The 130,619-nt window shown below is 41.6% G+C and overlaps 1 protein-coding gene across 1 annotated transcript; it reads right to left on the minus strand.

Annotated features, from left to right (window-relative positions):
- Window positions 1-41,856: 41,856 nt before the first annotated feature.
- LOC105696115 (glutamate receptor ionotropic, kainate 2) lies at window positions 41,857-118,971 on the minus strand. Its single transcript, XM_012418309.1, has 17 exons — window positions 118,827-118,971; window positions 93,382-93,479; window positions 65,599-65,754; window positions 63,400-63,590; window positions 58,940-59,239; window positions 58,271-58,390; window positions 51,606-51,779; window positions 50,513-50,728; window positions 49,602-49,817; window positions 49,246-49,330; window positions 49,033-49,171; window positions 48,801-48,938; window positions 46,343-46,541; window positions 46,040-46,271; window positions 45,432-45,715; window positions 44,012-44,303; window positions 41,857-43,860 (listed from the first exon to the last, which is right to left on the minus strand). The coding sequence occupies exons 1-16, from the start codon at window positions 118,844-118,846 to the stop codon at window positions 44,067-44,069; spliced, it is 2,805 nt and encodes a 934-aa protein (XP_012273732.1). The 5' UTR covers window positions 118,847-118,971; the 3' UTR covers window positions 41,857-43,860; window positions 44,012-44,066.
- Between the last annotated feature and the right edge of the window lie 11,648 nt (window positions 118,972-130,619).

Here is a 130,619-nt window from a genome sequence, read left to right on the forward strand (position 1 = left end):
GTTCATCTTAAGTAGCACGTGGATGGGGCATAATTTCTCCATACTCGCACTACCGTAAGATAGGGAAGGCGACATTACGCCCCAAAGACAATTTCGCTGCAACAGGTTCACAGAAGCGTCGGTGTACCGTTGCGCCTAATGAGGACCACCAAGATTCCGTAATTGCTACAGACCGTCCATAGGCGAGTAATCATTCCGCGCAAGATCGATCAAGGTGGTCGGCGATTTCTACGATTCCGGGGAAACCGGCGGCACCTAGGATCGCGGGCGTTTCCGGGGATCTCATCGGGCCGGAAACGGCGGAGTGCCGTCGCGGAAGCGGCGACTGGCGGATAACTTACGAGCCATTGTGCAACAGGCGCGGTACAGTTGTAACGTAACCACGCGTAAAAGGCCCGTCGTTCTCGCGGCTGGGCAGTAGTCCCCGCCGTTGGACGGCCAGTTTCGTATCCCGCAAATTGGCCAATTTACCGACGCGGATTTTCTACCGCGCGGCGCCCGGCTGCGTTTTCAACGCCGCCGCACGTCACCTGCCGCCGAGCGCTCTCCCGCGGACCCCAATGTTTCCTCGGCCGCGATCGCGGGAAATACCGATTAAAAATCATGGACGTTGAAACGGTCCAATAAAAAGGTCGAGAAACGCTAATTTACGTGATAGAGTAATCACAAATTTTGTAGCATAACTTTTTCACGAATTTCTCAACAAACTTATAAAGCAATCCAGTATAGTTGGATCAATGCGTGGGGTTTATGTATCTTATGGATTTATATACCGTCCATGTTACAGACGATACGTAATTTGTTGTTTCAAAGAAATTTCTTACTATCGTGCAACAGATTGCGCTGCTGAAAGCAGACTAATTTCAGTCGATTCGAGACCGGCAGAAAAAGAATCGCGTTTTTAAGAGTTTTATGTAGTTCGATGCAATTAAAAATCAAGTTCACCCACACCGTCCACGCTTCGCCCACGCGTCGGTTCGATCCGTGCCCATCCATTTACGCAGATTTATCGCAACGACTTAACGTAACCCGTGCAGTCACCTTAAGCCGATTCGTATTAAATCGTCTCGAAAGTCACGTCGCTTTCCCGATTTTGCCTACATTCGATGCTCCGTTCGTCCCGTCACTTCAACATCCCCCTACAAAATGAACGGAATTTTTGGGACGACCCGATAAGGAACTTCCATCGTGATTTCGGACCGGTGAGCCGGAAACCACCGCCGATCGGGGTAGGAGGGCCAGAAGACGAGTTACCTGCAGGTCTGTCCTCATGTCGGCGGGTCCGGGTCGGTCCAGCTCCTGGGGTCGCGGCGGGGCTTGGGACGTATATCACAGGGCGGTCGCGTCGGCGTCGCCTCCACGGGGGCAGTCCCCTCGCGGCATCGTCTTGGGCGGGGTGGGGGCGAGTCACGTGGATGCGCGCATGGGGACACCTCTCGGCCGGGCCGGGCACGCGGGCGTTCCGGATGGCGGGCCGCGCCGCACTGCCAGTTCCGTTTCCCTCAGGCCGTCTCGGGGGCTCGTCGTCGCGTATCCCCTTCTCGGTGGCTCCCGAGTCTCGCGCACATGCCTTCGCGTGCAGCCGCTGGCCTTGCGTTCCGGCTCGACTCGGCTCGTTCCTTCCGCCAGCGTGGTCGGGCACTGACTGACAATCGGACCGAGTTAAACCGCTCCAAGTAACCGCGCCGCGCCGGCCGAAGAGGGTGGAGAGAGCCCCCCACCTCCGAACCCGAGGGTTACCGCGCGACCGCGGGTCTCGGGTGCAGCCTGCGTTTTCCGACCCCCTCCCCTCCCGTCCCACCCCGACCTGCCCCTTCCCCGCGCCGCCGGCTGGTTAACGTTTAACAGCCGTATAATCACCCCCTCGCTGCTTTCGGAAGCGTCCCTTTTTCTCCCCGAGAGGCGCGCGCGCCTCACGGAAACGGCGCTCGCGGTTTCCGGTGGCTCCGGAGGTCCGACGCGGAGTGTCCAGACTTTTCTGGAGCAAGTCTCGTCGGTTATATCGCTAGAAAAAAAACCGACTTCGAAAAAGACCTTACGAATTAAAAAATAGTGTACGAACTAATTGTCTACTACCTGCTGTAGATTTCTAAGTATGTATTTGTTGCGTGGAATGTTTGAAGTCAGACCAAATAAGTAACAAAGGGTATCAGGGTATTCGATTTAATATTTCGTTATATTTTGTTTCTTTTTTTGCGCCGACTTCGAACTTTCCATGCAACGAATACTTAAAAATCTTCGGCTGTTAGTAGATAAGTAGTTTGCGCATCATTATTTTTTATTTTGTAGTGTCCTTTTTGAAGTCGATTTTTTTATTAATGAGTCTTTATTTTTCCATTTTTAGTTGTTGCACCTTTCGTTGAGGTTTAAACATTTTAATTGCGGTTACTCTCAACCATTCATGATTTCCGTTGTCTATTGTTGGATTTTAGGACCGAATCATGATGAAACTTACATGGGACCACCTTGAATGTACCCTCTTTAAGACAAAAAGGAATGAGCAAAGTCGATTAACATTTACATTTTTAGAACATTTGTAAGCATTGCTCCATGTTAATTGGTTAAACAAGAATTCTTGTTTGAATGACCCACATTTTAACAAAACAGAATACTTAATATCTTATTCTAACTGTATTATATTCTAACAATAAGTCAAGTCGTCCATTGCGTGGATCGCAGGTGTCTAATAATATAATTTTTTTTATTATCGCTAATATTAACGAGTGCCTTAATTATTGTTGTTCTCATTCCGTCGTGGTAGGTCCGGAAATGGACCTCTCTCATAATATATCTTTTACTCCGTGCAGTCACTTATAATTATACAATTATCACGGTACCGGCCTCATCAGCCTCTTATAGCTTCCAGAAGCGTCATTTTCTACCCCTGTGTTTTACAAGAAAGATAAAAGGAAAACCGTGATCTTGGCTGTGATCTACAGCGTAGATTGTCCTTATAGAAGATGGTGCCGCATCATTTTCGCTGTTTCCGGAGGTCCCTCAAGGTGGATATATGAGTCTTATTATTTGAAACCTTATAATCATCCCCATTCGCGGGGCCGACCTGACTATCCCTCGCTATTTTCCGGAGAGTACCTTTCTGCCCAGATTCTTTCACATTTAACAAGCAGGTTTCGGGCAAGACGCGCAATTGGGGTTGCTTTCCTCAATCGTAACGTCATTATAATCAGGTACTTTAAAATAGTTCTAACTTCTTTTTATTAGTTAGTTAGTGCCAGTGTATCTACAAAAGGACTTGAGGGACCATCTGTTATCCAACTTTTCATTGACGATGAGGTGGTCTGACGTTTCTTGGGAAAGAACATTCCGGCGAGGTGGATGGCGGTTAGTTGCTGTCATCCGTCTTAAAGTGGGGTAATCTCCGGCGAAAGAGAGGTAGCCGCTCTTTCGAGGAACGTCGCGTTTTATCCAAAGGACAAGACAAGGCAAGCGCCATTTGTTGCGCCTGTTTACCTCAATTCCGAAGAGCCAGGTCCAGCATCGACATTCCTAAATGCCGCCAAACGTCGGGCTAATATATTCCTACTTTGTTCTTTACCAACGGCACCTGCAACCGCATCCATATTAATGTATCCCGGTGAGAGACATCACGGTTTCTACAATGAATCGATGTATTATCGACATCCTCACAAAAGTTTCTTATCTTCGCGAGAAACATTTACTGACACAAACGACAGCTAGGCTAGAATTTCTTCCGAGGTGTTCTTAAGTCCAGACAACGAGCGGCAGCTCTCCTTATAAGAAACATCCCATATTGTCGGGAAAGCAGGGCATGTTTTGTATACCACATCGCTTTATGGTTCACATTTAGGCCAACTTCAATTGTGCTCTCAAGAACTACCATTGGGTTAATCTTTTTTCGCCCTATTCATCAATCATCAAATAAGATAAACTTTATCAAAGTTGATCGGTCTTAGAAGTTGATGAAACAGGTCAAACCTGAGTGTTGCTGGACGTCATTGTCTGATATTGGGATTATTTCTACAGTTATTCTTTTGTTTGGGGTTAATATAATTTAAGGTATATAAGGTTAAGTCCAATTGTCGCCAGGCGTTATTTCGCGATGTCAGGGTTATTTCTCCAGTTATTTTTCTGTCAGGTTTAATTTCGTCATTTTTCTCCATGAAGGGAATTAATACATTGCGTACATTTTCCAACAGCAGTAGAGTAACGTTCGGATTATTTAGCTACCGACATTGGTTCCGAAGCAGCTTTATCGTAGACAAAAGAGCGGCACTTACTCTTTTCGGGAACGTCTCGTTTTATCGAGAGAGCAAGACAAGCTGGGCACTATGTGTTTTTATTTTCCTCGTTGTTTTAGAGCCAGGATCATCGACATGCCCAACTATCGCCACGGCTGGGTTAACGTTTATTCTCTTTGTTACCTCTATATTATAAAAACTACGTTCAAAGTGATGACGCCATTACGAGTGCGTCGAACATCAAGTAAACATAGTTGTGGATTCCGTAAAAGGTTTTGACCGATTATCTGTGTTTTCTGACCTTTTATCGATGGAACAGGAGGATCCACCCTTTTCCAAGAAAGGATGTCCTTCGGTAGCAGGTGGTAGCTGGCTTTCGGTATAGATCTGAAGCAACCTAATCTCCGAGGAAAGGGTGGTAGTTGCTTTTTCCTGGAACGTCTCATTTTGTCGAGGGAGGAAGACAAACCAGACGCCAGGTACCCTTGGTTACCTTGCTGTCCCAAAGCCTGATTTACCGACATGCCTAATGCCACCGTAATCGAGCGAGAGTCCATATCTTTTGTTTCCTCCGCGACTTCGAATTCCGTCGATCGTTTCCCCTGCAAGAGGTTTAGACTAGTGACGCGACGAGTTGAACTTTTTGCCAACTCTAGTTATTCGAATTCGAAAGCATTGCCAACTCGAGTTTGGACTCGAGTCGATATCTCGGTGCTAGTACCTCGCATTCGTTTATACCAATAACTCGAATTACAATAAAAATGACTCGAGTTGACTCGAGTTTAACGAATTAGAATACTAGACACTAGTTTAGACGTCAACCGAACTGCTTCGCAGTTTTCGCAAAGGGAATTGACCGATTATTCGTTTTTTCCGACGTTTCATCGGCAGGGCACCGGGGTCCGCCCTTTCCTAGGAAAGACCATCTCCGGGCAACGGGCAACGGTTGGCTGCTGTGAAGTCTCGAGCGGTCTAATCTCCGGTGAAAGAGCGGTAGCCGGTCTTGCGAGGAGCGTTCCGTCTTATCGAGAGAGCAGAGCAGGGTAAGGCAGGGCAGAGCAGGGCAAAGCATATAGCAGGGCAAGCCAGGCGCCAGCCGTGACGGAGTGCCGGACGATCTCTCTTTGCTCCTCCTCTGGTAACGCGCGGTCGTCCCCCCGGGCCACCTCGCTCTCTCCTCTCCTATCCTTCCTCCGGACCTCCGTCTCGCTCTCTCGTGTTCTCCTCGATCTCCCGAGGCTATTTCCTTCGGCCTGGACATTGCCGAAGATCAAAGCACCGAAAAAGCGCGGCACCGACAAAAGGGAATCGAGGGCGCAGGTGGACTTGTCGCGGGAGTCCCCTGCCCCTCCCTCTCGGCACCGGGGACAATAAAGTCCGAGGTAGCGATTCGCAACGACCTGCTACCACGACCGGGGGCTAAACCAGTCATTAAGGGGACACTGATACGCGTATAATGACAATAAGGGTCGCTACTCTGCCACCCGACGCTTCGTCCCTGCCACCGTGCTGCTCCGTCATAAATCTTCATTAGAAGGCTCCGTTACGTTCCTTCTACCTTGCCTCCTTAGGGTATGTACCTGGGTCAAGGGTCATCGAGCTCTTCGCCAAGTTCCTCCCTGGGAAGGAAGACGACGCCTACGTGGGAGTTATTAACCGGGATGGATCGGGGATACTTGGAACCGACTCTGTCTGAGGATCGAAGGAAGCTTGCATCAAAGTTAGAGTCGTTTGGGTCCGAGGTGAGATCGTGGGGAATATAGAAATGGAGGAGGCGGTACAAGGGAGGGGGTCAATTCGTACCGCGCAAGTATAGAATACATAGGAGCTATATGCACGATACCGCTTCAATTTCGTTTCTTGAAAGATTCTCAATGGACGGGTAATCGGTCAATTCCCTTCCGAAAAATTTAGGAAAAAAAGTCCTCTTTCTGTCTAATCTCCTCCGGATATTTGAACGTATATACATACCGTTGCAATATCGTTCTCATTTCTATAACATCTATGAATGTTAAGACCATTGATGAACATTTTAAGAGAATGAATGTTCCACTTGTATGGCGTCCGAAAGGATATTTCGAAGATCAGGTTGTTTGGGGATTCTGTCTAAAGAAATATTGCGAAAATATAAAGTACAAATGTTTCATCAACGACGTACTCCATTGCTCATGTATACTGAAACTTAATAGGTAAATGGTCATCTTGGAACCATATTTTACATTTTTGGAAGGAACCCTAGTCAAAGGACGTCGGGTATCTTTTTGAAGTGAAACTTCTTTTGGCAGGGGGTAAGCCTAATTCGCGACATGAAAAAGCTCGCGATGAAGAATACGGGTGGGGAAAGACAAAATGTGATCGGGTTGGAATTAGGTCTTGTTTCTCTGCTGCGCTTCACCTCTCCACTCCTTATCTGCTTATCCGTATATGTTTTTGTATTTGTTTACATCCCGCTAAGATGTTCCTCGGCCGCTCGCCGTTCGGGCATTGCCTGGCCGAAAACAAGGCAAGGCACGACTCGGGTCATTTCTTAAGACGTCCTGAGTTTTCAGTCTTTCGAGGAGAGTCCTCGGACGCGCTTCGGGTTTAACGAGTTCATAGAGTCCATTTTTTGAGTTTTAGTGGTGATTTTTGGGTGTTTGTGCGAGAAGCTGCGACCGAAGCCGGCAAAAAGAACCGACATCAACGTCCAGCGGGCATCTGCAGAAATTCGAGCTATCATTCATCGAAAAGGTTTGAGTGATTTCGATAGTTTTTATTCCCGCCCGCGCCGCGATTGCTTTTCACTTGCAAGCATCCTTGAGTTTGTTCGTGCTTGCAAGACACGTGCTCGGGCATCCAGAATTCCCTCGTTCTTCTCCTAATATTCGTAACGATTTGCAGATGATTTTCCCCCATCTGAGGACTAGTTTTATTTCGTCTAGAAAGCATCCTTAAGAACGTTTCACTTTCAAGAAACTCTTCCTTCCTCGGGTGGAACAGTTTGGTTTCTCTCGGTAAAGATCGATTTCTAAGTGGTGGCCGTTTCTACCAGAAACGCATTCACGTCTCAGATTAAGCCTATTCTCAACCTGCGATCACTAGAGGGTTCTCTCTCAAATGTTACCTTCTCTCAACCTTACCTTATTTAAGGAAGTTTCGCTTCAATTCCGTAACGTTTCTAGGAACGTCAAATGACCCCCGGTTCTCTCGTTTCGTTTAATAACTGCCAAGGTGAGTTGGAAAAATTCGCCGACGCTTGCGAACGATCCCACCGAATGTATCCAAAAAAAAGGGCGGTGGGATCGATAGTCGCGTTCGATTCTCCTTTCCAGCCAGACGCCGTCCAGGAGTCAGGAACTATGTACCCGACCAAATGGGAAGAATCTCATCTCTGACCCCAGCTATTTTGTGTTTTTTTTTAATGAAGAACCGCGATCGACGAGAGAACCGGCGGTTCACGGGTATCGATAAAAAATACTTATACCCAGATCGAGGAGAGAAGAGTTGGACATTTGACTTCGGTAGCTGATTTACTAACTACGTTCGGCACTTCGCCGTTACTCATTGACTGACTTTCTTGGGCACTTGTGCGATCCGCGTTCACCGGCGACACTCGAGGTGACCGTAACCAAAGCCACAAGAAGGTAGGATAATACGCCCGGACCGTTTCCCTCCTTAGTATCCGGCATCTCGTCGAGGAATCTCCCCGAGTAGAAGTCGACTTGCGACGACGTGGGTGTGCGGTGCCGAAGGCATTACGCGGTATTGTCGGCGTCGTGTGGCGCGTTACGGTACACCGCGATCATTAGCGGACTAGAAACTGGCCGTTCGTGCCGCGAAATGCCGGACTCCTGCGACTCTTTGATACTTACCTACACCGTGACCGAGGTTTCTTGTCCCGGTCGATTCGCGGAACTTCTCGCGTTGCGTTCGATTAGAGGAACGGACGACTCGAAGAGGGGGCTGGGGAAAACTGTACCCTCGGTAATGATATTTTAATCATTTCCTTACGTCAAATGGGACCCTAGGGATTATTTCCCGTAACAGTTACCCGGAAAACGGCCGTTTCGATTGCTAAGAGGTGTAATGACCCCGACCGCGTGTCACGCTACGCCGGCATGATAAATCCTCGCATGCTCGATTTGCGGATCTCTCCGAGGATCCCATTTAGTCTTTGGACGATCTCGTGTTTTCCGGAAACTCGCAGGGCATGGCTATAAATTTTATTGATTTTGCGACACTTTCTGCCACTCCGGGGTAAGTAAGTTGAGCATGCCCTGGGAATGAGTTTATGTATTTTAGGTGCGGGACCGACCGCGCGCTCATTTTGTTGATACTGTTAAAAATATCCATAAAATGCAGACATTATAGTAAGTACATAAGGTTCTAGTGAAGTTATAAATTTAACGTCGTCAAGGTGAAATATTATAGATTTACAACACTCCGCCGTGATCGTATGAAATTTTGTAGGAAAATTAATACTACTAAATTAATAGTACTAAATTTCAAACATGTTTCGTAAACTTTACTTGAAAATATGTCATAATATTATATTGTTCTTTTTAACGGTTTTTCAGGTTCTTCCTTAGAGCCTCCATTATCACGTACTGAAGTTTCAAATGATTCGGTGCACCCGGTTTTGAGAAAAGTTTTATAAATATTTTGACGTTTAATATACATAGAATGATCCTTTCACATCACTTTAAACATGTCAATGTAATTTCAATAGTCCTGAGGATTTGAAAACGGGAATTTGTCTTATCTAAATGAAAAATTAGATTTTCTATATTTTCGTGAATCAATCGTCTCATAGATCGATTGTAAGCGATATTAACACAAGTTGGGTATCCAGTGGCCTCAAGTTAATCCACGACATTTGGAGAGTGAACGATTAAATTAATTCCGTGCTGTTTTGTAAAAACAATTTCTCAATAATTTTTGCTACCATAAGTAGTTTCTATTTAATACCGGATGTGCTAACGATAACCGCTCTAACGTTCCATGAATGTTTAAGAATTGCGTTAGAGTACACTTGTTGTTTCGGATCTCCCTGTCAGTGTCGAAGATAATGGCTCACATTCTTCAGGCACATTCGCGATAAGAGCGCACTCTAATTTCAAAGATATCGCGGTAAAGGGGTACGTTGAACTATTTGAGCACCGTGGGAAGGAATTGTCATCAAATCGAACAGTAGTAAACATTCTTCATTGAAATGTATTCCGTTGTTTGGAATTTTTCATGGAGGGATATTTTATCTTTATTTCACTACTCTTATTAAATGAGTAACCTAAGCATACCGAACTGCAGTTCGTTGGCTATTTAATTACAGAATGGTTGAGTGCAATAACGAGATATTGCCGTACTTAAGTAATGAAATTGAGCTGTTAGCGTAATGGTTGCTAGATTGTTACGATTATCATAAGATCGGTTGAAAGATTGGTTCCTAGTATCGTATCTCCATCTTACTTACTGTAAATGAATGAAAAAAATGCATTTTCAATATTGTTGAAACGTACAATATTACCGGTATGAGAATCTTTTTAAAGAGAAAATATATGTTGCCCGTTGGTTCTACCCTATTATTCAGTTTCCTACATTCCTATTGATTCTATAGTGGTTCAAGTAACAAAATAACACCTTTTACAAGAAAAAATACTTGCTAAATTAGCAACTCAATTCATAGCGGAAGCCAAAAAGTTATAGTTCTTCCTATTCGATCAAACAAGCGGTGCATAGTTTATTATCGCTAGTAAACAATATTACCCTCATGTGTATAATGTGCGATGCCCCAGGTAATTATATAACTGCAAATGAATTTTTTTCCTGCAGTCAAAGAGTTACTAAAAAAAATTAATTGATCTGAACCATTTTCAAGTATGTACTCTCGTCGAAGGAAGTCAAATTTTGTATTATTACCGTGAATTATTTTTCTGCGAGTACCTGCAGCATACTGAATTTAAAAACGAGAAGGTAAACGTAGAGGTAGAGATTTTCACTTCCACCCACCCACCCGCCCACCCTAAGAGAGGCAGTTTCGGACCCTCGACGAAGGAAGGATCTCTCGTCTCGCGATCTGGACCGATTAACGAGTCGAGAAGACTTTCACGCCAGGATAATTTTACTGCGAGACATCCAGAGCAGTTCCGCTGCAGTGAGATCCATCGAGAGTAGCCGCGGTAAGGGCCATAAAATCCAGGATGAGCGAGCCGCTGCATTAATTTTATCGGTACTTTATGAGCTGAATCATGTCTTGATTTCTTCCACAATGCCGCAGTAGGCGTTCGAGCGTAATGCTCGGCGCGTTTAGTGCCACCCTTTTTACCGGGGACGCTTCCGCCCCTGCAAGTCGTTCGTTTCTAACGCAGAAGATGATGGAATTATACCCGGGAATCCGAAGTAACGATGATGACGTCGGAAGACAAAGTTTACGCTTACTTTCCACTGGCGAATTGCCATTTGTCAATAGAAGATGGAGACGTGGTTAAAATTGATGGTGAAATGGAGCACACGTGGCAGGGTGAAAGGAGCTGATCAAGAATTTTGTTTTCGGTTTAAGATGGGGCTGGTCGAGAGGGTAGTTGTCAGATAAATAATGACGTACGCTTCATGATTGTATTGAAATAAGTGCGAATCTTACGAAATTTATAAACATGGAGACGATACAGGCTGAATAAAATGTTAACTATGTCCAGTTATTATACAGGTAGACAAAGTCAAGACTCGACTTTGTAAGATTAAGACCAAAATCAGGCTCTGGTCTTCGATTTATTCATTACTAGTCATGGCCAAACTTACGATGCTACAGGGAAGATAGTATTACTAGATTTCACTGATTTGTTCTTTGCGGATTTTTGCTCGTGACACTTACTTGACAAAGTCAGAAAAATGTTATCAGAGTAAAATTAGTTAAATGACAGATTTGGCAGGTCACTTGAATAACGTTATTTCAACTTTGATTAATCCATTTGCTAGGTAGTCTAATACGAAGAAAGTAGCACTGTAGGTAATAGACCATAAAATAAAAACACTTAATGATGTGGTTTTATAAGTGCATTGAGATAACGAAATATGCTAAGTTCGTTCTCGGCAACGCAACGAGCTCTAACATTTGGAATAACCTCCGTTGGTCTTATCTGACTTCCTCTGCACAATTTGTTTAATAGTTTTTGCATGTACAAATGGTTATAATCAACATTAAAGCCGGTAATAGATATACTTAGCAAACGTCGTTTGATGCCGTTCTGGGAAACGAAAAGACAGTGGTTTCAAAAAAGTTGCAGCGCCTAAAAATCAAAGTTGTACATATCCGACAACCATATATATACATTTAAAAATAATGAAAGGAGACTAGGTCTATATCTTGGTAATTAGAGGTATTTTTTAAACCAAATTAAATCACTATCTCTTTACATTATCCGAAACGGTATATGTCAACTTTTGATTTGTCCGATTCTCATTTTTTTTAGCGAGCATTATATATATAACTATCGTATTGTATGCCAATTTGAGAATCAGAGGACCAGAAATTAAATGGTTCGAATACATTTTTTTGCAATTGTTCACTCATAGTTATACTTAATTTGAAAATGCCGAAAGTATGTCGCAGTAGTATTATTCGTACTGCATCAGACTATTACATCAGGTATCATGGTACCCCGTAACAACTATAAAAATGAGCAAAAAAAACAATCAAAGAGCGTAGGTGTTTTACAGGAAATTAATTGAAATGATTGATCTGGCTGGCATGAAAATAGACTTAGGGTATTCGATCGCTATTTCAATTAAGTTCAATAGAGTTTCACCGCCTTATTAGGCTGCAGTCCTGTCATTACTTTGTAGTGCCGTAAGTTGAAACGACTGTACCGAAATTACTGGCCTACTTCTCTACACCGCATCGATGGTACTCACCAACAGTACCGGTTTAGCAGCAACAACCAACATTCATTTCAGATAATGCTTTGATTATTGGTTATTTCCGAGCTTTCACGTTTTCTCAAAACTTATTAAATTTTTATGCAGGCGCAGATAGAATTAATATAAAACTTGTCCGAAAATTGTTTCGAGGTGAAAATAGTAATCGAAATTTGTCCAAAAAAATGTCATTGAAACAAGCGGGCAAGTGGAACATTCCCATACAAGTGAATAGTCCATTTACTTGCTTGCCTACATATTTCCTAGATTATGATTTTCGGAACTTTTACTTTAAACCATACGGCGAGTATTACGAATTCTCGATTTACGAATGGTTGCTAGGAACCAATTCCTAAATATTATTCTCCGTGCATGAATCGTGAAATTTGCCACGAAAGTTGCGCGTCCCACAATACCCTTAATGAGTAGTTTGAAAAGATCCTCTCGTTTCGTCCCAAGAGGAAATGATCATCCTGTCTAGTTTATATTCAATCAGCAGAGTCCGATAGCATCGGCTTCTATCATACAGCGTGACAACGTTGATAGCGTTGATATCCAGATGATACCATCGGTCCTCGTCCTGCATCACTAGGTGGAGTAGATCCTCGGAGGGAGGGGCGGCCAGAGGGCAGGCGGCGCCTTTCATCCCTTCCATCGAGCGCTTCCCTCCCCGCCAAAGCTGCTTCTCTTTCCCCTCTCGCCTTAACCACCTTCCTTTCTATCATTCGGTAATGTTCGCGGTGAACCGCCACCGAACACCCACACGCCAATCTGGCGTCGCAGTGGCGGAGTGTGGGAAATGTCTCTTCTATCGGGCCTCTTCGGCTGTGTTTGATCTATGAAAAATGATCGGAAACGAATCTCGAGGTACGCTTTTTTTAAGTGAGGCGGAAAAGATGAGATGACTTACAGCTAAAATGATATTCCGTATTAACTTTCTTATTGAAAACCATCGTTAGGTAATGAAATTAATTTTTTAGTTTCTTCTGGAATCTAATGTTCTTAAAGAAATCACTTTGAAACACCTTCGGGGTAAAACTTGGGCCAAATACAATTTTTCCTGGAGTTACAATTTGCAAAAGCGAACTTGTAAATTCTGAGATATAGTTATTGAATCTATGCGAACAGGTAAGGGATATAATTGTGTATTCGCGAAAGTATTATCTTTGCTAAACCTGCGCATTGCGTATTACGTGTAAAGTAAAATGGATATAGTTATTGAATCTATGCGAACAGGTAAGGGATATAATTGTGTATTCGCGAAAGTATTATCTTTGCTAAACCTGCGCATTGCGTATTACGTGTAAAGTAAAATGGATATTAAAGAGAAAGAAAGACTTGGCGAGCTCTATGACGTTATTGTACGTATCACTTTTTATTTTTTGAAAACTATAGTAGAATAATTTTATTATCCAGTATGAAAGCATAGGCAATTATATAATTATTAACCTCTTGCACTGGGCATTTCTTAAGGGTCACGTATGACGAATGCGTCCAAATCAGTTTACTGCGTATCGGTATTTAAAATCATTTGAATAATGTTTATGCGTTGGCAACTTTTAAGAAATCTATGTACCAAGTAGCAGAACCAGTCGAAGTGCATAAGCACGTCAATTCCAGCGTAAGAGATTAACGAGTAATCAATATTTTATAGAATATATTGAATGCCATTTGCTAATTTGATGCGAATTTCACTAGATATTAAATATTGAATAAACCAGGCATCGGAAAAATAATATTTCCAGCGATCAGCATTTAAATATAATTAACATTTTACTGTGTTTTGCTATTTCTTTTCGGAAAATTTATCCTAAAATTATGCAACAATTCTGTTAAACGACGAACTGGTACGACCGGTTTCGTAGAAATCGACCAGGTGGAATTCCAAAACAAGCGTCGAAATCATGCAATGATCCGTGTCATCGAATTACTGACTTTCCCCAATTATCGACCGAGAATATTAACCGACTAGGAATCCATGGATGCAACCGTACCATAATCGCGGTAAACCTCTTCAGTACTAGACAGTAGAAAATTGATGCAATCAACGCCAATTCAATTTCAGGTAGAAATTAAATTAAACTTCAACGACGAAAAACAAATAAACGTATCCCAAATAATAATTTTTCATAATCAAAGAAGAATATTCCGAAACGGTAGAATTCGAGTTTCTTCTCTAACTGAACCCTTCATTCGAACATGACTCAATCGCGATAGGATGTCTTTAAATCGGTATTTTTTAATTCCCCTGAACTCCGTCACCTGGTTTTTAGAACCACAAATAGGAAAGTCATCACTTCGTATCTACAGGAGCAAACTAATTATTAACAATGACTTCCTGTCTACAAAAATTGAGATTTATTGCTTGGAGTATATGACATGCTTTGAGATAATAAACTAGCCTCTACATTTGGCACGAAACTCTGCCAAGTATCTCGATATATCATTACTTGAAGTGAATATTAAATTGCGATTTTTTTGCCGGAAGTTCAGAAAAGACTCAAGGATAAGCGAACTTCGCATTTTTGATAAGGGGACTCACCGTCATCGACCAAGTCAGCTAATAAAGGTCGATATACGTCCGTCCGTTCCATGTCGGTTCAGTATTCATGTCGGGCAATCCGTGCGAGGAACTCAAAGAAGACGCGATGTTTTCTCATGGAAGCGTTTCCACCTTTCCGAACGCCTGCCGGTCAGCGTCCGTCCGGCGTCCGTCCGGCGTCCGTCCGGCGTCCGTGCTTCCGACACCGTCGGGGACGATATTTTGACGAGGCCTCGGCGCGGCATGGACGCCTGCCGGAAAGATGGAAACGGTCCGGACTGCGACCCGACACGGAACGGATGCGAGAAAATCGAGCCCAACGCGATCGAAATTCCTTCCGCGGGGTACAAAGTGGTTATTCCTAAGAGGCAGGGAAGACCCTGATTTCGTGGATTTCTGCTCTCGGTGGCCCTGGAAGGCTCGAGGGTGCCCAGGTGTTCCCAGGTGGGCCGGACACAATGGCGCGGAAAGTCGGCCGGGGACCTCTTTAAGGCCTCGCCGAGTTGGGCCAGGTTGGGCGCAATAAGTGGCGGCGGCGAGTACAATTAAAATTCGTTCGTCGCAGCGACACACCGATGCGTAAAGAATCATCCGGGGATCAAACTCCTCGGAGCGGGGCCCGGGATGGGGGTAACGAGAGCCGGCCTCGGGTGCGAGAGGGACGCGGCGAGCGGTCGCCGGGGCGCGAGACGAAGGCAGGTGCGCGTCAGGGCTGTCGGCGCGTTTGATGTTGCCGGAGGTGGGAGAGGACAGGGATGCGTATATCGTTGAATCGGTGGCGTGCGAGAGGCCGCCCGGGAGAGGGAAAGCCGCCGAGCGAGAGATGGAGAGATAGACGGGAAAAGAGGATGGATGGAGGGGAGGGGACCCGGGAGAGAATCGCGGTGGACCACTATTATGTAAACATCGGCGTACCTTTCATCTCGCCGCCGCTGACCCAGCTGGCCCGGGAGAGGCCCGGAGAGGCCCGGAGAGGCCCGGAGAGGCCCGGCTAATTTGCTAAATTGCCATCGGACGCGGCCACGGCCGAGTCCGAGTCCGCTAACCACTCCCGAGGGACCCTCGACCTTTCACCCGAGTTCGGAGGCGAATCGCTCTTGCCCAAAGACCGGGGATTAACGAGGTCGAGCGTTTCTGTCTTCTGCTTCCGTTTTTGGATTTCGCTCCGATTATCGAGGTCCGCCCCCCGGGCCGATTCGTCCGATTGGGGGATATCCGATTCCTTTGTGTCTTTGGAATATCTACATCTGCCATAGATAAATTATATATCTCGCATATCTATAACGTATTCTTCCTGCTGTACAATTATTCAACGTTCGATCACGAGATCCGATCTTCAACGTGGTATGGCGTTGACCGGTCTCGACGTAAACCGAGTAGCTGATAATCCACCAAATGGTGCGACGATTAGAAAGGAAAATAGCGAAGGTAATGAGGAAGATTGGTTTGGTGACGTTAGATGGCGCGAAGCAGTTTTTCAAATATTAATCAATGGAGGGGAAAGTTGACAATTGGATTATGGTATGTTGGTGCATTATACAGAGGTAGAAACGTACAAAACGTTTTCTCGCTCCTCCAAGGTACAAATCAAGAAATCAGCCGGTGGCGCCAGCAAAACCAGTTCGGTTTGGTTACGTGGACCTGTTTCTGAAATCTTAGACGAGCGGCAGAATAAAGAGCTTTTATGCCGACCAAACGGGCCAGATGAAGAAAAAACTATGTTGTCGGTGCTCGTGCATTCTACCGGTCATTACCGACGTCTAATTAATTATAATCTTTCTTTATTCGGATCAGTCACTTTTAAGATGCCCGAAACGTCTCGACGGGTTTTTTCTACTACATCAATGATAGTACATTTGTTTTATATCACGTGGCAATGTTTATATCGATTAGAAATACGGTTTTATTCTACGTAGAATACCTGGTAAATTTTTCTTTACTTGGTTAAATCGAACAAAGTGTTTTTGACGAATGTAGGATTACTTAAAAATCATTTATTTGATGTTTTGATATTAATTTCAATTAAGCTATTGAAGCTTGTAAAATTTTTAACCATGATATCGTGATAGAAATTTCACGATTCCAACAGTCGAATGAAAATATTTCCAGTAACAGAAAGTTGAGTTAAGCGTCCCTGAGCTATTACGGTAACATATTCATTTCCGCAATTCCCTGATAACTTTACTTAGGCTATTACATGTAATCATATCCTTCTCTTTATTCATACGTAATTAAATTATCGATTTTTGGTAACGAGTACATTATTATACTTGAGTAATTTTAAAATAATATAATTATACGATTATGATATGCGGGTTTTAAAATGTCAGAAAGTACATTTTACAGCTTTTAACGTAACGCACGCAGTGCTGCCATTCGATAAAAAACAACTATAGCCCTCGTGGTGGACATCAAACATGAGATAGCACTTAGCGCATTTTGATAAGCTAATAGGCGTACAGATTTTTATTTTTATTTATAAATGAGCATGTTGCATATTCACGGCGAGACCTCGTCGCAGTTATTTCTTACCGAGGAGTCCTTTTCTTTTATCATCGGAAGCTGCATCATTCAGGGTGTCCTAATCTTGGTTTCGAGTGAACAAGGTTCGAAGCCAATGTCACATTTAGGATATTTGTAAAATTCTTCATTCCTTATTCTTTTTCTAGGCACATACCCCTTTAGGATGTTAGGACACATTAGAATTACTATAGACAGCGTTGATGAAATTATTGTTCCTAAAACGTTCAGGAAATAATAATTCAAAGTTCTATTTAAAGAAAGATAGGATCAGATTACTGGACATCGTTACAAACGTCATTTGGTGTTAGAACGAAGTCAAAAACGCTGCCTGAAAAATACTACTTAGTTTTTACTTGACTCGTCCCATCGTCATCAGCGTCAATTCGGAGTCGAAATTACTGAGCTTAGTCGAATCTCTAAAATTTCATATCCTTTTGATCATTCTGCTTGTCGAGAGAAATTTCAGCCTCATTTAGTTTATCAAGGACAACCACGTCTTCGTAACGTCTCGATTCAATCGAAGCTTGAAAATCTCAGAAAAAAAGAGTCATTCCATTTTGTGCAAACTAGACTTGGAAATCATTAAACTACTAGTCACTGAAGAAAAACGGAGTAAAACTACTTCGGTAACATGTTAGAAACATGAGTTTTTTGTATTATCGCATCATAGAAAGTAGAATCGTAAACATGTACAATTTAATATTACAATTCGTGTTCATAACTTATGAAACGTAACTATTTTTAGAATCAGGGATGAAGGGAGGTTCAATTAAATATTTTAAGGTGGTAGTTTCCAAGCTTAACCGAGTTTCGATCGAATGTTCCTCATTTGAGCCTCGATCCTAGTAAAATGGACATAAGTGTAGGTATATTTGAGGTTCCAGCGAGACCGATTTCATTACCATCTGCCTATTTTAAGGTGATATGAAAGGGTCATTCTGTATATATCAAAATGTAAAAATATGTATGAAACTTTTCTCCAAAGTGGGTGCAGCGAATCATTTGAAATTTCAGCGCGTGATTAGGAAGAGCATAAGAGAGAACGAGATGGTCGTAAAATTTCATTTTTCAAAAACAAATTTTTTTATTTAGCCTAGACTAGGACTAAGATCACATTTTTTTTGTGAAAAATGAAGTTTCACGAGCATCGCATTCTTCCTTAGGACCTCCATAATCATATACACATCATCATCATATAATCATATATTTTATATATACGGAATGACCCTTTCATGCCATCATAAGTTCCCGTATGATATTCTACATCCTAATGTGCATTCACCAGGTGAACATTTGCGACATCAGAACTCCGTCGTTGCAAGGTTTCACGTAAGAAGCATGGGATAATCGTCTCGTTCCTCAGCGATCGAATCGACGAAACATCGGAGCCGTGGAAAGTCCACCGGTAAAGCTTCTGTCCCAGAAATCTCAGACAGGTGGCGAAATAAAGCACTTTCGTATCGGGTAAACAGGCGGTGGTGGGTAAAAAGTTATGGCGTCGGTTCGCTGGTGCTGATGCGCGTCCCGGCGACCACCGTCGGGGCTCTCTCTAATTATAATTCTCCTACTTGGGTCATTCGCATCTCGTCCAGCACTTCGAGACGAGTTTTAATGCCCCGGCAATCGTTCCGAATATTACGCGGGGTAAGGCCGAATAAATATCGATAATGTTTCGGCGCCTTTTCGCGAAAACGATCCGCTCGGCCGTAAGCCTCTTCTTTATTGTTATTACGATGGCCCGACCGGGTAAATGAGCACTGGATAAATAACCGTAATGCTCGCGCCTGTGTTGGCTAGAAGTTACGGCGAGCGGCGACCCCGGTACAAATATGGGAGCTGGCATCCGGCTTATCGAAATTAACTCTCTCGCGGGGCTTTCGGCGCCGACTCTACGCTCGCGTGCGCGCCTGGCAGACGATAAAAATTGATCGAAATCGACCGGCAAGTCGATCGATCCAAGGAACGAGATCAGGGCCTGCAACTGCAGGAGACGGTGCAGCTTCTCTTAATTGCGGAGGTAGAATCGGTCCCCGGAAACCGACAGGAATTAATCGGCCCGGCTGAAGCGCATCGTCTTTGCTGAGCGAAACCTTTACATTCTAGGTGAAGCTAATTGCGACAATCTGAATGATTCTTGTACAAGGTATTTCCTGGCCCGGACGTAAATGTAGGAATCGTCGGAGTCGCGGACCAAATGACGATAAGTTTGAATCAAGTGGAAATTAATTTGGGGAAAAATGTCATACGAAATTTGTCACAGGTGTTGAAAATGTTAATGACGGTCATGCACTTTTTTGAGTAAGATATTGTATTTGACTCGAATGACTTATTACTTGTTATAATAAATTATTAGTGGCGAATAAATGTTGTCGGAATGTGATGCAATTATGAGTTCACTAGAAATTGACGGTTTTGAGGGAAAACACCAGATGTACGGCAAGTATGTCAACCTTTAATTTGGTATAAGAGTATTATTGATTTCTTTCAGCGTCGTCCATTTTCTGAAGCGAATTAACTTATTATTCTGAAACGTTTACGTACAGAACTTGTAATGGTAATAAATAAAATAACTAGGCGAAGCTGGAAAATCGAGTATTGATTGAAGCTTGTATTAATTCCATTCGATCGATCGTACAACTCATTTTGTTGATAGTCACTAATCAAGATATTTTTGATGTCATAATTTCTTTTTTTCTACAAAATGACTTTTTTCACTCAGTATTCTTCGTCATGGTGGAATAAGACGCGAAGTTTCATCTTCAATCATATATTTAATAATTATATTATCTAAGAGACGGACAATGGATAGAATGATAGGGTAGTCGATTTGTCTGGGACGTACACTGATGATTATTAAAATTGGAACTTCAAGAATCTAAAGTAAGAAATTAAAGATATTGAAAAGTATCTCCCCCTTCTTTCTTTGTAGAGGTGTTAGACACAGAGGTTTGTCTTCAACAATAGTTAGATTGCACGAAAGACAAATTAACCGGGCGTGAAACTTTTTTTGCAGCTCGAAGATAATCTTAACAATCCAGATTTGTCTCGGACATACAAAGGTGCATTTTTGTATCATATTGTGGTTTGTCGTTATTTATTTGTTCCCTAAAAGAGGTGCAAAAAAGGAAGACATGGAAAGTAAAACATTATATCCTTCTGAATATTATTAACATTATGTTAGAAAGCATCTAAATATAATCTGAATAAACCGTGATTCAGGTTTTCGAGGGTGTTTTTAAATTTTAACCGCCTACATAATCTACTTCTTAACACTTAGCATACTCGTATATAAGTCCATAAACGTCGTTAGTCCTTTGCGATCCTTTTAAATATGAGGGACATTATCGTCTTTGATGATGGTGTTATCAGCGGTGTTCGCATAGGCATGAAATTGCCGGGCACGGATTATCCGTAGGCTTGGTTAATTGATCGCCAGGAAGCTTTTGAGCGATCCGCGTTTTGGTCGGTTTCCCCAGCATGGCAAGATGTGCCGCAAAATTACTGATCTGTGTACTGACAGGATAGCCGATGTTCCACAAAAGGTTGTTACGATCGAAAATGACTACGGTGGCTCGGATTATAGTCCATGAACTTGTACTAATGCACAAGTACTAATACCTTGGTACATGCGCATGCATCGAAGGAATCGTGTCGTTCAACATCTACACGTTTATTCGAAAATTTCGGATCACTAAAGACGTTACGTACATGGTACCGCGGTTTACGTTCAGTGGAGATGGTATGCCTTCAATTCGTTATTTTCCATCTAGGTAAAGTAGGAATCAGCTATCTTATGGATCTAACAATAAGAAGAAAGGGAATTAGGGTATTGCTGTGCAGGTGAAGTACAAAACATAAGGGAGAGGAACGGATGGCGGCCATTTTGCGTTGCTAGCGCGCGTGTTTCCCCGTTTTAAATGAATATAAAAACAGTCTGAAAAGCACTGTCCACTGTTAAAAATAATGTCCAGTACGACTTCACCATCTTCACACCTTTTGGCACGCGCTTTATTATCCATATTATTCAAAAAGAGCGCCGCACGTACACTTTGGATCGCGAACTGTTGACGAACACGAAATCGCGGGTGTGCGTGGCAACGTAAGATGGCAGCGACAGTTCCTTCCTGGAGCTTTGATCCCCTCGTCTAGAATCAAACTTTGTACCCCATCCCTTTATTCCTAAATCCGTGGGCTATCCAGTTAGTATAGAGATCAGGGCACGGTGTGCTATCTCTAGGGGCTGTAGAATAGTTTCGGGGAGCGGAACGAAAGGGCGGCGGTAGTGGTGATGGCGGCGGCGGGCACCAACAAAGCAAGCTGTTTCGTCGTAATAGAAAAGCATATAACAGCATAGAGCTGGCTCACAATGGCGGTCACATGTCACCAACGCTTTGAACCGTGCCGCCCGACTCTTTCTTCTACACTCCGTACATCCCCTCCATCGTTTCTTCGGAGCCTTCCCGCACCATCCTTGTGACGAACGCCTTGTACGCTCGATTCGGCATCCGATCGGTTGTGTTCGCTGTGGTTCGATGGCTCGCTTTTTCTTGCTCCCGCGATCGAATCGAGCTGTGCACTCCGATTCCGCACTTTTAGTGCCGGGACGTATCGTCGCATGCAGCAAGACTGCCATGCAAGTAGATCCGTTCTGTCCGATGATTTTCATACATTGGGTTCTTCGGCAATACCTGTTAAAGTCGGTCGCACCAACATCCTAGGTAACATTCTTAACTAAGAATTACCTAATTTATCCTTTCGTTGCGGATCGGGAATCTGCATATTACCTATAGAAGTAGAATTGACGTTATTGCAATTGTTCCCCGTTAAACGTTTATTTAAACCTTTGTTGTTGTTTCTAGGGAGCGATAGGCAAAAATTAACAGTGGAATGTCGGAATGCCGAAAGACGTCTTCACATAGGTAGACACTCAAAGCTTCCGATCGGAAAGGGTTAAAAATAAAATAGATCGCTAGTTAAATTTGTATACCGTTGTATCGTCAGATACCGATTACACTTTTGTCATTGTTTATACATTTTCATAAATTCCTCAATCCTTAAATTGCATGACCGAACCTTCGTAAGAATGACGTTTTTACATGTTGTCGCAATTGTGCAACAGTCTTCGTTACTAACTTGACGTATGATTAGAGTTCAATTGCCCGATTTCAGGTTATTAAATAAAAGTGAGTTCTAATCTTCGGTTAACACTAATTTTTACGGTTGCGATACGAATTTCACTAATCAGAAATTAATTAATCATAGTTAAGAAATTTTAGATTAATCACGGTTGGTGCACCTTACTCGGAGGGTTAATTTCTTAAACGTGACGGGGAATTTCTTAGTTATTATTAGTTGATCTCGGATTAGTGAAATTCGTGTTATACCGAGAAAAGTTAAGCTAACAAAAGCTTAAAACCCGCTGTTAGATACCCACCAGAAGTTAGGCTATTAACTCTTATCATGTATGTATTAAGTTATCCTTGAATAAAGGTGCAACCTCGAAAGTTGGCGCGTATGACCCTTTATCTGCTCAATTGTCCGATTGTTTGGTACATAAAAATCCATTAATTATCCCGAATCGCGAAATGTTTGAAATGTAGTGTTACTTCGAGCGTAATGTCGCATTGCGAATTCTTTCCTATTATCAATTTCTTGAATGCGTGGATGTTAATTAATGTCGTTGGATTTATTTGTTGTCTAACGGGTTAGCGAGAAAATGCAAGTATCCTATTTCAGGTGCAAGAAAGGGTGTGTTCTGATGAATTGCAATTTGTACGTTACCCGCAACACTAGAGAGAACGACTATTGGTTACGTTCCAGAATCGATAATTTATATTGACAGGCTTATCAGTGGTATCTCACCACCCTTTATCACTGTCTGTCAAGGATAAAGTTATAGCCACAGCCAAGTATGTTTACCACTTAAATTATCATTGAGTTCTACGTAGGTTACGTGTCACTTACTTGTGAACCGATTTGTCAGAGCAGCTTCATGCGTACCACGCACAGGTACTGCAATGACGTTAATAAATCGCACATTTAATATTTCTCTGTTACTTCCTTTAGTTGTGTCATCATGAATGATGATTTAATAATTGCTATTCGTACCACTAAACGTTTCTCGTTAATCTCATTGCATATCTTCCGCATTTTTGGAAAATATGTTTGACTGCGGTGACCTTTGCTGAAATTAATCGCCTTTGTATCTACTAAAATTTGGTTCATTGAACAAAATCCTTTAATTGATTACATTTCATAAAACATTTTGATCGAGTGAATCGAATTTCAATTGACTTGACCAGACTCGTTTGATCGAAGAAACTAAAATGTTTTGGTTAAATCGCTTTGTTAATTTTAGAAAATCTTTTAGCCATAAAGTAAATATTTTAATATATAGGGTGACATTTCGTCAATTCAACCAAATATTTGTCTGTGTTAGTTATCTATTTTACTTAATCGGAGCCAACGAGTGAATTGAAATTCGATTCACTCAATCAAAACGTTATCCGAAACGAATTAAATGCAGTCAATAAAACAATTTGTTCAATGCTCCAAATTTGTGTCTTAGTGTACCTAAGAGCAGATATTAATCTTCGGTCGGCCTAGTATTCGTCGACAACAATTTCACTCGTCCAACATTATCGAATCACATTTAAAAATTTTCACTTTAATCGCGATCGGTATAACAGGCTCTGGATATCAACCCTCCGCCACCACCTTGAGGTCCCCCAAACCCTAAACCAAACATGGTGAACACGTAGGCACATGTTAAATGTGGCAATGCGGACTTTAAAATAGTTCAATAAGATCTGGATATGTAAAATCGTTTCGGGAGAGTGCATTTCCACGCTGCAGTATTCAAATGACGAGGTGGTCGCGCAATGGTACCGTGTGCGGCAGAGACGGCGGCGAAGTGCCGCGAAGGCAAGGAGCACGTCTAATTGGTTGTAAACGGGCCTGCACGTTGTTCGAGGCGCCCCTTAGCGTTTTTCGCCTAGCAGGGGAAATCCAAAGTTGGTTGGCTCGAGCCGCGATTCCGCGTTTCTCTCTCGAGGGCCGCGCACGTGCGCGATCAAAGAAAAACCGGCGCCAGGAGAGTGCGCCTCCATCGTCCGCTAATGATCCGAGAGACCGTATTTTTACATCTTCGCGTAGTTTTCCAAAATGAAAGTAAGAAGCGGCACATAATCGTCCATCCGCCGCGACTCTTACCAATGATCCGTTCGAGTCTCTACTTCCGAAGGGTCGTGACGTTCCGCCGTCGTCGTTTCGTTATTCCATGCAATTTGATACGGTTCGATATTAAAATTCGGTGCACTGATTCATGTCATGAGACCACGTGGAATGTTTTTCGAGATCGCTTCCACAAAACATCAGAGTGAGGAAGGGTTTGGCGCGGCCCAGCATCTCTTCGGCCGAGTGACCTAGACGGAGGACCGGCTGCCGTAAATCACGCGGTCATGCTCTCGATTTCTCGGTCGGCGTCACCTCACGCGTGTCCTATCTACGATTTATCGTCCTCTCTCCCTCTCTTTCTTCCTTCTTTTCTCTATCTTCGCCCGCGACTCTCTCCCTTTTTCTCCACGTAACCATGCCCATCCATCGTCTCTCATAATCCGGCGCGTTTCACGGAGCGACGCCGTTTAACGCGTGCCCTATCTCCTATCTGCCGCCGTAACTCTATCGCACGCATATTCGCTGTAAATCATCCTCCACGACCGCGATCTCAATTTCTCCGGCGGCGCAATTTCGCGGGCGAAAAGGGGCGGGGAGGCCGCGAAGAGGAAGGAAGGAGACGAGAGGAGAAGGAAAAAAGAATTGGCGCCGGTCTCGCGCGTGTCGATCGAGGCACGCCACGCGCACATGCCGTTGCGCTAACGAGGAAGCGCCTCCCGAGTCGACATTTTTATCCTACTCGGAACCTTTATACCGATTCCGAGCGAAGAAATCACTTTTCGTTAACCCTCGTGTCGGTGGGTCTTTCGTGTCCGGCCGAAATCTATTACCTGTAATATCTCCAAAGCCAGAACGGGTAGCGTCATCGAGTGTAACGATAAAACAATGTAAGGCAAGAGACTACATTAGTCGTCATACGAACACTAGGCACTTAAATCGTCGTCGGTCATGAAAGATCCAACCACGTGGAGAACCCAACCGAAATGCAATTTCCGTAAAACAATGCCGCGAGTACTTTTGGCGCGTTCTGTTAAAAAAAAAATGCAGGGAAATCACTAAAAAGAGTACGGTCGTCTTCCAGGATAACTCGATTCCGGGACCCGTTGGGAAACCGCGCGGTCGTCATGAAAATGTGCGGCGTATTAGAAAGACAGGTAGGAGGATAATTATCCGCCGAGAAGAAGACCGGTCTGCAAAAACCGTAATCGTATACGACGAGCGATTATAATGGTTATGGGGCTTATTGAAAAAGGGCTATAATTACAGAGAGCCTCTTGGTGAAACTCGCGTCGTCGGTGGTAAGACCGACATTCGCTGGAAGAGGACGAGACCTTTACCGTGGAAATGTGGAGAATACTCATGTAATTCGCGTCTCTTCCCGGAGATCGGAGTCTATCCTCATGGGTGGACGACAGCGAGAAAATTACGGATTTTTATATCGGCTCGAAGAGCGGCTCTTTGAGCCGATCGCCGTCTCGGGTCTGAGAAAGAAGCAGCGGCGAAGATCAATCGCTGGGATTTCGATGCGCGTTTTTGTCCCGGGTTCTAATTGGGAACTCGTCATAGTGCTATAATATCAAGAGTGAAACGATTTGTAAGAATGGATATTCGTGCTCGAAACGTGCGGCTTGGAACGATCATATATCTTCGAGTTAGCCCGGTTGGCAAGCCAATAGTCCCCTAGTCCCATTTGGTACTAGGCTGGACTAACGATATGAATTAATATGCTCATATGCCAACACGCGGATCCATATTTTTGAAGTAAAACTTCTTATGCCACGACGTATAAGTCAAGCCGCAAAGCGGAAATGCATACAGCAAGCTGGCAACATTTGAAGCCTTCGCAAATACCTCGCGTGAGCGATCCGAGTCGTCGTAACAAAGATATTTCCGGAGAAAAATTTGACTGGTCCATTTTCAAGCGTTCACATTTGCCGCGGCAAGTAAAATCTCCTGTTGCGACCGTAAATTCTTTTTCTGCGGGTGGAAACGAAGTTCCTTGGGTAGAGGCCGGCGGTGACGGCCGATGGGCGAAATCGTGACGAAATTAGAAGTGATGGATCGGCCTAAGTCGAGTCCCGAGGACATTGTTCCGATCACCGGCGAAGTGCTCCGATCCCTTCGCGGTCGGTCGGCGTCATTCTCAATGTCTCATTATGCTCTTCTTTTTTCGGCGTGCCTCGGGTCGAGCCCGGTGCACTACTCCGCTGGGATCGTCGCCGCGGCGAGGGCGGAAAAAAATCGTTATTCATCCCGTGATTGATCAACCGGTCGACCAATCAGGTGCGATTCTATGGATTGTCCTACGGGGTGATGTATCGGCCGGCAGCGGACCCATCCCGGACGGAGCTGGATCGCTCGATGGATGGGCCCACGGATAATGGAGGATAGCAAGGGCGACGTGACAAATTCCGCTTCTGGGAACGCAAGGCCCGGGCCCGCGATGGAAATCGTCGCCGAAGAGGTGCCAGCGGCTCGTTAGATCCGACGAATTTGTCCGCGAGACGTTCGCGTCTCCACCTCGCCTCCTCGGAAGAAATCGTTAGGCTTGCCTGCTCGAAAAGATTCAAGGGGCCAGATAGCGTTCCCCGGGGATGTCGGCGGCGCTTTTCGAAAAGCGCCGACCCCCGCTCGGGGACTTTGATGGAACGCGGGGCGTGAGCGTCATTTTATTCGCTGGAAATAATTCTCTAGTCCTCGGTCCGGCTAATTCTCAAAATATCCTATGGTTTACACGAAGTCGTTTCCATAAATTCTTTGTTTTCGGTAATTGCTCGAGGAAACATTATTCACAGTCGTAATAAAAATGCATATGCATTGGCAAATGCAATTACTTGAAAATGGACAAGCAACATCGTTTTACGGAAATATTTTTGCCGTATGGGCAAATAGCCCATGTCAGCGTTGATGCGACACAAACTGTACATATTATTCATTCGATTGGATAGTATCAACGATATTTTTTGGCTGCCGCTAAAAAATTTATTTACTAAGTTAGCAGGCATTTTTTTCCGAAGGAAGTTCTCTTGCGGTTATATCTACGTCTGATAAAATTGGAAAAATTGTTGCTGTTAATGCAGGTATTACTGCAGGAAGAGTAAAGTTTTTTAAGCGATGTTGTCCTTTGCCAAGAGTATAGATGTCTTTTCTTCCGTGTGGCTTTAGATTGACCGAGTTTTCCTGGCGATGGAAAAGCAATGTCGATGAAAATTCGTTTTTGAGAAGTAAAAATAACACAAATTAGAGTCCAAAAAATCCTAATAAGTTCGATGGCTAAAGTTAGTTATCGGACTTTATATGATTTCTCGAAATGATGGATCAATATCTGGAGATCTCGTTGAGATTTGAGAAAACGTGCATACCACAATTTAGGATTTATCGACTATCCGCCTGTACGTATCCAAGATCGTGGAGGAGTACGTAGAAGGGGCAAAGAGTATAGTAGGAAGTAACGTGCTCCTTTTTTTACTTGCACCGGCCTCTTACGGACGAAGTCGGGCTTGGTCACTTATCCGATTGACTGGTGAAATAGTGTGTCCGTGGTCACACCTGATCTTCCTTGCGGGACGGTCCATCCTTTTTCGGAGGTTCCGGCTCGGAAAGGGTGCCGAGCATCGATCCAAGATGCCGAGACGTCGAATCTTTGTCCGGCATAAATCCCGGCCGCCTACCGCGCGATTCGGCGAAACAATCAGCCATGTTTTACGGCGCTATGCCGAGGAGAGGATCTGCGGTTTTAGTAAATCACTTCCAGCAAATTCGAATCAATTAGCGGCGCTCCCGACGGGATCCTTCCGCGTAACATCCCTGTTTGTTTTGGCCGATTGATGCCAGGCGACTTTCGGAAACGGCCATCCTCGTTTCGACCAGCCGTGTAATTATGTAAAGCGACGATCTCCTTGGATCCGATGCGACGGCCGCTCGAAATCTCTCTCGACGCTTATAAAGTCCTATAAAATTTCTAGAATTTCCAGAGGCGAGCGGTCGCCCTTTGAGGAACACCGACCGGTCGGTCCGCTGGGCTCCGAAATTCTCGGACAACTAATAAGCCCGACACGTGCAAACTATCTCGTCGTGATTATTTCCTGCCGGTCCTTCGTTACCGCGCACGATCTGACCGATGCCCTCGGAATGTACCATATTCCCGGAAAGTAACGTCACGTGTTACTCGAAGGAAAGTGTCCAGTTACGTGGATAGTTGTGAGAAACCATGGACACGGGAATAGAGGGACTGGACATTTGCACGCAGGAATGAAGCCGAGTGGGAAGTAATCAGCCATGTTGGCACCTTCAAGTGCCGAACGTCACAGAGTCAAACGAAGTACCAATTTGTACCAAAATGTATTAGAAATACGACTTTATTGCATTATTACGTTCATAAAGGGTAGAATCTTAAAAATGTAAAAATTAATAGTACAAACTTCTGTAGTTGTCACATGGTAGGCTGTCACGAACATTACAATAGAAGAACTCTCTTTCATTGAATCCAAACATATTCGTTTCAAAGCATATATTTCCTGAGTAAAACTAAAAAGAAGTTAGAAAATTACCTATTTTTTAACAGCGTACTTAACGTCTAGGACTCTAAACGCTCGTCACCCGTCCAACAACTTACTCGATCGTTTCGGAGTCCATAACTCATCGGTCCTCAAGAATACGATCTCCAGGGCAATCGGTCCTTTCCGGCTTTGTCTCCATTCTCCCCGTAGATGATAAAAACGAAGCCGCCCCGGAGGTAGCCTGCTTCGCGCTCCTCGAGGAGGTCTTTCCAGCGGGAAGGATATCGGTCCATACACCCCGCGACATTGATAACGCCATAAAGTGGCCGGCAAACGAGCGTGCGATCGTAAATGATTAGTACGGTCGTAAAGATCACGCGGCCCCATCGAGAGGATCGGTCGGGTCCCTTCCGTCGGTCCTTCCTCGGCGACGTCGGCGACGCCGGCGACGTCGACGGATCGACGAGAGAGAGGCCGATTCTCATTGCGCGGATAACGAATGGTACGTAACAGTAGTGAGCGAGCAGTTATCGTCCCGGAGTTTATCCACCGATGCTTTATGGCCGGATTAGCATGGAGGCTGTCCCGATAAACAGGGTGTATCATGGGCCAGGAGCGAAGGGAGAGATTATGGGTATGCTAATGAATCCGAATCGCGTCGTAAATAAATTAAGCGCTTCTCGCCGCCGGGTCCTTATCTCGGGCGGCCAAAATCAGAAGGCCCTATGTCGCCGACCGTCAGAAAGGAGAACTCTCTTAACGAGGGCGAGTCCCGGAGAGTCCCGGACGGTCCCGGTCCGAGGGCACCCGGTGAATCGGTCGCCGTAAATTAGTACGAACCTACCCTGGCTCGCGGCGCGTACGTCCTCTCGAATTATTATTCCGCTCGTTTTGTTCGCTTTCCGCCCTCCCCGGACCCTCGTGGACCTCTTTTTGTCTCTCCGCGAGTCTCGGGGAATACCCTAATAGATTGCCGTGTCGTGGAAACGAGTCTGCGCGTAGGCCGCCCCGGAGACTCCGCCGGGAATCCGCTAAGCGGATCCCGACGTAAAGCCGGTAGCGCCTGAACGCGATAACTCCCGAGGCATTAAGCTGCACCCGCGAGGATGCCGGTGCGTTTCGCGACCTGCTTTACGGCCCTGTAAATCGACAGATTTCCATGATGCCGCGTCCCTCGACCCGCCCGGGATGGTTCGGCACTCTAAGAGCCCGGTCTTCGAGTAGGCGAAATCGACTCCTCCACTTCGGTCCCGAAATTCGGATGAGATCATAGAGCTTGCGCAGATAAAGTGACCGCACCCTGAGAAAACGTACTTGTCAAGTATAAACAATTTTCTGCTGAAAACAGTCGAGCAGTTCTTATTATTGAGGAACACGAAGTAGTTATATAACACGACATTCACAAAGAGCGCGTCAAGAACCAGGTAATAAGTTATGAAGTGGAATAAGGAGACATAATGCCAATTGCCAGTTCCACAGAAAATGACCCCAAAATAGGACCTCGGTATCTCAGATTTTCGCTGATCTAACGATGCGTGCGCTACTTGCAGAAAATGAGAGAACGTGCCAACATATTTCCTGCCGACGTAAATGACCAAAAATGCTTTTAATTTTGCAATTAAGGTACGCGAAATGAAACGATAATCCAAGTATGACATACAATGTGTAATGTTTTTAACGCGATAAAGACTAGCGGACCCACTAGTAGACGATAGTTTTTAACTGCGAAGTTTCATCGAAGAGAGGCGCTCTCGGCACTAAATCGGAGAAATTCAAAGTTGGACCCCTAAAGTGGAGACGATTTCAATACATGGCGTTGAATCTCCTTATACTACTTGGTGGTTTCCGCTAAGGCAGGATTTTGGTAGGGCGAAACAAAAGCGGCGGGGGCTGGGGCACAGTCCGCCGTGTAATTCCCACCGGGTCCTTTTGCAGATAAAGACCCGGTCTCGGTCGGAGATTCCGGCGTTACAGTGTCGCCTGCGAAGAGTCAGAAATGTCACCGAGTCCACGGCGGGCCCGGCATATCGATACGCCCGGAATTTCAGCAGGAATGCTTTTCGACCGGGCCGAAAGTGTCCTCCCTGCCGCTTAAGATCGCGACAACGTATACGCCTACAGGTGCCCGAATGTACAGGTGCCCGAAATGTGTGCGCCAAAGTCGCCATACCCGTGCGTCTGCAATCGTATGAGTGCACCTATACCCTGACAGGTGCCACGAGGTGAGGCCATCCACGGCACATGGGCGTGTCCACGTACACGAGGGATCCACGTGGGCGTGAGAGAAGAACGGTAGCCGAAGGAGCCTTATCGGCTGACATCCACTAAACCCTAGCTATTTGTACAACAGTCCTGCCTTTTATAATTAGCCGATAAGGCGGTTCGTTAAAATATGAAAGGATACCGAGCTACCCTGGGGCGCTGGTACAGGTAGAGGTTACCCTTACCTGTGTCGTGACTACTGTTACAATTTTAATGCTTCTCTCGTCAGACCTTTTTCGGGAGTGATTCGGCGACGGACTCCTTTAAGCTCCCCTTTTATCGTCTCCGACTTAGAATTGAGCACTGGGGACTCGGCCCTGACAGACCGGCCATATTGAATCATGACCGAGCAGGGATCAGTCCCACGGAACCGTTAATTAATGGACACTAATGTAGGAGGTATGCGATATGGCAGTCCGAAAGTTCCGCCGGAGATTAAACTGGAACGTTTTGCATTATTCTCCGCTATTCGCAGGTATCGGCGTAATAATAATTACCTTGGAATTTATGCACGGAATGTGGGAGATGTAGGCGGACGTAGGTTTTGCGCTGCACAAACAAGGAAAGTATCTCGTGAGCACCTAAACGGTTTTGTTGGTTCTGAAATATGTTGCACTACAGCGAGAAATAATACGTACAGATGTTTTTTATACGTGCTAATTCGCGAATTTAAGGGATGAGAACCACCCCCAACGTTAATCCTCAAAAATGTGTTTCTGATATTTTCTCGTAAACGGAATAATATTTCTTAACCGGATTACCTGCAATTAGTTCGGTTTCATCCTGCGATTTCAGCAATGTATCATATTTAACTCCGTTTTCGATAAAGTGTCTGAAAACTGCTTTTAGGATTCAACATTGGGGGTGGTTTTCATTTGTGGATTAAATTTGTTTAAAAATGTACTCAAGCAAGTGATCATGCAATTAAAAATTCATCTAAAAAATAATAAACAATATGTACTAAATGAGTTCCGAATATCAAATTTATAATTTCTCTCCGCAATTTCACAAAATGACAACATGATGTTATGAAATTATATATTTATTTAGAATTTCGTAACAAATGTATACGAATTTATTACTAAAACATCAAATTTATAATTTTACTACAACCTTACGTACTAAGAGTGCATGCATTTTTTTAACAGTGCACCCAAAATGCCTTTATTTTTGCAATTAAGGTACGCAAAACTAAACGATAATTGGCGCATAATATACAGAATGTGATGGTTTCAACGCGATAAAGACTAGCGATCCGCTAGCAGATGATAATTTTGAATTGCAAAATTATGAGGAAGCGCTCTCGGCACTAAATTGGAAAAAAATTGAAGATCTTGGAACCCTAAATTGCGGGCGATTTCAGTACATTGTATCTCTTTATTCTACTTCGCGGTCAAATAGTCTGTTCATTGCCTTGGGCGATTTTGTTTGTTACCGCATACACATCCGAGTACGAGGCGTTTGTTTTGCCTCACTTTGCCTCGTACGCGTTCATGTTTAGATGCGTGCCCGGCTAATGGCGGACGATCCGAGAGGTCCTAAGACCCAAAAGCAGGGAGACGATCTCGGGGGGCCTTCTTTGACCCTCGTGGTCGATTACCGGCGACCGGTGACCGGCGACCGACGACCGACGACCGGTTCCGAGTGCGTGCAAGCGCCGAGCTCGGTCGGTTACTTCTCTTACTTTTAACGATCTGTTTTGATGTGTGGTGATTCTAAGCCGACTCGGCTCCGTCTTGGAGGTTCGCCGCCTAAGGAAGCACCCCGCTGTGGTAGTCTGGCGGCCTAACAAGCCTCCGATACCATCGTGTGTTCCTTCGACTGCGGGTCTTTGCATACTGCCCGGCAAGCATCGCCGTGCCCGCCGGCACTCCTCCCACGCTCGGATTCCTGCGGTAACATAAACTATGAATGAGTCCTGCGCCTGGTCGTCCTCACCGAGATTCTCGAGTCGAACTCCTCGTCGAGGGTTCACCGTGCTCCTCGCCGAACTCCTCGTCGAGCCGCTGCCCGAGCAATTTATCGAGCGGTTCACCGAGAACTTTGCCGAGTGGTTCACCCAGTGGCTTAGAGAGCGTTTCATTCAGCAGTCCGTTCCATTCCACGTTCGGTGCGGAGATTGTACCCATGAAGTAGTATAAGGAGACACAACGCCTATAGTCGATTCCGCAGAAAGTGGCCCCAGGATCCCAGATTTTCGCTGATCTAGCGACGCGACCGCTACTTCTGGAAAATGAGGGAACTCCGATCCTACGTGACCAAAGCATTTCCTATCGATGTAAATTGCCCAAAATGTTTTTAATTTTGCAATTAAAGTGCGCAAAGTAAAACGATAATCCGCGGATGATATACAGAATGCGATGTTTTTAACGCGAAGTTAAAATATCGTTAAAATATCCTTTAGTTTACATCGATCGCTTGGTACGCAAATCAATGGTGTAGTTTTATGAACCTCGTAAATAAGGGTGTATCGAGGCGGGACGATACGCACTTTTCAGCGTACCGTGCAAAGTCGATATACGATCGTTTGCCCTAACGAATCGATAAACCCACGTTTTTGGTATGCGTATTAAATGATCGGAGTAAACAAGGCCAATGATCTATAATCTATTCATCGATTAAGACTGGATAGATCGGTGTGCATAGATTTTATCTACGGGGATGGCCACCGTCAGGCGATTTCCTTAGCAGCCTTCACCCCCGAAAATCCGTAGAAATCCTCGGTGGTCGTACCTTCCGGTGCGAGGGCAGCCGACGCACTGCTCGCCCCAGGGTGGCCGGAGTCACCCGGGACCTCCGTAATGTCCACGGGACGTCCCTCGAGCCCGTGGCCGGGAAATCTCCGGGCGATACCATCAGGAAACTTCGAGGCCACTTCGGGGAAGATAGCTGCGACAACGTCGTCGGGTTGGTACTACTCGGCGGATCGTCGGCTCTTCGCAAAGGCACTCACGGATTCTCTCCTGCTGGTAAACACGCCAAGAATTCCCGGGGCACGGCCGCCTGGAACCTCTTTCGACTCGGCTAAGTTGGCCTTATCCCCGAAGGATCGGGCCTGACTTTTGTCGGTACATTTTTCTGGCCGCCTTTGAGTAATGGAAGTCGACCGAAATCAATTTCGAGCGGTGGCTCCGTTCGGCCACGCGGCCCGCCATTCCTGGCCTTTCCGACCGACGAGCCGCGCTTTGCTCCCGTAATCTCCTCGCTTCTGCTATACGATGTCGCAATTCCCTATTTGCGCATATCAATTTTATTTTACTACCCAGAGATTTGCGCCGACTCTTTAACATGTAGCTGATGGAGCCATGCGAAGGTGGCGGTGTCCGGACAATGTTAGGTTTGATGTACACGTGCGCGTTTTGGACGCATGGCGCCGCATCTTCACTTGCGGCACAACACCTGTTCAGGGTGTATCGGATCATATACAACGATATACTGCGTGACCGGAGTTGTTGTACGGTGCCGCAACGGCGTCGGTGATACGCGTGTAGTCGTTACGTTAAAAACGGCAGGAACCTATTCATCAACCTAATACATGCTAAGAACCCTGCAAAACCCTGGCTTAAAGGGAAACCAACCCAAGTCCAAAAATCGAAACGAAGAAGAAGAAGAACCGTAAATCCAGCTTTCCTCGCGATTCAGTGAACGGTCCAGTCTCCTCGTAACGAGAAACTTTCCGTCATGCAGACTAGCGATCGTTATCTCTATCGTGACATGCGAAATTGAGCATATGCTACACTTTCCTGGTACTTCTATACGCATTCTTCAGGGTTTCGCGTCGACTCGACAGGACCGTTCAGCCAAAAACGGCCGCTGGTTGCGATTAGCTTCCCGATGCGGCGTCTCGCCGCCGGAGGATACGGCACCGCCTTTTATCAGGGATCGATTCCGACGTAGGTTACGAGCCATTATCGCCTTAATTACGTTAGGTAACGAGCAGCAAGAAGGAAACGCCACGAGTGATATTTATCTCGGCGGGCGATCGCGGGGCATACGCGCACGGTGACGCCATTTTGAATGCCACCGGCGGTCCGTACAGGACCTTGGCTTAATTAATTGAAATTAGCAGTGGCCACAATGTAAGTCGATAGTCGCCCGCCAGGAATTCTCGAGTCACCGAGACGATTCGGGCTCGCCGAGGTGCGCACCTCGTAAACTCCCCTATCGAGGACCCTGGGGTTAAAAGGACCCTTTTTGCTCCGCGACTTATGTTCCGCAGGACGCCGCGTGTAACGTCGGATACGGATATTTTTGAACCCATCATCCCCGATAGGAGCTCATGGACTTCTCGTGCTGCGGATGGCTCGGTGTTAATATCGCGCTTGTTGATCCTCGGCGTCCTCGTCCTCGGCATTTATGTTCAAGAAATATAACCATTTTCTTGGAGCCTGATACCGTGAAGGTCGAGACGACTAACGATGGGGTTATTTTCGTCGCGTCGAAGGTTCACCACTCGATGGCTAGCTAATCGTCAAGTTTTTTATGCGATTGCAAACGTACATGTTTAATGTAACGAGTAATTCATTGTTTTAAAGATTTCAGGGGAAACTGTAATGGCGCCGGTAGTGATCGGCAATGAAATGTAGCGATATATGAGAAGGAGTTATGAGGCACTATTTGATATAAGGCAAGTTTCATGTAAATTTTACATAACTTTGTCTATTTCGGAATGAACTTCGTGCGATGCTTCTTTGTTTAGTTCGGTACGGGTTTGTTGGAAATATCGTTTGTTCGAATAGTACACAAGTATGTACCTTTGAGAGTATACGACGCGTTGAACCGTTTCATCGTTTTATAAAACGAGCAATGACTAATTATTTTATTCTTGCATTCTCGAAGGTTAATTTTTTATTCTAGTATTCTCGATCAGTCTTTTATTCGTAAGCGCTCGTTTACGGTGTCAGAGAAATATGGGATTGATCAAAGGAGGAGGTTTAAAGTTGCAACGATCAGTGTCTGCTTTTTGCTCTACTTCGGTGTTACATCGCAATGACGCGTAAATATAACGCTGGCAGGTTTTCTCGTTATCGATACCAAATTCAAAACCCACGGGTAGTTACAGTTTTCGGGGAATTTTAGCTTTGAACGAAGATTCGTAAAAATTCGTCGGGTACAGGGGGATAATATCAGAAATTCACGGGGAGTGTTAACAGTTTCACATTTTCGTGTCATTTGAACTTTTCCGTGACATTTGGAAACATCGTGGAAATATGTAGATCTACGTCAAAATCCATGAGTGCTTAAGGTTTATTTTTTACCCCCACATTATATCCCCCCTACGTTTACGCGTACAAAACGTGCGGTCCATTGTTCTGGGGTTATTGGGTCGTTTTGGGTTGCCAAACTCGAGAAGTAGAACGGAGCCGTCGCCATTTCCGGAGATTCGAATTAGTTCGAATTCGGAGGCTAGAATTGGGATCTCCCGTCGGCGTCGGCGTCGGCGTCGGCAGCGGCGGCGGCAGCCCTTGCGATTTCGCGCACCTGTTGTTTTCGCGACGATAAGATCGCGCTCGGCCGCTCCGGAGTTCGCGATGGCCGGCGCGGCCTTGCGGGTACAGAGATGAAGATGTATCGTAGATAATTCACCGGTATAACCAGGCGGTGTGGCAATAAAACTTAATTAACACCGGGCGCCGGTTGGTCGCCGTCGCGTTTTGATTGCCCGCAAATTGGGTCCCGCGTAAAGGGGTAATTAACGCTTTCCCACGGGGTGCTCATTAAGTGTCCAAAGGGAGAAGGACGAGTCCGCGGCTTGCGGAGGAAGGACGCGCCGGAGAAAAGGCCCGAGGAGAGGAACTCCTGAAAGCGCTGCGCCCGGAGGTGGGAACGATCGATTTTCGTGACCGATAAATCCTGCCTCCGAGCCACTCGGCGTTAACTCGGGATGCCCTCCTTGGAGCTCCACCACCACCCGAGAGCGGCTTCGCGTCCTTCCGATCAGAGTCGAAATTTTCATTCCTCTGAGAACTTCTTATTGTACATCATAGCCGTTTGAATCCTAGGGATCGTTGAAAAAATATTGTCAAAAAATGCCGAACAGCTCAACAGCTTAATTGAAGGCGAAGAGAGCCAAGCGGCGGGATAGCGCGTTAGTAGTCCATAACGTTCGTATCACGAAGTAGTATAAGGAGATTCAACGCCATGTATTGATATGGTTCCCACTTTAGGGGTCCAAGTCTTCAGATTTTTTGTGATCTAGTGCCGAGAATGCCTCCTCGATGAAATTTTGCAATTAAAAGTTATCGTCTGCTAGCGTGTTCTTGACGATTATTTATTAGAGCGATCAATCGCAATCGGCCAAACCCGGTCGGTAAAGCAGCACTTTCACATCGCCTTAAAACGAAGTACAGAAAAGGGAAGGCGGTCTAAGACGTAAAGGACGTATATCCGGGACCGCCTGCTGGTCCCTAATGAGACCGCGCTCTTCGAATTGGGCCGCGGGAACGGAATGAGTTGTATTATTGTCAAATGGAACTCTCTACGCCCCGGATGGATTCCAATCTGTTTACCGATCGAAACCTCGGCTACCGAGTTCGAGTCTCCCCTCGTCTCTTTTTGATCCTGCCGAGCGCCGCCAGTCGGGACGGAGACCGAAATCTTCCAAACCAACTCATAGAGAACGATGCCTTGGTTTCGTGCATGCATATTAATGAAGCCTTTTCATGTATACGCGGCATGAATCAGGACAACACATGGGTCTATTGGACACGATTTGCGCGTACTTTGCGAAAAAGTCTATCGGTTTTCTTGAGATCTTCGTCTATAAGATCGTTTATTAAAACTCATTTCTTCTATTGACGTGTAAACGTACGTTAGAGAACGACAAAACTGAAAATTTTCAATTTATCATGTTTAAATTAGTACTTCGTTTGACTTCGTGATGTTCGGCACTTGAACATGACAATACGGCCGACCACTCTCCCTTCGGCATCAACCCCGCGGACAAATGCCCAGTCCCTCTATTCCTGGGTCCATGGATCACAACCTAAACTTTCGTCAGTGCGTCACGTCATGGCACGATGCGTCACGTGGGCTCATGGATTCCTACCTTTGGTTTCCAAGGAAGCCGAGCGAATGGCGCTTTGTCGCCGGTCGTCTAGCCGAGATGGTCGAAGCTCGAGTACTTAGGGAGTCAGATAGAGGCGTCAGCCTCCTCGGCAGGACGAACGGCGGGGGTTCGGAGGAAGGACCTCCCACGCGTCTCGTGTTTGCACAGGACAACACCTCACTCCGCCTCGTCTTGAATAATTGCCGAGCCTTTTCGGGAGTTCTATGAATCATTCGAATCCCCTCTGTTGGGCCGAGTCGCGCCGCGACGCCTTTCTCGCGCCACCCGCCATGCGCGCCAAAGATGCACCGCCACCTCCGAAGCGTTATTTCATTTCCTCCATGGACCTGGGATGTATCGACCTCACGAACGAACCATTCCCTTGATACTCTTGCGAAGGCAGCGAAGAGGCCATCCTTTTCCTCCTTTTCTTGTAGTTAGGCTGCCGCCATGTGACGCTGCGCATCCAATTACATCCAATAAAAAAAATCGTTAAGAAATAGAACGGGAGAGATAACGGATCTTTTGTTTCTTATTTTCCAATTCTGCGATCTTCATAACCAAGTCCAAGATATTTGCCGTTGTTTAATCATTAGTACCGTGACGACTGAAAGATATGAAATTTTGACTTGTTCCGAGGCTGTACCGAGTTCGTTAATTCTTTCTGCCATTTTTTATTACCGCTTTCATATGTAAATCAGCGATTCGGACAACGTGGGTCGATTTCTAGAAGATGCCGGAATAATAGTTAAAGTTCATTTCGTGAGAATTACTAAAATAGATATTTTAGTAAGTTTTTTTAAGCATGAAGTTTCGTTGTCTCAAGCTCCTCTCTTCCTAAACTTTGCTACTTTCCTCGAAATGTCGCCATTAGCGAATCACCTCCTGTCTGCAAAAATAGTAACTGAAGAAATGTGAATGGAAATTGTGCTTTTCTCCAAAATTGTTTTTAAAATATATATTACATTTCTGAACTTTTTTGTCAGTGCTGCAGGGCAGTACAAAAATAAATCATGGATTATCATTAATTCTGACGGGTTATTATCCGGGAACTATATTGTGATAATGTATCAGGGAAATTGATAGCCTAATGACGTTAAGAGCTACCGTGTAATTAGTAGCAATATGTTTGTATTTTTATATTATGTGGGTTGCACAAACTAACCTAGGGGCTGGACATTAAGTACTGCATATTAAGTTGTTTTCTTGCAACTGTCATGCCTGAGACTTGATTAATATAATTGCGTATGGACAGACTAAGTGAAGGTTCAACGAAAGATAAATAGCTCCTGCACCGTATGGGTTTCTTCGCTTAATTCCAGGTAAAAATGATATTCTGCTGATAAATGTAAGATATGCTGCTCTGCTACAATTTCATACAAATTTTATATAAATCAAAGTATAAAATTTTGTACAAATCTGTAGGGTGATGTTTGAGAAACTGCATTTACTGATTTCGAAGATGTAATTTCAAGAAAAATGCATTCAAAGGCTCAAGTCAGGTTTAAACTTATATAAAATATGCATTTGTTAACTTATACATAGTCGTCTATTCCAGGTACATATGATGGTTCTTTAACAATATTCATAGCCTTCAAACTATCTATTTGCTCTTCCGTGGCGACATATTCTCTCCTCTTCTTATTTCTTCTTGGATTTCCCTGTTCTTCTTTTCTATTCTTAGAACGGACATAACTCCGTCAATTTGAATCGGAGGTCCTGAAATTTTCGCAGAATATCATTAAGTTGCACTTAAAAAGAAAACGCGAAAACCCAAAAAACGATTTTTGAACATTTCCACGCGAACCAGCCTCTATGTTTCCCGATGGTTTTCCTTCATTTTAATCGCTGCGAAACTAATTTTCGTTCGACGGGGTAATTCCTAACCAAGTGTGAAATATTCTGATCTCGGGTGATTAAGCTGCAATAAATCTAACAACTAGCCGACCTTCCAACCGGAGAAGGAAGTTGGCATCGAACATCGTTGGTGCGAACAATTTCGAGCCCTCCAAGACGGTCGCTCTTTTTCCTTTGACGTCAATCGTTATTTCTAGGGTTGCAGGCAAGAGGGAGAGTTCGCCCGGTCGGATCGAAACGTCCCCTGGAAATAATGACACAAAGGTGCCGCGTACCCCAGGGGGCACGAACGCTCCCGGGGGCTTTCTCGAGATGAAAATCCTCTAAACCGAGGGTACGGTTCGTTAACGCCATTATGGCTCAGTCCAAATATTGTTGGATTCTGTGCTGGACCTACAGCAGCGCCTCGGCCCGACAAACTGCACCCCCCACGTAGAAATGACAAAGACGTTCTAAGATGCGACTATGCACGTGTGACATTCCGGTGGATTTCTGTGTATGTATGGGATGCAGGAATGAAGTCACACGAAAGAGCTGCTCACCGGAATTGTCAGGACGTCTTTGCCAGATTCGCTTCTCTTCAACTGTCGTAATTCGCATTTTCCAGAAATAAATAATATGTTATTTGTTCGAAAAAACGAGAAACTATTAACTATGAATTCGCAGTGGAATACATGTCAATGATTTGGATTATAGTGAACGATTAATGTATGGAGTGATAACTTTAAGGAAGATATCGTGCGATTATTAATTTTAGAATATTACATCGCAAACTGACTTTCTTCGGTACCCAATTTGTTGTCTCATTTTCTTGTTTATCTATTTCTAACAGGAAGTTGCAGGCAGTGTGCGTATCTCTGTGGGTAGTAACAATGGATATCATATTTGTAATCCGTCAGCTCTAATAGCAATAAATACATTACCGAATAGTACTTTCTGTACTCGTCCACATTAAGCGGTAAACTCACAAACGTTGGCGTATGTACGCACCAAGTGGTAATTATTGCTCCAGTTGACTAGTTTGTGCCTTTATAATTGCATAAATACATGTAATTGTAAACATTCTGGGTAATAATACATACTTTAATTACATTATCCATTTTACACTTTTATCAGAGTAATCACAACTATGCAGAACTGCTGTTCTTACATTTATAGGTGGATTTTATAATCAATACTGTACGATTTTCCCCATTTAGATTCCTAATCGTAGTTTCCATCCAAGAAAGTAAATAGCTAAGTAGAGTCAATTTTATAAAAAATAATACCATTGTAATTTCATGCTTTTTATAATTTCGTGTACGTATATTCATTTAAGCGGCGTCATTTCTTTTAATAGTGTTGCAGGAGTCAAAACATGTTTTAGGGTTTGACCTCTTCTTTGTGGACTGGGCCATTAATTTATCGATGGAAGGATAATTAATATCCAGATCGTTTCATATTTCTTTGGCCATGGCAATTTAAGCTAGGAGAGATATCGTTCATCTTGGAAAGTAATCTTACCTATCGGCCGACAAAAGCGCAAGTTTCGGAGAAGACTTCAAGGTTTTGTTATATCGCGTTGCGGTATAATTTATGGATTTATATGAGACTTAGCTTGGCCACACAATATATATTAAATGTTTAAGCATTTATGCGCAAAATTTCTTCTTAAATAGGTTTCTTGAAACTATTTATAAATTACCGCAAGTTTCGGAAAATTGTTCATTGGGAGGAAACGTGGTCCAACGAAAATGGAAGATTTTTTTTTACTACAATTCTTAATCTTTCTATTGCTAATTGATTGTTAAAAATCAAAGGTTAATATAGTGGGAGTCAATAAAACTACAACACTAAGAATTAAAAGTAAGAAATTAATTATATTTATAGACTTCATTGTTACAGTTGAGATTAGAACACGACTAAAATTTAATTCCTTGTTGCTTAAATACTTGAAACTTTGATTATTTGTTACTATGGCGTAATAGACATTTTTTGTTACGAAATGTGGTGTACTTATCGCCATCAGAAATTTCACAACAAAAAGTACGCTTTCCGGTGGAGCTTTCTGTAATGGAAGAATCGCATTAACTTTCTCGGTCCTAATACTTTTTGGGTACAGTTTTTATTGGACGATATTGTATCGTACGTAATTGCTAGCAGTATTGTAACCGAGTCATAAATTTTCCTTGAAAATGGCTGCGAAGATGATCGTTTAATCTACCCGCAAAAAGCTTCGGGAAATGACACCGAGTTACATTGCGCGATCATAATCGCGACATATTTCATTCTAGAGCCTGAAAAAGGATGAATTGCCTCGATAACTTTATTACCCCATTACTCAGGGATTCCTGAACATTTTAATATTATAACTTTCCAGATATCGTGATAATGAGGTAGGAAGATTTATGCTTCCTTCGTCGGCAAATAGCACGTGTAATCGCATTGAAGTCCCGAAACCGCTCTCACGGCGTTTTTATGAAAAAATCGATTTATGGAGTATATTGAATAAAATAAGCCCGGTAGTTCTGAAGCGCCGCAATGAAATAATCGAATTAAACGAGCGGTATGGCTGAATATTCGATGAAAGTTTAACATTCGGATCTGCGAGTGTCGGCATCGTTAGCTGACGGTTTTATCCATAACGGGATTCATATTCAATTAAATTATGTTTGAAGATTTAGGGTAATGATTCCCGCCGGTGTACAGTGAGGCAATTTAAATATTCTTTTGCCAAAAAGCAATCTTCGGCAATAATTAAAAAACGTGTTTTTTTGTTTCTTAGCATTCTACGCAATCTTATCTTCGATTACCATATACCATTAGGCTCGTTCTAATGCATATAAGTGTGATACAACATAAAAAGAAATTAGAAAACATTAATGGAAGTGTCATGGAAGTAGGATGATGAACGTTATTTTTATTACAGTTTGCTAGTAAAAAAAATTACGAAAATTGTACCTACTTATATAGAAAAAATTTCACTTCATACGTCGTTAACATTATTAAATTACTATAAATTATACATGCCCAAATAGTCTTCTATTCATCATTTCGAATAGTTGTATTAAACATAAAACATATTTCCAGTAATCCATTTATGTGATTATAGACAATTACTGTGCTTATTACGTTCGGCCTGTACTGAACTCGTAACGAACCTATTAAATAAATTATGGACTTTAGAAAACCTCTATCTGTCACTTATTTTGCCCCTAAACATTTTGTCGAATAGATAAACTTTCGTTAGATATTTTGCCATGAACATCATATTACGTATATCTCGTCACCGGGAAATAATTCGTGAATCCCGTATCTATTATCTTGTTCTCTCTCTTCGTCCATCCGTTTTGGTATTACTTTCCGTACCGGTAACAAGGACGACTGGTTTTGAAAGTGCTTCCATACAAGACGCGTTCAAGATTTCAAGTTTTCCCGCGCGATGAACCCGTCGGCGTTTTTGAGGTCAGGTTCGGGCCATCGGGTCGCCACGCCTGACAGATATATTACGGATAAGAGCGGCAAAAGAATACACAATGCATTGTCTATGGACGCCATAAAGTATGCCGGCGTTCGTGCCCGAAAAGTCACGGTTCTATGTTGCCGCCGGGCCCCCACGGTGGCACAAATCTCGGTGTGGTCCCGAGCTATGGGATTGGTCCCATCTCCAGTTTTAATGCCATTCCTAGTCTTCTGGGACCTTTGGTCGAAAGCTTGGTATTAAGTTGTCCTGCCCAGCACTGACCAACGGTCCCGAGTAGAGTCACCATAAAGTCCTTTATTGGCTGAACAGTCATCCTAGCTCGCACCCAGCGTGACCCATAATAGGTGACAAATGCTAAAATTCGTGCTATTGACTCGAACCTAAAATTCACGGGATTAGTCACAGAGGATCGAATTTAATTATTGGGTATAATAAGTTTATGACGTTCGTCTTGTATTAAAAAAAATGTAATTTGACGGGTTAAATGTGTCAGTATTAATCGGTAATATATTTTCCGTTGTTCACGTCTACCTAACGTTCAGATGAATTTCCATTTAAAGGCAGGGCCATTCCTATCAGTTTGCCATCAATTGATCTTGTGACCGTTGCTTTTGTTGTTGCCGTTTTCCTTGTCAAATTTATCAAGTATGTTGAGGCGCAGAAAGGATCCCACCATGGATCTTCCCGTGGAAGCTGCTCTTTCAAAACCACCGACTGCCGAACTCGTGGTGCTACTGCTCTTCGCCATCTTAACCGGTTTAGTGACCGCTCGAATGTTCACGATGAACTTAAACTCGGCCGCCAGTGCTTCTCCTGGGGTAATCTGTAAACAAAGTACGTTTCTGGAATAAGTAAAGAGCAATCTCCGTTAGAAATACGAATAGGGACAATGCTAGATGCGCAGTAGGTACCAAAAGATGTGTCCGTTCCTTTGGAGTTTGTTCGTTTTCTTTTTGAGGCGCTGCTCTTCTTGAAAGCGTACACATTTAATATAGATAATTAGATATACCCCGGCTTCGGCGGCACGGCTCGATTGCGCCGAGTTTGATCAATCAATTGCTGAATCTCGATCGTGCGATTGACATTTTATTCATCCGATGAAACTTTTGATATCCTCGACCCAGATTTAGAGTGACATGTATCGGCGATTTCCAAATTACGAACCGGAACCCGCCGAAAAAGTGTTACTTTTGTTTCGTGATACAAATACATACGTACATACGCACGAAAACAGCGTTTTAGTAAATGGAGAAAGATACAGATAATAAATAGATAGAAGATAAAGCCTTTAAAAAGTTCAGCAAGTAGAAAATATGAAACATCCCGTTTAGATATCCCAATTATAAGAAAGTATTGTCAAAATTGAATATAATCGGAAGTGCAACAGTTTTGCATAAAAACGTATGTACCTAATAATTACAACATAGTGGAAAGCATGTTTTTTTTCACGTAAATGTATTAAAAATACAGCATACTTTCAAAACACACCTTCGGCGTACAAAATGTTAGTTAAATGTATTTCTCTCAATTAATTGCAAAAATATCTATAAAAATTGCCTTTTCTCCATAAATGGTAAAAATCAACTTTTTTTGCCAAACACATCATACCATTAAGAACTTAAGTTTTAATTTTAAACTTTAAGTTAAAAACAATAATTTTAAAAAGTTAATTTAGATATAAATTGCGGAACGTCTCTGAAATTCCTTAATTTCTCAAAGGATTCTTATATTAACGTAATATTCCCGGTTACATTCCTCGAATTTGAATTCTTGAAAATTTGAATATACTAGTTACGATTTTGAGAACTGTAGACGAGCTCTAAGTATGACTGAAATATTTAGAAGGAAGATTGCTTTAAGAGAAAAGCATGACCATATTTCGTTGTACACATTTCTCATAACAATTTGATGAAGCGCTTGCATCGATCACTGACTGACTCGCTCTTCTCACCTTTTCCTCAACTGCAACCTTTCTCACGTTCCAAAGGAACTCGAAGATGGCAATGAGGAAGGCGAACCCGCAGCCACACCACAGCACAAGAAAAATTCCGCCAACGTTATCCATTCCTAGCTCATTCGAGTTCTCCTCTTCAGCGTTTTCCTGGTTTGTGCAGTTGCCGCTGCGCTTTGTTGCAATGAGGTGGTCCTTCCACCATTTTTTCTTCAACTTGTTGAGGACACCTTGCTCCTGAAGCTTCAGGACGGCTTCGCTAATCATAGTGCGATAATTTGAGTCTGAAAGGTTGATCATAAGAAATTAATTAGCCCTTCGACACTTGCCGGGACCAAAGGTAGATTCCTGGTTTACGGATCAATTGTGTCTTTGTTATTCAGTAACAGCACTCTCTTCAAAAATTGTGCAAAACACTGTAACGTATTATTATTTTTAGTTGGTTAAACGCATATGAAAGTGCTTGTTTCGACGATTAGGCAGCCAGCAATTGTTTCGTGTGCATAGAGTGAAATATTTAAATTGAGGAAGGAAGAAGATTAAATCTATTCGTTACAATTGTGACGGAATATCTTACTAAATACCAAGAGGAATCTTGAAACACTCACTTAATGGCATCGCTATTCCATATCCTTTGCTATCCAAAGGGTGCCCAACCCTTGTCAGTTCGCAGTTTTGTTCTTCGCGGTACTCGATGGAGGTAGATTCCATTAGAAAAGCGTAATCTCCTTTACCCTTAATTACGCGATCTACCCCCTCGTCGTTAGTGGCAGTAAAGACACTTGGTTTGGCATCCGCCATTGCCGTCCACATTCTCTGGTACGTGGAAAAATTAGAATCCTAGAAAACACGACAATCGGATGAAAATAGGATACGTTATGTATGAATGTTCAATATTCTGTAGCATTTACTCTGAAGAACGACGACGTTGATCCTCCTTTGACAGCACCGTACTTGATCTTGGTCTGCTTGGCAAGATCTTCGGCACTTTCGATCGTTACCTCCATCTTTGTCATCGTTAAGAAAGCAGCCAAGTTAGCAGTATACGACGATACCATGATAAGCACGAAGAACCACCACATTCCGGCTACCATCCGAATCGATGGTGCCCTGTAAGACGTGTTTTATCATGTACTTACACCATCGACAAATTGGTAATTGCAAAAAATGTTCTTTTGTGTCGAAGAATTTGGTCGTCATGACTATAACGTGGTCAGGAGGTAAATGTTCCCAGATGGAAACTCATGATCATTATATGACGAGAAAAATCGATTTCCAAACAATTTGCAGACCATTTTCTGAACGAAATGTCTGCAATATATGTATGGCATATTACACAATGAAGCAACACCCTCATGACTCATTTCCTGATCTTTTACGAGGCAAATTTGATACAAATTTTGCATCACTGTCTATCTGGGTTGGTAAAGAAGTATATATCGCAACGCAATTTCCCTGTAATTTAACATGGCATCGAAACAACCAATCATTGAGTATGTAAATTTACATGGTTATTTTGATCAGGGTGTGCGGAATAAAATTGGTCGTTCCGAGCCTAAGCTCTCAGAAAATACGAAGGAATGTCGAGCGGCGGATGAAAAATTCCGAGTGTCGCAGGCCGGGCTCGCACCTCCATCTCGCCCATGGAAATCTCGCTCTTAATTAACCAAAGCGGCGAAGAACGGGCGAGAGGGGTTCATGTAAATGGCGTCCGTTTGTCGGAACTATTCCCTCGGGTGTATTCGCAACGCACACGAAGGGCCGCCACTCGTAGGCGAGGACGCGGCGAGGACGGACACGCAGGATCGCGCGAGCGGGACGGAAGGGAGCGAGAAAGAGACGCCGACGGAAAGGCCGGAGTACGAGGAAGAAGGACAACGCGAGCCGAGAGTTAACGCCGAGCCGGCGCTAATAAGTGGGAAGCCGCATCAAATACGTCCGGCAAACAGTACCTCGTTAAGCTTAATTGTCGTAAAAAATGTCGCCGACACGGTAGGTCCGGCTTCCAGGGAAGCTGCTTAGAAGCTCTCCTCGGAAACGGACGAAGCAGCGCCCACCGTCATCGTCGCGGGATCTAGCCGCGGCGGAATAAATTATCGTAAGGGCCACGAGGGTTATCGTGGCCAACGGCGCCGGTAACGAGACGTGGCCACAAAGGAAACTTCCGGCGACGGGGAGGCGCCCGTTGATTGATCGATTGGAGCTGTCCGGACGCTGGAGTGCCGAGGGATTCGAATTTCAGTCGCGCTGCCGAGGAGAAGAGATCTTTGATCCTAGTTGCTTTTCAGACGGAGAGTCGAAATGGTTTCTAGGAATTGCTTACGGCGCCGTAACGCCGGGTCTCAAACTGTACCCGGGTCGGAAATTATTGCCTTGTATGAACTTCTGGACGCGCGGGAGAATTTTAAGTTTGATACGAGAATTTAAGATGGGGAGATGTTAATGAAATCGGTCTCATTTGGAGCTAAACTGCCAAAACGCTTATACTCGTTTTTGTTGGGTCGAGGTCCAAATGATGTTAAGAGGATGCCGAAATCGATTGAAAAGATCGAATCGATCCGAACTCCATTTGGGGAACGAAATGAAAAGAGGCAGTAGCATTCCCGGTTGTTGTGCCATCCCGTGAAAAGGAATAGAGAATGTATTCACGTGCACTTTATAGACAAAGCGAAGTACTGCGTTCGGTTACTTGCTTTTGTCTATTTTATGTTATTTGGACAAATCCGAGCAGATTTTTGACAACCTCTAGTTAAATACTGTACAGTTACGGCGTTTTCTTTTCATAATCTGTGTTTTTCATGAGAAAACCGTTCCATCGGTTCTTAAATAATCTTCTTTAGTTCCTAGGACCACCACATTCTTTTGTTTTAGATTTGTCGGTACGCGAAAGCTCATATCGCGTCTTACAAGAAACATGGTATGCAAATCGTGCTTATACTAAAATATTTATGTATATGTTCGGGATCGAGATCGACATTAGTTTTAATATGCAAAATAGTATACATTTTTCGCTTATGAGTGTACTAGGGACTCTACTTCTTATTCCCATTATTATTTTCATATCGTGACAATTTTCAAAGAAAATTGACACTCGAAGTATGAGCTAGCGATGACATCCTTAGAATAAATTGTAAACGTAACTGCGTAGTTTTTCGCCACAGTGGGTAAACAGACTTTGTACAGATTTACCCCAAGAATATTTAAACACTGTTTAGTTCTGTACCAATGGTACTTGGAAAAAGCTACAGGGTGCTAATAGACCGACAATGAGTCATCGGGCTGCAGGGTGGTTGAACTTGGAAAGTACTTCGTGCACGTAGAAACTTTAGTAAATGTTAATTTCATGTCCGAAACCGAATCTAAACTTACTTTGGTAAGACGTCTGAGCCCTGTTGCATCAGAGAGCCTATGGTAAGCCATAACGAGTTCTTCAAATTGAAATTGTTTTCCAGCTCTGTAGGTTCAGGATTGCACGGGTGAGGATTATCCCACTCGCTTGGGGCCATTCTGGAATTGCATCGACGTGATTGTATGTACATTTTTTGAAATCAGAGTATACTTGTACTGGACGTTTATCTCGGGTATTTGAAAATATGCTTACCTGGCTTGAATGAAAAGCATAAGAGAGACGCCTAAGTAGGCAGTCGCCATGTAGATCCAGACATCCGTTGATAGTGGAGACAAGAAGGAGAACAAACTAGGTGGCTTGACTTCTGGTTTTCTGTACAAAATGCTAATACCTGAGAGGCCACAAACTTATAAATAATAACCAGGATTATTATTGTAGATTCTTTTGATCCGCTGCGATACATACCGAGATTCATAAACGGCATCGTGAAGTCTACCGCTTGTTTTCTTTCGGATGTAATGGTTAAATCGCATAGCGCCAGATCAGCAGCCTGTAATGAAATTAACAGTACACCGATTACGCATCGAGGAAAAAATGTCATTATACCAAAGCAATATTCAAATAATGTCGAAAAAAGTGCATGCAACATTTCTTCGGAATTATAACAATTTATTTGAGTCGAATAATTAACCTTTGCATTAATAAAATATTTCAATGGTACTGTTCAAAGAATTTCTTTGGTTCAATGAATGTTTTTTCTCAGTGCGCTATTGAAGTAACTGAACTAGATGAAAGCATTACTATTATTTTAAATTCCGTACGTGATCTAACAGCCTTTTGACAAGTCCGTCCCAGGTTTTTGTCTTCTTATTGTATGACCCGTACTTTCCATCGGGTACTAATTCAAACTTGTACTTGAAATTGAGCATTTTGGCAATTTCGTCAATCAGGTCTATGCTGTAACCTTCCCACCATTTGTTATCGATCATGATGCCTCTTGTAGGACCATCTGTCACTTCCATCATGAAAGGTGCACCCTAGGACAGCCAACCCAATTATTGGGTAGTTTCACAAATTCGCGGACAATTTTTTTTACAGAGGATTTGTATTCCTGATAATTGTTTACTTAAATTAAAGTGCCGGAAAAATGACAAGAAATAATTACCCGTGTCAAAGCACTCAATAATGAAAATAAAAGTGATTCTCGACAAAATAGTAGTCAGGGGGTAACTATAAATAACGATGATCATGAAGAGTTAACATCGGGATGTAAAATTTTAGCTATTCAGTTTGATTTAAGATAATTTGTTACTGCTCACTTGCGATTGTTTAATACACGCAAAAAATCGTTTTATGGAATAAAATAGTCCGATTGACTGCATTTGGTTGATTTCGGAGCATGTTTTAGTTGAGTGGACCAAATTCTAGTTCTTGACCAAACTCGTTTGCTACAATCAACTAAAATGCTTTGTTAAATCGTTTTGTTAATTTAGGAGAATATTTTAGTCGATTAACCAAATATTTTACTTCGGTGGAGATGATGATAATATCTACCCTAACATTTGATATAATCAATCGAAAGTTACGATACAAAGAACTTTCTCATGTCAACAAAATATTTGGTTATTCATGTAGTAACCGTATTCCATGATTGAAGCAACAAAAGGTTTATTTTGATTCAACCAAATAATTTTCTACGTGTGCACAACAAAATATCATAGAGTCTTATTACCTCCCTCGTGGTAACTCTGAACAATTTGTCCTCCATACTTTTCGCGGTGTCGGTCTCGCGTTCTTCGCTACTTCGAGTAAATCGTAGACCATCTTTGTCCCAGATTGCAGTCTGCACAAAGTGCTTCTGTTGAATCTCCACGATTTGAAGTTCAAAGTCCCTCTGACCGGTTTCATCAAATGTCATTACGCCGGTGGTTTTTCCGATCTTGGTTAGCTGGAAACGACGATTACGGGAAATTCAATGACATCCAGGAATACTCTCATGCGTGACGGCCATCGGTATTTCAGGATTAATTTCGAGTGAATGATAATGAACCAAATTATCTAGCGTCGTTATCCGCCGGAAAAGCCAAACATGATTTTCATCTATGTGCCGAATGCATCAAATGTACCACGATCCAATTACCGAATTATTCGGCTGTGCGAAAATGAAAACCAGTCGAGCAGACTCGATATTAAAAATCATAACGTAATGGATTATTAAAATTAAAGGGATAATAAGGAACGAATTTTAATTCAGAAATAAAGATTTTTTAACGTTTCTCCAATAAACGTAAAATAGTGGGATGCATGTTTTATGCACATAAACATAGTGGAAATATAATATAGGTGTAAAAAATAAACGTTTCTTCGAACACAGTTTCTTTTTTCATTGTTATATACATGTACATATATATAAAACGTTGAATTAGCTCGTTAGGTTGTCGATGTTTATCCCTAGTCGAGAAGAAACATGTATTTTGACGTCATGTTTCTAGTGAATGATTTTTGATCGTTCGAACTATAACATTTATATGATATATAAATTCTGCGTAATATGAAATTATAAATGTAAAATAATGAGTGAAATATTATAACACGATTTCGCCGATACGAATCAGCGCTGGTATACCTGCGTGGTAATCTTTTGAACCACTTCTATAGCTCGGACATAAACCTTTCCCTGTAGTCGGTAATACTTTACCATGGTAAGTTTCTTCGAAACTATTCAGAAATTACACAAATCATTTTACAAATGCGAGTTGTACTGGGTTAAATTTCAAACATAAGAAATCTGTAATCATAATCAGGGAGAAATGAAATGCACTCACTTCGTGTATCATGCTGAGAATTGTAGGTCCGGCTTCGTACTTGTCCGTTCCACCGCAAGATAGCGCTGTAGGTTCGATCTTCACCGGTTCTTCGCTGTTCTGATTTCGGATGTACAGGACTTCCAGAACATCGTACAACATATTCACGGAGTCGTAGAGAATAGCCTGTTCAGCCTGAATTTATTAAATCATTGTTAAAGGTAATATTTATCAAAAATTTTCCTTGATAAGAAGACATTATTCCGAACGGAGCAATTAAAATTCCGTTTGTGAAAAAGAGCACAAGACAAAGATAAATTCGTGAGCACGAATGAGAGAGCAAGCGTTGCGGTTGGAAAGGCTCGTTATGAAAATCCAAGCGTTGTACACGGCGAGTCGCCCTGTAACGACTGACGGGATGCTGGGAAATAATTATCCTTGTTTTCTGGACTGCTACAACGTCCATCGTAACCGAGAAACGTATACGAATTAGAATGGTTAAAACGCCGGTATTTTAACTTCGAATGTGTCCACAGAGGTTTTATAATATTTCACCAAAAGTAACAAACCGAGCCTCGAGCCTGCAGATAAATATTTGGTTTCGTATCACCTTTCAGAATCTCATAACTTTTTAAATTGCAGTATTCCTGCTTGAAAAAATTCATTTTCCACGCTTGATAGTAATATTTAGAATTGTTTTTAACGTTCTGCCGGTTGTTTACGAACGCAGTAGAACTCTACGTGATTTATGAGGACACTACTTTTATTATTCATCTCTTAGATTTTTTTCATTGGAGGCAAAAGACATAGTCAAAGGTTTATAATACCAGAAAGTAACATCAAATACGTTTAAATGAAAAAATTACATGTGAGATTCATTAAACATTTTCTATTATTCTCTTCTCTTTTTCTCGATTGATTTTTTGTACGCGAGATAGAAATGTATTATACGTTTCGAATTTTAGTTCAGTAATGCTACACCACCTCAACAGGGTGAACTACCCTAAGGGGAAATTTTTTTGTAACATCTATTAAACAAGCACTCCTACTTAAGTTCCACGTACGCCATGTGATTACTCACAAAAATTGAGGAAATACGTGTTTCTTGCTTTTTGCCAATAAACATTTATACATCGGTTGAAAAGAATGGATGTAGGTGGTATATGGGTTTATCCCGACTATGTAATACAATAAATATTAAGAGGAATTCGTAAAAAAACAGTTGCAAAACGTATTACAACTTCATTGCACACGTAAGCCTTTCTATTCTTTTTTTTTCAATGCAATTTTTCGTCAAATATCTAATAGTTTGTTGTTGGGAACGACGCGACGCTTTTGCAAAGGTGTTTGTGCAGGTTTTGAAAATACATGTGCATTGCTGATTAAAATATTGTTTAAGTTGCACCGCGCCCCGCAAGTGTTTTCGTAATTCAGCCAAAGGTGTAACAAACAGTTACCGGGAAATGTTGCAATTAGAAAAGAAACGTAACACCTAACTTTAACGATGCCGAGCTAACCTTTAACTGATGGTATCGTGAAATGTTTTGTCAGCCTAGGGTATTTATAATTTTTGAAGAAATGGCAGAAAAATGTGAAGAAGGTGGGGCCGAAAAGAGAACACGCACTGGGTTAATCAAAGAAAAATTAAGGAAACCGTCAGCTGGCAACGAGAGCCTGTTGTGGGTTGGTTTGTAAAATGGCCGGGTCGTTGCACCAGGGGCGCACTCGAAAGCGGCCATTGCGGGGATGAAGTAGGAACACACGAGGGGAGGAGGTTAATGAAGAAATTACCCCGAACGAGCCAAATTTCACCGCGGTGGCTCGAATGCCGGACACACCGGCTTTTCTTCCGGTGGAAGCGGAGGGCGTTCAGTCGGCGCTGATGCAAATGCGCATTTTTGGGGTGCATTTCTGGCCCATCGCGTCGGCCGAGGAAACGGGAGTGGCGTCTCCGGAATATTTCGAGGACTTATGAAATTATTACGATCCTCCTTGGGATTCAGACGATTTTCAGCCGCAAGACCAAGGACCCTTGGAAACACCCCTTTTGCTTGCTCGAGGAGTATAAGGGGTCTAAGGGTAGTTTCCCATTGTTGGAATAAGTAAGAAAGAGTTGCTTCAAGGGTAAAAGTTTCGTTTTACGCTTCTGAAAAAGCGTCGTAACGGTGAACGGTATTGGTCTCAAGCAAACGGCTTTCCTGGCAATGTTGAAGAATACAAATTATTTGACTATTGTCGATATGGCTGGATAGGTTCAAAATCCCGTGTTCAATTTGACGCTTTTAGAACGGCGAATTCAAAATATTATGCATTTAAGATGAAGACCGTAGTGAAGACGGGTTTTAACCCTTTCAATGCCGACCGAAGTCGAAAGCACTTTTAATACGATATATTGTGGTCTGATTCTAGAACGGTTAAATGGTGCACCTAGCTACGTTTGACGTCAGAAAATAGAGTTTTGGATTTAGTAGTCAACTAAATAATTCCATTTTTGGTCTTGATGCTTAAACTGCGGGAATTACAGTATGCAGAGTTATTCAATTGTTATTGAACCGTGGGCGTTTCGTAAATGCAATCTGTAACCAATCTGTAGCAAACACCTTAAAATAAACGCCAGCAATTTGCATGTCTGCAAATAAAGTAGAGTCCACCTTTTAACCTGTTAACCGGGGAATTGACTTTTGTACAACTCCTTTCACAATGGGGACTTTATAGTAATATTATCACACCTTCCATGACGAAAAAAGTCGTCATGCCCATTTGAGGTGTCCTGGTATGTCAAAAAATTCGTCATACCCGGTTAACAGGTTAAGGGTTAAATCACGAAGGTCCCCAAAAACATTAAGATTCTGCTGCCGCGGTACAGAGCATTTTCTATCAACGTTGTAACATTAACTTTAAATAAAGACGTTATTAAATGATATTAAATTCGAATTTAGCCATCCAATTCAGTTAACAATTAATGTTAGCTTTTGGCACTTGAGGCCTAACCAAACTATAACTACGTGAAGGTAATAATATTCATGCAATTTAAAAGATTGAGGTGCAACAAAGTTCATCAGATTTTCTCGATATTAATTCAAAACTGATTATTAAAGTATATGGCAATTTGATGCACTAGTAGGTTAGGCGATTATTAGTAAACGAAAGCTTTTCATTTCGTATTTTACTAAAGCATTTAAATAATTAACGTTTTAAATAACATTAACCGTAACGAATAACTACTTTGAAGATATTTTCTCTCGGTTCATGTTGGATCGTGATGGATTATATGAAGAAAAATGGTTAGAGCATAAACGAGAATCTATTACGACGTATCAGGATTTATGGGATCTCATCATATCACCCAGAGTAAGACCTTATACGTATATCGAACATCGAACTCCTGCTTAAAGGTTGATGTATCGGATTAAAGGGTATTGATGAAAAATCAATACAATTATTATGCGATAATTTATAGGTCGTTTCCGATACTCATTGTTTAAGTAATTTCCATGAGCCTTTCAATTCCTGATGGGAATCGGTTTTGTATCATAAATTGCATACAGAACAATTAGTTCCAAAATATGTAAAAGAATTGGTATGTTGCTTCAAAATTATATTATGCAACCTGCGCGCTAAATATTGATAGATATACATATTTATTGGTAAGATGTACTTTAACAAGGAAAGTAGAGAAAACTGGGGCAAATTAACCACCTTTTCGGTAATGTTTAATTGTGAGGAAGATAATGAGAATTTTCGAACATAGGGTAAAGTACTCACGTTTATATCGTGTTTATACGCGCTGACATATTTGCCGCGAAATTCTACCGAGTTTCTTGATAAATCGAACGTAGGTTAAACAAACATATTATGAACTTGAAAATGATAACATTTTATTAGTCACGTGAAAGACTTATTCGTTTTTGAAAAAGTGTCTAAAAATCTCAAAGAACAAAGTGCATTTGGCCAACGGTGTAATCCGAGTGGCGATGGCGGAATTGATTTGTTTTTGAAAAAAACTACTGGTGGTTGCAAAAAATGCGGAAGTGGATACCCCGAGGAGGAGATAGCATGCCCACTGCAATAAATCCGGGCTTGAAGTGGACGTGTCTCCCTCTCGAGTTTTCCTACTTCCGAACACGTAGTAAAAGGGTCCTGGTCAGTTTTTAAGAGTTCTTTCTCATAAATTCTTGGCTCAAGAATCCCTGCTACCTTTCGGAAGGAGTGTTAGCATTTGACACGCACATCTATTTAAACTGATTTATACCCTTTTTGAACCCTGTCGCTTATATTAGCCAAGAAAAATAAAAACTAAGAATGACGTATCGGCGATGAAACAAAATTTGTCTGAATTTAAAAGAGCAAACACTTTTTCTGGTATTCTCTCTCACGAAGTGTCTTTTTTATTGTTTAAATATTTTCTCTCCACATTCTTGCTGTTGCTTAAATGTCGAAAAAGTGAAAAATTGAAAGTCCCATTTCAATTGTCTCATTTTCGAACTTCTTAATCTTATTTTCATTTTTCTCTTGTTATTATTTATAGCTCAGAACATTTTTAGAATAGAATTAATCATTGTATATCGATCGAAATATGAGAGCTCGACGGCATATTAATTCCGGTCTGTGTTAAGTTAAAAAATGTATTTTCGAAAATCCAAATTTTGAAAGTGTCAGGATAATTCATAAGTGCTCACGAGTCATGTGTCAAAGTTTCAGACAGTTCGACGCAATACCCTTAAAAAAAGTGTCTTATTCGAATCGAATGATTTGAGGGGTGTGTCACTCTTGGTTTCCAAACTCATCGTGTAATTGTTCGAGTTTATAATCGAATATCTCGGGTGACCCCGGTGAAGTAGGAAAAATCTTTGGATCGTTTCCTGTCGGCTCGCAGATCGGTAATGAATCGGAAATCGCATCGAGTGGTCTCGTACTCGAGGAGTCGTACTTCAGGCGTGATGGTTCCTTTCGACGTCTGGCGGAGCATGATTGGAAAGTTTGAACGCAGTCAAATAAAAGACAATAGTATTTCAGTTATTCTTTGGATCCGCTTTGCACGGCTGCTTGAATTCTGGGCCTCTAGAAAGGATGCAGCCCGGTAGAAGTTTGCAGTTGTATGGCGACAACGAGTTAAATCGAGCGGGATATCCCAGGGGGTACTTCGAGGTGGAGTCAGACGAGATACCGGGGCAGGACTCTCGGGGGTCTCATCGGGAGAAGTCGGGATGCCGAATCTTGTCAAAACAAGGGAGGCGGAAGCGACGCCTAGAGATGCCAAGGAAAATACCGAGGAAAGGGGAAAGGTAGAATATCTGCCGGGAAGAGTGCTCCAAGAGTTCTGGAGGGATTCGTTCGCCGAAGCTTTCAGCATTGCCCCGGAAGCGTTCAAAAGATTTCGGATCGCTGAAAACCCTTTGTGAGCGGGCAGATTTTTTACAGCCTTTTATCTTAATAACGAAGATACGACATACGTTACGTATACATGTGCCCTGTTGTTCGCGGGGAACTCTTGACTCTATAAAACGTCTGCAATACGTTTCATCAGTTCCACTTTTATTTACTGGAATATTCACGCAATAGTTTAAACGTCATTCTCATCTCTAGCTGGTTAAGCCTTTACGACTGCCGTACCAGTTCTTTCATCAATGTATGCTGTACAAAACTTAGGAATTTCAGGAAGCGACCCAAAACGTATGAGCGGAACTATTGTTGTATCCGGGCACCTTGTGCACGCTTCTCTCCCGACCATCTTTTGTGTGTCTTTTGACAATAGTCAATAATAACGAGTTTCATATCGGCGGTTCCCCTGTAACGACGTTCCCCGAAATAGTTCGTTTCCCATTTATTTTATACTATATATTAAGCATCTTTGGCAAGAGAACGTTTCATATCTTGGTACAGAGCAGAATTCAAGCATACGTTTAATACAACACGAAAGATGATTTTTAACGATCGGCGATGATTAAAATCCGTGGATGCACCTGTTTGTTTTAACGCGTGAACCGAGAAATTCCTTGTCTGAAGTTTTACCACATGATTCTAGAGACGTCGAGACTTCCCGACACTCAAAAAATGCGTTTCTCTAACGAAGTTTTTTATTTAACTTGAACTATTACTTAAAAAGTTCTGCATTATTTATACACTTTTGGTTGAATTCGTTCCGTGAAATGGTCTTGAAGTTTCGGGGGCTGAAAAGGACGCGACCCGGTAAAACTTGGCAGTCCTAAGGCGATAACGAATTAAATCGAGTGGGGTGTCCCGTGGGATACTTCGAAGCCGAGCTCGCCGAGATACTGGTCCAGGACTCTCGGGGGTCTCATCGAGAAAAGCCGGATACCGAACTCCGCCGAAACAAGGGAGACCACGAGTTGCAGAGGAAAACCCACGGAGAAAGAAGAAACCCGTAATGACCATTGCGGAGAAACTGTTTAACAATTCCGCCGTAAATTATTCCGGGGAACCTCCCGCAATGCACCATCGGAAAGTGTCCGGAGAGTTCTGGATCGCCGATGGACTTCTAGCGAGTCCGCGAATCCCGTACGAGCTATTAGCCTCTTCGTGGATGCTCGATCGAGCGAAACGACGCCGTAATTTGCAATACTGTCCACTGTAATGGCCCGGCTAACCGTTCGACGAGGCCTCGTTCCGGTTTCGATTGGTCCTGGACGTGTTTACGGCTATACATCTTCACCTGCGATAATTACCTGGATGTTGGAGTTAAGCTCCGTACTGATGACATCGATTTCATCGGTCAGCAGACGGAACCCCGTGATGTTGGCTCTTGATTCGTTAATTACATCAAGGATGCCCGTTGTAGTTATGTCCTGTAAATCAAAATACATTAAGTTTCATGGAATGGTATTATACAACCGCGTTGAATATAGACTAGGAATACTTGGACTAAATTACTTAGCGTCAAATTGTAACTTGATTATTTTTGCACTTTTCCAAGACCGGTTTATTTATAAACCAGTATTGCAAGAGCAGAACCATGCCTGCAGTAATATTGTTATCCAGATGCACAACTCGTGCTGATGGGATATTCAAAAAAATAATTTACTTTGAATCGCTATTGATTATAATCTTAATTGTTCATCTCGAAAACGTGGTAAGAACAACTGTTTTAGCTATTTTTAGTAGAAGTTATGTTAGGGATTTGTTGTTAGTAATGGGCAAAGTAGATCTTGGTCTAGGTCTTGCATTTGCTCATTACTGAGGGGGTAGAAAAATCGGTCTTGGTCTTGGAACAAATGTGAGGCCAAAACCAAAACTCGACCGCATAAGACCAAGACCAAGGTATGAGACACATTGTCTTGCAGTTATTCAACGCTATTCGTTAATCGGAAAATGATAATAAACAGAATGTCACCTACCAAGTCAGTGATAATATAGTTATAATAGTCTTCGAAAAGCTTGACTTCCCTCGCCTGTCTTAATACATCCGTGATGTAAGGGTTCTCCACGTCTACAATGATATTGAACTTGTTAGATGAAGCAACATCTTTTAACAAGTGTCGATAGTCGGGACCATCTCCCAAATGAAGTATGCTGACAGGAAAGTCCTGTGGTCCGTGCAATAAAAGAGCATCTTGAATGCGTGACAGTCCATCTTGCGTTTTGTAGATTGCCGTAAATTGACGCCATTCCACAGCCTTCAGTACCTCGGCTATCGCCTGCACAATGTTGAAGAATTATTTAGCAGTTCTCTTACTAATTTCATATAAATTTTAATCGGCCACTTTTTGTTTGTTTAGGGGGACACTCTGAAACGTGCGAAATTCCTAACAGTGACGAAACGGCTGTGGAAAAAAGAAAGCTATCAGTACGCGCGCAGTATGAACCAGAATTGCAATTTCAACTTTAATTGCATTTCTCTGTAAACACTATTTCTTTCCGCGCGACATGTAATATATCAAGAAAAGTATTTTCTGCACACGGCTGCTTTTTCGTGAATACAATGCCGTTGCGTTTGGCTTTAACCTTCGGTCCTCCGATATAGTTTATTATTCACACATCTCTCAACATTGTTTTGTAATTTACCAGTACTAATTTTGCTTGACATTGAACTTGTACTTGTCGGGTAAGACTGAACTGACATTGAGCACTTGTATCATCAGAGAATCATCTCAGAAGTACTTGATAAGTTTAAATGGTCACCTGCGTGCAAATAATCTTTGATTTTATTTACTGTTTAATATTTATTATAATGCTCACTGTTTTATAGATTGTCACAGAACATTAATTCTTCACTTAATTGGGACAAGTGGCATTGAATTTAACATTGTAAAAGTTACAAAGCCAATATTGTTTGAACGAAGACGATATATTATTCGAAGGTATCAAACAAATGTGTATATGTTGTATGCTGACCTATTCAAATTTATGGTTTCTCAGACGGTGTGTTTAATGCTTGCGAATAATATATTTTTTATTTAACATGTCTTAGAATAACAATTTGAAGGTCATAAACTCGCTGGTTTTTAACTGTTTGCTTAAATTATTCCAGGAATATTGCGTTTTTTAAGAAGCTGTGTTCCAATTTGTGTAAATCTCACAGAGAGTTGTGGCTACCGGTTTAATGGTGACAGTAGAAATGATAAGAGAAGAGCTTCTGTTCACCGCTCTGTAATCATTCCAGCATCTCGTAGTATAAATGACGGACTGGAAAACTTACAAGAGTAGCTTGTGGCACGTAGTTTATTATAACTCTCATTGGAATATCGGAATTAATCTTCGAAGTTACTAATAACTTTAGCGGTGAAAACTTCCATTAACTAAGATGTCACCGCGGTTATTCTTATCTTTTGTTTCGAACTGACAAGAAGATAGCTCTCGATATAAAAACGAGAATCGTAGAGGAATACTTGGACAGAATTCCTTTTTCTTTCGAAGTGCAGACGTCGGCTACAGAAATCAGGAAACTTTTTTGCTGAAAGACGCAAGATGTGGCTTTCATTGATATGAAACTTCTTAATTTGATAATTTATCTCCTTTTTATACCATTAACTAGATCATATTGTAGGGTTTTGAACTAAAATTACGTCATTGCATAAAAGAAACTTATACAATTGTCTGAACCTGTCTGAAACAAAACTTACATATAGTATAAACAAATTTCAGACTACATCCAACAATATTCTGCAATTCATATTCATTACTTTCGCGATGAATCATGAGCTTAGTTATTGTGTGTGATAATTTAATATCTTATATCATTCAGGTAAGGTAAAGACTATATCGACAAATTGAACACGTAATAGGGCAAGATAGTTGTCAAAATCACTTAATCAAAATCATGTTGGCTTGAGTTGAATGCATTCGTTAAACAATCTGAACTTTTATGAAAGAAGTCCCAAAGGAGAGGCGCTAAGGCTACGTTTCCGTATTGTATCTGATCGGATAATATAAATCGATCACTTCCATTTGCGGTTTGGAAGATGCTCAGCTCGGCGTTAATAAATCAGAGGAATTGTATCCCAAATATTCAAAACAACTCTTCAGAAACTAAGCGAGTAATGACGGACTCGACAATTTTCATCCGCAGTTACGGTCCAACTGGTGGTTTCTGGGACCTAGTCAATGGTCCTCCGATGTGTTCCCTTTGCCGAATGTCGCTGTTAGAGCCGATGCCCTACTGTTCCTGCAGATTGCGCGCCCGTGTCTGTATCTGGATTGCATTTCGGCCCAGCACTTTGAGCCCTGTGCCAAGACTTTGATCAGAGCTTAATGAGGACCTCATTGACTCCTCGCGGCACGCGCCGCTCGAGGACGCGATCCTCCCTCTTCATCTTTCCCGACGGTCAATCCAATTGGCTTTTCTCGCCTAGGGCGATCTCGTAATTAACCCATGGCGTGGAGGACGGGATTGGTTTGCGATAGATCCCATCCGGGCTAGATCTATCAATCCGGGGTATCAACGACCAACTTCGGCTTCTCGGTCGCCACTGGTTGTCGCTCGCGTATTGCTTCTAGAATCTGGAGCAAAATCGGGTAGCATACACGATAGTCCATCCACTCTGCTGATGTCTTGACGCCGCTTTCGGAGAGACGCCCATCCTGAAGTATCTAACCTCGCCCTATCGTTCGACCTGTGTTGACAAGGAACGTCGTACAGCTTTAGAGAAGTCGCTGCCTGTATTTCAAATTCCTGCCCAAAACGCAACAGTAGTATTTCGGGAGCTACAAGGTTCGTCCTACTGTCGGTAGCCAAATTATTAGCTACACATCTTAAAAATACATTATGATCAATCCGAAGCAATAACATCTCATAAGTGCCTAGTCGATGTATGAATTATCGATGTTTGATAGATAAAATGGGAGCTCTTGTTACCGAACAGGAAATCTTTACATATTACACAACACATATTGAAGAACAGTAATGCTTTAAACATTTCCACATTTTTCTAGTATTCGGTAGAACCTTTTTTGTCATTGCCCTCAGTCTAAATCCCTCCTGGCATGCTTTGGATGCATTTGTTTGCATTGTATTTTAATTTTCGGTCACGATGCCAAGTATTTATTAATGCTTCGATCAGTTTTGTTTTTCTTGTAGTATTTTCTCCGGAGGTGTTTTTCCTGAGAAGTTCCCAGGCATTCTATATAGGATCACTGTCGGGGTCGCCATCAAAGGAAAAAGCAAAGACAATATTGTTAGCATTAAAATAAATATATTTGTCGAGGAAGGAATACGTCTGTACGCGTAATGATAAGGGTTGAATCTGAAGTAACAAACTAGGGTGTAATTAATAAATTGGCCACCGATTATAGATCCATCAATCCGGGGGATCGACTACCAATTTTGGCTTCTAGGTTGCCGTTGGTTGCCCATCGCGCGTCATTTCTAGGATCTGGTTCGGGTTCGAATAGCTCACGCAGTAGTCCATCCACTCTATTGACGGCTCGATGGTGCCTTCGGAGAGATGTACGTGATCACCCTGGAGCACCTAACCTCACCCTACCATTCATCCCATGTCGGCAAGGCAAAGTGAGCGCCTGTCGTGGCTTTGGAGAGGTCGCTGCTGGTATCGATATTTCCAATTTCTGCCCAAGGCGTGACAACGGCACCTCGGAAGATGCAAGGTTCGTCCTAACTTTACTAAACCGCACTTCGGTCCTTTGTGTCTCCATTCCTCCTAAGGTAGCTTCTTACAGACTCCCTACGAATCTTAACGCGACCTGATAGAAGTTTCTTCTGTACTGTTAATGAAGATCATTAAGATAAGAGCATAAGAGCAGGTAGCCTAAAATCGTTTCCGATTTTAGGTTACCTGCAATCTTATTTCGTCCCTTGGAATGAAATAGTCATGACCTGCAAGTAGCGAATTACCAAACTAGACGCTCCAACACATCTCTAAAATTCCGTTAGATCTTTCCGGGTAACCACGGCACTTAAAAAAGAGAAAAGTAAAACATCACAGAAAGTGCGGGAGTAACTTTTTCCATCTACTTTGCGAGGAAAAACTGGCGATTGCGAGTCACTTTATCCATCACACTAAAATTGCATTTCTGATTCATACAGAGTTCTTATTGCTCCATAATTCTTTCTACGGACACTATGCATGCAGGACGACCGCCATGCACTTTGATTAAAATGCCTTCAGAGCCTGTGGCATTTAATCCAGTGAGGGTGAAGAAATTACAATGCAATAAAGTCCGCTTCTAGGAGCTGCGGAAAGTATTTGTTGTTAAGAGCAATATTTTTTCGCGGTGTAGCGTCTTCGTAGTCATATTTCACCCTGGAGGGAGAATATGGAAGAGCCATTTACGTCCACTGACCCGATTTCGGGTGACTTCTTGAAATACCTAGAGCTCGGGGAGAAATTAGATTTCTTACTTCCGAGACGCTTTTACTGTTTGGATGGACATTGACATTGTTGGCGGGTGGAAATGCGTCTTCGATGCGGCGCCAGGCGAACTCGATGTGGGGGACGTCGAAATGCGCCGCGATGCTGGAGACGACGCCGCGTGTGTGTGTGCTCCCCGGTCCGAAGATGGCCGCCACACCCTCCTCCAGCAGTTGACATGCTGCGATTGAAAATTCATTTTCTTCTTCAATCTGACTCGCCTATCGGACGGTGTTACGATTTTTCGGAGGAAAATGCATGCATCCGTTGCGACCAGCGAAATACCTAACGAATCCGTAAAAATCACCTCGAAAAAAAAACAACTTCGATGTACAAGAACACGTATCACGCAAAAAATTCAAATTCCGTTTTAAAAGTTATAATTTTCTTAAAGAAAATGAAGAAGTTAAGCTCGGGGTTTTTACCACTTTGGAGGTACGGAGGAAATAGGGACGAAGGAGACGTAATTAGGGGGGTGTAATTAATTGTACAGCAATCTAACCTAAACGTTAGCGAATTTTAGACCTTCGCGTTCCCAGTGTTAACGATTCCAGGAATTTTGCCATTGGTTCCCATTCCTGTTCATAGAGATGCTAAACAGTTTTTGGTTACGAGATTTATTTGTAATTAATTCCTGTTGAGCTGGAAAAAGCTGAAAAAGTACTGTCCGAAATGATATCAATATGCAATACATTTACAATATTTGTGGAAGCTAGTATTTCTCTTATGAAGAAAAAAAACTAATTCATTTGTTATCGTCACGTGCATATAAACAGAATTACTTTCTCTAATTTGGTGATTCGTCTTTTTCTTATCAGTCGTAATTAGTTACTAATAACTTGTATGCGGCAAGTTGCAGGAATGTAAACAACAAACCATTCAGTCCTGAAGCGGACATGGAAATGAAATAACTTAAAAAGATAAAATTCCGATGCATTACTCGACATCACAATGTCTCCGGATGGACGTCGGGAGGATGCATCAGGAATGTTTTAAAGCGAGTATCTTGGGATTTGCGCGTTTCCGGAAGAACGGAAACGTCAGTTCCTGGTATGCTTCGGAAGACGAATCCACGTCCATTTTCGATCCGAAGGAAAAATTAAAAAAAGCAGGCTGAATATCCAATCGTGCATACGACCTTCCGCGTTCCCTTGGGAGTTATTTCCTGTATTGTCGGCCTGATCACTTTCGACGATTCGTAACGCTCTTTTTTCAAGAAGTACGTGAATTTGCACTCGACGCCGCGTCGTTCGGTTGCCCTGACTACCGAGCCCACGGCAAGCTTTATAAAATTCGGTCAAAGCGCATACCATTTCAAAATTATTGCATTTATAATGTATGTATTTAATGTACGCTCCTCCCCGAAAATACTGCAACATCTAAAGATCAAAGTTGTTCTTATCTGATAACCGCGTATGTTACTTAGTATTATAAAAGGAAACTATGATCTTAGTTGTTCTAATCATTTCTTAAATAAAAACTGAATCACCATCTCTTTACAGTATCATGGGCACGATTTAATACTTCAAGTGGATGCTTAGGACAGATTGAACCGTGATTAGCGATTATCTCGGATTAGTGAAATTCGTGTTGCACATAGTAGATTGAGGAATAAGATCATTCAAACCTCCGACGCTACGTCGGAGTCTATGGTCTCTTGTCTCAGGCGATACTTGTTCAACCTCAAGTTGAGGTTCCATTCACGCGAAGTAACGACCAAGCGATCGCCCTTTAGAATTCCAAACTGCCAAGATCTTTTTTTCCGTTCCCCTAACGAGGAGGCAAACAAGCGTTTTCGGCAGCCTCGCGGTTGGGCTTAAAAGCCGCTTGGACCGGTGCCGATTTTCATCGACGATTCCCAAAAAAGGAACGTTTACGCACTCCCGTTGTGGTCACACTCGGCACTTCGTAACTGGCGCGATTCGAGCGTAGCTTTAATCCCGTCGATATTTCCAGCGTTCCACCACTCGCATCGACACGCGCCGGCCATACCTAGTTTCTCCATTAAAAGTTCCGACTCGCGCATTTTTGTTTTTCATCCTCTCCGCCGCCCTTATCGTTAATCCGAAAAAGCGCTCCATGCTCGACTTGAGCGAGTCGGCATTGGCGTTCTCCGTTTCCAGTTCGCAACTCGCAGTTGGCCAAGTAAGCCACGATTTTTCCGCACCGCACAAATCAGAAGTACTCACCGGCCGCGGCCGTGTTGAAGCTGTCGGTACTGACGTTTATCCACTTTACGATCGGTTGCAGCTCGAACACAGGTGCGACGCGCTCGTCCTTCAGCTTCGTGACCGCGTACTCGAACACCCTCTTGTGCAGCTCGTCGCCGTCGTGGAAAATCGCACCTGAAATGACACATCAATGCCAGTTACGCGAGATCTGTTGAAGCTGCATCGACACCTGCAATTGGCAAAGTTACGAGCAACGCGGATTTCGTCCTTCCAACGGGGTTTAGTTTGGTACGACCAATTAAGTTTGGTCTTGTGTATGGGTTGAAATAATCGCTGGGTCGCTGTCGCTTTTGGATTTGTATTTGTTGGGTGCGAACGCAAAACGGAGAAGGCTCAGATATGAGTTTTGGCTCTCGTCATCTGTAGTCCTTATCCTAGAAGCGACGACGAGTAACGCGGATTTTGTCCTTTCAACGGGGTTTGGTTTAGTACAACCAATTAAGTTTGGTCTTGTGTATGGGTTGAAATAATCGCTGGGTCGCTGTCACTTTAGTATTTGTATTTGTTGGGCGTGAACGCAAAACGGAGAAGGCTCAGATATGAGTTTTGGCTTTCGTCATCTGTAGTCCTTATCCTAGAAGCGACGACGAGTAACGCGGATTTTGTCCTTTCGACGGGGTTTAGTTTAGTACGACCAATTAAGTTTAGTCTTGTGTATGGGTTAAAATAATCGCTGGGTCGTTGTCGTTTTTGTATTTGTACTTGTTGGGCGCGAACGCAAAACGGAGAAGGCTCAGATACGAGTTTTAGATATGAGTTATTATGAGGCAACCCAATACTAGGTAATGTCAAAAAATCTGTTGTTTTTATAGGTTTCATAGGTTATTAGAAAACGATGGCTCTTTCAGAGTGGCCTAATAGATTGTATTACATGCACTTTGTAGTGTATATTATATTGCATATAAAATTCGTAGTTGATGTAACTGAGGGAACAATTCACCAGTAGGATGTTCCTCCATTCTGATCGGGGTTAAGATTATATTTCGAATTTGTTCATTGATACGTGATATTTTTGGATTAGCAACGAACATTTTCCCGTTTGCAGAAAGCGCACCAAAATGGCATTTAAAACACATGTAACGTGACCCGGCTAATCCCCTTTGATCTTCGTTAGATGTAATGCACCACATTGCGTGGGACATCGTTTAATTCGTTCGTAATAACCCTTTGTGAGCCCGAATGAAACCAAACAACTGCAATGGCCAACCCTGCAAATGAAACGAAACCAATGCCGATGCTGTCATAGTCGATGCTGTAGAAGTTACACCGTTTTCACGTTTTTTCCTCACCCTTCCCAAAAGTGAAAATTATTGGATTATACTTCTCTTTTTAAACTGACCATAAGGCGAGCATCGTGTACATCATGACAGGGTCGCGGAGAGCACATAATTTATTGTAACGTATATAATCGTTAATATTTCTGAATAAAACCTACAAGAAATGATTTGCAGAATAACAAATAATACTATGTAGCGATGTCAAATTATTCCAAAGTTTCTAAGGTCAAAAAGATGTCGACTTTGCTCGTGCCCCCTTAAGGTCAGAAGTTCACATTGAAAAGCGTTAATGAAACATGTATCTATATCATTGCTTGTCACTGCAGCAGCAATCCCGCGTTTATTACAGAAGTGGCACTAGTGACCGTAATAAATTTCCTCACGTGCGAGTTGAAAGTGCGACAAATGTCTCGAGGAAAAAGCTATGAAAAATGGCGTGCAGAGTGCAGCTGCTGTTGCCGGCACAAACTCTCCAGCAACTTGTTTGGCGTAATAAATACGTGACGAAACGAATCGCATCGAGGTACGTAGGTTATACGTGTTATACTGGCCTGCATATTCCAGCTGCAGTTTGACTGCACTCCACGCTTGTACAGTCAGGACACCCATGCAGCTGCAGCCCGCCCTGTAAATTCCCCTGCAACGCGCGGGAGCCAACTGTCTCTCGTGTAATCGTGCATAAATTGTAATTACTTCCCGTCAAACCAACAAAATTATGAGTTCCGTCTACCGATGAAGTTTGCCGTTACAAATCATTAGCTCCCAGGGCTTCTCCCCGCGCAGTTCTCGGTTGCACACGAGGTGCAATATGCACTTTCAATGACCCGCACGGTATTCGCCGAGTGCACCGTAAAGGGAATAGGGGAGATCGGATAAAATTGAGCAATTCAGTACAAACGCTTTTTTAATACATTGTCCAAAACTATTTGGGCATAGAAAATATCGTGTTATAAGTAGTTACAACTCTGGAAAGATAATTAATAGTGGGTTCCATCAACATCGATTGAATTGACTATTGAACCGCGCGTTTGAATAAAGGCACGATTCATCGTAACCGAGGGTTAACTTGTTAATCGAGGTTGGCGGAACCAGACCTTTGTCACTTAACAGCAATTACCTTCCCCTAGTCGAAATATAAAGGTCCGCAGTACGTTAAGAGCAATCTGATCGGGTCAAAAATGTCGAGTCGTATCAGATAAGAGGTTCGCGGTTAAAAAAGTCTCGATACTTTGATTTTCGAACACAAGTGTATACTAAAACCGGGAACAGCGATATTTGAAATGAAAACGGGACAAATTCATACTCAATTTCGAACAACCCCGGTTCTAAAAGAGCGGTCGCGTGAAAGCATCCGATATTGCGAACACTTTCGAATACAAGTGCATACTAAAATTGGAAATAGCGGGGCTCGAATTGGTATCCAGGAAGATGTTTACTACATATCGAAGAACATCATTTGCGCGTGAGAAGTTAGAGAAGTTAGAAGTTAGGGATAGAAACCCGAGTTTGCTGGTACTTGAATCATTCCGAAGTCGCGCTTTTCCACAAGACGTGAAGTTTCGTGAACGCAACATTACGTAACCGGAATTACCTAAACCCCATATCCGTTCAACGCTTCCGTAGAAAATCTATTAACTAGGTTTAACACTGTTCTAACGTTGTTTTGGGCACCAGTTATTGGACCCTGATGAAACCGCGAATTACGCAGCCCATTAGTGTTATCGGCACACTGGGTTATTGGGCACATATGCCTCGTTATCAGATTCTAGCTGAAATGTTAGCACCTAAGGAATCTTATGGCATTTTCAGAATTCTGTTAATTTAGTCTAGATCAGCACAAAGGCGAGGTCGTCCTACAAAACTTAGATCAATATTCAATTTTTCAAGACAACGACGTGAGAAGCGAAAGTGTCGGGATCATGGCACAACAATTAAATACGCTTAATTAAATGATACGGACAAAAGAATTGTTCTGAGAATTTCTGAATTAAAACAAAGTTAACGCGTGTAGAGAGAAAATTAACTTAGGGCTGAGTACACCAGATGGCTCTACGGTAAATCAGAGCATTAAGAAATTCGAATCCTGGAGATTTCTTAGGTTTTACTTCGACCTTCTGATAGTTATTCCTGCCATTCCGTCCAATTCTCAATGAAGTACGACACATTTGCTAATATAAATATAAACAGTGGGGACGTGGCGCTGTTTCGGATGGGGTATCAATTAGAAGAATTTGTCTTTAGCGCCAACGATTAAGTTTATCGGTGGGTTTCATTTCACCTTGAAACGTTAATCTTTAAACTATGGTGGAATCGGACGTGATGTCCCACCTGTACAGATAGCTCGATCGTGAAGTGTCAATATCTTACATGAATACGATATTCATCTGTCGCTTTGAATACATGGGAATGAAAGGGGGTCACTATAATGGCTTCGTAAAAAAACGTCGGTCAGACGGAAGCCACTTTAGTGGCGTTTTGTAATTAAAGGGTTAAACGGGAATTGTTTTTTTGAAGTCGCTTCCTGCGAGACGGCTCGCCGGATGTCTCGCCGAGAGTTTAAGAGTTAAAGTCAGGTTAGTGGATGGGGAGAGATTCTGGAGGGGCCAGCGGAGGTGACGGCATATCGGGTGGAGTTCCTCCGGGGTTTCCACCTTCTCCCGCGTCTACGTCGGCATCGAACGATTTGACGCCGTAACTCGCAAACGATAAAATCAGTTAACGCCGCTCCGAGGGATGGCCTGCTGGGAGAATTTTCTCCAAAGAAATATTCACTGCGGGACGGCTATTTCCATAATAGGAATGGTACTCCGGCGTAGTAAATTTCGTGCCGCTTCCTCCGATCCACTGGTGCTCTGCTCTCGGTAACCCATTTGGGTTACCACACCCGGCTCCGTGCACGTATACGTGGCTCCGCGCACTTGTGGACGTATAATAGAAACTCGCAGTCACCGGCACAAGTTATCGCGTCCTCGGACTCCGAGGAAGAAGCGACAATTAAGGGACCGACATCGGCGAAAGTGCCGAGCTCTTCCTCCCTCCCTCCTCCCTGTCCATAAGAGGGAGGCCCTTGACCCTTGACTGATTTGAATGGAGTTTCATCGCACCTTAAATAAAAAATTATCAACCTAAGGTCGTTTGCATACATACTGGCAAATGGCGTAAATGTCAAATTAAATCAAAACAATTGCATCCGTATGCGCTTTTTTTCTTAAAATAAAGAACGATTCAAGACCCAATAGGAAATAGGCGTTACGCCCGAAGTTGAAACTTTTTAACAAAAATGTGTTACGTATGGAGTTAACGCTAGTAAGTATTCTTTTTAATGTAGGGAAGTAAATTGGGTCGAGATCTATCCTCGAGGCCTTCCCCTTTAATTCTGACCCTAAGAATGGAGTTGTACATAAATTATTAACAAAAAATGTAACATTAAGTTGTACGTTTTTAAGACTCTAGTTTCTGTGAATGTAATCGTACAATAAACTCATATCTGTAGTTAGAGTAAAATTAGAGAAAAAAATAATAGATGACCCCAACATTATATATTTATTGGATACGCGGAAGTGTCCAAAGCAGAATTTGGCATTAAGTCGTTCTGTAATCGGTAATCATTGATTTAGATACTTATACTTGTTCACTCATATATTTTCAGTGACATATATTCATGCTCTTATATGCAATTAAACAAAGTAGTGTATTTTTAAAAACGTGCAAAACTTTTTTAAGTGGTTTGCAATAGAGTTTGGATGATTACCAGAACCAAACTATTTACGACGTCATTTCTTCGTATTTCTCCCCAATTGTCGGAGGTATTTTGTGTCTCGAGCGATAACATCGGTCTTCTATTTTTCTATCTTCGGGGAAGTTTCGTTTCAGTAGCGATATTATCGGAAAGTTATGAGACGGGCCAGTATCTTCAACGAATAACGCTAGACGATGGGAAAGATGGAGCACGAGATAAAGCAAGAGCCGTGCCGCATCGATCGGATTTTTCGCGCGAACATAACCCTTGGGATCCGGAATTCACCCTCGAGGTTGTCGACTCGACGGAGTACTAAAGACTCCGCGAAGGGATTTTCATATAATTTCAATCATCCTAACGATTGCGCCGTTTACCGTGATTTACCGAGGCAAAAGTAGCTACCCCTCACCGACTACTTAAAGTATATTGCACTTAAAAGCGATTGCACGAAATAACCCTGTTCTTTCATGCTGCATCCCGTACTGTCTCTACACTAAGAAAAGAATGCATTAAACCAAAGAATTACATACATTGCTCCAGGATTATAATGCAATTGCAACACGTGTAATCAATTGTACTTCTTCTACAACCTTACTTGTTAAAAGTATACTTTAGGATTATTTTCAAAAGTGCATCATTTACCAATAACGGAGTTTCCTTATTTTCTCGTGGTCTGGTCTTGATTTGATATCGTGGCAAAAGTTTCCTGGAAGCATCTGAAAATGGACTTACTAATCTTTACGGTACAAATACGTATACAAGGCGATCAGTAATCCACTTGCCGCCCTTTTGAAGGTGCACGATGGCAATAAATAGATGGAGACGTTATCGAGGACTGTAAATACGAAAAGTCTAAAAAACGGTGATATTTGGGGTGGCTTTGAGAGATATCCGTGCTCGAATTTCGATTCCGTAAAATCCCGGTCGAAGGGCGGTCGAGAGTATTTTTACGTCGTAGATATCGGGTTACCGTCGTCGGCGTTCGGAAAACTGTCGGAAATTATTTCTCCCCTATTTCCGCCGAGAGGAGACAGCGGAGAATCACGAAGCGGGTCGTACCACCTGCACCGACGGGAGCCAGCCTGCAAGTGGGAAGCTGGAAAATGCACCGCATATTGCAACTTGTCTTGTGTATGGATGCTGCGCCACCAAACCTTCCAGGTCTCGTCCCTTTGCTTTCCGCCTTAATCTCGAGACCTTAAGAGGATATAGAAGGCGCTAAGAAATTTAATCGACGTCGATAAAATTAAATTCATCTATACCCTTTTTGGCGCTAATGCCCTTTCGAATACTCAATAAGCTGGCGCGTTCCATTACCGACATTTATATTTATGTTGAAATCTTTTACAGTCTACGTGGACAATTATACGAACTGAAGGGTTCTATATGTCACTTCGGGAAAGTAATGATAACAAGATCGATGTAAAACTGTCGGAATCCCGTGAATTCATGACTGTTTATATTTTAATGAACCGGCGTCGCCATCCTTGTTTGTTTAGCTGCAACTAAATTTTTGCTCCAAAAACACATGTTAGCCGCAGGACAAGCCAGCATTCTCTTGCAATTGGGGGTGACAGTATTTATCACATTTTTCCATCTGACTCTGTAATATTCTATTTCTACGGTATTCTAAATTGTTTGAGCTAGATCCTGAAATAATTCGGACGGAGTAAACGTATGATTATTTTATATTTTAATGCTTATTTCATAGATATAAATACATTTCGGCTGTAATTAAATTGTTTTCGTTTTATATATTATTTTGTTGCCTTAAATTCGCACAACATTACCCTATTTAACATGCTCTTTAAATGAGTTAATGCAATGCGATAATGCAGTTTAATAATCGTTAAGTGGCATGTAGAATGGATTAAACGTTTATCGGCATCTCTTATGTTTACAAATATTAATGACTTTATGTTTAATAAGACAGTGACGATGTGTATAGGAATGGTTCAGGCTATTATGGAATGTTTTGTTATGGTGAGAAGGTTTAAGTAGAAAAGTCGACGATTAGTCAGACGGGATATTACTTGGTTGCTGGTCCAGTATTAACTATTTTTATATACTTAATGGTATACGATGTACTTTTTAAACGAATTAACGTAATGCAGGTAGTACAATATATTAGCATTTTACTCGATTTTCATGATGGTTATATCACATATTGAAAGCGAACTTTTCAGAATCTGAAAATTGTAGCTCTTTTATTCTGTCCGCTATGTTTGGCAAACTCTACTTTATTTGATGTTCGTAGGGTAAAGAATTGTACAAAGGATAAAATAAACAAAAATGATATACATAAATGCCATGTACCTCTCCCTTTTCCAGAGTACACTAGTAGATAGGAGTGCCTCCCATCGTACCATATTTACAAGGAAGGTATTCACATCCATCAGTGTCAGTGAATATGCATTTGAATTCTCACAATTATTATTTCGTTTTCCAACAAATTTTCCTTATTCAATTCAAATCCATCCTTGCTAATTACCGTTGTTATCAACAATAGTCACAGAATGATAACACTTCGATTCTCGCAATCTTCGAATACGGTACACAAAATATTCATAAAGTTTATACATTTTAAGCACACAAAGTGACAGTAAAACTATAAGTTCGATGCCTTACGTCTGAATTAGTGTATACTTATTATATATTTCTAAATAAAAGTATAATTTTATAACATTATGTCATAATTTTGTGAAATTGTGTAGCAAAATATCTACGTACGAAATTGATAACATTATTACTTACAAATATTATAAGTTGAGTGGGTCATGTTTAAGTGAAACTTCTAACAGAAATGTCATTAACTCACGAAATTATTTTTAACGATGTAGTACAGTCTGAATTATACTCAGGGTAAACTAGATTTCCATTTTCTTTTCAATGCGACAATAATGGATGAATACGTATTATTTTCGCACAATGATCCAAGAGGAGGTTGTGCAGAGTGTGGAAATGATCACGTCACGCTGTGCACAAAGTGAATCCAGACCGATCCGTATGGTTCACGTCGAATTTGGTCGGATAGAGTAGAGTTGGATTACGTCGCCCACCGTAAGCCCAACCACGACTATTGCCCAGCTCGGTTGCTCGAAATCGCAGCTCTAGAATCGTTTATCGCATATTGTTACGGTGCTTAGATTCATGCTGCAACCGTGTCGTATGCGTAGAATTTATACCTTGAAAGTGACTTATACGGGCTGCAAACAAATTAAAAAGTATTGATCGGTCTGATGAATAATTTCCACATCGGATGGAAATGATAATTTCTGGTATCCTGAGTCATTTATATATTAAGCTGTTCACACAGCTATTGCGGTTTTTGCTGTTTAAGATTTTACGGTTTGTTTGCAATTAAAGTAATTATATCGTATTACAATTGTTACTCGATCTCCTCTACGTTTCATGGGTGGTGCCATTTCGACTTGCTTTTGCCAAAGTGTGTCCTATTGCTTACATCTGTGATCAGTGCTTCGAAACTGCAATCCACTCAAATTACAGGACGTGACTTGAACACTTAGAAATGGAACCCGAAACTTTGAAATGTCAGAATATATCCTATAATGTCTATACAATGGCTGAGGGAACATTTCATGTACGATTGCATCCCAGATCCCCTGATGGCGTATTATAAGTATTAGGTTGGTGTAAAAGTAATTGCGGTTTTCATGTATGTCATTATTTTTGCGCTACATTTACATCGATAAGAAATGTTTTAGTCCAGTGATATTGGAATTTTTACACTTTCCGGAAGTGCAGATCACATCGGTAGATCAGTGAAAATCCGAGATCCCTGCACCCCGATACCGGGACCACTTTCTGGGAAACCGACCATGAGCTTATATATTTTTATACTACTTCATGATTTAGATAATTCGGATCTAGAAGTTGGCAGTCAATATAATTAGAAGAATCATCAACGATTACCGCCGTTTTGCGGTTTTGGATCCTCTCAGTTTTGTGCCATGTACATTATTAATCAAGGATAATGAGCATTGAAGGATAAAGATATAACGGAGAACGGGTGGCACGCTTGGTATGGAATTGTTTGTCAGAGAATGCAGATGGATTATTGGATCCATCGCTGTAGTGGCAGCTATCCGGGGGATCAGAGATGCATCCCACAAAAGGGCTAACAGGATACCGCAGTTCGTCCTGGTACGCGACTAATTGGCGAACAATACATCTCTAAGGAGTCTCGATGGTCGACCAACTTCCCAAAGGAGTGCCAGACGAAATATCGGGAAATTCCGAAGAACTCCCCGTAAGTTCGGTTCCGGATTTGTGAGGAAACTTTTCGACTGTCCAGTCAGGGTGACTTGGGAATCTGGAACTCTCTGGTTTTGGTGGTTAGCTAACTCCGCTCAGGGATCCAACGCTTGGGGATCGAATCCCTTTTATCTATCTCTACTTTTTGTTCATCGGCAAATGCATTACTTGTAAAGAACTTTCTATATCTAGGGGAAACAGGTGCCGTCGCAAGCAGAACGTGTGCCTTTGAAGGGAGATACGTCCTACCGTTTATACTTTATACAGTGTCTTCGGAAGGTGTCGAACTAGGAAATCGGTGCTTGTTAAACTTAAGTTGAAGTCATATCTGGAATCGAAATTGTAGCCCTACTTTAAATCCGTGTAACCTCGGAAATATCCTTGGGTCCTATTTCACTTTTTAAGCCGCGTACAACCGTATTCAATATGAATTAAGTTCTATTCCAAACGTACAAGTAGAAGATATGGAAACGCTTGCCACTTTGAGGGTCTAAAGTTGGACCTTTAAATATAAAGACCTGTTAAGTATGTGCTGTATGACGGAGGGTGAAAGTTAATACACTTTCACTGACGATTGTATCGATGTCATTGTATGACAAGCACACAGATATATGTATAATTCATGAAATGATCATTTCTAGAAACAAAGTGTATTTTTTACACTTAATGACAACGTTCCCGAAAACAGGGGATTGCATATTAAGTGTCATGGCAAAATATCAGAAAGGGAATCGATAAGATTAATTAGACTATCTTGGTGCACCTAATTAAGTCCCGTAAACGTCATCGTTATGTATTGCCTCTCACGTGGATACTCCCTCTCTTTGTCGATGTCATTGCGATGCAGGCGAGAAGATTCACGAGACCCAAAGGAGTGCTTTTGTATGGTTAAATTTGCGTTGGCTAGGAGCTCCATTGTGGGTTTGTCATTACTAAAATAAAAACGTTACCCTTATAATACTCTATGGCTAGAGTATCGAAATATTCATTACAATAACCAGTTTTCAATACTGAAATGTTGTCGCCTAACCCAACATCACCGTAACATCACCCGATGTGAATTTCGTTTTATTATGGTGGCAATAAAATATTCCTCACACGCGGATAAAATGAATCGCCGGAGCATAAAGGGCGAAATAAAATGGGCACGCCGATTTTTATCGCTTTCCGATGTGCCATTATTTAAGAATCAATTGCCCATAAATATACCCTTTTTTAACCTCCTGTCGTAAATTACTGTAACACCTCTCCTCTTATTAAGTCATTTTTAGATCGGCAGTTCGTCGGCCGTTGGAAAGTAACGTTCGAAACTTCCATATGCATTAGTGAAGGTGTTCCAACAAAGTCATTTAGCTAAATTAGAACGTTTAACATGATTAATTCATTCTGTCGTTGCATCAATGTTTTCAGGGGAGACCGACGTCAAATACAACACAGAGCAATTAAAACAAATGTTATAAATTCTTTTTTTATACTTAGAAAAGCGTGTCGCGACATTGTAAGCTTCTTGTTGACTCCATCTCACAGTAATTCCATCTTTGTTAGTTCATATATGTCGTAGTTATTGGCATGTTCCGTAAACCGCTATAAAGGAGTAATATTTTCAAGTATTACGAGAGAAGTCGATTTACTGAAATAACTAGACCTGGCAATACGTCCGATCTATCTGACAAGTGTCAAGAGACTCTCTATTTTTGACAATCTCCTAGCCGTTGGTAGGAGATTAACACATGGTACTCGGGGGAGAAGTGTATCCAGTGTGTCATATATTACGATACGTATCAAGTCTCAATCGTAAAAACCCATCACGGTGAACTAAAGAAACAAAAACCTTAACCATTGTTGCAACTGACCTTGGTTTTGCCTAGTCTGCTGAAACAAATTCTGCATCACTTTAGAGCTTGAATCCAAACCGAGTCGAAGCGAGTCGGGATGACGACTCCGTAATAAAGTATTTTTACTCTTGTTTTAATGGCAGATGCAGTAACCTCTGGGATGTAAAGTAAACCCGCTTCCCTCTAAGTGGAATATAAATCGTCGAGTTTTCCGAGAGAAACGTTCGACAGAAATCGATCCCAGACTCTCGCCGAATTCTTCCCACATGCAGTTTCGGCGCGATCGGCCATCTCAAGGAAGACCGGGGATTTATCGCACCCTGGCGAGATAACTCGGATAATTCGAGTTAAAGCGCTCGTTTCGTTTCCGTAACTGCAGTTAAATAGTTCCTGGCCGTTGTATCCCTGGAGTAACTTTCGCCGGGATCGTAATGCATGTGCATTTGCGGAGCCATGCATCAGGCGTGGTCCCTGCATTTCTTGGGAGACCCAACGCACTTCGGGCTGCATACGAGAACCTCGGTTTCGATCGGTTTGCCATGACACGTCGAGATTAGGATGCAGTCTAGGTGTGTTTCTCCGATGACGCAGGCTTCGCCCTGGACTCCTGCCAGTTCACAAAAAGGAGATCCGCTCCCAAAGGCCTCCTCGATGAACGCTGCGAAATCTTCATTAGCGACTCTACGTCGATTGCGGTCGTTCCTGCTACCTAATTTCTTCTTCGATACCATCCCTCAATTTCAATTGAATCTTCTTTGAATTATACTCCATAAGTCTTTGGTCGATTTAAAATTTATTTTCGTCGGAGATGAAAGTGACGCCACTAAGTTAATAAGAATCTTCTCAAAAATCACCTTAGGTGTTAAAAAAGACGTTGCTTCCATGGATGGTCATTCGGTATAATTCTCAATATAGTGTGGCTGTGATATAAATATAAACATCGGTGACGTGGCGGGCTGGATCAAATGATACATCTGTTTGAATTTTTTTTGTCGATGATTATTAAGTTTCTCCGCGCCTTTCATCACCTTAACATGAAAATGAATGAAATGCATTTCGTTCCACAAATGGACGATGGGGCAGAAAGTTATGCTGGAGTTATGCCGAAGATCCTACCATTCTTAACGCGGGCGATGACTTTCGCCTCCTGGATAACATCACTTGTGTCGTTTACTCAGCTGAACGCACAATACCCATTTACCGAGTTGGAAACTCGGGAATATAGCACGGTTGACACAGAAGAGCAAGAGGAGTCTCCCCAACCAACGTCGCTTATCTAACCACGTAATGAACCCACGGTTCGTGCAAACGGCGTGCAAAGCAAAACAATAATTACGCGAACAAAGCCCGCGTTATTTCGCTCGTTTAGTAACTTGGGTTCAGTTAGCCGACGAGAGCGATTTCCGCAACGTTGCTCATAGCACCGGAAACTACGATTTTAAGTCACGATGCACCTTAAGAGGATATAATTGACATGCGCATTGACAAATTGTCTGGATGTATGTCTGTTCATTTGTTTTTTTGTCTGTAATTCTGATTATCATTCTCCCGTTCCCCGCAGGAATTGGAAGTGATAAATCGGTTTCGGGGATATGACGGAGAGACCCTGACCAGGAGAAAAAGCATGGCGTCGTGATGCGATTAGAAACTTTAAGGGTAATTAACCGTAGGTGTGCGTTCGGGGAACACAGAGGACAGGCATAATAATGCTGGAGCACATTAGCCGCTCTCATTCGTGGCATTGTCGGCGCTGCGGATGTTGGCAAAACGAAATTTGCATAAGACCGTTAATAGTGGCGAAGTGGGATTACACGCGGTGTCTTGGGGATGGGCACCAGTCACTCGCTAAAAAGGTGCATACAGGTCAGGGCATATACAATGCTACCCAGATAGATACGACGTCCGCAAACGCCACCTGTTTCCTGGTCTGGGAACTTTCCTACCACATGTTCATTTCTTTTGCGATCATAACTCATTCTTCCCCTAAATAAAACTACGTGAGTTTATTCATAAGGATATACCTCGCTACATTTTGATCCACCAGCACTTTCCGTCTTCCCGATTCTCTCTCGTTCACTCTTAAATTGACTGACGTCAGTCGCTGACTATCATAAGTTTCTGAGCGATGAAGTAAAGATCGATCTTCGAGATAAAATAAACAAAAAAGCGATACGTTGAAGCAAAACTTATAAGCTAAAGCGAATCATAATTAATTATTATTAATTATTCTTTCATGAAATGCCCTTTCGCGTTCGATGCTGTTTCTATTGAGCATGACAATGCTGTTCCGCAAGGGGAATGATTAATAAAGATCCATCATGGAGATAAAATAAATAAAAAAGCGATGCGTCGAAGCAAAACTTCTAAGCTAAAGTGAATCATAATTAATTAATATTAATTATTCTTTCATGGAATGCCCTTTCGCATTCAATGCTGTTTGTATTGAGCACGACAGTACTGTTCCGCAAGACGAATAATTAAGTTCACTACAATACTTCGTTTACCGTTTCTTAGGATAGCCGACGAGGGCTTCAAATTCCATTTGGTGATCATCTGAGAAACGCAAAGAGGAAATGAGAATATTCATCTGTACGTTGTGCAAATCCGACCATAAAGGCTATAAAATTCTACATTTTAAAGGTTTTAAAACCAACTCTAGTTGTGCTAGGAAGGAACCTTCCTCTTCACCTTTTTCGGATCACCTTTAAGTACGAGTTCACATGGTAATTTTTTTGTCTAAGTATCCTTCTCTATGTCGAACTGTCTAGTAGCGCACTTTCTCCCATCATCGTACAATTTTTAACAGGTCTTTTTCCGAGTGACTATTAGAACGTTTCGAATTCAAAATTTCAATCTCTGTCGATCATCCTACCGGAACAAAGCTTGCATTTAATGTTCATTGCTTAACAATGTTTAGTTCGTAATTTCTGTAATATCCTAGCATAGAATTTGTTCTCAAACATCGGTTCTGCCAGCCGGATGCTGAAATCATATTCGTGAAAACTTGACTTACTGACCAAACTTTGAACTTAGCAAGAGTTGACTTATGCGAGAACTTGGGGCACAACTCTTGAGGACTCGCGTGACGGGTATCAACATTATGTCGTGAACGTCAGTGGTTCACAAGAAACGGCATTTTTGGGACCGAGGACCCTCCTCGTGAACACCCTTGGATAACTTTAGCGGCTCTTGGAGAGACATCGTTTCCTGAGGACGCTCATAAACGCTTTGCTTCACCTCCGATTGGTGCCAAGAATTAGAACATCTACGTGCCATTTCGGGGAAATCGTAAGTCTTCTACATCGTCCAATCTGTGTGGTATGAATTACATTTCAATGACGACCGTAGCTGTTCTCAAGGATCGGATAAAGAATCTCGTTGACGATCGCAGTAGGATAAATCAGCTTTGACGTTCTAAATAATTGTGGGGGGATATTTAGGTTTTTAACCCATGATTAACTTAGACGTAAATTTCAACCTACGGTTACGTAATCAATGATTTAACCGAGGTTGGTGGAATCGAGCATAAGACCGTATCGTAGGTGTAAGGCTCGCATCTTTTGGGAGTTGCAGATGAGGTCGTTAGAGCCGAGGCGAAGCAGGAGGCCGAAGAGCGAAATCACTGAGAGAAACTGGCCCAGAAGAGCGGAAAGGAGAAAAAGGAAGACGGGTGGGAAGAAAAAGGAGGCGCACCAGGAGGAGGGGTCGTTACCGTAGAGGCACCCTCGAGGAGGGACGCAACTAGAGGCGCCTGCCTCCATCGAAAGGGGAATCTCCGATTTAAGAGGAAGGCGCGCCGATATTATTTTCAGCCCGAGAGTGCCACCGAGAGGGAGCCGTCGTTGGCAGGGCGAACTCCGGCCGAGAGGCTGAGCGTGGTTTAAAGTGCAAGAGGAAGGGCACCCTTTGTTACCGACCGCACCACTTGACTGTACCTTTCGTATTCGGCGACTATGCCCGTTTGAACCGTTAATGGTTCGATAAATAACGCGCCGACCTCGTCGCGTCCGTCAAGACCTCCGTTTCTCCTGCCAAACGCTTTAATTACCGGAGTCGAAATTTTACCCTTCTGGATCGTCTTCAACTGACCCAACATAGTACCTCGATTTACATAAAAAGTATAGGGAATTTTATTTTATCGACGTCGATTAAATTCCTTAGCGCCTTTCATATCGTCTTAACGTCCAGCGTAATTGCGATATTCGTTTTAGGCTCGTATTGCAAAGTTACGGTGAGCGTTGACAGACCGACATCACCTCCTTGGGGTATAATGTACTATTTTAATCCTTATTTTGAAAATGTCAGGATGTTCCTTAGATGCTCATGAGCTATATGCTAATGTTTCAGTTAGTTTGACGGAATACCTTTAAAAAAACGTATTTTATTCGAATTGACTTAGAGGTTTCCGGTAGGATTAAAGTTTGAAATCGGGTAAAGGCTTTGGGTAAGATCGTATCTCGCGAAAGATATACGTTTCGACCGATTGCGAATACATATAATCCAATAAACTTACCACGGTTGGTGTAAGCTTAGGGGATTGCGAACAGAACTTAGATGTTCTACCCTCCATTGGGGGTAATCAAAACCGAAAAGTTGAGAATTTAAAGTGTTCTAAGTGAGGAAGGGGGTGGGTACTCATTGTTACCGACCACCCTCCTCGACTTCATCTTTCGTATTCCGCGACTATGCTTGTTTGAACGGCTAATGGTTCGATAAATAATGAGACCCCCCGAAACTTATCTTTTGCGGTGGTAGACCTCATTGAGCTTGAGCCCGCGAGGAGTATTCATGAAAAATTAAATGTTGCGAGGTGTTTTAATTATCGCGTACGTCTTGGAACATTGCGCCATTCAGGGTAAGATGGACAGAAATCTGGGGCACATTTTCGGTCGACGAAGTGACACAGCCCTTTGAAACAGGTGTACACCACAGTGAGAGTATAAATTCTGGACACTTTTTAATCATCTGTGTAATTAAATTTTAATGTGTCTCCTTAAATGGGTTGTAACGTGCCAAGGTTCTAGAAAATTATCTCATTTAATATGCGGAAGGACTTTTATTTAAGGGATGAAAAAGGAAGCGTGTCGGATGCACGCGAGTGAAGAAATAAGATTTTCATTTTTGCTTCGAAACTCCTACTTTCGTAGTCACATTTCCCGATAATTTTTCTTTTTTTCACAAAATCAAGAAATCTACGATGTTAACGAATCATTTTCCATTTTAGCTTGCATTTCCTTTTTCCTGAATTTAACATTAATGGTTTAGATATGGGCCTATTTAATTGGGTGACAATCTATTTGCGGAGATTATGTATTGCGTTACATCGAATTATGTATGTAATCGGAAGGCACTTCGCCTTTGCGTTTCCTCGGCGCTAACAAATTTCATTGTTTTTCCGGCACAAAGATTGGGTTCTCGTCTACAGAGAGCCGAAGGTATAATTATTACAGCGTTGAATTAACATCGATCCCTATGAAATTTATGAGTGCGAAACGCAACGAAATATTTTCTCGCGGGGAATTTATCGCTGCGCCACTTTTGGAATTATTTCAAAATTATTTATGCGCGCACTAATATCGTTTTATTAACGGGGCGTAATTTGGAGGGCGTTTTACAATGCGACGGCGCGTTACACTTTTGGTCCAGACTCGCGGAGCGTGAATACCGGGAACAATGTCGAACATGACGGGCCAACGCCATTGAAATCCCTGAGAGGCATTAATTGCCTCGTATATTAGTGCACCAGATCGGACGCTCATTTTCGAGCCTCATCGATTATCTGTCGATCTGGGATCCGGAAGTTTGGACGTTTCTCAAGGAGAATCTCAGCCGAGGGGTTTAGTTTAATTAAACTTATAACTATTATCCTACAAGACCGAAGTTTGCCTCGGTTGCAACTATTATTAAACTTGGTGAGAAAGGAATTTTAATGGCTCTTCGTCTCTTTCTTCCCTCCCTTAACGGGGTTCAACAGATCGTTGGGTACCTTGTCAAAGCGGATCTATTTTTGTCGCTCTCCTCTCCTGCCGTCTACATTTCCAGAAGGGCACGAGAATCTGCAAAAACTCGGTGATTGTGCCAATCATTGACATTCATTAAGCGGGTCAAAGAAGGTAGAATAGGCAAGATAGTAGAGGTGCGTGGTTAAGGAAGACGGAACCAGCGTATAATTATCCGCGGTTAAAGAGACGTCAAGGAGAGTCGTTAGTGTTAAGTACGAGGAGATCGTGTCTTGTTATTTTCCTGAAAATGTGATGTTTCCGAATCCACCAGGAGATAAAACGAAGCGAAATTCCCGAAAGAGATCGAAAGTTTCATGGTACTCTTCCTGCAATGGATTTCGGACATCCTGATGAGAGCGTAGCGAACAGAAACCTTTTCTACAGTGATCATGTTCGGTGGTTTTGATTAAACAGAAGAGCCGAGTTTTCGAAAAGAAACGTGTCAAACGTTAATGTTCATATATTACTCTGGAAGATATAAAGTAGGCACAGGTTAAGAAAAGGAAAAACGTTGACGGAACGGTTGAAAGATGGATGATGGTGGGATGCGCTCTACGCATCAAGAAAGGATGCTCAGACCATAAATCTCTTGGACGAGTTAAGTCCTAAAACATACCCGGATTTGATATTCGATTAGTCTGGTTCTTATAGGAGATCGGACGAGAATTATTATTCTCCATGATTCCCTCAATTGAATCCTGATCGACTCGGTAGTCAAAGCGAAAGGATGACCCTCAACCCACGTAATGTACATTCGCATACCATCAGCAATCATCCGACCTTCTTGCTTGAAATTTAACTTCAGTTATCACAGACATCTAATGAATCAATTTTAATCATTCGCGGTAGAAGTAATTACTTCTAAAACTATGTGTTTCCCTTTCCGATACGCTCCGCTTTTTAAATATGCGAACTTACCCTACCGTGACATAAGAAGTTCGAATTCAAAAAAAGATCTGCGTTTGCCGTGACAACGGATACAGTATCCGCCCAAGCAAAGCCATGCATTTAGGACGGGGGGTGCACTTTCCTTCGGGCGGTTACTTCTTTACATGTGCCCACCGAAAACCTATATAGGTGCAATCGAGTTTCGATACTCTTACTCTAGATCGCTTTTTCCTCCAGCATCTTGATAGGCACAACTTTGGAGACCCTTACGAACGCGCACTACACATCAAGAAATGCCGATAAGACCACAAATCTTCAGGACGAGTTAAGTCTTAAACATATCCGGATATGATATCGGATAAGCTCCGTTCTTACAGAAGATCAAACCAGAATGATAATTTAAAGTGAGTCACAATTTAAAGTGAACAGTTGATCCATCGCAATGAATGTTTGCATAGTACCTACATCGGCTATATAATTTTCATGCTAGAAATTGAACTCCAGTTACATTATAGCTAATGGATAAATTTTAATAATTGATAGCGAGAAGCTTACGAGAAATCGGCTCCCGTTGCAGCCGTAGCGATGCAAGTGACGTTAGATGTTATAAACATTCAGCTGTACGCGTTGCAGAAAGAATCAGCCAAATCGAATGGAAAGTAACAAAGTTGGAAAAGCATAGCAACGGACTCGTAAATGGAAAGTGTCACAAAATCAATGTGACATTAAATGCGTTACAAAACAATGCGACGGAAATTTTGGACAGGCCCCCAGACATATTCGTGTGAAAATAGCTCGTTAGACGTTACGGTAAATACCGGGTCCACCCAAGATGAGGGCATTTAGGGCTCTAGATGGATGTACTTTTCTTCAGGTGGCTACCTCTCCGCAAGTGCCTATCGAAAATCTATACAGGTGTAATCGAGTTCCGATACTCTTACCGGAGCGCTTTCCCCTTCAGGCATCTTAGGAAGCACAACCTCGGAGACCCTTACGAACGCGTTTGTCCGCGTTTCACCCATCGAGGATGTAATCACTTAGGTCGAGGATGCGATCGATCGGCGATTCAGTCCTACGGGGCTGGAGGTCGAGCATCCGGATGTCGGGGAAGGATGCCGGGGCCCGAGAGCACGGCAAAGGAACAAGCAACGCGCCGTTCCTCTTCGTGGATGTAAGCCGCGATCTTTACAATGCTCCGCGATAGTTCAGTTTCATTCGGCTTCAAAGGCTGACGAGGTACCGCCAAAGGAGAAACCCGGAGAAAGAGAGGGACGCGCGCAAAAGAGGAGTCGGACGGAGACGGTCGGTGGCTTTGAAAGATCTCGCCATAATGTGCCGTGACACGCGATGGATGCTACGACGCGAGTAGCCATTTTATATCAATAAATGTCTGACCCGTCGACCGCAGGAAAACCGAACCACGCGTTCGCGCCTTTTCGCGTGGTCCGTCATCTTTGACAACTGGCTTCGATCGCGCGTTCGCGTCATTGCCGTTGATCCTTCCTACATTCTTCCAAATGTTCATAAAATTCATATACTAAAATAATAAATTTGAGGTCTTAAAAGGGAATCAATATACAATTATTATTTTTACATGCACGGACGAAAATAATTTGGTTACAATTACTTTCCACGTGTTTCCAGTGATTCTTGCCTGCGATATTCAATTGATTTCCGCGTGATTTCGAGCATTATAATCTATAATTTCCTGAGTGAATACTCCTCGGATAATGGGCACCTTGATTAAAACCGACATTCGGCTTGGAGATTTTTTCGGTCAGTGGAAGTCGATCGAGAGGTTATTAATATATAAAAAGGGAAGGATACATTTGTACGGAGATGCAGTTGACAAACGTTTTTATCCACGTTGCATCCATACGAAACCTAATCTGAAGTGAAATTTAATCTGGATTTGTAAGGGATTTCTGACGTGTAATTTGAAAACAGCTGCTTTTATTGGATAGAGCAAGGCCATCAATCACTTCTGTCTCATGGTAAATCACTAGACCTCTGAAACATCAGGAAAACAGAACTGACCGGAATATATGGTTCCTGGTTGATACATTTATTACGGAAAATGAAATGAATGTTTATACATTCTGGAGATGTGCACGATTCACTGCAATGACTCAAAATTTCTTAAATTTTTTTTCTTTTTCTACCAAATAAGGAAATTATGGCTCTAACTGTTAAGACGACCACACCTGTAACGGTAAGTCGTACATTGATAGAAATGCCCATGTCAATTTACATAATCATCGGTTACTTTGATGCCACGTTAAATTACAATAAAATTACGTTGTCTCTGTAATATCACATTCAGCATCTGAGTTAAATTATAGAAAATTATAATGTGATATTACATTAAATTCAAGTAAAAATGCCCTGATACGGTTAATGTACAATGTTAGGTGTATTTATAATTCTTCATTTTACGTTCTATGTGAAACTTAAGCTATGAAGCATGTAAAAATCTTTATTATCTGTTTTAATACGTGAAATTAATGAACGAAAACCACCTCGAAGTTGATACCCAAGAATAACTTCGACATTTTCTCGTAAAAGGAATAATATTTCATAACCTGATCACTCGTAATTTGCACAATAATAAGTAGCAATTTCAACAATATATTATATTTGATTTCATTCTTTAATTCGTCGACTTCCACACCATAATCACGTTTTCATGTTTTCGAAACCTTCGAATATCGTATTTAGGAAAAACGCAACGATGATAAAATTAACGACATAATTCTTGCGAAAAGAGGAAAATAAAAAACATCCCTTAATTCGCACCCGTCAGTTGGTCTGGGAATGCAGTTTCTCTTTTGTGGTTTGGCTAAGGGTCATTAACGTCTCCTGCAGCTTTCGCATTGTTTTACATTATATGGTCTACAGGACAACCTCCTAGTACTACCAAAGCAGGACTAATGGGTAATTCATAAGCAATTCTTTTCATTGGTTACGGCTGGGTTACCCATAAATCTTGGGTGAAAAATTGCGACTTCGGTGCCACCAATTATCAAGTGTGGTCACTTTAAATACGCGCTGAAGAGACTTACATTTCATGTTCCTTTCTTTCTCCAATATTTTAAATGTATATACAGAATGATTCCCCTTCCCCATTCTGTGATTTTTTTATACATGGTTTCTTAAAAGTCTCTGCCATTTTAAATTCATGTCATTTCCGAACGATGAAGGTTTGGACATACTTAAGTTGCTGAGAAGAAGTGAAAAGAAATCGTCCTTAGAAAATTTAATTACATATGTAATCGCATGTCATTCACTAGATGTGATAAAATCCCAAAAATTACGTGATCTAATCAGATTTGATCACATACATACACATATGTACAATCATATATATTCGCTTCTGGCTAGATCGCGTTATTTGTCATTGATCACGTTTAGTGCAGTATTGTATATGAATATATGTAATTAATTTTTCTCAGGTACATTTCTAATAACGGGATATTATCAACGATGTGCTCTGGAGTGATCGATAAAAGATAAGTTATTAAGTGTTCGCATGATTAGATTCGATAAAGCACATCCAATCGTCAAATAATCGGATAACTATTCGATGCTCGAAAGGCAGCGAATTGGACACGAATTCGTTAAACTATCCTACGTTCAATCGGAAGTAAATGCGGAAACGTGTCGAAATAAACGCAGAAGCGCATAGAAGTAAATGAGTGGTGTGCGTGAAATTAATCGGGGGATTAAATCGGTTATACACGAGCGCACTACATTAACAATAACTTTGACGGCAAATGTAGCGTATTATCGTACGAAATACGGTAAATCGTTGTAACGCTGACGCGGTTTGATACCAAAAGTATGCTTAAAGTCAAAACGGACCGTTCTAGCCGATTTTGTGGTGTGGCATTATCAGGAACCAGGAATCACGGAACATGAACGCAATTGTTGTGGCTGGAATCCCCGGTTAGAAAAACAATCGAACGGTTCGCCACCCTCCTAGAATCGTTTAATCGCAAATATATCTGCACTGAACGTATTACCGCGTTACGTATCTCTTGCGATTAATTATAAACATAATTTAACCGATCCCAATAGTTATTACAACACGGACGAGACCGGTGAATATCGATGCGGTGTGGCTAAGTTACGGTTCATTTAACGAGATGTTTCCCCTTCGATTGACGTACCCCAATCGATGGTATCCGTTCCCTGCATTATTTATTTTCATTAAAATATCACCTAACGTTAATGCGCTTCCGGTCGACTTTACGAGGGGAATAAATATGTCGGTTTTGCTCGGGATGGAAAATGCAGGGGGTGCGAGTTAAGGTCCCTTTACCCTATGCGTGGTGCATTGCGCATGATGGGTGATGCATCGGTGCATCCAAATTCATCGATGCAACGGACTGGTCATACACTCTATGCGTGGATCGCGATTCATTACGCTGTTATAATTTCTGTACACCTGAAATAAATTGCCCTTTTTCCTTCTCAACACCACAATGTCAACTTTCATCAGCAATACCTTTAAGTGCATCTTGAGTATTCAAAACGGCATTACCACCAAAAAGGGTATAGATGAATTTTATTTTATCGACGTCCATTAAATTTCTCAGCGTCTTTCATATCATTTTAAGAAAGGTGAAGATCTTTTTGAGTGCGCTAAGTTCTCTGCTAAGTCAATGAATGCACTGATGTGGACACAGGAAATTTGAACTGGTGGAATCGATAATAATCCCGGATATGAGGACTCGGAAGCGTTCATTCCAGCTCGTAACATTTCTTCTCTGTATCTACATGTTTACGTAATCATTTGCGATTTTGAATTTTATGTTGGGGCAGGTTTAAGAATCTCGAGTCGAGCATGACGATGGACCAAAACCATTCCAACGAATTGAGTGATGCATCTCTCGGCGCACCGGTGCTCTTCCATTATTTTTACCAGGGTGCACATCACCTCGAATGCCTCAAGTTTAAGAATGGTCTGTCTAAATTTAAATGACAAATAAACGAGGGAAGTAAATGCATCTCCATTTTCAGGCGACTATTCCGAGTTTAAGTGATGGTGGGGCAAAATGAAGTGAGGGGCAGAATGAGAAAGCCATCACCAAGCGTCAAGGCGAAGTGAAACCCGCCGAGAAACTTAATCGTCGTCGGTAAAATTCAATTTTTCTACCTGATACAGTATTTCAGACAGTGCTCCACGATACCAACGTTTATATTTATATTGATAGCTGCGGAGTGTTGCATCGAGTATTGTATGGATTGTCATACTCCATCTGTCGTTCAGATACAATGATTATAAAAAGATCAGAGTAAAACTAATGAAATCTCTTGGATTCATGATTTTTTATACTGTAATCGGCCACGGGGCGCCACCCTGCGATCTGTACCGGATTTCTCTGCAACCGATCAAAACCTCTCAGTTACTCCGTCGTAAATATTTAAACTTTCATATTCTCTTGGGGAAAAAAATCTTTGGAGAGATGACCGATAAGTTGTCAGGAATTTCTCATCGTTCCTGATATAATTTACTGCGATTAAAACTACCTACACTATCGGATAATTCGAGGTATTCGCATTTTTGCGGCAATCCCGCGCAACTATGCACCACTTCTGGTGATCTTTTTTGAATTTTTATAGGTCTTCTCGTGCCACGTAGGCCACATTCAGGGCGTGCATTACGAAAAGCTTGATGCGAGTCCGCGATGCCGGGCAAAGCAAGTGCACCTAGTAATGGATGGACCAGCGTTCCTTTCCCGGAGTACGTTCACGTGACTGTACTTTGCCGAAATCATTTTTTCTTCTTTTCTTCGCATCGAGCCACGTGCCGAAGGTCTCTGTACCCTGTGAGCCATTTGTAGTAGTAACTCAAATCCTGGTCATCACTTCCTGTCATGTACCATGATTTACTTGAGCGCCATATCGCGTCACGCTAGATTGGGATGTGGTCAAGTGGAGCACGTCGTAATCGTAATTGTACAGCGAGATTATGTCACGTACATATGCACCGCTTTTTACGATTTACCCTCGAATAGTAATTACGTCGTACACAGTATCCAACGGGAAACAGAAAAAGGATATTAACGTAATCGAATGAGTCGATGCTTAACCCGTGTTAAAAGCATCGGTTTTCGCTCGATTACCGAAGTTAATCCTTATATCAATGATCGGTACCCTATCGCTCCTTTCTACGTACATTTTGTACGTTTTCTGAATAGATATTGAATAACGCCTCGTGAGTTTTTTTCCCTTCGCCTTATATCGATACTTTTCTGTAATAAAATATGTATCTTAAGTATCATATTTTTAAAATGTTTATAGCAAAAGTCGTCTGTATGGTTGTCCAGTAACCGGGTACTATATTATTTTCTTTGTAGGAGAAATAGAAATATAACGTTTATTAATGAATGTTCTACAGGATATCGGTCCATCACACGATTTAATGTAGACATTTGCTTAGACATGTTCACGCATCTTTTGAGCTGATATCTTATGCCTCGAAAGTAATAAGGAAGTCGGGTGGACTAACGAAAGGGTATTCCATCCAACAGACGAATATAAAAAGTTTCCATTATTATGGCATCCCTTGCATTATTGTAAACCGCACAATTGCACGATGCATGGAATTCGGTATCTACAAATGTGGAAGTAGATGCCTTTAAGTGAGACAACATTTTTTCTTTTTCTTGATGTAGAAAATAATATGTGTTGCAACATATACTGTATATGTTACGGCGACATTTTTTCTGGGCTAAATTTCGTTGTAAAATTTATGTATTCACTCTCGCTATTTTTTTACTATTTTAATTGCCACCCCCGAGCTTTCTATCCAGGAAAATGTGAAAACGATATGTTAACGATTCGATTACTTTTGTATTTGTGACTTTCGTTATCATATACCTACTTGAATATGATGAAGTATTTCTCTTGAGAACCGAGGAACCTGTCCGCGTTACTTTCGCTATTTAATCTCCACGTCCAGCCAGCGAAAGCTTAAACGGGCACGAAGGAAAGTTTTTGTGCATACGTTCGCACAGCACCCGGCAACGTGCCGGCGCATTTTTCGCGCCAAAGAGAAATAAAAAGCGCACCTCGCTTTCGGAATTAGGGAAATCTAATTTGCGGGGCCGATTCGCCTTGGTTTTTAATCCACTTAGGATTCGTTCGGGCCGAAAGGGTGCCGTTTCTCCGACGGTTCCACGGGATAGCAATTCGGACGTTGGAAGACCCCGAGGGTCGCGTTTACATCGATGTTCTCGAGTTCCCCAATATTTTCAATCCTCGTATCGATACATCGTTCGACAATAGCGAGAACCCGCAAGAGCGGGTCAATTGCGCCATCCGAGGAGGAATTTAACCCTTAGAGTACGGAGCACCTAGGGTCCTTAATTTGTATCTTTTTCGCTAATACTTTAGTTAACAATTTCTTCCTAATATTCTGCTTTCAAGTAGTTTATTCGCGTTGTACGTTTAATATAAGGGTATATGCGTAAAATATATTGGTTAATTATTTTATCATGAGAAGATCAGTTTTTCTTCTAGGGGATCTGAGGTATAGGTAAAAATGCTCATAAAATTCACGCATCGTCAGTATATACAGTTGTAACAGAATTATAAATTTAATGTCCTAAAAGTGAATTAGTATATACTTATTACAGATTTCTAGATGAACTTATAATTTCATGAAAGACGTGATCGCATGCACGCTTCGACTTTTTGTGTCTAGCATTTGTTAAAACAAAGTCGCCTTGAAATATTATTTCGTTATGAAACCTATATAATCAAATGAAAAGAGAAACATCTCATAAGGAACCGACATTTAGAGATTACATTGAAATGTAAACCGTTCTCATTGAGTTCGTCGAAACGAATGCGTTTGAAACTTAATTAAATAACGTGATATTACTCTATACACAGTTGGAACATCTCAAAATACACATTCAAACCTGTTTCAATAAACTTTTAGAGGAGATCTTACAATTAGTGACCCCACCCGGTTTACATTTCAAAAATGGGCTGCGTACTCTGAAGGTTAATCTACTGGAAAGGGACAGAAAACTTCGTAATCACCGATGAAGACTTCGAGTTTTCGTTCGAGGAGGGTCTTCACGGAAACGGCGTCCTCGGCGAAATGCGATTCTTCCGGGGAGCGGTTTGCAATATGTCCAAGAATTTCGAAAGACCCGAGACGTCCCTCCATCTCGACCACGAGGTCCGTTTACGAAAGCATTTAGCATTCGCCGGTGTAAGTGCACGCGGCTATTGCTGGATAGCGGGGGAATTTTTATGAAACCCATTCGTTTCCCCTAAACATTTGGGTATTTTCATAAGAGTCCTGTTTACCGCGCGCGAGGAATGACAAACGTGTACAGAATTCGAGCTGTAATGGAGAGAAACGTCAGGAGGAGCGAATCTGTAACCCGGAGTTCCGTATAATACGTCGATAGATAGTCCGTGCTCCTTCTTTTTTTTTTCGACGACTGGATGTTCCGACCCTTAGTCGAACATTTCTATCTCACATGAGTCTCGTGAACGCACGCGAGGATTTAGAGAATAACATAAGGGAAAGCCAGGGAACAAATCCGGTCTCATTTGAACCTCAAATACAGATTTTTATTCGCTTTCGTAGGGTTCAGTCTCAAATGAGCATTAGATCGAGACTTGGTTATACTTTGGAAACTTCAATTTTTAAATATTCATTTGGGCCTGCTTCGTCCTCGAGAGCATCACCCCTGACTCTAAGAACGAAGTTTTGCATAGAATATTAACATAAGTTGGAATATTAAACTTTACATATCTAAGATTTTACTTTTAACGACTGCTATAACGTAAGGAACTCATCTTTCTTAACAGTTTGAGTCCTATTGCGCTGTTTAAATTTCATGTCGAAAAATCCCGGTACATTTGAATATTATTGACAACTGATGGTGCACTCGGAGTCTTTCGAAATAGCGTGCTCTTCCTTCCTTCTCTATTTAGCACCAAAAAACAAATTAATACAAGCGCTATCGCGCTGTTCGGTATTCTTCGCAATGTTGCTTGAATGATCCCTGAGACTCAAACAGTTAATATATATATTCCAATTAGTTCTATTCCATCATACTTTAACGACAAATAGTTTGAAGATTCTCAGATTTAACTTGTGCAAATTGGAATAACCATATATTCCATTCTGAGATTTCTCAAGCTTGGATTCAGTTGAATCGTTCCGATGCGAAAAATGAACTCCGTGGTTCTTCGTGAACTAAACGGAACTAGAAATTGTGAGCAAAGTAAATGATGAATAGGGAATCCAGAAGTTCAACCAAGATCGATAATCTCGACTCGGGTATATGGGAAGGAGTCTGCGGTTAAAACTTATGGATTGACGCGAGAACATGGTTCGGGGGTTTCTACGAGGCTGTCTACGTTGTTGTCACGCAAACCGCGAGTCGCCTGCTTGATGCCACAACTTCCGTAGAGGAAATAGAACACCTCGATTCTTATAATATCCACCCCATGGCCATTCCCTTCCCGACGCCAACCACAGGAGATATCGAGCGGGGAGCACCCCCTGCGGTTTTACGGTTTTACGGAAGGACGAGGTGACTAGGGCCCTGGACCAAGGAAATGGAAGATGCGACCAAGCGAGGGGAACGATCTCCACGACTTTCCTTGCTCTCGATTACGAGGGAAACGCTCCTATTGCCTTTGTACTGCCCAATTTCAGAGGCTGGAGGGAACTTCTACACTCGACTTACCGATCTTGATGGGATACGGATGACCGCCGCTGCATGGTTTCGCAACCATCAGGAAGAGGACGATCAGAAACCGTAACATGGTTCTACTGGAGGGTGTCCTGTAAAAGGAAAAGATTTTCTTTAACCCAAAGTTACTGCACCCTAAGTATACGTACTAACCACGCTAAAACAATTTGGGATTTTTCTTCTTTAAAGTTCCATAACGCAACGAAAAAACGGATTAAACTCGTCAAGATAATTTTAGGGACAGGTTTTCCTGAGAAATGCCACGAAAATACTTCTAAAAACAACGAATTATGTATGTACCCGATCCAGTAATTCAATCTTGTACTCCTTTCAACCAATACGGCAAAAAAGCTTCTTTTATACGTCATCGAACCCTTTTTCTGCCGCCAAATCATTGAGAAGCCATCGACAGCAGTTTATTTCCGCCGACTTCAAATTCAGAACGTAACGATCATCGAGCAAAGCTCCCCCACAACAATGACCTCTACTTCCATTTTTCATTGGTTACGAGCAGCACATTACCGGAATATTAGCCGATTAATGTCCGTTAGTATTGAGCGGGTTTCGAAGCTGCGATCGCCGATGGCGTTGCGCGCCGCGCCGAATTATTACGACCCCGTTAATTAGCGTTACAGATTTAACGAGACCGCCCGAACGGTACAACAGTGCCCGGGATTCGGGGTGGGAATAAAACGGAGGTAAAAATGGCGTAATTCGCTTTGCGCAGCCGGTAGGGCGCCCTAATTAAATAACGAGGGATCGCGCGAGGGGGTCAACGGGTTCGGGGGGTGGCGCCCGTTTTCACGGACTCCAAAGCGAATACCGACGTCGGCCCTAGGGAGGGGTCGACATAAGTCAGGGGGCCACATTTTACCGCGGCCGCACGCGGAAACGCATCCGGGAGATTCTGGTCTGCGAGATAGAAAGAATTTTTTAGGCTGCCGCGTTTCCATGGCTTCGCGCCCTTTCGCCAACACCCTGACGATAATGACGAAAAAGCTGGCCGAAGCTTTAAGGTGATATGAAAGTATCATGTACAGTGTTATGGGATTTCCCGTGTAAAAGTTGACACATTGATGCCTTCACGCTGACCTAGCTGGACCTAGGTATAATTTCTCGGTAAAGACCCTAGACCGGACAGAGAGACATAGGTCTCGTCTATGAAACTTTTCTCTGAACTGGGCGTATTGAATCGTTTCAAAGTTTACAATATAAATATGGAGAGTATAAGGTCCTAACACTCATGAAATATTGATTTTTTTTAAATTTCTTCACAGGTACTTTGAAAATTTGTTATAAAAAATGAAATTTTATGAGTGTCAGGATCTTTCTCATAGCCTCCACATGAACAAAGTTTGAAACGATTCGACACATTCAGATTGGAGTAATGTTTCATAAACGAATGACTCTTCAGATGCCGCTTTTACATTCCCTTAAGAAGGAAATTTGTATCTCGGGATTATCAAATTAAGAATATATTAAGAAATTATCGAATGAAATTAAGGGAAACTGCAAACGATACACCATTTTTTTAAGCTCAGCCTCATCAAGTCTGTTTCACCTGTTATCGGTACATTTTCTGTGCATAAACGTGGCAGAATGAAAAGTTGATTCGCTTCAAAGAGTCAGAGGCTTTGAATGAATTAGTACTATTTTTATAACAAACTAAAATTTGATGGAATTGCCAGTCTAATTCTCATCCGGAAGACAATTTGTACGAAAGGAACAACAATCAAGCCTCCAGGTCTTAACAAGTTACAAGTTACAAGTTACTCGTTCTTACATCAATTACAAACAATAGTTATTCGCCGTTAATAATTTTGGTTATCAAATACTTAGATGTTTGAATTCAATATGATATTCTATCCAAAATACATACAGAAATGAATGAATAATACAAAAATTTGATATCGAGTCTAAGTAATAGTTTAGTTATCAGCTTTTTTGTTAGTATGTGTCGAACAGATAACCGGTTGACATAGGCACGGAGACTAGAGAGCAGGAGGTCGATTTTGTATCCATGGGGAAAGTGCTCACTTTTCGCACTTTCATCTCGTGTGAATTTATTCACCCAATTTTATATCCCTGGAGTGAAAATGTGAAATCCCTAGACCGAAAATATGGGGAAAAGGTTTTGAATGCGTTTCATATATGTGACCGTACTATTTCGCTTGAGAAACGGTTTGAATTCACACCTCATTCCGTACAAAGAATTGCGAAAAGCCGCAAGTTTCATATGCGACATAATAAATACCTATGAACCTTACAGAACAATAAAAATTATTACTTAATATACCGTTGAATATTACTAATACGGAACTGATTTTCTGGAATAGCACATGGATCAGAAATTCCTCGATGTGCTCCCTTTGTCATTTACATAACTCTCATTCATCATTATCAAATAATTCGCTTGCAGCTGTCAAGTCACATTAACCAAACAAATGAACTTAAACGTGTTACACATTCATGTGTTCGTTGCTCGAGTTTTTCTTTCCCTTTTCATATATCGTTCCGTTTTTTCGACACAAAAACCTATTGCGTAATCTCACGTGGAGTGTCCGACATTCTTACTGCAGTGAAAATTACAAAATCGCGGGAGTTCCTCTTTCCTGGCATTTTCGTTAGTCTAAAGTAACAAAATGCACCAAATTCGGGGAAGTTTTATGAATAATTGGATACCTCGGAGAATACTTTCACATCATCTTAAAATTCCTATCCTCATTCCTGCCATGAAATGTCATTTTCCACTCGGTTAATTCTCAATGCAAAATGCAGGAAGACCTATTCACACTTTGTGCTACGTTTGTATGATCGAACCCCTATGTCACTGCTGCACATCCCCGCGTCTAACAATAAGTTACGACGCCATGCCCAGTCCCCCCTATTCCTATGCCCACGGGAAGACCGAATGAAACGCGATCTCGAGGGCGTCCTCGTCGGGCTTCTCTTCTTTTTTGAGCCGAAGTCGTCGAGACTCGACCCTACGGGCAACTTCTCCCTCTTCGACCGACCTGCCACCCAGTCGGAAGTTGACCTTGCAGCCCTAGGGGGGTCTTAATTCGTAATAACGGCCAAGCTTGCCTCGGGCGAATACCTACTCCGCCTGAAGGAGACGTGGGTGCTCGCTTATGACTGCAACCTGGAAATTCGGTGCCTTCCATGCGGACCGGTAACCTGTTGATTCGGAGACCCCGGTCTCTCGAAGAGCCCAGTTGACGCCTTTCGACATAAATATGTCTTACGGGGGTCAGTCAAACATTTTCATCACATCGTCTTGTAACGAGTTCTTTGTCACCCTGATTTTCTGATACTTTTCACTTACGAGTTCGTTGCTATGCTTTTCCACCTTTCTTATTCTCCATCCGAATTGGCTGATCCTTTTTGCACCTCGTCCAGATGAATATTCGAAACACTCTAAGGTCACTTACATCGCTGCGGCTCCACAGGAAGCCGATTTATCTGTATGGTTTCAGCCGTGATTACGCGTAATTATTGACATGAATTTGTGTCCCATTGATTTTCTTTTTGTCACCCTTTGCGGTAAGAAATCGATCGTCAACATCCTTGAGATTATAAGGTTGCATCCACATTTTGTATCGTGTATATGAACAATATTGAGAAATATACGCTTTTATGACAAAACCAGTTTCAATGAGTACTTCGACACGACTTTGGATTCGAGTAAATTTAACGAAACCAGTTCAGTTTATTCAGAAAATGTACATCGTAACAACGCAAAGTGAAGTCTGCGGTATGAAATGGTACATAACATGGAGGCAAAGAAAAAGCAGGTTTATTTGAAAACAAAGCATCGGATCTTAAAAGTGCAACCCAAGTTCCATTTAAGGGTAAAAAATTGATGGAGCGTCGTTTCCGCATCCAGCCCGGTCACTTTGCGTCTCTTGGCGGCACTTCCGGTGGCGCTTGACGTTCGATCCACGCATCGTTTGGCTGGTCGTCCATTCGATAACTTTATCGAGCCCCCTGGGTCTGGAGGGCGGGTGGACGTGTGAAATTGTTCTGCTACTCGGTTTAAAGCGACCTGACCGGTATCATAGCTAACGAATTAAAGGAGAGGTCCAGGCACGCGAGTATCGAGCACGAGGAAAAGGTAGCCAAATGGAATTTGTCCGTGGCAACGAAACACAAGAGTGGCTCGAGAGTTTTACGAGGCGGTAAAAGCTCCGTAAATGTTTGATAAACAAAAGTTCACCGTGTGTATGCGGTGCCGCAAATATCCAAGTTAATCGAGTCGAGTCTCCTTCCTCGACTTCATCCATCTTCGGAGTCCTCGCGTCAGAAAATGATTCCTGTATAATTAATTTCGCAGCTACCTCGAACGTGAAAAATTGACGGCATCTCCAAAATGTCCTATACTATGACAAACTATGTTCTTCAAATGGTAAGAAGTTTTTAGTACGTCCCGTCGATTTTAGTAATTACAGTTTCACTGGAAGTTTCCTTTAAACTAGATTTGGATCATGTGTATGAAAATGAACGTGCTACATAAATCACCGTTGAGAGGTAGATCCTATTTTTATTTGTTTCAACGCGGCTTTCCTTTTCCGAGGATCCGCGCCCTGCCCAATAGGGGATGTCGGGATTCGATCCACATTTACGAATTCCCCGCGAAATCGCTTGCCGGAATTTCGGCCCGGACGGACGCAGAGCCGCTTTAATTTATATTAGGGCATCAGGCACGAAAAGCGCGACGCGACTCGCGATTTCCCGACTAAAGCCGGCAAAACCGGAGCCGACGCCGGCTCTGATGATCATTTCGCATAAGATTACATTTCAATTTTGTCGGCGCGTGTGAAAATTATCATGCCCGGTGCCGGGGCGTGTGCAAACAGCTGAACCCGATTCCACGGAAAATTCGGAAAGATCCCGAGTGCAAGCTAGCTAGCTCCATGAGGATCATTCGGACCTCCCACGACCCACGGCAGTGGTGGGGATTTGCGGTCAACAGAGGATTTACTAAAATAAACGGAAGGCAAACGGAATTATTAAATAAATACGGGAATTATTAACAAATGGCGATAGCTCTTTATTTCCTAATACATTGTCGGCCGCTGTCCCGTACGCCTATTTTTTCCACGTAAGCGTGATACCGAACTCACTTCTGTAGTACACAATGATGAATGAAAAATACTTAAATATGAAACAAAGTTAAGTACATGAAATGTCTCAACATTTGTACGCATATGTGCAGCTAAATTTATTTCACATGTTGGTAATAAACAATTGCAGCGTCTGTAGCTAATATTTGAGCCATGGCGTGACGAATTTGCCGCAAATTTTTGATGAAATTCATTGTGCGATATGCGTCTATATATTGCAGACATTTCATGGGGCAAATTGTTGGTAAATCGTGAATTTCTATCTGGGTACCGTTCCCATTTCGCCTGGACACATGTGACAGCAAATCTCTGCCACGTCACATTGTTTATTAATTTGAATAATTTTCCTATTTATTGAATTCTATTCTGTCTTTATTAAGTGGATTTGTTTTAATGCGCACATTATGATGGGCAGTTACGATTGAAATCGGCAAAGCTTACAGAATATCGTTTAAGCAAATGGAGTCCAATTGACAAGTAGGGTCTAAGACGTTTCACAAACAAATGCCATTTTCATGGCATTAGTTTTAGATTTACAGGCGCACATTGCTCGTGTTTCATGTGTGACAGCTAACTCGTGTTCCGATAATGTCTTAAGTTTCCAGAGGAAAACTTTCTCACTTATTTTCAGGACGGATACGATATGTTTCAAATATTCATTTCTGTTCTTCCATTTTCAACTCGGAAATAAAGTCGCGTTACTTTGAACCGCTGATTGTCGTAGATTTTCAAAATCTAGTATTCCATCTTCATCCATTAGCTTGCACTTAACACTCTCACTTTACATTTTACCCTGTATATTTAAGTTAAATTGCAGGAAATTCCTATTACTTTGAACTATTCTTAAAATTTAACTTTCTAGTTCGAAAATAAATAAAAACTGTTCCGTCAGATCTAGTTCTTCCTATATCGGTCACTTTATCGTTGAATTCTTGTCACGTAGCCGATTGGAAGAGTATGTTCGCTTTGAAGCTTCCGAGAAATGAAAGACTTTCCGAACGATGGAACTCACAAAAGATCCTACCATTTGAACTTTGTGCGAAAAGTACATCTACTTGTACATTTATAAAAGAATACATTGAGTAACATGTATCTCGTATTTTCATGGACTAAAGAAAATTGTCTTATAAAAGGAAATATAAATAAAATTTTATAAAGTGATAACATTAACCGAGAAGGATAGTTCTGACCTGTTTTCCAGCTTTTGTTAAATTTTAAATTAGATATAAACAAATTATAAATACACTGCGAGGATGAAAAAGATTTCATTGCCTAAAAATAAAACTCACGCAGACCGGAGACTAATATTACCGGTTATGTTAATGTAAAGAGATAGTCATTCATTTAAAATAAATATAGAAATATTCCTCATTTGGCAAAACGGTGTAATAATAAAACAATGCATCTCTTGAACCGATACAATAGGACGCCCTAATTCAAAGTACACGCGAATAGCGTGATTACCGTTGATCACGCCTTAAAGATTTCTTACTTTCTTAAAACGTATTTCCAAGTCAAAGTATTCTCCGTGGTAGTAATAGAGTAAAGTTCGTTTCAATTAGAACCACGCGACAACCAGCTTCGGGCTGTTCAGGGCCGTGAGGTCTCGCGGACATTTTTCGCGATCGTTCGGCAATTCCGCCCTATCAATTATTAGCCCTTTGGAAAAGGGTACCGAACGCGATATCGCCGACAGGAAGTTAGTCAATTAATTTTCAGGTTAACTTTCCTATCGCACTCCACAAGCTCAGTCACCGTAATCGCTTTCCATCCCACGCTTCTGGGTGACCACTCAAAATGCCCTGTCGATAATATCGGCTGCACGCCACTACGTTGCTTTGTTCGTCCTGTATATTTGACTTTATTCCTCTGTCATCGCCCGATGAAAACGAGCTAGCTCGGTAGAATGTTCGCAGTAACGCCGCAATTACCACCATTTTGCGCCATTATTGCTGATACACCGGACGAGGAAGAACGTTCTCGGGAATCTCCGCTGATGGGAAATTTATTTCCCCATTTCTGACCAGGTATTCATCGCAGAAGTGGACTCCATAGACGGTCCACGAGTCGAGAATAATGTTTGGGATTATTAACTTTCATTTAATTTAGCCCGTGCTTCCTCCAAGAACAATTGCCGGAGCGGGAAATTTGAATAGCGCTTCCGCGCTGCATCAGCTGGGCACGCAAATGTGGTAGTCATTTCCTAACACTCGCGGGTATGGTGACAAATTCGGAGATGTGCAACCGGCCACGGTCCAGATTCGAAACGTGCACCCCTTTTGTCTGCTTGGAGAGGGGCTTGTGGAAAATTTGGATCTGTTGAATAGTCCATTTTCTACATTACGCGAGACATCGCTTTGATAATTGGTGGGATAAATTTGTAAATACCTTCAAGAAGAAGTTTTCTTTAGGTATAGATAATTATCAGGTGCACCGCTAAATAAAAATTGTGCAATTCGACTCTGATATTCACGTATATAATTGAATACTCGATTGTATCGTGATACTTAAAAGGAAACTTAAATAACTAGGAAGCTTTACTGAATATCTTCGCTTTCATTGAGAATAAGTCGAAGGAAAGAGCAATTTATATAAAGAAAAACCTTATTTAACTACGACAATCGAGTTCAAAGAATTTAAAAAGATGGCAGTAATATTTAATACATGTTTCTAACTACAATGTTGAATTACCGTTATTTGCTAAGATTTGGGACGAGAAGAAATCTAAGACTTCGCTCGAGGCTAGTCCCGTGTTAGTTCACAAAAAAAGCGTAACTTATTATCGGAGAAACAGATCGGAAAATTTAACGGGCGAGCTTGCACCTACTACCGTTCCGTAAGGAGTTTCATTGGAAAAATTGGTTCAGAGGCCCAACGTTTATCCTCGCGATATAACTCGTGAACGAGCGTTTTATCGGTACCGAAAGATAACGTCCGAATCGCAACTCGAGCCGCGAAATTCACGGCAGGACGCGGAGAGAGAAAAGAGGCGACAGTCCAGTCATTTCGACCTCTCCGCGTTTCACCCAAATTGGCGCCCCTCGGTTTCCAGGGGTCGGACTCGAAAAAGTGATCAATCACGAGGATTACGCGATCGACGGTGTCGGGGGAAGAGGATGTGGCTAAAAATGTCAGGGCGCGCGCCCTCCTAACAAGGGGTTAGGTCCGTGGCGTGGCCCGGAATCCAGGGGGTGGGAAGGAGGTGGAGACGCGACCCCATTGTCTCGTCGTAGGCGGTCTTGCCGGCCTTCAACCGCGCGTTTCCACATTACGAGGTCAGGACGATCGACCCAGAGAGATTCCCTGGCAATTAGAGGAGAAGCCCCGTTGAGTACCGGGGTGAACGGTTCCGCATAAATGACAACGCCGCCTACGAGGAAGCCACCCTCTCGGCTCGCGCCTCCACCCCCGCTAACTGGGCGAATGCAAGACACGTATGCACGTGGCCGATACGCCACACGTACGTGAGTCATGAGGCAGCCTTGCGCCCCCACGTGTACACCTCGTCAACCCTTTACGGCCAGTCGTCGTCCGGCTCTTGCGAGCGAGCCCTACGCCGGCCAGCCGACGTTTCGCGTTTGCCCGGCTTGTCCTTCTTTGTGCCCCTGACCCCTGTGCCCATTGTGGACCACGACGGTGACGATGTCTGTATGCGCCGTTGGTTAAACACAACTGCCGTTCGTTTCGGGTGAAATACGAGGTTCCGGTGCGTGGCGTCCTTAAAATGCGACTCCACCCTGAGTGCTCCGAATCCCGGATGCACCTTTCCCGATTATTTCGCACCACGTTCGTGAGTTTCTTTACCTGTGTTATGTAACGTTGCGTGTTAAGTGCCCGATTTAGCGATTGGGCGGGTGTTGCATTGCTTAATATTTTGTATATCATGTTTTGAACAACTCCTCGTCCGTCTTGGTGTTCCTTATATTAAGAGCCACGAGGGTGACGATGAGTGCACGTGCCATTAATTAAACGCAATCACGGTTCGTTTAATTGATACGGGCGATAAAATACGCGTTATCGGTACCGGAATGCCCCTCGATGATCCAAATCCCGAATATACTTTTCCTAAGTGTTTCATCTAATCTGCAAATCTCTTTGTCTCTGTTGCGTAGCGGCATGCGCTAAGTGCCTGATCTAATGGGGGTGGTAAATGGTGCATTGTGCAGGGTTCTACCTTTTATTCCTATGCTTTTAATTTTCAACTTATCCGTCTTTGGTCGAGCAACGTCCCTAACATTGTGGGCCGCGAGGATGAAGATGTCTGCACTCGCCGTTAGTTAGACTTAATCACAATTCGTTTCCGATGAAATACGCCTTATCGGCGAGCGATGCCCTTAAAATGTTACTTTCGGCTTGACTGCGCCGTAGGTCCTCCAAATCCCGGATGCACTTTTCCTAATTATTCCGAACCTCATCCGCGAATCTCTTTACCTGGTGTTACGCAACGCTATACGTTAAGTGCTTTAAGTGATGCTGTGAGTGTGGCAAATGTTGCACTGCGTAACGTCCTGCGTTTTATATCTTGAACGTCTGCTACTGTATGATGTACCGAAATCTAAGGAAATTAATGCGCCAGGGCATTTGCGTGGAAGAACTTCGTGATACTCGTTTGGGAGTGGACGGAAAGGGAAAAAGTGTAGTGAGGGGCCTCAGCTGGGTACTTTCGTGACTGCTAATGGAATGATGTCCGACTAATGTAAGTAACGTTTTACGCGTACCTTTTTTAATGTGTCAGTGAACTTTTGCGACCAATACGTTACAATGTGTATATCCAATGAATTATTAATGGGAAATTTTGATTAGTTAAATTGTTTATTTTCTACGCTGCGCAAGACGACTCATCGCTTTCATATGACAATGTCGTTGACAGGATAGAATTGAAGTTAATACCTTTAAGCATATGTTTTTTTTTTATTTAAAGGTAATTATTATATAGCATCATTAATTGAAAATCGTGCCATTCGACAATTCGTGTTCACATATATTATTTACACTACAATTTGAACATGTAATAAGTTTAGGATTACAATATTTTTGCAAATATTTCGAATTTGATCCGCGTTTATGGGGATTATGTTTTACGAAATTCTCTCACAAGAGGAGTATTGGGTGTATCGATAACAGGTAAATTGCATGCTTCACCCTGTCATGGATATAAATACCGTGGGAATTTATTGCAGTGGTCGAGATTTATTAATGTTTCTTGCAACCGGATCGTTTATATGATGTCGCCAATAGTTAGTTACTTCCACGATTTATTAGAATCACATAAGCTTTACCAGAATTAAGTATTAGTAATTAATTAAATTCGACAATGATTGAATAATCTGGTCTTGAGATTATAACGCTGAGATTAAACATTTCTTTTAGCCCCTAATTACCAAGTTTTCCTATGTTCAACAATTTACATAACGATCAAACCAGGAACAAACTATCACCTTCTAGTCTGACTCTTCGGTGGAACAAAGTTGACTCGGCATACGTAGATATATTGATCTATCAAAGTTAAACAATTATTTGTTCTCGTGCTTGAATCATCCTTAGGTACTTAATAGTGTTGGAGGAGGTTTAACTATTTCTCCAAAAATCTAAATCACCAATTATTACACTTGGAAAGTTGTATGACCTGTACTAGAGAATTGGGTGCCTGCCGTGGTACCCAATTTTGTGATCACTGATTTCATTTGCCTGCAGCTCTACCCAACAAAATTGTGGCAGCAACAAAATTGCTTCTACTCGGACTGTTCCAACCCATCCTGATACGAAATACGCGACTTCGAACGGAGTCCCTAATACACAAATGTTTCTTCAATAATCGTGGGGGAAATCCGAACAAATGTACCGTGAACATTTTCGGCGTAAAATTTAATCTAAAGTTTGCCGGAACTAAATGGTTCTATACGTCGTGCAAATTTAAACGCGCGGTAACTTTTCTCTTGCGTTCCGTAGACTGCTGGAACTTCATAAATATTGACAGTGTTTTGAATTTATGCTCCACAAACACAGGCAGGTGGCACGGTGCCGACCAAACGAATATCCGGAAGTGGAAGCATTAGATAATTACGAAGTTGTTTCAGGTCACTCGTTAGTAGGCATCGTCTAGAGTGTTGATCACGATTACAGGTCTGGTCATTTTTGCCACCGGACAAATTTGGGCACTTCAATCGAGTCGAAAGGTGTTCTTAACACATTGTTAACCCGTAACGAGTTAACTCGTGTCGGAACGATTAGCGTTATAAAATTGCTGGCCAACGATGTGTTAAGAGACACGGGTAAATCGACTCTTTTGGTTACCCATTCGACTTTACAGAGAACCTGTTATTAACCTTTTTGCTTTTCTGCTCTTCTGGGGAAATGCGCTCGACGTGGACGAAACGAGACGTCGACATGTGGAGAGTGCACACAGAGTAGACATGAACTGAGCACACATGGATGCTTCTCTTACGTGAGACTCCATTTTTCCAGAGCCTAGGTATATATGTTTCCTCTTTGTGACCGAGTGTCCACTTCTCGAGGGCTTATAAGGATGCTCTATGGAGTGAAAGGGTTAAAAGATGAACGTTTTGAGTTCCGGTGAATGCTTTCGTTATTAGAATCTCTGTTTAGTTCGGTTTACTTCAATACGTTAGGATAATTTTGTCTCCTGATACCATTATGTCACTCCAGAAGTTTTATCGCTTTCATAGGTAAAAAATTCACATCGATGTATCCTATCTACTGTAATAATAGTGGGCGTTGTGAGCAGTTAGCAATGGCGGAATGAAAAAAATGTCCATTCGTAAACATATGTAGTGTCAGTGTCCTGTGCGATCCAATGAAGTTAATAGAATAAAAAAAAAAGATGAAAGCGTTTAGCTATACGAATAGTTTGTCGCCAATAAGGCAATAAAGATTAAGAATTAGACTAAATAGAGGTTAGAGTGAAATGTAATGTTTGTATGATTGTGGGGTGAAATGAGAAGTATTTAGATTAAATGACAGCTCGATAGGTGATACCGTTTATGCGTGGTTGAGAGTTCGTGAAGTGCGAGCGGCCGTATGACTCAGTGAGTGAGAATTTTGACGCACAAAGAAATGTATTGATGAGTGTGGGAATGAGAGAGTGAGGAATATGAATTGAGTGAGAAAGAAATTAGAGTGAGGCTGGATGAGAATGATCGAATGAGAGTTAGTTCTAACTGAGGAGAGCTCGAGCGAAGTCGGAGGGAAAGTCAAGTCCCTTTTTCTGAGATCTTTAAGACGTACTCTTCAATGTATTTGATTTCTTTATATTATTTTTTTTTTATTAATAAACCAACCGTTTATGTTAATCCTGACACCTGAAATTTGATCCTACACATATCCAAGCAGATACATGAATCCGAGATCGAGTACTTCAATATCTTTACACGAATGGGCTTGCGATTACTAGGTGTCCAGGTGTAGGTGCATCGTTTTGTACAAGGCAACTAACCAAGTCATCCATTTTCAGAGCGAATACTTGTGTAGGTTATGGAAATTAGTGATTGCGAGCCATCGCAGGACGATATGTTGCGTTCGATCGGGAAGTTGCGGGAAGGGACGAAATGTGGTTGTATATCATCGTTCCATATGCACGTATCCAGCCGTAAGCGACAATGGTTTCGCCCATGAGTGCGGCCGTAAAGCGGCGATTCCGTGGCGAATTGAACGTTACGAGTTATTCGGTCGTTTTATCGTTAAATCAATCCTACCACGTGACAAATTTACAAAAACGAAACGCTGAAGTCCAGATGAAGTTTAAAAGAAGCACGGAAGTAGCCGTGATTCGGTTCGACGGTAACAGAGAAGTTAAATGGAGGTTTGATTCGCATTAAAGGTGGAATGAAAGTGGCGTCGAAAAGGTCTCGTTCGTGAAACTTCTCCGAACTGGGTATACCGAATCGTCTCAAACTTTACACCGTAAATATGAAGCCTGTAAGGAAGGTCCTGACACCTATGAAACTTCCATTTCTTTTTTTACGTTTAGCGCTACGGTTATTTATTCTAATAAAACCTACAGCAAGTGTTCTCCATCTCGATTGTTTACCGCAATCATAAAATCAGTTATTGATTGCCTCTTTCAACGGAAATATTAAAAACACGGGTTGTGAGGTATCCGTTACATTGACTGTTAAACTGTTCTGAACCCACCATTGTCTTTTCTTGATGTCGATCAAAATTGATTAACCACTTTGCTGTGAAAAAAAGTGAACTCTTTGTGCCACCATTGTGGGAAAAAAAATTCTCGGATTTACTTGATGATTTTATTTTTCAGATTTTCTAGGTCGCTGAATCAGAATTTGATAATATAATTTCAAAATTCAAAACCTTCCTTTAATAAACATCGAACCATTTTTTTAACTTTTGATCCGCCATATTGGATCCGTCATGTTGAATTTTTTAATTTTATCATCAAAACTGGATTCGGTGACTAAAATCTTTACATAACTAATAAAAAAAATCTAAACAGTGTAGTCGCCTTTTTTTAAAAGGCCGTCCACCCTGATGCTACCACTTTTTGTGGGCTGTATATGGATCACCCATAACGAAGGGGTTAAGGGGCTACCTAAGTATATCACGTTATCCATGGACCTCGAAATAGACCTTTTTATTAATTTATTTACTACATATTGACAGAAATACCGGAGAGAAGTAGAGAAATCATAGAGATGGTATGATAGGAGAGGTAGCGAGGCGGTGAGGGAATAGTAGATAATATAGTGAAAAAAACAGGGAGAGGAGGTGAAATCCTCTAATCCCTGCACCTTCGAGAATTCGCGTTAATTGGGTCCTCTGGACTTTCGTAAATGGGACATATTCGCTTCCGAACTTATCCTTTCAATTTCGCTATGCAGTACGGTATACATATCTGTTCATAAATGTACACGGTGTCCGACAACGTGCATGTAATAATTGGACAAAATTCGTTACGTTCACCTGAATTTGTAAAACGCGGTAAAACTGCTTTTTAGAGATTTTCGACGGAGTGTAGTAATTATTCGTCCGTGAGCAATGCCTCATACTTTGAGTACAATGTACCGTTCGCGCATGCCTTTAAATATATTTAGTGCGAAACTCTCCCAAGTTTCCTGATTATTTTTTAGCAGACCTTACATAATTTTGGAGCACGTTTGTTTTTGTTATAAAGGATTGCTGATACCACTGAAAATTGCAATCGATTATTGAGGACGTAAATTAATGAATATAATAAATTAATATGTAAATTAATGTGTATGCACGTCGGAAGGTTTTTCTATCAGGATAAGGATACATTCAAATAACTGATTGCATTTCACCTTCACACAATCAATTAAATTAATTGATACTTTCTGATGATTAGCATAGTACGATATTCCACTGTTAAATGTTTCTTCTCTTAATGGTGGCGTGGTGACATATGTAGGATTATCTCACAAGTTGGTTGACCACTTATTTCATAGAAAGCACGATATGGAAAGGCTTAGATATGAACTTGTCGGCGTGCAACCTCTCATCGTGTCGTGGAGGTGTCACGGGGAGGATTATGTCCAGAACTTGCAGGTCGCAATTGTAATGTTTCCCCCGACAAGGTGACTCAGAAGGGATTCTGCTCTAAGAACCTGTCAGACTTGCTTCTTCATCAATTCAGGTGACATGGAAATGATTCAGCCTAGAACTTGAAAGGAATCATCTACAAACAGTCACCGAAGTACGGAATCAATTATTCCTGGACATTTTATAACACTTAAGGCTATCGCTAAATTCGTTAAAATTGTAAAAAATTAAACAGAATGCTACTGGGCAATAAAGTTAAGAATCGCATTAGTAGGCCACTAAACGTAAAACGGAATTGTAAATGTAATGAGACCGGACTTTCTTTTTCTCATACTTTATTATTTAAAATTTTATTTTATCCAAAATATCGAAAGTCCGCTCCCGACGCGGCCTGGGTCAAGGGCTGTCGGGGCTCAAACTTGGCCGTAAAAGTGTTGGGCGCCAGATAATTTTAATAAAATTAACAAAAACGATTCCATTTATTTTATTTTACAAAAATACTAATTGGGTTCCAAATGGGATGACCCGAAAGGAAGAAGATTTCGAATTTCCAAGAACATTGAATAATTAATTGAACAGAATGTACAAGTACTTACGAAATAAAACGCGCGTTTCCGAAGGTCCTTCGGAAACCGACTCTCTGGGTTGAATCATTTTTCATATGATCTTCTTACTTAAATTAACTTAATAATTAAATAAGGCACGCAATTGCCAAAAGTGCGAACGCGTCGAGTGTTAGTTTGAGAGTGATCTTCCTCGATCGATCGGCTCGCTACGTGTTAAGAGGGGGAATTGGTGGCTTCGGGTACCGGACCGCGAGCTCGTAGGTGACACTTAAATCATACTCGACAACCGGCGCCGAATTCAAAATTGACGGTTTCCATCGCTTTAAGACCTTAAAAGTGTTTAATTTGTCATAGGTTTCCGTGGGACCAGTCGCGAGACGTTGAGGCAAAATTTTCTGTTACAGTAATTAATGCTGGATATGATGATAATACAAACATAACTCTGTATTTTAGTGATGCCTCCTAAAGATGACACGACGGTTGAATATTATTAGTCGTTTTGAGTCTTATGAATTGGTGGATCGGTTAAAGCGTAGTTGGAATTAGTAACTGTTTTGACATTTAGGGGTAATGCCAAAGATCAGTGGGTATTTAACAACTGTTATATACTGACACTTTGGAGGAGTATTTGTACCTGATGTGTCGAATTATTCCATTATTCGCGGACAAAAAGTTAAACGAGCAACACCTAATGTTTTTTTTCTAACGAAACGAACCACGCATTAATTATTGATATATTCTCAAGCACAGTTGATCACTTCTTGCCACCTTCTCGGTAGTTTAATTCAAGCATGCACCCTGAGAAAAAATGCCACTGAATCAAAGAAATATTTTGTCAATTCAAAGAATACTTATTTCACTTAAATAAACTCGAATAAATTGGATGCAACATTTATCCGGAATTGTAACAATTTATTCGACTCAAACCATTATTCTTGGAATTAACAAAATAGTCCTTCGGTACTATTCAAAGAAACATTTCTTTGATTCAATGAACCTTGCAATTATCTCCGAAGAAAGTTTGCTGCAAAAATGATATGCCTATATGATATAGAAACGGTTTTTTTTCAAAATGCGGCATTCATTTGTCCGGATTTCATTTAAAGTACCGTTGTTTCCGTGTTTAATATACATTAATACTCGAAAGTGTTGGAAATATCGAAACACTTTTGACAGGGTAGTCGTTAAAACGTGTACGTACTCATTTGGGCAATCAGCTCCGGTGCATAAACATGGCCTAACTAAAAGTAACTTTCCTGGTTCGTGATTCCTAAATCAATTTCAATTTTCCAATCGGTTCCAGAATTAAAAAAAAAAAACAACCATGTAAGCAGCTTAATCTGTCATAGGAATGGAACGTGCTTCTACAAATACAGCTCAAATGGAAGCTTCTGAAAATCTGATTTCACGATGAAACAAGGCTCTTTCCACGAGAATAACAACGATCGCCACAGCGGAGGAAGTTTGAAAGTTAAGGATAGCGCAACGGAAGAGAGTTATGATATTAGATCTCTCTCGTGAAGAAATTTAATCTCCATTCAAGCGCAATATCGTAAAAGAAAAGTCGTTCGTCTCGTCGTGCTATTTTTTTCCGCAGGAAATGCGCGATCCTCCGCGAAGAGTTTCCACAAGCTTCCTAACCAGCCGAGGGTCCAAGTTCCCGGAGCACTAATTTCCTCTCACTTCGAAGTTGGATCTCGGGGGCTTCCGGTAACGCAACGCTATCGGCCACCCTGTAAGGTGCAATGTGCTATCATTACACCGTTAAAGTGAAGTGAAACCCTCCTCAAAACAGTCGATTTGAAAAAGACAGTTTTTTTAAAAGGGTATTGGATAGAAATGTCTGAAACTTTGACACATGACTCGTGAGCATCTAGGAGTTATCCTGTATATTGTATCGTGTATATATGAACAATATTGAGAAATATACGCATTTATAACAAAACCATTCTCAATGATTACTTCAATACGACATTGTATTCGAGTAAATTTAACGAAATCAGTTCAGTTTATTCAGAAAATTTACATCGTTGTACATTTTCACATTCACCGACCACTTCGACTACGACGTGATCGATAAATGTGATTTATGTAGTTGCGAACTATTTATTTTTTCAGTACTGTCAAATCATCGTACAAGTTAAAACATGTATAAACAATGCAAATGTTCCACACGCAATGGGGTATAGTGAAACAAGACGTGGGAGAAATTCGTTCACCCGTGTACCAAAATCCCGAAGGCAGCAGGATCACGAAATTTCGAAACATCGTACCTTGAAAAACTAGGATTACGCGTATACCATATTTCGAAGAGATATTTTGAACAGGGTACAACCCAGAGGGAGATCGAGCGATATTCGCGGGGTTGGGCGATTTTCCGATGGCGCGTTGCTCGGCACCGGCTGAAAAGCCCGGTAGCGCTTCGCCCATTCACTTTAATGAAAGATGTAAATTCTATGCCGGATTCAGGTTGAAGTGCGGGCCCCACACTATTTAGCCAAACGGCTCCAGGGGCTTCTTTTTAGCGTCGGCTGGATTTCTGCGCGATCGGCGGCCAGACCCGACCAATGAGCCGACTGATTTCGAAAGAAGGTCAAGATGAGGGAAGAAGCTCGATAGGGGTTGGTAATTGCGATACCTCTCTCTTCATATCTCTTTCACTTTTTCTTCCTCTCTCGAAGGTAGGAAAACGCTCTGTCGCTCGTTGAAAATTCGTGTCAGCCTTCATTACGGTTACGCGCGGAGGCTGGGAGCGACGATGTAACTCCCCCAAAGGACGAGGGGATCGACTCGTGTGTAGCAGCGATCGGGGGGCAGATGGGTGCCCAAGTTACCGGGATTCTATTTAATTAAAGGAGCGATTGAAAATTCCACTCCACGGCCGAGAGCGTGTCAGGCTGCTCTAGGTGCGGAAACTTTTTCTCCTCTCGGTGGATTTTTGTTTCTATTTAATTGTTCGAGGAAGACGGGGCTTCGATGGCGCCGCGATGACGTGTCGTCGCTTGCCTTCGCGATGGGATTGAACTCGTTCGGAACTGGTCCCGGGAAGTAAGACGGCAGGAGAGGCAGGAGCAGGAGCACGGAGCAAGGAAGCGTGTAAGACCTGGATGTACCACTCGATCCCTTAAGCCAGTGATTCTCAGGCGCAGGGATGCGACTGCTGTCAAAATTGTGACTGCGACGGAAGAAACGCGCTTTTTTACTGGAAAACATCTTATGCCCGCCTCATCCGCGGAAAAATGCATGATTCAGCTGGACGAAAATCAATTTTAGAGCTGCTACTAAATCAGAAACGAAGATATTAGGAACATAGTAGGATAATCCTTTTTGTTAAGGTATGATAAATCCTCCAAAGATTCTCTTCTCTTCGCTGTGGAGTGTTGATGCCTTTCCCGGGGTGGAATCTGTCAATATTATAGAATAGACTGTAAAGATGCTCTCGATATACAGATCCATTTCATTGCCCAGAAAAAGGTGCTAGTATACGACTCCGGCATTGGATTTAAAGTTGCAAAAGATCACCTAGTAAACTGCAATGGGGCCTATAAGAAATTGAGCGAAATCTTGGGGGACCGATATTAAAACTGTGTGGGTCTACAATGGACGTGGATGCCCTTGGAGAGCTGCTATCGCACCTCGGACCGGAATTCGAAATTTCACTACAGGTCTCACGAAAGTTGCACAGCAGGTGCTGACCATCTATCCGACGTAGGTAACAGGGACAAGGAAAGGTTAGATGTCCCAGGGTGAGCACGTGCGTCGTCCTGAGAGCACCATCGAGTTCCCGATAAAATATTTGTGTGACTACGACACTACGCGTTGGTAGGATCCCATGGACGTAGGATATATGGACCACGCACGTTGGTACGACCATTAAGGGGATGTGAAAGTGGCATCCGAAAGGTCAATCATTCACATTGTCCGGTTTGAAACGATTCGGTACATCCAGTTCGGAGAAAAGTTTCATGAACGAGACCTTTTTGACGCCATGTTTACATCACCTTATGGGAGCACAATTGAAGGAGAGGGAACAGATGCACGTTGTCTCGTTTATCTCTCTTTCTTTGCGTGAAAAACCTGCGCAATGTGGCGACGGTGTATTTAACAACAAGTGCGGAAAAGAATAGGTAGACTCCATGTATCCTACGTCCACGGATAACTCATATGATCCTTGGAGATTTGATCCACGCAAAACCATGGACGTAGGATGTACAGACATGTTGATCTGACTATGAAGGCAGCAGAGCTGAAGCAAAAGAGACAGAGAAGCTGTTTTTTCGATCTTCATCTTTACGCGAGGCAGTTACATAGTTAAATGTGGTGACCGTTTATTTGACCGCAAGAGAGAGGAAGGCAGCTTATAGATCGTTCCATTTTCTAGGATGGTTGAACAACGTTGTCGTGATTGATTACTTTGGGCACTTTCCACGTCGATCAGCTGCAAATTATCGTAGTCCGGTTTTTAGTAGCAACGAAGTAAGTTAGGAGGGTCAGGGTGCTCGGCACCGAAGCGCAGTTTGAGAAACACTGTTCTAAATGGATAGATGCTCTTCGACAGGGAAGTTGGGAATAGTTCGGAGTCGAACTTCGGCGTTTACTCCCGGTTTCGCCAAAGTCTGGGTTGTCGAGGCTTCCAAAGAGGAGGCTGCGCGCAGGGCGGATTTAATCACGTTAAGCGTTACCGATCGTAGAACCTTTGGAAGGCATCACCTGTTCCCTTGAAAGGTTACCCAAGAGAGGCGGTTGTCTCATTGCTTGCACTTGGTGCATGTTCGATTGTGATCAAAGTATTGCGAGGAGACGATTTTACAGACTCGAGTCGTTGAACCTTTAAACAGAAGTTAGGCCATTTTTGCTTAATGCCATATCATAAATCGGCACTATGCACGTTCAACTTGGTACTTTACTTTCTTCCACGAGTTACATACTAATAATAGTTGAAAAGGAAACAAACACGTAAATCTGCTTTCTGAAGAGAGACGTTTAACATTTTTTTATCCATCCATGATGTCACGAAGATGGGCTAAAATGATCAAATTTCCGTTTAACCTTTTAACGGCCGAATTTTATTTTGAAAGGGTGTTTTATGCTCGCGAAATTAAAATCAAGCGATGTTGAGTAAACTTGTCAAACGCAGACTCAATACACCTATTTTCGATGTTTATAGCAATAGGTATTTTGTTTTTTACTCGTCATTACCCCAAAAGTAATTTCCTCGTGACAAGTATACTCTCCAAACACCGAGGATTGACAAACAGTTCTGTTTAATCTTTGATATTTTACGTTCTCCACAGACCCCAGTTTCCTTTATACTTGTGCAGGTGTCATGTACATAAAATACTAAAATATATTAGGGGGACCGGAAAGAAATCCATTATTTTTATATTTGAAGATTGGGGCAGAAATAATGGATTTCTTTCCGATTCCCAATGTATTTAGTTTGATTTCGAACTAATACTCTTTACTTCATGTACGACAGTTACTCCGCCGTAATATCGAGAGCAAGTCAAAGTGAAACTAATATTTTTCACTTCGAATTTAAGGATTTAGAGTAACGCGAATCACAAGAAACTTTAGCTTTTACTTTGCTCAAGTCGCCGTCCTCAAAGCTGTGCGGTCTTTGACGGAGAGATAGAGCGAAGGTTGAATTCAATAACGTCACGTTACCGATTCGAGAACCTGCAAAAGGGGTCTTAGAACCTTTGAGGTTTCGGGAAACACGTCCCATGAAGAAATTCCGTGAACCGATAGAAGCTGTAGGACTTAAACCTGAATTTTCTTAATGTCGATTCGCCAAAGAAATTTCTAGGCAACGTAATGTGAATTTTTCAATTCGGTTGTGTTTTCTGCAGGGGCGTTTCATCTCTTTGTAAAATCTCGTATTCTTGGTTTAGATGAAAACGAAAGTTTTAGACCAGAGAGAGGATACAATTTTCGATGAAAGAGCAAGGATTTGGACCGAAATGTTGTCAATGGGCATGTCCTTTGCATGGCGGTACCTGGGTGTCCTGCTTTTCCTTTTTTTAACGGATACAGAAAGCCGAATATCCAAATCTCTTAGTCTTGGGAAAGAACAGGAGACAATGGCCGATCGTTAGATGTGCATAGTTGCACGAAACGTATAATGGAAAGGAGGCGTCGGCAGGAGGTAAAAAGCAAGAAGTCAAACGTTTTACACTTAATGCCGCGCAATTATGCTGCTGCGAGCTGAAATACTGCCGCGTGTCCACATAATTAGTAAGCTTTTACACTTGCATGGAACCTTGCCAAATTTTCTGCACTCGTCCACCCTAGATATCGGTTATTCGGAGTCGCGACGGTGTTCGTCATTGGGCCGTGATACGCATGAAAAACTGAACTCGATTTGTCGATAATGTCAGGATGTACGATCCTTCTGGCAAAAGTCATAAACGTAGAAAAGAGCTTAAAATCATATTTTCATCCTACCTGTCCGATGTAGGTATATACAATGCGAAATCATAACATCTCTTTACTCGATACTCTTGGTACTTACATCTTAATTTTAGCCATATATTTTAGTAATGTATAGTTGATGAATGCCTGATACTATCAGAAGAAACGTGACTAAACTGTACAACTAAACAAGTGAAAACGCACGGGCGGGAGTAATATATATATATTATTGTAGTAAGATCATATAGTTATCGTGCTTTAATGAAAAATGTTGATAAATGAAGCTGGACACTACTATATTAACCTATTCGATCTTTATCGAGCAATGTTGCATTACTTCAAATTTCATCTAGTTTTATAATCGTGTGCTTACGTTTATGTGAATAAGTAATGCGCCTGCATGCAGAATAGAAAGTGTCAACGTTATCATAATTATGATAATGAGTCAGATGGGAAAATATAGAAAACACTTTCACCAACGATTGCAAGAGAATGCTGGCTTGTCCTGTGGCTAACACGGGTCTTCAGAGCAAAAATTTAATTGCAGGTAAACGTCACAGATGGCGACGTTGGTCCTAAACAGTCGTTAGAATAATGAATTCATGAGATTTCGTGGGTTTTACATTGGTCTCTTCGTCATTACTTTACCGAAATGGCATATGGAACGCTTCAGTTCGTATAGTCAACGTAGACTGTAAAAGACTTCAACATAAATATAAATGTCAGTAACGGAACGTGCCAGTTTATGTTACCATTTGAATATTTAAAATGACGTTACCACCAAAAAGGGTATAGATGGATTTTAGTTTATCAATCTCGAATAAATTTCCCAGCACCTTTCATATCATCTTAAGATGACGCGAAAGTGGCGTCAAAGAGGTCTCGTTTATAAAACTGTTTCCCGAAGTGGATGTACCCAATCATATGAAACTTTACAATGTGAATATGGAGGCCAACCTCCGATTATGCGAATGGTCGTTCAATATTGCCCAAAGCTTGCGTACTTTCAATTGCAACAACAGCACGCGATTTCTGTACGCGCTTAACCACGATTCAACGTCTCACTTTAAAGACCCAACTAAAGTAGCGCCATTAGGGTAGGGGGTTAAACTTCGCTGGGATCGGCTTGCGCATAACTTTGCTTAAAAACTAGTTGTCACATTCGTAGCAAGTCTTCTTTAAGTATATAAAGTACATAGGGACTGCGGTTGACGTCAAAGCGAAGCTTTCGCACGGTGCGCGGTTATGTGGCATTTCTACGTAAGTGAGATGCGAGTGTCGGTCGCTGGCTTTGAGGATCTTGCCAAATCTCCGGTCCCAGATTTTTCCCTTTCAGACGAGTCGGTTTGTGCCACAATTTCGACCATTATCAGCCGCATTGCGACGGCACACAGACGAGAGGGAAAAATGACATGTTTCGTAACGGATAAGTGCATTCGAGGAAAGCGACTTTTACGTAAGGTGGACGTGCAAAACGGACCGCGGGGTTGACAACACCTATACATCGTTATCACTTTTTCTGAGCAAAATCATAGCTTAATGTTTTCTTCGCGGGCGAGGCATAACATATAGATACATGTGTCCCTCAATTTACGCGGCGTATCCGTTCCACGTGGATTCGTTTTACGCGAAGAAAAATTGCGTAAATAAAATCTGTCAGGACAAAAGAAAAAATATTGGAGATAAAAGCTGGTGCGTATGAGTTTAGAAACTGTTTATTTCAAATAGCTTACCAAAGAAATATTGGAAATAAAAACTGCGTAAATTGTATTATAATTTACTGCGTAAAAAAGTGCTGCCTAAGTCGAGGGAGAGGTGCAGTAATATTTTTCATTGATAAATGTCGATCATTGTTAATTGATATGCACCTTGTCAAATATGTGTCGATATTTCGAACACTTTCTAATGCATGTGTATCCTGAATCTAAAACAGCGACACTCGATATCGATATTGAATAAGTAATAATTACACATAAAATTGGGGTTATTTTATTACCATGTGTTGTTTTCAAATTACACAATAGATAACGTTAATTAACGTATCATAAATGCCTCGTTACAAGTTGCTTCAACCCACTATTAACAATACGTGCCAAAAATGATGGGGCAATATAGTTATTTATTTCTTCACGTGTGCATTTTATTAGCTCCATTGCAAATGTGGCGGATGTTAAAATGAAGCTTATTCGCCACACTCAGAAAGAATGGCGTTATCAAATCCGTTAATGGAATCAATGATGGCCGATTAATTCCTTTTGCATTCTCCAAGCTTCAATATTCCCGATATATCGGGTCCATTTAGTTCAACACGTAATTTGGTGGAAAACGTTATTTCCGTCCAGCAGTTCGCCTATTCCGCGAATCCGAGGAATCCCCGTTGTTTTTCCAATGGATAATTAGTATTATAATTCAGAGGCAGAATGGAAAGCGGCACTGACTGGTTCATTTGTTTCCACCTTCGGCGAGAACTTGGCAGGTCCCACTTAGCGCATCTCGAAGCCGAACTTCCACTTTCTCGCTCCTTTTTTCTTAGATTTTAAAGCTTCTTCATCTTTACGACGATCGGAAACTTGGCACGACCTTCGGAATTCTCACCAAGGCGAGGCACAACAGTAGCGAGGACGTCGCGAAATAAAGTCGGCGAAACTTCGAGACGCTTCTTTCTTTGAATCTTTTAAAGATGCTTCTTCGTCCTCATTTTCCATCCGAAATTTTTTGCAGATACCGGAAAGCCTATCGTAACGGGGCTAACAAGTTTCTCGTTTTCAGTGTCGGAATGCTTGAATGGCGTGTCTTAGGAAATTTCAACAGGGACAAAAGTTAGAGTCTTAGAAAATGATTTGAGTAATCTCTAATAGCATGGAATAATTTCGAAATATTTTGTTTTCAATCTTTGCTACATGTCTCAAGCGACAGATTTTTTAAGATGTCTCATAGATTTCATTTGAAGATATCGAATATATTTGTTGACAGTCTCATATTTAGTTTTAATAATTTATAATCATATATTAAAATTGTATTTCTTCGCTTATAAACATGTAATAAACATACATTTTTTACTTCACGATTATTATGGGACATTTCATTTGGTATCAAAACACACGATAAACTTTTGCAACATTTTCGTTCCGCTATTTTATTACGGGAACAAAACGGGTGATTTTAATTTTAAATATTTTTAAAACGTTTATAATAATATATAGTAGTAAAGATAGTATTAAAAAAATACTTATATTAAAAATATATAATATTCTGAAGTAAATGTTTTGCAAATGTTTCAAACGTCTACTAAATATTTACAAAATATACAATATTCGTTAAATGTATAGAAAATGTAAGACGAATGTTTTGTGCCACTAGGGATTAACGAATTTCGTTTCCTAAAAGTACGGTCAAACATGTACACAAAAATGTTCTTTAACGTGTCAAGGCACCTGACAAGTAGGATGTAAATAGATCAATGTCACGAGTTTATTGCATCGTGTGATGCGATTATGTTATACATCTTCTATATTTTGAATACCTTAAATTTTCATTATTATACATTTTGGTTATCCAGGGTATCAACCATATATCCGATTGGCACAGAAAGTTCAGATACGTTCGTCAACGTTACCTTGGCACTGAATGCGATACTGCATGACTCCAATACCAAACACTCACTTCTATACTTCAAAACTTACCCCTCCCAGAAGAAATAATTAATCCTAAGCGCATACTTAGTGCATTTCTCTATTTACGTATTGCGACCCTCCGTACTTGAGAGTTTGAACATATCAGCGCTCAACGCATTGAAATTTACCTTCGATTCCAGATCCGCATCGATGAATCGTCTATCTATCTCACTCGTCAGACATGTCACAACGAAAGAATATCCCGTAGATCAAGAAAGACTCCTCGATAATCACGTGGACGTTATCCGGTTTTTGATGAAGCGCCGCGCGTGTTCTTATGGCCTAGCCGCCCCGAAAACTGTTGGCCAAGCGACGCCGGGCGTCGCGACGCCTCTCGGCCGAATCTAAATTTGGTCCAGCCATCAGCCTACATACACGAAGAAACGAGCCTTGGCTCGATCAGCCCAAACTGTACATTCCGAAAGTCCATAACTTCGGCGCTAACACCTAATGAGCGCTCCCGTAATACCGGCAGACGCGGTGCGATTCGGTGCGATCGTATGTGGCAGGAAATGTAATTAGCCTGGTAAACAGTGAGCCCTTAAGCTCCGTTCCAAATTCAATTTCGAATAGGAGGAACGCCACGCCGAACACGTGCCGAATGGAAACGATTCGGTTTCAACTGGAACCAACCTGAACACGCTGGAATGATCAGAAATATTGAAGCATCAACGGTTTTTCTGCCGACTGAGACAAAAGTAGGAGCACCGGTTCCATTGAGGTTTCAGAAATTGGAAAGACGTTATTATATAATGGATATGAACATTTTTCTGCCGTTTCCAAACAAATTTGGCACCTTCGGTGGGCTTGTAAAGCATATGGGCCTGGTCCGAAAACTAATGATACTTCTGGGCCACTGTAATATCGTTATTTAGATGTAGTTTAATATCTCAAAAATGTATATGAACGTGAATTCCGATAACTGCATTGCGCTGCGTGGAAATGGTTGCGTCTGACACCATGAAGAAGAGGAATAATCATCCCCCCAGAAGCTTCTTTATTAAAATTAGAATTTCGTACTGAAACGGTAAGTCCTAGGTGAGGCCATCAACCCCTTCGGAATGGAGCGTCTGACATTCTTCGTAAACATTATGCATTATTGTAATAAACTGTGTCCAAGCCAAAAAAGGGAAAGCTTTTTTGAGATGTCAGCCACTCTCCATGGCGAAACATTACGGTTCCAAATGAAAGGGAACGTATTTTATAGTGTTTTGATATTCGTCCATTCACGTGATCCCACAAAAACACCTTCAGTATAAACAAAACATGAGCCAGATTCATTTTTTCATGCAGATACATGTAGTGTCAGTGTCCTGTGCGATCCAATGAAGTTAATAGAATAAAAAAAGATGAAAGCGTTAACTACACGAATAGTTTTGTCGCCAATAAGGCAATAAAGATTAAGAATTAGACTAAATAGAAGTTAGACTGAAATGTAATGTTTGTATGATTGTGGTGTGAAGTGAGAAGTATTTAGATTAAATGACAGCTCGATAGGCGATACTGTTTATGCGTGGTTGAGAGTTCGTGAAGTGCGAGTGGCCGTGTGACTCAGTGAGTGAGAATTTAGGCGCATAAAGAACTGTATTGATGAGTGTGGGAATGAGAGAGTGAGGAATGTGGATTGAGTGAGAAAGAAATTAGAGTGAGGCTGGATGAGAATGATCGAATGAGTTAGTTCTAACTGAGGAGAGCTCGAGCGAAGTTGGAGGGAAAGTCAAGTCCCTTTTTTTTAAGATCTTGAAGACGTACTCTTCAATGTATTCGATTTCTTTATATTAATTTTTTTCTTCATAAACCAACCGTTCATGTTAATCCTGACGCTTGAATTTTGATCCTACATATATTTTACAAAAACGATCCCACAAAGAACTCACAATAAGCATGAAATCAATCACTCTTGCCAAATATATGCATTGCATGTTACATGCAAAATAAAATTTTACAAAAATATACCCACAAAGTAATAATGACGCGCTCAAAATTAATGAAATCGCTTCTATTAAATACACGTATCGTGCATTACATGTAAAATAAAATATATCATAGAAGTAAAAACATATTTGGCGAGCCCCAAAATCATATGTTGCCTAATGAATTTATTAACATGTTCGTTCAGGATGTTCAACGTCAAGATCGTGTATTTAATTATCTGCATTGATGATGTTACGATGATGAGTGAATGGAAAGACTATAATAATGATGACGAATGAAACGAATATGGTGATGCGATGACGAATGAATGAAAAGAATATGATGGTGAAACTAGTACTAAAGAAGTTGTGATACATGCTTTTCTTAATACAGGATTGACATTTTTGTATTCATCTTTCTCTTCTAAAGTAAATAGCGCTAAGTTTGAATATTGCGTTTGAGAATCCTGTAGCCCTTATTTTATGGTCGATCTTTAGTTTATGCATGCTAAAGGTAATGCGAAATCTATGGTTGCCTCCCGATTACAATGTCGTGTAGAGGAATATCATCTCCTGTTGCGAGCAATAATTCCAATCTTATGGGACACATAAACGCTTTAATGGGGTATTTCTCTCGGGCGGATCGTACGTAAATAGCTATAAACCTTTGGGGGAAATTTTCGACCTGTCACGAGATAATTTTACATTATCTAACGTGTTATTTATTTGTAATATAAACACGCATGCCTGTGTATAAGAATGTACATATATTACAGCGTTATAAACATTGATTTTTTACAACACCTCGTGGACGAATTTTTGACAATCAATCAAATTTTGAAATTGGTTTTGATAAATTGCATCTGAAAGGTGAAGCAATATTCTCATTATTTATCGCATCAGTTCACTTTTGTCAGTAATATCAATTCATTGAACGAATACGTCGATTAAATTAAACGCGTCGTTTCAAAGTTTCACAATGAAGATCCACCAAGGTGTTATAAATGCGAATTTAATTCTTGCTTTATGCAATGTATCTGCACCCATTGATTGGATTGATTACGAATTAATTTACGAAAAATGGTTCTGTGTGTTTGGAAAGAATCGTGCGAATGAACAAAAGTGGTTGATAATAATGAGTAATAAAACAGTCATTTAATAAGAGTAATCCTTCGAGTGATTTTGGACGAAATGTGAGAGCTTTAATAAATTCATTTTCTACAACTAACGATTAAATTGTTTCAATTCATATTAGGAAACCATTGAAGTGTCATTTCCTGTTAAAAATACTTGAATCCGTCATTTGCACCTCTGGCGTAATAAACCTTTCCTACATTTGTTGTATTTTATCCGTTTCTTCCGTTTCTTCTAGGTGTTGCAATTTCAATGGCTACCGGAATGTTTTACCTTTAAAGTGCGTACTCCATTCTGTGGAGATTACGATGCAAAAGAGACCTTTGCGCTGTGATCCTACGATATCGGCAGTGAAAGAACGCGAAAACGTCAAAGGGAAGAAGTTCCACGAAGTTTTCCGACCCCTAGCAGTCGCGGAAAATTGAAGCCTCCAAACCCTATCAGCCCCGAGAAAGTCGGATTACTTTGCGCAAGTTTGCAGACGAGATGCATCTTTTCCGTGTCGGAATATGAAATAATTTAAGCATTTGCCCGCCAAACGATCCAGAACCCTGGCATCGATCCATAAAGGGAATATATAATATTTCAGGCTGGGCTCAGGTACACGAAATTTACGGTGAAGATAAATTTGTACACGGGAAGTGATCAGACCACTTACTTTATACACTTATACGCGTCATAGTTGAAGCGTTTACCACTGATTGAAGAAAAAATGAGCGATTTGACAATTGACCCAGTCGTTAATATTCCAGGCTGGGCTCAGGTACACGAAATTTATGGTGAAGATAAATTTGTACACGGGAAGTGATCAGACCACTTACTTTATACACTTATACGCGTTATAGTTGAAACGTTTACCACTGATTGAAGAAAAACTGAGCGATTTGACAATTGGCCCAGTCGTTAATATTCCAGGCTGGGCTCAGGTACACGAAATTTACGGTGAAGATAAATTTGTACATAGAAAGTGATCAGACCCCTATACGGGTCATAGTTGGGACGTTTAGCGCTGCTTAAAGGAAAAAATGAGCGATTCGGCAATTGTCCCGGTCGCAGGTGCCTCGGGCAGGGAGGCACGAGGGAAATGGGGTGTCCTAGGGCTATGGGGCCGATGGGGCCGATGGGGTCTATGGCGCCGATGGCGCCGATCTCGAGCACACACGAGAGCGAGGGGAGTGCGCTCGGAGAGCCGCCGATACGGAAAAACGCGCGTTATTTCAGAACGTAAAGTCGGGATTTTTTTCCGCCGCCCCCGCACTCCAGGGTAAAGAAAACCGGCTCTGCGGAATATGAAATTTTCCAGCCGTGCCCGGCGCGATTTTTATGGCTGGCCTGTACGCGCTGTACGATAAAAGGCGCATACCACGCACAGTATAAACCGAACGGTCGAGCACTCGCCAATTTTATTGAGTATATTTCTAATGCCGCGCCTCTCCCGCTTGAATTTCAATTCCTCCGTACTCGGGGCGAAATTTCGCGTATCTCGCGAGCATCCTTTTGGCCTCTAGTTTGTCGCGAGTTTGCGGGAGAAAAAAAAGGTCCACGGAACGAGGGAAACGTGTGCTCGGGGGAAAAGAGCTCGCGACCTCGGAGATAAACTCGCTCCTTTAAGGGCAGAGCAAATTCCAAAGGGAAACTGGTACGAGTCTTGGGCTCAGACGCGACGTACTGGGACGTGGGCGTAAACTGGGTAGTTCTTAGAACGGAACTAAATCGCTTTTGACGTTTATCGGACTGCGTGAGTAGCGTGGACTTACGTGAATGCATCGTGTTGCTGGACTCTGGAGTGGTCTATACAATTTGTGCCATTTTTCAACGTGGAGACACCTAGGTCAAACATAACACTGGGCAGTTTTAATAAACGGTACATATTTTTCGTTTAAACTTTGAAAAGAGTGCCGGGACAGTGGAAGCCTTTCGTCTGACTCTATGCACGGCTTACAGTAGTTTCGTGTTAGTTTGATCAGGCGTTCCGTAGTTACCGCCAATTTTTGTACAACGGCATAGGTGAGTAATGTTTTCGATTTGTACGAAATTTGGACAGATAGAACTGATTTATTCCTGTCGTGGCATTGAACATAGAGCTGTTCGTTATATTTTTGATGTATTTAAAATGAAGTTATAGATGTATCAATCGTTTGGGAAGAGACATCGAGGACAATTGTAACGAGTCGAACTGACTTCAATCATCTGCCCTACCACCGAAAGATTCGATGGAATATTTCTCCCGCAGGCTATTTGAACACGAGAACATGCCCCGTACACGCCAGACGTGTACAAACAGAACGGGGAATAAAATAGATCATTTATCGTTTAGCCTTATACTGGCTAAAACTGTACAATATTTCATATTTATTTCCATACAAATAAATAAATTCCGCTCTCTTAATACATATTCATAAAAATATAGTTTTTCTTTTTAAATATTCATTCAATTTTTCAAATGAGGGAATAGCCTTACGGTTATGAGTAGGTATGCAGTTCTATAATACTGTTATAAAACGAATAATGCAATTTACCCGTGGTATGTGATTTATATATTATGTAAATACAAATCTGTCATGTTACAAAACGGTAATATTTCGATACTGTATAATATTAATATATCTTTTGAATGTCTTCCGTTACATCGTGTTATTTTAGTATTATTGAACTGCAACATAACGTACTTCATTTCATTTATTGACATACATTAATTTAAACTCGAAACACTGGCAAAGTATTCAGGTATATTGAAATATTAATTATTCCTTTGCAGTACAGCAGCTGAACCGATAAATATGCGCAGCATACTTTTTCGCTTTGTATCTTTGATCGGAAAGATCGGCTTTTGTCGAACCCATCGAATCTTCAGACAAAGTAAACGAAGGAACTCAACTGTTAATTAAATTTTCTGCATTTTACGCGAACCTCTTTCGGAGCTTCACTGCCTTTCCTGGCGTTATTAATAATTGCGTGCGTGTGTCGCAGGTGCTACAAATGCAAAAAAGGATGGTAATAAAATTAATTTCTTGCACATTCCGAACTGCAGGTCGACCATCTCGTGAAGTGGCGATAGCGTTAGCGTTCTCAAAGAGCTTCTGGATTAATTCAATTTAGACTTTTTGCACCTCTCTATACCCTCTTTACCGATTGCATTGCGCGGGCGAACAGTAATTGTCCTTTACGTAGCGAACGGCAATGACAATCGGACGGGATCAGAGGAATAATCAATTAATGAATGTTCTTTCGACAAGGTTGAACTCGTACTCGGAGAACGAGAAATTCTTTGTTGCACTTATGTTTATTAGAAAGTTGATATATGATATAGGGAAACGTTGCAAATATACAGCTGTATGTTATAATAAATTTCGATGCGTTCCGTTGTTAGAACCGAAAATATTAAGACAGAAAGTCGAAATTCTTTGGATTTCAACTACTATTGTACAAGATGACCAACTAAGCTTGGACAGTTTTATGATTTTGCAAGGACGTGCTGTTTGTGTTAGTTTTTAATATTTTTTGTTCGAACAATTACTCTGTAAATTAGTTGTATGAGAAATTTAATTATAAAATGGTATCACATACATTATTATAAATTTCTGATAATTTGTAGTATTCGATCACCTAGTTCTACATGGTGGGACAAAGTAACTGCCCGATTTGGGTTATTTACAAATTTTATATAAATAATCGATTTCAGTTTCTTTTTTAATAGTCCGTATCTTAGCACTTACATTTGTTGTTTATCAATTTTTAAGAATTATGGAGACTAGATGTCCGCATCCAACGTCTCTACACAATTTAGTTTTTTATTGAATTTCTCCTTTTCTAACATTTTAACTGGTATAATTTCGACCTTTTGTCGACGATTATTTTTTAGTTTGCTTGAAAGTTTGTGGTTTATTCAGGTACACCCTTTCTTTTAAATAGTCCTATTAATTAAACACAAGTGGCTTATCCTTTGTAGCAACAATCGTCACAAATTCAATACATTGACGTCAAAATAAAAATTGATATCTCCTGGAAAGGAGGAACGTTAATTTCGCTCTATTCTGTATTTCGTAATTGTTCATTTTTTGAGATACTTTTTCGAGCATTATTGAAAGGTTAAATTGTACGACCCTGAGTTGGAATTTATCAAATTATCTCGCGTATATTCGGTGATGCGTAGAAACATTTCTACGCCAGCTGGGATGATGTTCTGTATTTCGTAATTGTTCATTTTTTGAGATACTGTTTTGAGCATTATTGAAAGGTTAAATTGTACGACCCTGAGTTGGAATTTATCAAATTATTAAACTTGCTGGAATAAACGTTTCTCGCGAATATTCGGTGACGCGTAGAAACGCTTCTACGCCAGCTGGGATGATGTTTTGTATTTCGTAATTGTTCATTTTTTTATATACTTTTTTGAACATTATTGAAAGGTTAAATTGTACGACCCTGAGTTGGAATTTATCAAATTATTAAACTTGCTGGAATAAACGTTTCTCGCGCATATTCGGTGACGCGTAGAAACGTTTCTACGCCAGCTGGGATGATGTTAGGTGAAATAGCGATTTTGCAGGAAGAAACGGGCCGCATGCCAAATATGTATATTTTCTCTGGCGTGTTACTCCGTTTCTTCTTTTCCGCTGCAGTAATGCGGCTACGTAGTTTGCTGCGTGGTTAAAAATTATACGGGGCTCGTGAGAATTTTGCGGGACTCGTTCTTCCTTCCGAGTGATCACTTGCAGGAAAATATCACGCTGTTTAACCCTTGCCAGGGTTAATGCGCCTGATATTTACCCGGGCTACCGAGGTGAAAAAGGGATCCATTATATCCACGGATAAATGAAGCTGCGAAAAAGGTGAAACTAAAAGCTACCAGAACGTAGAAATATTTTCATGCGGTGCAATTTAGCCGTTTTGCAAAATCTAGTTATTCTAATTTAAATTACGGGAACATCTCTGATCTAATAATTGCCGTAAAAATAGAACTTTCATATTCCATTCGATTCATATCTTGATATCTGATTATGTAATTATGTCGTTGAGAGCAAAATTACAGGGGTGAGCTTTTAAATGTTTCGACGAAGAGGGTGAGTCTCAATGAGAATATAAACCTCAATATTTATAGAGGCGATTCTATTTTATATGTTTCATTTTAATATTTTACGGACCAAGGATTTAATCGAAAAACGATTGGTATAAAAGTTGCATGATTTCAGAGAGTAAAATATGAGGTAAAATATGACAGGAGTTAACATTCTTTATTTAAAATAACAGTGAATCCGATTTACTCGACTCCCGTTCGAAAAAGTGATGACTGAAATGAACTGTTTATTTATAAATAAAGACATTGTTTCTAAAGAATTGATTGCTATTTTAAAACGAAATCATCCCTCTACACCGATTTAGCGTGAAAATTTGGGGAAACGCGGTTAACCTTTGAGATAGTCAAGAAATAGTTCCTAAAAAAACTGTAGGTTTTCAAATAAGAAACTTGAAAAACAAATATATGTTCGCATTAACACAAACAATCGTTGTTTCCTGCAGCGTCGTCATTGTGAATACTACATTTTCCTTAATATTTTTCTTATCATTCCTTCTTTCATATCGTGCAACTTTTTACGAAAATGTTTTTGATTAAATTCCTAAAATATCCTAATGTATTATTTAAAATAGAACGTTTTTTACATTAATTTATACGAACGTGCAGATGTGTAAACTAGCGCGAGGATATCCTTCGGGGTCCTAAGTAATGTTAAAAAGATAATCACGGAACACGATCTTATAATCAAAATTGAGAGTTAGGATATATGCACCTAGATTTTCCAGGGCGTCAGTCAAGTACGGCTGCCAATGCCGTCTAAGAATTCCTCTCGATTAAATGCGAGAAATTAAAAACTCCCCTCGTTCCGTTAAGCTCAAACCATAAATGGGTAGGAACGAAAAGGGGAGCATATTCCCGAGGCTCGGGACTCCTGAAAGCTCTGTGCGTGCTATTATTAAAAAAAAAAAAAAAAAAAATTGAACAAATAAATAAGGTTTTATTGTTAAAAGTCTTAATAAAAGTAATTACAAATATAGGGCGAGCAAAATTTGAAGGTTAGCACCAAAAAGTAGTGGAGGCGAAGGTTAGGTCAGCCAATCGGAAATTTTGATCAAGCCTCGGTGGATTTTTTGCATGGCCGTATATACATGACCTTTATTTAAAAATTACGAAAATTCGATAAAGAATATTTAAACAGAAACAGCCTTTCTTCAATCTATAAAGGTAATGAGACCAGGTGACAAGTTTAAGAGTATTTTGTGATTAATTATCGCGTGACAAGTATAAATGGAATTCAATTAAACAGGCGTTTACATAAATTTCGATGGGTAATAGATAAAAGTAGATCAACTGTTGAAGAATCGTATGAAAGAAAATCAGCAATTCAACATACTTCTACCGTGAAACTCCTTATTTTAGGCCTTCGCGCGATTCTGCAAATTAGTTTTGATTTTTATCAATTTAAGGGGTTGCTATCCCCAATATATATGCTGCAATATGGCGACAGGCTATCTAGCCCTGAGAGAGAAAAGATAGCCCCTCTGTCTATCTTTTTTGTTGTCTTCACTAGAATATCAAGGGGATGGTTGGGTTTGCAGGCTTCATGTATCTTGTCCATGGTTTTATAGGGCGAAAGGTATTCGTTCGAGACCCTACCCTGAGTTTCGAAGTCTCGAGGGGACTGAATATTTTCATGAAAGAAACTTTACTGGGTCAGTGCCCGAAGGGTCTTATCCTGATTTCGGTAGGGCCACCTTCTTGAGATAGTATGCATTCCAAGAAGACCCAAAATATCGATCGGCGTCAAAATTGGTGAACGTTCAGTCCTTAACCCGCGTTGTAATGTCCCCAACTTTGTTTAATGCCTGTAACCGAACCATTCGTGGTATACCGTCTCCTCATACCCTAGTAGCATAGAATAATTTCTAAATATTTCTTCTAATCTTTGCTAAACATCTCAAGCGACAGATTTTTTAAGACGTCTCGTATGTCTTTGATTCGTAGATGCCTACAATATTTGTTGAAAATCGCAATGACATATTTATCTTCATCAAAATGATATCTTTTTAATTTATAAGCATTTGAGCATTATTGAAAGGTTAAATTGTACGACCCTGAGTTGGAATTTATCAAATTATTCTTCTAAGTTTGTAACATTCATTCAATTTTTCAAATGAGGGAATAGCCTTACGGTTATGAGTAGGTATGCAGTTCTATAATACTGTTATAAAACGAATAATGCAATTTACCCGTGGTATGTGATTTATATATTATGTAAATACAAATCTGTCATGTTACAAAACGGTAATATTTCGATACTGTATAATATTAATATATCTTTTGAATGTCTTCCGTTACATCGTGTTATTTTAGTATTATTGAACTGCAACATAACGTACTTCATTTCATTTATTGACATACATTAATTTAAACTCGAAACACTGGCAAAGTATTCAGGTATATTGAAATATTAATTATTCCTTTGCAGTACAGCAGCTGAACCGATAAATATGCGCAGCATACTTTTTCGCTTTGTATCTTTGATCGGAAAGATCGGCTTTTGTCGAACCCATCGAATCTTCAGACAAAGTAAACGAAGGAACTCAACTGTTAATTAAATTTTCTGCATTTTACGCGAACCTCTTTCGGAGCTTCACTGCCTTTCCTGGCGTTATTAATAATTGCGTGCGTGTGTCGCAGGTGCTACAAATGCAAAAAAGGATGGTAATAAAATTAATTTCTTGCACATTCCGAACTGCAGGTCGACCATCTCGTGAAGTGGCGATAGCGTTAGCGTTCTCAAAGAGCTTCTGGATTAATTCAATTTAGACTTTTTGCACCTCTCTATACCCTCTTTACCGATTGCATTGCGCGGGCGAACAGTAATTGTCCTTTACGTAGCGAACGGCAATGACAATCGGACGGGATCAGAGGAATAATCAATTAATGAATGTTCTTTCGACAAGGTTGAACTCGTACTCGGAGAACGAGAAATTCTTTGTTGCACTTATGTTTATTAGAAAGTTGATATATGATATAGGGAAACGTTGCAAATATACAGCTGTATGTTATAATAAATTTCGATGCGTTCCGTTGTTAGAACCGAAAATATTAAGACAGAAAGTCGAAATTCTTTGGATTTCAACTACTATTGTACAAGATGACCAACTAAGCTTGGACAGTTTTATGATTTTGCAAGGACGTGCTGTTTGTGTTAGTTTTTAATATTTTTTGTTCGAACAATTACTCTGTAAATTAGTTGTATGAGAAATTTAATTATAAAATGGTATCACATACATTATTATAAATTTCTGATAATTTGTAGTATTCGATCACCTAGTTCTACATGGTGGGACAAAGTAACTGCCCGATTTGGGTTATTTACAAATTTTATATAAATAATCGATTTCAGTTTCTTTTTTAATAGTCCGTATCTTAGCACTTACATTTGTTGTTTATCAATTTTTAAGAATTATGGAGACTAGATGTCCGCATCCAACGTCTCTACACAATTTAGTTTTTTATTGAATTTCTCCTTTTCTAACATTTTAACTGGTATAATTTCGACCTTTTGTCGACGATTATTTTTTAGTTTGCTTGAAAGTTTGTGGTTTATTCAGGTACACCCTTTCTTTTAAATAGTCCTATTAATTAAACACAAGTGGCTTATCCTTTGTAGCAACAATCGTCACAAATTCAATACATTGACGTCAAAATAAAAATTGATATCTCCTGGAAAGGAGGAACGTTAATTTCGCTCTATTCTGTATTTCGTAATTGTTCATTTTTTGAGATACTTTTTCGAGCATTATTGAAAGGTTAAATTGTACGACCCTGAGTTGGAATTTATCAAATTA

The sequence above is a fragment of the Orussus abietinus genome, unplaced genomic scaffold, assembly GCF_000612105.2.
Source record: "Orussus abietinus isolate OABI.00-Male unplaced genomic scaffold, Oabi_2.0 scaffold183, whole genome shotgun sequence".
Taxonomy (NCBI): domain Eukaryota; kingdom Metazoa; phylum Arthropoda; class Insecta; order Hymenoptera; family Orussidae; genus Orussus; species Orussus abietinus.

Bases quoted from the DNA above. Each gene is read 5' to 3' on its own strand.
- LOC105696115 (XM_012418309.1), bottom strand. From the start codon at position 118,846: ATGCGGATCTGGAATCGAAG. The intron at 59,240-63,399 runs GTAAGAAATCTA...AACATTGTGCAG, and splicing joins ACAGTAAAAGCGTCTCGGAA to GCGATAGCCGAGGTACTGAA. The intron at 58,391-58,939 runs GTAGGTGACATT...TTTGATTTACAG, and splicing joins ACTATATTATCACTGACTTG to GACATAACTACAACGGGCAT.